At 40.5% G+C, this 144,179-nt stretch overlaps 2 protein-coding genes across 2 annotated transcripts; both read left to right on the top strand.

Moving 5' to 3' along the window:
* The first annotated feature begins 4,081 nt into the window (after nt 1-4,081).
* Nucleotides 4,082-37,218, top strand: LOC134614864 (protein-glutamine gamma-glutamyltransferase E-like). Its single transcript, XM_063459106.1, has 13 exons — nt 4,082-4,121; nt 9,432-9,572; nt 11,845-12,087; nt 15,283-15,401; nt 17,761-17,889; nt 18,069-18,246; nt 23,326-23,461; nt 25,404-25,507; nt 25,809-26,051; nt 28,771-29,667; nt 31,854-32,011; nt 34,099-34,232; nt 36,232-37,218. The coding sequence occupies exons 1-13, from the start codon at nt 4,115-4,117 to the stop codon at nt 36,377-36,379; spliced, it is 2,637 nt and encodes an 878-aa protein (XP_063315176.1). The 5' UTR covers nt 4,082-4,114; the 3' UTR covers nt 36,380-37,218.
* A 16,218-nt stretch (nt 37,219-53,436) lies between these two features.
* On the top strand, nt 53,437-118,892 carry LOC134614865 (protein-glutamine gamma-glutamyltransferase E-like). Its single transcript, XM_063459107.1, has 13 exons — nt 53,437-53,576; nt 66,322-66,495; nt 69,389-69,631; nt 75,553-75,671; nt 87,792-87,920; nt 95,527-95,704; nt 96,906-97,035; nt 100,981-101,084; nt 107,735-107,977; nt 110,129-110,494; nt 112,779-112,936; nt 116,471-116,604; nt 118,703-118,892. The coding sequence occupies exons 1-13, from the start codon at nt 53,570-53,572 to the stop codon at nt 118,884-118,886; spliced, it is 2,169 nt and encodes a 722-aa protein (XP_063315177.1). The 5' UTR covers nt 53,437-53,569; the 3' UTR covers nt 118,887-118,892.
* The last annotated feature ends 25,287 nt before the right edge of the window (nt 118,893-144,179 follow it).

Raw genomic sequence — 144,179 nt, forward strand, 5'->3', positions numbered from 1 at the left:
GGGTTTTTTTGGTCGTTATTTAGATATCAGATAACAAACATTTACAAAATGTTCAGTCATGGAAGTCGAGCAAGATTACTATGAAAATGTAATGCCATATTAGCATTATTTAATTAGTTTCTACAGTGATTTGTTTTCTTTTAGAACTTCAAGCCTGGCAGGTCTGATATTGGAGATGTGGGAACAGACATACAGGTGGATGTGCCTATGATGCAATCAGCATCACAGACAATGTACCCATCAACAAAGGCTGACTAGCTGTACATCTGAGGCAGCCAATCAGTACTGCCCTTATATCAATTGCAACTTCCGTGTTTGTGTCTGGGCTTAAAATGTAGTGGATTTAAAGGGATACTCCACTGCATGAATACAATTATATAAAAAGCACTGTTTAGTATTAAATTATGCATTTTTTCATTGGGGGTATGTCTAAAAACAGCTTGTAAAAGCTGCACATCTCTTGCGTGAAGCCTTTATCAACCCTCCCCTCTAGCCCCTCCCAGACTTTCTGTGTCTGTCCAATCACAGACTTCCCAATGCAGCTCAATGAGAAGTTGTTGCAAGGCATATGCTCTGGGCAATTGCTGCCTCTTGGGTTTAGTTCCACTGAGCTAACCAAAGCAGGAAGTAACAGGACTAGTTGTCAGACTGACATCCAGGGGGGTGTAACCAGGTCAATTTAAAAATGTGCCAATTTCTATTGAAATCTGCACTTTTTGTAAAATGAAAAAAAGAGGACACACTCTTCACACATAAAGCATAAAGTGCTTTAAGGGTCTGGAGTGTCCCTTTAACTCTAAGTACACAGGGAGCACGATTAAAAAGGTGCTCGCACTTTACTCTCCCTCAGTCCTCCCCACACTGTGTGTCGGACTGGGGCTCTCAAGTGTTTAGGAGGGCTGAGGTAAAAATCGAATGTCCCACAACAGCTTGTGCCTTGACAGAACTGGAACTTTGCACTATGGATGCACAAATCCTCCAAACAAAAGTGTCAGAGTTGTGCTTGCTGCATTTGAGATTAACCCCTTAAATATTCTGTCATGATTCCCTTTTATTTCTGAAGTTGTGTCCTTAAGGGGTTAATGTTTTGTGAACATTGTGTAATAAATGTGCTCCACCTCGGTACTATATAGGCTTGCATTTTGCAACTCATGATATGACAACAAATCATGAAGAACAATGTAATTTTGAAACAAGTAAGGGTAAAGCGATAGATAGTAGCAACAATGAGGCTTTATTTTGGTGATTATCCCTCTAATCACAATAGTCAATCATTAAGATCAATAAGATGAAAAATAACACCCAGGCACTGCCCAGATCAGGTTACCACCCCAAACTGAAATGAAATATATAGAAACCAAAAAAAATGAAATAAAAAAAACTGCTTTGTTTATGATAAGTCATTGTTTTGCATGCCAACAGTAGACTGATCCTTATAGAAATAGCTTGTATAGAATACTCCACTTCAAACTAAATTTTAAAATACTTGATTTATGGAAAAATAATCTGCATTTAGTTAGAGTATCTGAGGATATATACGACGATAAACAGACAAACAGATATAGATAGATAGATGTATTAATTTACATTAAAAGACTACTATAGCCACACAGACCACTTCAGCTCAATGAAGTGGTCTGGGTGCCAGGTCCCCCAGATGTTAACCCTGCAGCTATAAACATAGCAGTTTCAGAAACTGAGTTACATTGCAGGGTTAATCTAGCCTTTAGTGGCTGTCTCCCTGACAGCCGCTAGAGGCACTTCCGCGTCGGAGGGGGAGGAGAGGAGCCCGGTGGTGGATTAAGGTGAGTGACTGAAGGGGTTTTAAACCCTTCAGCCCAGCGGTAGGGGGGCCCTGGGGGTGGGGGGACCTAAGGACTATATAGTGCCAGGAAAACGAGTTTGTTTTCCTGGCACTATAGTGGTCCTTTAATGTAGAATTTGAATTCAGGTTTTGTCCTAAACCCGAATTTGAATTCAGGTTTTGGCCTAAACCCAGTAAATTTCAACATTAGAAAAATGTTTGCGAGGAACTAATCACATGATTTGAGTAATTTCGACAAAACAGTTGGGTGAAACAAATGGAGCTAAATTAACAAATTCATGAAGAAAACCTGTAAAATTATAGGAATTATTTTAACCATTATTTTAATTTTTCTGTTATTGGAAAAGTACTTTCGATTTACTACATTTATTTTATACATTCCTCTAAGAAATGTATTTATCTTAAATGATGAAAAGAGTCAAATGTCCAGTTGTAGAGAACCATACATGATTATTTACTTAAGTGTGAATTTCACATTTAAGGTCTAAAAAGCTAAAATGGAAAAACATCTCTAAATCTGAGGGGCTTTCAGTTCGACTGCTCTGTCCCTAAATTTAAAATTTACTGGTGTGACAGAATGTTTTTACCTTCTGGTTTGTGTGCAGAGCATCAGGTGTCATGACCATTCTGATTCATCCGTCTGATATTCATTGCACATCCTGGCATTCTTGGCACGTCATTGGCCATTAACGAGTTACAGTAATTCCAAGTTGGATTCTAAAGTAATTTATGAAGTTCATAAGAACTTTTAAAATGATTTTAGAAATTTATAATTATTTTATTACATTCTGTGAAACATTACAGCCTATTCGTTAAAAAAACAAAAAAAGAGTGTAATAAAAACTACATTTCGAAATTCATTATTAAAATTTCAAGGCTTTTTCGGGGCCAGTACAAACCATTATCTGGAAATCTATTCATAAACAGGGCTATACATAGGACACAAGGTCACACATTTAGACTGGAAGAAAGGAGATTTCATCTAAGGCAAAGAAAATGTTTTTTTTACAGTAAGAGCAATAAGGATATGGAATTCTCTGCCTGAAAAAGGTGGTTTTATCAGAGTCCATACAGATGTTTAAACTGCAATTGGATAAATACTTGCAAAAACATGACAAACAGTGATATAATTTCTAATTAGTGGGGTAATAGCTGCTTGATCCAAGGAGACATCTGACTGCTATTTTGAGGTCAAGAAGGAATTTTTCCCTAGTTTGTTGCAAAATTGGAAGCGCTTCAGACTGGGTTTTTTTGCCTTCTTTTGGATCAACAGCAAAAACATATGTGAGGAAGGCTGAACTTTATGGACGCAAGTCTCTTTTCAGCTATGTAACTATGTAACTATGTAAGGCTGTGAGTGTAGATGAGATTGAGATTTTTTTGTCCAAATCAGCTACTTTAATGTAAAAATATTGCAATCTGTTTCTTGAATTTTCTACAATTTGTGAATTAGTGAATAAATCATCAAGTGGAAATCTTCATTGCCAAGAACTAATTATTACATGTATAATATTTTTTACACACCGTCATATGTTTTCTGTCTAACATATTAAATCATTAATAAGGCGTGGTGATTTTAAAACCTGATTGAAACATGTTGGCAACAATAATTGATTTTGAAAATCATTCACATCAGCATTTTTTTTTCCAATATTGCTTCTTTTAACCTAAATGTTGCAGTGTAGATATTTCTATAGAAGAACAATGTCTTCGACTTCTATGTACAGTTTAGCAAACAGGTATGAAAAGTGTACCTCTGCACACTCTGAAGGGGAACTCCCATAATCACCATATAAAACTCATAACTTGGACAAGATGTCACAAGTTGTAAAAAATTAGTAGGGACACGAAGAAAACTAGGACAGATGGTTTGGGATTATAAAGAAAGCATTCCAAGAGCTTGTAAAATAAGATTTATTTTAAGCTATCGTTAAGATATAAACACAGGGTTAAGTCATACATTAAGTATTTAGATGGCAATGTGACAATCTCTTTTGCTCGTAGACATTGGAATTTATACCAAACACATGAAACGTTCGGTGTTGGAATGGAATCTGTCTCTGGGCACTTCCGGTCTTCTGAGTCTTCAAGTGAATTAACCAGGAAGTAAATCTCCAATATTAGCATAAAGACATGTGCTATTAACAGTCTAATAAAATAGTCAGTCACAGGAATTTTAATAGCAAGGACAGTGCAGCACATACAAATATTGTTTCATTCCCATCTAGCAAACAGTTCATCACAGGTGTTCACACACAACACATCTGGCAAAAGGAATATCAAACTACCATGGAAGGTAAGTCAAGATACAATAGTGAATTGTACAAATATAAACCAACTAAATACATTTGAGATTTAATTTTCTTTTGATAATAGTGTTTTAGGTATGAAACTTCTATACCAGGGGTAGGCAACCTTCGGCTCTACAGATGTTGTGGACTACATCTCCCTTGATGCTTTGCCAGCAATATGGCTGTAAAAGCATTATGGGAGATGTAGTCCAAAACATCTGTAGAGCCGAAGGTTGCCTACCCCTGTTCTATACAGACAATTCTAATATATGGCTTCTGCTTAAAGGTGTATATGGAACAGAAAATCATTTTGGTTATAGTATTTACTTATTGAAAAAAATGTCTTGGGTGCATTTTCATGTTGGGAAAATGACCTGATAGCTTTGATATTTAATTTCATGACATTTGCTGTAGAATAATTGCGTATGTTAACAAATAACAACCACCTAAGATTTTATGGTTTTTTTTGTTTTTTTACTCAATTTTATTCACCTTCTATTTAAATATAACTATAAGCAAGAGTTGGTTTAAATTGTTTTAACCATTTTATTCTGGAAGAAGAAAACATAATGATAATGTACTTTAATTTGTTTTGTAAATCAGATTACATGATAAAGCTTTAGAAAAATGCCTCTGACATGTTTATGTAATAGTTTAAGCAATACTGATTTAACCCCTTAAGGACACATGACGTGTCTGACACGTCATGATTCCCTTTTATTCCAGAAGTTTGGTCCTTAAGGGGTTAAACACAGTTTATACAGTAACATTGATTTATAGTGAATTTTAAAATCGACTTGTGCAATGCAGGCTAATATAGTAATGCTTTAATTATAGCCAAGCTGAAGATTTTATTTCCATATCAGGATTGCTTTGCTTAAATGTTTGCACCTGAGTAAAATGTTATTTTGAATTATTTTATAATACATATACAAATTGTTTGGGGGAAGGGGTTAATGAATGAATTACATAATTAGTTATTTATATTAACAATATATATAATACGCACACAAAACTGACTGATCAAACACTTTTATGTCGATTAGATGCGAGTATGTGACTTGCATCCTAAGCCTAAAAGGCTTATTTTCTACCCTCTAAATTACTTCAACATATGACATCTTTTGAATTTTAAAAAAGGTGCAGATTTCAATAGATCTTGTTTCTTCTTAAATAAATCTTGTTACACCCCCATGAGCTGTCAATAACATAATTGGCCCAGTTACTTCCTGGTTGCTTAGCTCAGTGGAGCTAACTCAATAGGCAGGCAATATCTCAGAGTACCTGCCTTGCAAAGACTTGGACATCCACAGAAAGTCTGGACTAGTGAAGAAGGGAAGAGCTGGCAAAGGCTGTTTTTTTTTTTTATATTTATCGTATTTATTCAGGAAAAAACTTTCAAGACATACATAGAATTACATTTGTTTATACCATATAGACTTCATCACTCTACGCATATCATAATTATACCGTTAGGTAATTACATCCCATGTTAATATATATGTACCATATAAGTGATAATATCTATAAAAAATATTTAGATTATGTATGAACATTAAAAACAAACACACAAACAAACAGAAAAAGAAAAAAGAAAAAGGAGAAAAAAGAAAGAGAGAAAGGGATTTTTTAACTTATATAACTATCACAAATATAAATATAAAATAGATATCAAATTGAGAGATCGAAATTAAAATTAAGGTTTTTCCCTCTCCTCCCCTCCCCTCCCCCTCCTGGGCCGATGAGAGAGAAAAGGACAGTACAGAGATACATTTAAATCAGATTTGAATATTTGGAAGTCCAGAGGGACCAAACTTTCTCGTTTTTCCTAGGTTGTGGGTTAAAAACATAACTCATCTCCATTTTATGTTGGAATTCAATGTGGGTCATAATTTCCATCCAGTCGGGAGGTACAGAAGATTTCCAGCATCTAGCGATGCTAATTTTGACTGCAGAGAAAACATGAGTCAAGAATCTACTTAAATTGTTATCCTGTGTAGGAAGGCCTATATTAAATAGGAACATTTGTGGGCTAATCTCTTTAATATTCTGGTGTAAAGAACTTACTAGTCCGAGCATTTGAGTTTTTAGATTATTTCGTTTAGAACATTCCCATTCCCAAACATGGTATATTGTAAAAAGGCTGTTTTTTTTAGGCTGTTGTTTAGATATTGCCCCAATGAAAAAATGCATAATTATATGCATGCATGTTTTCACTAGGGATATATCTACTATTTGGGCAGTGGAGTGTCTGTTTAAGGACCAATGGCATTCTATGCACCATTATATATACTGGTGAGTTGAAGTTTTCATAGTGTGGCAGCTCCATGGAGTTCTCCGAGGATCACATTGTAATGACATATTGCACCACTGTTGATCCTAAATGGGTCGTAGGCATTGCATCATTTATTTATTGCACTAAGATGAGAAGAAATACTCGTCTGCCCTGCAGCTTGTCACATTATCATATCTCATAAAAAGAAAAACCTGGATATTCCGAACTTAATTTGTTAATATACTGATTACATAGACAATGTACCTATAGTAAAATCCTAAGGAAGAGTTCCCACTGGAATTAGTCCCCCAGCTCATGAGTATATGAAAAGAATCCCCATATATTCTTTGAAATACAAATGTCCAAAAACACCAGCAGAATGTAGAATGTTTGACTGTTTGATGGCATAATACTCATATACAGCAAAAAGGGTTGTTGTTTTTTGTAAAAACTATAAATGGCCTTCAAGCATTCTCTGATCCCTCTCTATACCCTCCATACTTTGTCCTACTACTGCTTCTATTCAGCAGCTCTATATATTAAGCTTTACAGGCTCCTGTAAAGTGTCAAAGGTGGTATTATCTCACCATTTTTTAAATAAAGACAGATGGACTAATATGGCAGGGCAATTGTTACTTTATAACACAACAATACATATGGATAGTTTATTTATGAATATAAAGTACATTTGATTTATTTTCAAGAAAAACATGTCAGTTTTAAAAAAAAATTATATATCTAATTTACTTTTAATAGACATTCTATTGGTTTTTAGCTTTTCAGCCCATCCCTTTCTAACACTATATTGTCCCTGTCTCTGCTGGTATTCAGGTCACCTTCCCAAGTGAAAAAAAAAAAATGAAAGCTTTATACTTAGATTTTCAAAAGGTGCTGAGACTCTCCCAGCACTGCTGACATCTCCTCCTCCGTTGACATCACGGAGGAGGCATAGTCTCCTCAGGGGGGAACATTTGGGACTTAATGTGCATGCTTGGCGAGTGCCCCTCACACATTTACACTTCGCCATGGGAAAGCCGACTCAGTGCTTTTATATGCGGGACTTCCATGTCACGTAACAAAGTTTTACGGTCAGTATGACAGCCACTAGAAAATAACAAATCCCTGGAATAACTTTAATAGCCTTTTACACCCAGACCACTTAATTGAGATAAACTCGTCCGAGTGACTATAATGTCCTTATAACTACTCATGACAATGTACACCTAAATATGCCAAGGATTATATAAGTCTGTCTCTGGCCCTTATAAAAAATACGAGTTGTCATGACTAGTGAGAACTATAATGCATTGCTCATGTTTAAATACATTATTTAGAAAACAAATCTAATCAACTGATATTAAAATATGTAACAATTCTGGACAGATTTGATCATGACAATTGGATTTTTAAGTGAATTCAAAAGCCTCTTAGACCAAAATAATTAAACGCACAAATAAATAAATACATAAATATTCTACATGTGCTTGCTTTGCCAATACTTTCTCTTGTATTGCATACTCTTGCACTTGTCACTGTTGCCATGTGCTCTGAGTGACTCCTCTCTCTGTGGAATGGAATGCAGGTGATGATGAGTCGGAAAAGTAATGATAATTTGCTATGTGAAAACATTCTCTGGGTATGCACATGAAATGAGGAATCAGTGAGACACATTCAAATCTAAATAATAAGACATAGAATTATTGCCAAGAACTGTTCATTCTAATAACTGCATTATGTGTATTAAAGATTATTAAACACATATATAATTCAATTGTATACTTCATCACTTAAGCGTTCAAAGGGACTTGTCATCTACCCAAAAGATCAAAAGATTACATAGACACAAAAAATGGCTTTGAGGGTTAGGCTAGTGAGTTTGTGATTACACGTATTATTATTGTCATTAAAGGGATAAGAACTTGTTGTTATATGTATTTTGATTAAAACTGGGAGGTACCTCACCTGCTATAAAAAAAAAAAAAATAATCTCAGATTGTTAGTCACTCATGCATATCAGTTAAAGGGAATATTCTATAATAATATTATAGTCTGGATTTTATCATCAGTCTTCAGCACGTTTGCTGCTGGGACAATAACATTTTTAAAACGATGATGCACTAATGACTGCCTTCAGTTTACATGTAAAAGTGTTGTGTGTATATAAATGCATTGACACACTATACACACACAATACATTTTTATTAAGAGCATGCCTGTTTGGGTGTGAGGATATGTGCAAGGAGAATATGCTAGGACAGCAAAAAGATAGAAAAGCAAAAATATGTGCAATATAGGTGCTGCTATAATAAAGAACAAAATAGTACAAAAGCTAAAACTAAATTCATGTGTAAAAATACCGTAAAGACCAAAACCAGGAAAAAGTTACATTACTTATTGCACCAAAATCATAAAAAAAGAAAAAAAGGACGGCCATAGTGTGGTATCCTTTAAAAAGTGACATAGATAGATAGATGATAGATATTGATTTAAATTCATGTTAGATTTGAATTTATGTTTTGTCCTAAACCCAGTTAATTTCAACATTAAAAACATGTTTGTGATGAAATAATCACATTATTTGAATAACGTTGATAAAAACAGTTGGGTGAAACAAATTGAGCAAAATTAACAACTGCATGAAGAAAATTTGTAAAACTAAATAGAGTTATAGGAATTATTTTAATATTAAAAAAAAAAAAAAAATTGGTGGGGAGTGTGTGGAGGGACACCTGTTAATTCTGTGCTTTTTACAGCCTGTTAGAATAGAATGTTAGAAGTTGCAAACGTCAGTTTTACATAACAATGGCCACAAACAGAGAGTATACTATTATATCATTAACGTTTTATTGCTAATAGCTATTGTTCAGAGGCTTGTTTGTAGAAAAGATCTCTATAAAACTCATCTGGCAATAAAGTATAATCCTGCTAAATCAAATTATTATTTATTGTTACTTTAAAACGTGTCAATAAAGGCAAATTCATCACTATTTTTATTGTGTTTTTTTTTTGGAACCTCATCTCTTCTATTACATTTCTCTAGAATCCAACAAAAAGGCTCACCGTACAGATATGTACAACACGTCTGATCTGGTGCTGAGAAGAGGACAATCATTCATGCTAACACTGGAATTTACCATGCCTATCAAAGATTGGCAGAGTATTGTGTTTAATGTAGAGACAGGTATGATTAATTTCTCTTTGTTTTACTCTCTAATCCATTAGATACTAATTCCCCAACTTATACAATATACACACATTTTAATTTTTTTTTAAATTTAATGACACATGTCCCATGAAATCAGAAAGGATATGTATCTTTCCCTAGCTCATACAAGATCTTGTATGGCTTATACATGTTGTAGAACCTCTATGTAATATTTATGCATTTGAGATATAGGCAGTGGCGTACACACAATCCATGGGGCCCCGGTGCGAAACTGATCCTTGGGCCCCCCTCCCTATTTCCCCCAATCTTCCTCCCTATTCCCCCCCCCCGACAGACAGACACACACACACACAAATACATACATAGACACACACACACAAATGGACACATATACACAGACACATACACACACATACATACAAACAGACAGGCACACATATATACATACAGACAGACACACACACACACACAGACACATGCATAAAGACCGACACAGACACAGACAGGCACACACACACACACATACAGACTGACACACATACAGACACACACATACAGACTGACACACACATACAGGCACACATACAGACACATACATACAGGCACACAGACACACATACAGACAGACACACACATACAGACAGAGACACATACATACATAAAACAGACAGGCAAACATGCACACAGGCAGACACAGACAGACAGACACACACACACACATACAGACAGACACACACATACAGACATGCATACATACATACATAAACACACACACACACACACACAAGACGCACATACATACATACATACATAGAGACAAACAGACAAGCACACACACAGACATACAGGCAGACACACACAGACATACATACAGACAGACAGACACACACACATACATACACAGACAGGCACACATACAGAAAGACAAACACACATACATACAAAGACATACATACAAACAGACACACACACAGACACACACACATACATACATACAAACACACACACACACACACACAATATTTAAGTCACCCTCCTGTTTCTTACCTCTTAGGTGCAGGAGGGTGACTGGGGTCCAGTGGTGGCTCAGGTGGATGGGAGTCAGAGTTCCTACTCTGACTCCCTGGTCTTCCTCCCGCGCGGCTCTCAGTGTTAGCTGGGAGGAGTGACGTGCGGTCACTTCCTCCCAGCTTGTGATGTCATCACAGGGGGCCCGGTCATGCTGACCGGGCCCCCTTACAATCCATATCCATCGGGTGGCCCTGACAGCATGGGCCACCCGATGGACCCCTTGGATGGCGGCGGCTGGGGCCAGAAAAGATAATGGTGGGTATCCGGTCGCAGGCGTCTGAGGGTGGCCGGGCCCCCTGGAGTGACAGCCCGGTATGTACGTCAGTGGATATAGGCCCATCCATGTCTATGCTCTTTCTATGCATTTTAACACATCCATACTCAACACTGACAGATTTAAACAAACATTCCAATTGCCATAACCACTACAACATGCTGTAGTGATTATGGTGCCAGGATTGCCCTGATGCCAGAGATGAATTTATGTGTCAGGTGCCTCTAGGCACAGAATCCCCCATATGTGTTTAGGGCATGTGGCATTCAAAGGGTTATATGAAAGTACTCCTACCCCTAAGATTGATAGTAGAACTGCAGAATCTGTTATACAATGTAAATCACTCAGTGCTGTTTCTGCTCCTCCTGCAAGGCATTTCCTGTGTGAGAGGCTGTCAGTGGGCAGATTGGAAGTGATCTCTTCCACTTCCTGTCCAGCCTCACACACCGACATTGGAGGATTTGGAAAAAAAGATGTGTTTAAATGCAATGCAATTTGAATAGTATTAATACATTACATTATTAAAATATTTAAAACAAAGGGATAAGGGTGTCAGATCCAACATCCATTTCACCTTAAACTTAAAGCACTAAGTAAATTATTCCAGAATACTTTTTGGAGTAATGTAGATAATATATTAAGACAATTATGACTTTTAAATGTGTTTTACTTCATCAATTGAAATTACATTTTTCTTTAGCAATTTCAGTCTATTTAGAAAAGGTTTTACCATGTTGACTACATTACAAGAGTTTTACTTTCTAAAAGTATTATTAGAATGTATTAAATATTGGTAAAATGTAAGCAGTATTATTAAAAATTATGATCACAATGCTCCAAATAACATTTTGTATTTGTGACACTGGTGTATAAGAAAAAAAAAACTAAAGAAAAAGTAAGTTCTTTTAAAAATATTATTATTATTGTATTTGTCTTCTGAAGGTCCACAAAATGCCCAAGGTTCTACCATCAGTGTGGAATTTGCCCTGTCAAACTCGTGGACCAGTGGAATGTGGTGTGCTGTGCTGGAGTCGAGACCTGGGAATAATCTGCAAATCATCATGAGCAGTCCAGCAAATGCAATCATAGGAAGATACAACATCTCTGTTAGTATTTCTATCATGGGAGAGACAACCACCTACTCACTTGGAAATTTCATACTCCTCTTCAATCCATGGTGTCTAGGTAATATTTAATTTTATAAGATCTATGTATAGATGAACAGAACATACCTCGGCTGGTTCTTTTTGAAATTGTGGGCAAAAATTACAATAAAGACATGCTTGTTTACCATTCCAAGGGCTCAAAGATGGGTTGGTAAGCATTTATGGAATATCAATAAAACCCAGAGATGGATTATGGTTGCCCAGGGCTCGAAACCAGATGTCAAATTTGGGCTCCTTCCTAGAGGTCTGGGATTTGTTTTCTGAGTGTGAGGTGGCGGAATGTTCTATGTGTGTAGGGGAGATTGAGTGTTGTATGGGGAGAGTGTGTACAGTGGCTGAGCCTTGTGTGTGGAGGGGGCTGAGTGTGATGTGATGAGGGGGGGAGGGGGTTGAGGCTGAGTGTGCCTGTGTGTGCTGGAAGAGTGGAGAGTGATCTGGAGAGTAGGATCTCTGGTGGGGACCTATATGCTTGGTTGTATATGGAGAGGTATTAGCAGTAGAATGAGGGAAGTGCTCATGCCATTGTACAGAACACTGGTGAGACCTCAATTGGAGTATTGTATGCAGCACTGGAGACCGTATCTTCAGAAGGATATTGATACTTTGGAAAGAGTTCAGAGAAGGGCTACTAAACTGGTTCATGGATTGCAGGATAAAACTTACCAGGAATGTGTAAAGATCTCAACATGTATAGCTTGGAGCAAAGATGAGACAGGAGGTATATGATAGAAACATTAAAATACATAAAGGGATTCAACACAGTAAAGGAGGAGACTATATTTAAAAGAAGAAAAACTATGACAACAAGAGGACATCAATTAGATGGGCAAAGGTTTAAAAATAATATCAGGAAGTATTACTTTACTGAGAGGGTAGTGGACACATGGAATTGCCTTCCAACTGAAAGGTTAACAGAGTGAAGGAGTTTAAGCATGTGTGGGATAGGCATAAAGCTATCCTAGCTATAAGATAGGGTAAGGAACTAATAAAAGTATTTAGAAAATTGGGCAGACTAGATGGGCCAACGGTTCTTATCTGCTGTCACATTCTATGTATCTATGTTTCTATATATCGGGTGCAAATCACGTTAAGAGGTCCCTCACAGTCCCAGTATTCAGTTAACAACTCAGAGCTCTAGCTGTGGTACTGTGAGTCATTTAGAAGTGCAGGGGGACAAAGTAGGAGCTGTTAAAGTGATCTGAGACACAACAGAGGAGAAGATCACATTCCTTGAGTATTTTATGGGCTATTGGGCTGAGCAGGGATATCTTTTGATCTCCGTGCCAACTCAGGGATGACCCCCTCACAGCCATTGCCAAAGGAGTAGGCCAAGACAGTGGATTTTTGGTTCTTCATGCTCCCCTGCTATATTACCAGATTCTCCACAGCTAGAGTCAGCTTGAGTACAGGCATATGTCGCTAATATGGCGTGCTAGTTTCCAGACTGCCACTTTAAAGTGAATATCACTGCCACCACTACCACCATATGTATTGCCAACCCTAAAATTGTGGAGATACTGGAGCTTAATCTGAATATAATTCAAAAGAGCTGTATTAGTGAAGTGCCAAAAAAGAAAGTGACATATCTGTACATTACTGTATGGGGCCCTTATCCATATCACTGATGGCTGCAATAGATTACATTTTAAATTAAATTAGAAATAAACATATCTTTACTAATGCACTGTTGCAATAAAAAGTGGTGTTTTATGCTTTAAAAATAAACAGCGTAAAACCTTTTCAGAGGAAGAATTAAATGAGGACCAATACACTGAAATGGTTTCCTATGTGAATTTGACCAATGCTGGACGTCCTCATGCAGAACATGAGGACGTCCAGCATCAGTTAAACGAACAAAAGTCGCCTAACAAGCAGGAATGGCCCCTAGTGGCTCTCTGATTGACAGTCACTAGAGGCTGTCTTAACCCTGCAATGTAATTATTGCAGTTTAGTAGAAACTGCAATAATTAAGATTGCATGGTTAAGGGGACAGGGTCACTGCACCGAGACCACTTCAATGAGCTAAAGTGGTCTAGGTGTCTATAGGGTCCCTTTCATTTATTCTCTACTAACCTCTCTCCAATGAGTTTTAACTAGTTGTATACCAAAGAATTTTAGATCACTACTATCACCATTATGGAATTCTGCAAAATGTTGGGATACATTTTTTGGAACATGAATCTCTTTTTAAATGTTACCAATATGTTCCCTTATTCTGATTTTTAATGCCCGTGATGTCTTTTCTACATACTGATAAACACATGGACAACTAAGTGAATAAATTATGTTTTTCATATTACAAGTAATAAGGGATTTAACTTTATATTGTTTGTTGATTTTAAAGGAATTCATTTCTCCAATAACCTTTTTCCTTTGTAGCTAAAATTACATCATACACATTGTTTGTAATAATACAATTCTATTTCATCACTAATAAAAATTAACACAGTGTTTTGTGCTGTGTGGAGTGACCTGACACTTGGTGGTTGTAGCATCACATTTTTTGCATTTTTTTCTAAATTTATTGTAAAAAAAATTAAATTACACACCTTTTTATCTTGCAACTGGGTGCCTCCACCTTAGCTCCTTGTCGGCCATTTTTATAAGCTCTGTCCTTTGAACATGGCAGTCAGCATAGAGAAAGCATATAAAGAAGAGGATAAATTAAATTATGTTTCAATAAAAAAGTAAAAAAGAGGTTCATGTAACTGTAGTACCTAGCAAATTAAATAATGTATACAAAAAATTAGAACTGTGCGGCAACACCTCCCCACTGTAGTTCAAGCAGTGTATAAATGAAGCAAATTATAGAAAAATAGGTTTGTGCACAACAAGGTGCTACCAGGATATTATTTAAAGGACAAATAAATAAAGCTTTATTTATTTGTCCTTCAAATAAAATAGTGGCAGCACCTTGGTGTGTGCCTACTTTATCTGGATGGCCAGACCTAATTTTTCTCTATAATTTGTTTGAACATTGCTTGACTTGTTATGTTCTCATTCTGCTCTTCATTTACAGAAATAGATGATGGTGTCATTTACTAAACTGTTAATATAAATGTAAAAGATAACAGAGCTCATGAAAAAGAAAGATTTAACACAAGTAATAGGTGATTTTCAATGTTTGTTTCATTTTTCAAATTCCAGAGAAGTGACAGCACCTTTTTTAATAGCCACTCAATAGTTATGGATAAATTGTATTATTTGTCCCTAGATGATGATGTATACATGGCCAATGAAGATGAGAGGAAAGAATATGTGCTAAATGACCATGGTATCATTTTCATGGGGAATGAGAAACATGTATCTTCATTGGGATGGAATTATGGACAGGTAATGTATATTTATTGATGTGACATTTCACAACGCCTTTATGGATAATATGGCTGTTAAATAGCAATATTAATTATGTTTTTTTTTCTGGGTGGGGTTGGCTAAAAATACATTTTATATTTTAATCAACATTCTAATTTAACTTGATTCAGGTGGATCTGTCAGCCTTTACGCATTGTGCCTGTTATTTTATTTGCATTCTTTGAACAAGTGGGCAAGCTAAAAGCAGATTTGTGAGCTTTGTACCTTGCCTATGAATTCAGATAAACTTTACATTTAAAGGACCACTTCACACCCAAGCTGAAGTGCCGTATGTGTAAGGAGTGTCCCACTTTCTATTTGAAATCTCCACTTTTATAAATAATTAATGAAACCCCCGGCTGTCAATCAAACAGCAAAGGAGAGATTCTTCCTGCTTCCCCTTATCTTCCTGAGCGCATTTGCCGCCCGCCTGCATATTTTAGATCAGAATAAAGACCAGCCACCAAAGACCTCAGATCAGTTTGCGGCTCTTGCGCGTGCATGCGCGCGCACACGAGCTGACGTGCACGCATACAGAAGACACTTTTGGCTGCACAGATTGGGACCTCTGATAGGCTTGTTCCGATTGAAGACACTGAAATTCTCTTGCAGGAAGAAAGGAAAGGCTTGCAAAGTGAACTTTTACTTTTGCAAACTGTTTTTAGATATACTCCCATACTCCCAATAAATACATGCATGAAAATGCATGTATCTAGTCATTGTGCGGTGTATCTACTAAACAGTGATACCTAATGTTTTGCCTATTTTGGAAGTAGAGTGCACACAAAGTTAATCTTTCTCCTCCCAAAATGCGATTTGTGCCTTCGCTGTGCCAAGCTTTAACTGGGTAGTGATGACAATTACAACATCTTTAGTATACATTTTAAATAAAAACAGAGTGTCATATGAAAACAGATTACCACATGTTATAGGTACATTTTCCATGTTTTACTCAATGGTGTAGTTTCAGAGAAGTGAAGTTTCCCTTTTAAATACTTTCATTATCCATAGCTTGAAAAAATTATTTGGTTTTGCTCTGCCTCTTTGAACATCATAATATCATAAATAATTCATACTGACCCATCCCTACAAACTGTAGATAATCCTCCGGCTTTGCTTTGTAATCCTGACAGTGATTTTGACAGGAATCTGTCTGATCTAGCAGAAAGCAAGCCCTAGCTAGGTGTCATTCACTCATATAGCTACAGTTACAATCCTTTCAGGAGCATGCTTTTTCTAAGGCAAAACAGACTATTAAAGGGACTCTCCAGTGCCAGGAAAAAAATAAATTTTCCTGGCACTGCAGGTTACCTCTCCCTCCCACCTCCCAATCCCCGGTTGCTGAATGGGTGAAAACCCCTTCAGTCACTTACCTGAGACCCCCGCCGGTGGTTGTTTCCCTCGGCGGTGGTTCCGGGTTGCCGCCGCTCCTCCTCTCCATTACGTCGGCCGGTGGGCGAGATTGATCCTGCCGGCCAGCTGCGGAGACCTAATGCGCGCATGCGCATTAGAGCTCTCCATAGAAAAGCATTGAAAATGCTTTTCAGTGCTTTCCTATGGGGAATTGAGCGACACTGGAGGTCCTCACACAGCGTGAAGACGTCCAGCGACGCTCTAGCACTGTTTTTCTGTGCTATGGACCAGGAAGTGCCCTCTAGTGGCTGTCTAGCAGACAGCCACTAGAGGTGGAGTTAACCCTGCAAGGTAATTATTGCAGTTTATAAAAAAACTGCAATAATTACACTTGCAGGGTTAAGGGTAGTGGGAGTTGGCACCCAGACCACTCCAATGGGCAGAAGTGGTCTGGGTGCCTGGAGTGTCCCTTTAACCATTTAAAGACCTGTTATATTTAACATACCTCTTGTGTCCCTTTTTAGGAGGCCCATATCCCTCTGTCCCTCTCTTCTCTCCTAATATCCTACTTTTCTACGAGACCCATACTGCTGGTGTGTCTGAGTGTATAACAGAACTCCACAGCAATAATACTCCCAATAATGTGTCTTTAAACTACAAATAAACGTGTTTAGAAATTAATCTGTGTAAATAAGAGACATTGTTCTTGTTCTAAATTACATTTTAGTTGCACAAATTGTTATTAGTAAGTCACGTAAAATTTCTCCAAACAGGCCCGCCCTTGGCCATAACCCCACTCACACCCCTAAAATCAAAGTGTCCCTCTTTGTCCATTTCAAATGTTAGGTGTTTTGTATTTAATGCCATAATAACAATCTGGTGCTTAAAGACCCTAAACTGGTCATAATACAATTTAGGGCATATTTATCTAGGATTTTACAAATGTATTTTTAATTTAAATTTTTGTTATGTATTTTCCCCCCAGTTTGAAAACAATATTCTGAATATATGTATGGACATATTGGATAGAAATTTGAATTACTACAATGATCCAGTTTCCGATTGCTCCAGGAGAAACAGCCCGATATATGTGGGGCGAGTTGTTAGTGCGATGGTAAGGAACGTGTTTCTGAATTTTGTTTAAACCGAAGAACATTACTTTTTATTACATTTTTAATTAAATTAGTACTATATGTATTTCTTTAGTACATTTTTATTGCTAATATTTCTTGTCTATCTTTTTACGATTTCTAATTTTTCCGATGATATTTTGTTTTACTTTATACCTTCTAGATCAACAGCAATGAAGACTTTGGAGTGTTGGAAGGAAAATGGGATAAAGAATTTGCTGATGGTGTTGACCCTAACAGTTGGAATGGGAGTGTTGAAATCCTCTGGAGCTGGCAAAAAGATGATTATAAACCGGTGAAGTACGGCCAATGCTGGGTTTTTGCTGCAGTCATGTGCACAGGTGAGTTACCTTTTCAATGTATGCACAATAAATCTCTTCATATCTGGGAAATGCCCGAATTATCTAAAACCATCATATGATTGCATTTCTTTATTTTTTAACTAAATGGCATAAAACCAGCTGCCTTCGTTCTTGAGTATCTTCAAATTAACACAGAGAGGATTATGTACTAAAGTGAACATTCAGAGTGAATTTAAAGTGTATTTCAAATTTCAGGTCAAAATAGCCAAAATGAAAAAAATCTCTTAGTCCGTTATGCTTCTATTTTGGCTACTTTGGCCTTAAATGTGAAATTCACTTTGAATTCACTTGGGACTCACACTTCAACGAATAACCCTGATAGTATAAAAAATATAGCGTTGACATTATTCACTAAATGAATTAAATTCTAAACAACCTTTGATTTAGTTGCAAAATAACTCCAAACTGTAAATTGGAAAAGCATCAGTCATCTAGATGTCCTAGGACCAGGGTCAAGTGACAACAGTGTAACAGGTCAGAAAATATGCCTTGTTTATTCACTATACACTCTTTATTAAATTAGTTTTATTAAATTAATGATGGGAGGTACAAGTGGGGTTTCATTTGATACGTGATATGGGGAATCGTAAAATACCTTTTTTTTTTTAATGTATTTATTAATTTTTTTGATCCACTGCTTGTTGGCTGATTTTACGGCTATCAAACCGTTTTTTCTTTTTCCCTCAAGAGCAGACAAACTAAAATTTGCAAACTTTTTTTAACTGTCCAATGTAAGGTCAGTTCGGTGTTTGGCATCTGCTAAAATCTCTTAGTTACACATCAATTTGTAAACTCTATCATGTACAAAAATCTTGGCGCCTAGGCTAGTAGCCAGAGCTATAGTGTCAGAGGTTAAAATGAATTGGCCTTTATTGATACATTTTTTTTTTTTTTTTTATTATTTAAGAAAAATTAATTTCATACAAATATTACAAAAAAAAATTGTCATTGATAACTTTAACATTTAATGCTTTACAAAATCAATTAATTGACTCTAAAACAGAGCTTCCAGTTACAATGTTTGCTTTGAAGTTTAATTGCGTATTTAGATGAACACTCTAAGCATCATAACCACTACAGCAGGCTTCCCCAAACTCCGGCCCTCCAGGTGTTGCTGAACTACAACTCCCATGATTCTCAGCCTGTCTATTTTATTCATAGAATCCTGGGAGTTGTAGTTCAGCAACATCTGGGAAGCCTGCACTACAGTTTGCTAAGCAGGGATTTCTACTAGCTCTCTAGCTTTAAGTGCATGGCTAGCGCTGATCGCTCTTAGCCATTGAACTAATCCCTACGCTGCACGGCTTAGCTCAAATAGAGACTGATAGAGGTCATCATAGGATATAGTGGAGGTGTCTGTTGGATCAGTGGGGGGGGGAGCCAGGGAACTCCTGGCACCGTAACCACTACATCAAGTTTTAGTGGTTATGGTTTTTACAGTGTTCCTTTAATAGCTGACATGAGACAAACAGTAGAACTTTGTATTCTGAATATTCTGCCTCTATATTAACAAGACTTTAACTGGGCCACACCAATAAGCTGGCAAAATACTTTATATCTGGACTGCATCGTTAAGGTATGTAGGTGAGTACATCCGTTTAATAGTGATGATTTACCACACCATTCATCTTGAGTCACTACATAACATTTTGGTGCCAGTCACTTTTTTATTTCCATCATGAATTCAACATCGGATGATTTGCATGCCTAAATAATTACAGCTATCACTATTGGGTTAATTTATGTCCGCAGTGTCAGACGGGTGTGGTATACATTTGTTTAAATGGCATTTTTCCAATGATGTATAAAAACAAGGGTTAATCCAGCCTCTAGTGGCTGTCTCATTGACAGCCACTAGAGGCCACTTCCGCGATTCTCACTGTGAAAATCACAGTGAGAAGATGCTGACGTCCATAGGAAAGCATTAAGTAATGCTTTCCTATGGGCGGTTTTAATGCGCGTGCGGCTCTGGCCGCGCATGCGCATTCGGTTCCACTCGGGAGGCAACGTCAAAGGGGTAGGAGAGGTCACCAGTGCTGAGGTAGCCCGGCGCTGGATAAAGGTAAGTGGCTGAAGGGGTTTTAAATCATGAGGGAAGGGGGGACCTAAGGAGTACATAGTGCCAGGAAAACGAGTTTGTTTTCCTGGCTTTATAGTGGTCCTTTAAGAAAAACATTTGTTTTTAGATTTAGTGTCAGAATCTCCAGGCTATAAGCTTGTTTGAGCAGGGCCCTCAACACCCTCTGTTCCTGTCAATCCAACCTGTCTTGTTGCAAAAGCTTGTCTGTTAGTCCCTCTATTGAACAGAGCTGTGGAATTTGTTGGCGCTTTATAAATAATAATACGTTCTAACTTTCTACACTGTTAAATTTCAGCAGTCATTTTATAAGATGAAAGCTTACAGTGGTTTGTCTAAGGGCAGCAGAACATCTCTAACTGAAACGCGAAATAATTCTGTACCGAATGACCTTGCTGATTGGTTGAACAGAGATATTGTAGATTGAGCGAAAAGATGGCAATCAGTATTAGGGACAAGAGGGAATCTTTATGCTGAGTGATCATTATGTCATTACAATTGTAACTCCCAGTAAATTCATTAAATGCTGGTTTCATTTTCAGAAATATATACTTTAACGCACGGCTTGTAAATCATTTATTATGCATTGTAAATGTCACCATAATAATTGACAAGCAGAAATTGAACATTCTAAAGTGAGAACTCCACCACACACTTATATATACAGACACAATTGTGGTTCCTTTTGTGAATTTTAATATAAGATCTATTCACTACGGTGATAATTTAAAGTGAATTCCTAATTGAAGGCCAAAGTAGTCAATCTGCAAGCATTGTTGACTAGGAGAATTGTTCAAGTTCGCCTGTTTTGACCTGAAATTTGAAAGTCACTTTAAAGGATCACTATGGGGTCAGGAACACTAACATGTATTCCTGACCCTATAGTGAAAACACACCATTTAGGTGGCTTGCCCCCCTCCCTTAGCCCCCTCAGAATGGGTTAAAACCCTTATTTTCAGCTCTCCACAGGCCCTGCCCCCTTGGTGACATCATCAAAATTCCCATGGGGAAATCATTGGATTGGCTAAAATCAGCAAGGGGGCAGAGCCAAACACTGTTTTGGCCAATCAGCACCTCCTCATAGAGATGCCTTGAATTAATGTATCTCTGAGGAAAATTCAGTGTCTCCATGCAGAGCATGAGGACGCTGAATGTCAGGGCTGCTTAATTTGCAGCACTGAGCCATGAAGCACCTCCACTGGCCATCTGAGGAGTGGCCACTTGGAGGTGTCCCTAGGGGCAATGTAAACACTGCCTTTTCTCATTAAGCTGTAGTTGTTCTGGTGACTATAGTGTCCCTTTAAATTCACTTTGTATTGTACTCACTTTTGTGAATAACCCAGTATGTGTTTCTATGAGCGTTTAAAGTGCAAACTAGCAATTTATTTTTATTTGTTATCATGTCATAAAATATATTCATTTAATGAAAAATAGTGTGCTAACGTTTTTGCCATGGATTAAAATGTGGTTAAATTCTGTTTAATAGATAGATAATTTAATAGATACATTTACTAAACATTGTTATTTTTGGAAATCTTATTTTAAAATATAAAAAAGCATGGCTAACTCATATCTCATCACATGATATGTGATTTAACTTTACATTTTGGCATTTATAAAATGTGAAATTGCTATGAAAGAAGAAGCATGCAAACAATAGCTATTTTATCTAATGTGTACATTACAGTGTAATATTTGATGTAATAAATGATGTAAAGCTGAAATCTGGTCTTCAGCATATTGTGAACATAAAGATATATATCCAGTAAACAAACAAAACAAAAAAACATTCAGTAGGGGTCTAGTCACTAAATGCCGAATGACAACCTAACAGCAGTTGAAATGAGCTTGGTTATCATAATTTGTCTGTCTTAAGTAACTTGACTATTCTCAAAAGACAAATTCGGTTATTTCTAATAGCCATTCGGTTATCCTTTGAATGTAGCCAAAGCTCTGTATAACCCCCTAGGGACACAACTTCAGAAATAAAAGGGAATCGTGATGGAATATTTCTGTCTTGTGTAGTTAAGGGGATAACGTGGGTGTATTGGCGGTTTATAAATAACCAAATTGGTTTAGTTTTGTTCAATTACTCTGATATAGACCCTCATATAGATTTGCAAATAACAGGGTTATTCACTTCAAATTTAAGGTCAAAATAACTGAAATTGAAAAATTATCTAACTCAGATATTCTTCCAGTTAAGCTACTTTAGTCTTACATTCTAAGTTTAAAACTGTTAAACTCTAAAGGGGTTATTCACTAAAATTAGAATTATCTTTGAATTTCCAGCAATTCTCACTTTAGGACGTTACTCTGCCAGCTTCCTAATATTAATCCACCCTAATGGTACTCCATGCCCCCCTTAACTTGCATTTACAATATTGGCATATTTTATTTTGTTCTTGTTGCGAAGAAGCTCATTTTCAATTTGACTGCAATTTATTAGCAATTTTAGTTCAGATGACTCCATCTCCAACGATGGAATGCATTTAAAAATAGCAGGGATCCGTTTAGTGAATATTATATGAATATTTTAACAATGGGATGCAGTAGAATTGAGTTAAATGCAAATGGACAAAATTGCAAAAGCAAATTGTGTTGTAAGTGAATTGACCCCAATAGTTCTAAATAGATTATAAAAGCTAAATTCAGCTAATTATACGCCAGATCAGATGGATCCATGAGTTAAAATTATAATGCGCTACTAGTCAATGTAGTAGGAAAATATGATAATGTCATTGCTTTACTGGTCTCTGGCAGATAAAATGGTAATGGACAACTTGTTATAATCCGTAATAATAATAATAATTAAAAATAAATTAATGTGGAGACGTGATGAATCATTATCTTTTATTGCCAAGTGCTGTAAAGAAAGCTAACACGTACCCAGTCGTTGAAATTGTTTCCATGCGAGGTTCCACCCCTCTTGAAAAACAATCACATAATAATTATCTGTTTTCTTTTGAATAATTTATTAGTACTGAGATGTCTGGGCATTCCAACCCGGTTAATCACAAATTTCAACTCCGCCCACAACACAGACGGTAACATGAATGTGGATATGCACTATGACACAGAAGGAAAGTTCCTGGAAATTCATGATGACAGCATATGGTAAGACTAGGAGGGCTAATTACTAAAATGAAAATTTAAAGTGAAATTCACATTTAAAGGGATACTGTAGTGCCAGGAATACAAAGCTGTGTTCCTGGTACTACCGATCCCTCTGCTTCCCCCCTCCCTTGCACACCCTCCTACCCGTTAAATAATGAGTTCAAAACCCTTTATTTATTTACCTGATTACAGCGCCGATGTCCCTCAGCGATGGGTAAAAGCTCCGCCCCCTCCTCCGTCCCATGACGAGCGGGGTCTAATGTTCATGCGCAGCTAGTGCCACACGTGGGGAAAAATCTGAGCTGGAGGTCCTCATGATAGACAGCCACTGAGGAGAGACTTAGAGCTGCAATGCCAACATTGCAGTTCTCTGGAACACAGCACTCAGACCACATCAATGAGCTGAAGTGGTCTGGGTGCCTACAGTGTCACTTTAAGGAAAAAAAAGACGAACAGAAAAATTCTAGAAGTTTGTTGTGCTTCTTTATATTGGAATTAGCTCTACTGTATGGATTGAGTGACAAGTCCATGTTAACACTTTACAAGCAACTAATTATTATTGTTTTATTCCCATATAAACCTAATGGGAGTGAAATGAGTGTCTCATTGAACAGCCAATGTTAGCCTGGTGCCTGTCATAAACAGGGAACTTAATATCAACAAAATTCCATCTCACCCCAGTACAACTAAAGCTAAACTGAACTCATTTGGTGTAGCAAGGTCATGACCTAGTTCTTTATCTGTGCCACCTCACCCCCAACCATAGCAAATAATAGAGGTAAGACATATCATTTCAAGGTTAGTCTGATTCAGCTCTTTATTTTTTTATGTTCCCTGGTTCATACCTCATCACCATTTAGTCTCTTTTTGTCAGCCCTTTTCCCTCGAGTGTCTTTTTTGCCAGTCTATCCCATCAATCTTTCTACCAGTCTCTCTTTTTTTTTCATTCTATCTGTCTCTTTCCTCCCGCTTAGTTAGTCTATTGCCATTATGCTATTTTTATCTTAATTCACATTTTCTACCCGTCTCTCCACCAGTCTGTCTTGAAGTCTTTGTCTGTAGAAGCTTTGAGGCTGCTTCTGTTGTGTGTGTTGACTGCTTGTAGTGCTGTATGTGTTGTTTGTGTGAAGGGCTGTATGGTGTTCATAAGGAGACTGCGTTTGTTATCTATGGTAAGGTTGTGTGCATTTTGTTTGTGGAGAGGCTTTTTGTATTGTTCTGGGGCACTGTGTATGTTGTTTGCACAGAAGTGTGTCTTAGAAGTTTAGATCTTCTGAATGATTCATGAACTGAGAGCCGGAACAGTGGCAGAGCATCGGTTTCCAATTTGCACCTGCCTGAGGTGCAAAGCAGATATTTTCTGGAACAGTAATGGGGTCTGAGGTTGTCAACGAGATGCTTTAATCTTCCTATTGACTATCGGTCTGCTGCACCCACTTTGGAGTATAAGTTCCAGGTGCACTCAGGGCACAGGGACAACTGCCACCAATGTATGCACCCTCGCTATGCCCTTGACTCCTTCTGAAAGTGATCTGCAGTATCTTCAGATCCTACAAGGCTTAGGGAATATACCACTGAATCCTTGTACTCTAAAGACATGCAGCTACATTGCAGTGTACATTGTTGTAGTGACGTACAATTAGAAATGATGTTATAATAACATTGTTGTCTTAAGAAAATATAATCATTATAGTATTTCTATGATGCCACTTAATATTCTAGTTCTTCTAACTTAAGCAAGTTTAAAGTGAATCTGTTACGGCATACTTGCCAAAATTGCAACCGCACTATATTAAAAAGTTGTTTAGCAACTAGATTTATTTATTTTGGCGATACAGCTGAGCTACAATGCAAAATGTAATAAAGAGCAGTAAACATTTTCTAGAATGAGAAATAAAAACACTATTTATTTGACCCTAATCGGATATTATTTTTCACACAGGAATTTCCATGTCTGGAATGAGTGTTGGTTTTTGCGCAGGGATATAGGTTATTTCTATAGTGGATGGCAGGTGCTAGATTCTACTCCCCAGGAGGAAAGTCAAGGTAAAAAAAAAAAAATACTTTTTTACGCCGTGGAATGTTGTTAATTGTAAATGTAATTGTGAAATTTAGACAAAAAGTGTGGAGTTAGAATAATTCTCCTACTTCTCTAAAAGGCCGCTCTAGGCACCAACACAACTTAAAAGACAACTATCACTTTAAAACTATTCTTTAATATCATTATACTTTCACCAAGTTTTGAAAGGAAATATATATATATATATATATTTTTTTTTTTAACAGTGTATGTAAAAAAAATAAAATCATGATGCTACTGAGTTTTCAAAATAACGTTTCTCTTCAGGAGTGCATCGTTGTGGACCCACCTCTGTGATTGCTGTGAAAGAGGGCGATGTGAATCTGGGTTACGATACTCCATTTGTATTTGCTGAGGTGAACGCAGATCGTGTCACTTGGATCGTTCACAAGGATGGCTCCAAGGAAAAAGCCTTTTCTGACAGCAAATATGTTGGGCAATCCATTAGCACAAAAGCTATTGGCAGTGACGCTCGTGTTGACGTCACACACAATTACAAGTTTCCTGAAGGTAAGCTATAACATAATTCAAATATATCATTTGGCTTTTGGGTAAATTTAAACAGGTTTGGATTTATTTTATAGACCAATAAAAAAAAAAAAAAGCAGTGTAATAGTGTGCCCTCGTAAATGTGCACAATTTCTTAAATATTTTCTAGATTTAGATTCTAAAGTCTCACTTTCAGATTTTATTAGTGTTTTTTTAACTTATAATTACCATTAATTAATGCAATAAAAAAGATTTTACAATATAAAACTGCATGAGTTAAAAAAAAGGCAAAAAGTAGCACAAAAGTATAATATAATAGAGATGATAAATCTTGTAGTGAATACATTAAATAGATGACTAAACATTTTTAAAAGGAATACACTATAATTGGAAATGAGAGGAAATTAGAACAATAAAATAGAGTGAGTAATTCTAATTTAGATAATAATTTAGATAATAATGTGAAAAAAGGAGGCGAATTATTGGACTTGAACTCGTTGGCTGCATTTTGATATGAATTGAGATGATGAGTTAACTAATCATTAAATAATCATCTTATAGACAGAGATGTTTTCAGTCTTTAGGTTACCTATAAAACCAAGGCCTCAATTTAAAGGGACAGTATAGTTACCAAAATAACTTAATAAGTTTAATAAGTACTGAAGCAGCTTCTAAATCATGCCTTAAAATATCACTGCTTAATTTTCTGCAATTTAGTTAAATAACTTCTGATTCTGATCATGCATCCCTAGCTATACCTCAACTGGCTGTGACTCACACAGCCTGCATGAAAAAAAAATGGTTTCATTTTCAATCAGCTAGTAATTTACTTTAGAATTTATTATATCCTGCTAAATTTAACTTGAATCACACACAGCAGGCTCATGCAAGGTCTAGCAAGTTATTAACAGAGCAGGACCTAATAAATTCTTAATTAAACATACTGTGGAATAAAGTACATTTAGACATTAGATCTCACTTTACAGGAAGCGTTTGTCAGGGTACCTGTAGTTCTGGTCTCCGCAGAGCATCCATGTGGGATTATGAAGGGAGACGGGTACTCTTCCAAATACCTCCGGATGTTCCTCAATTGATTTGGGCACAGTAACTCCGCTTCTTTTATGGATGCATGTGCATAAATGATACAACGTAAATTAAGTAACAGTGCTCTGGTTTCAACGGACCCTCACGATTTGGGGGCATGATTCCAAGCCTAATAAGCCACATTCTAAATAGTTTGCTGGGACAAGGTCCTTTGCCCTTTTGTGATTCACTGTTGGTCCCAATAGCTCATTTATATTATATATTTCTGTATGTTCTCATTTTGACTCTATTATTATTGACTGCTTTCTGGGATTCTTGACCTGGCTTTTGTCACTTTTTTTTTTCCTGATTTCTGGCTCTCTCACATATAGCTTGACCATTCTCTGTCTACTTAGGTTTAACCCAGCCACTCTAAGAACTGGTAATATGTAAAATGTTATCATTTTGGGGTTAACACACTGCATGTTGGGCTGTACTATACCATGGCAGTGTTTAGGAAGGCTGTTTGTGTTAAATTTAGGAAGGTGTGATTAGGGCTGCATAATCAAAGTGGTTTAACTCCTAAATGGCAGAGAATTGAGCAGTAAGACTGCAGGGACATGGCCTATACACTTAAACTGATTCATTAAGCTAAAGTTGTTTTGGTGACTATAGTGTCCCTTTAATACAGTTGGATGAGATTTCCAAGCATTTTAAATTTTTTGGGCTAAACCTCACCCCAACATTAATTGTAAAGATTCTCTGTCTCCTTGTTTCAATATGTGGATTGCTTTAAAGTCCCTTACAATTTGTTCAAGGTCACGTATAGGTGTAGCATTATTCTCTATTAACTAACATAACTGGGGAAAAAAGAAGGAATATCTCAGGAAGGTGCACCACCTTAATTAGTTTTTTTGGTTGAAAAAACTTACCATAACATTTTTTTAAAACAGGAGATGCATAGCTATCACATAAACACAACGTAAAACAAGGGTATTAATGTATAAATTCAGTGTGACTTAAAAATTAAAAAAAATATTATTAGAAGAAATGTTCACATACAGTAGACATGACAAAATACCTTAATTATCGGTATTCGTGAGGAACCTGATGGCAAGTTTTAGAAATCCACCTTCTTACAAATGCTACCAGAATTTTAAAAAATAGTGTCTGTTTCTGCATATCCTCATGGGAACTGAGGGAAAAAATGTCTAACAATACGTCATCCATTTTCGATGAAAAAGAAGAGGAAGTTCCCAGCATCCCAACCTATCACATGACATATCACTGGAGAGTCCAGGATGTCCTCTTTACAACAAAGCAGGGATTGATCGAGTAGTTCAAAACAATAAAAGGAGATGCATGTGAACGGAATGTCCAGTACAGAGGACACAAGTTAATGGCCTGCGTCTCAGGAGGATATAACTTTCAAATACTGTAGGTATAGTTACAGTATGTAATAGTTATAGTTCCCATATACAGTTCTACTGCAGAGAGACAAAGATAAAAAAAGACACAATATAAAAATCTGTGGCTGTACGGGGTGAAGACCACCACTTAAGCAAAAAGGGGCTTTTTGTCATTAACAATGTTTTGCACTGGTTTGCAACACAAAACAAAAGTTAATCTCATATATGTATTGTTGGTATTGTTAGGATGAGATACAAGTGGTTTTTATTTTATTTTTTTATTTCACTGATGTTGTATCTATTCACAGGTTCACCACAGGAAAGAGAGGTGTTTGCGAAAGCCAGTCAATACATGTCGTTTTACAGACCGCCTCCTGAGATCACAAATTTCAGTCACAGTACCGTAGAAAACAGAACGAGGGATGAGCAGCCAGCTCAGCCAACACCTGCATTAACTGCAAGGTCATTATTAAATCCACTGCTTACATCGAATACTGGGAATACATTACCTTCAATACCTGAACGAAATACGTTACCTCCAATGGATGAAAGAAATACAATGCCCCCGATGTCTGCAAGAAATGGATTACCACCAAGGCCAGGAAGAAATGGATTACCACCAAGGTCCGAAAGAAATGGATTACCACCAAGGTCAGAAAGAAATGGATTACCATCTACACCTGGAAGAAATGCATTTTCACCTGAAAGAAGGGCATTTTCACCTGGAAGAAATGCATTTTCACCTGAAAGAAATGCATTTTCCCCTGAACGAAGGGCATTTTCCCCTGAACGAAGGGCATTTTCACCTGAACGATCTGCATTTTCACCTGAAAGAAGGGCATTTTCACCTGGACGATCTGCATTTTCACCTGAAAGAAATGCATTCACACCTGAAAGGAATGCGTTTTCACCTGCAAGAAGAGCATTTTCACCCGAAAGAAATGCGTTTTCACCTGAAAGCAGTGCTGGTCATGCAGCACCTACTGTACCAGACCCTGAGATTCCAGACATTTCTGGAAAGTTTAAGATTATTGGCCCTCTAGTGGTCGGAGATGATATTAATCTGATTTTATTATTAAAGAACCTTACTCCCTTCCACAAGCCGATAAAAGTAAACCTAAGCGCTTCTTGCATCCTATACACAGGACGACGGGTGGCTGACATATTTACTGATCAAAAGTCTTTGGTTATAAGTCCAAGTCAAGGTAACTCTTTCAATACATTTTGGTCTTCATGTGTTTTTGTTTCCAGTACCTATTAATCATAATAATATATCAAATAAAGTATGTATTAAGATAATTTGGTATAATGTCACCTTTAAAATGCTATAATGTTGCCAAACTGAAAATATTACAGCAACAGTATAGCATTGTTTTTCATAAATTGTGTCCTTACAATGATAGGTACATTGTTGTACCCAGGCCTCCCAGCTGTCCTAAATCTGGTGGGACAGTACAGATTTTTGCATCCTGTTCCAAGGTATGTTTGGGAAGATCATGGGACTGTCTCCATTAAGCCAGAAAGCAGAAGAGGGTAGTGTAACAGCGCATTGCGTACGGTCCACCCTTAATGGGATTGGTCAGTGCAAGTGGCCCTCAGCCCGGTGTGCATTCATGCCAGTCTGGCATGCCTATTGTTCAGGTCAGAGATGCCCAAAAGGTAGATCCCGAGATGTAGAACTACAACTCCCATGATGCTTTAAATGCCTTCAGAATGGCAAAGCACCATGGAAGCTTTAGTTTTAAAATATCTGGGGATCTACCTTTTTGGCACCCCTGCTTCAGGTGAACTGCTCCATTTTCAGGGGAGCCTGCCTTTTTTGCAATGCCATTGATGCAGATTTAATCTCTGGACTGCCTCCGTTTGGCCTTCTTACATATGTCTGGCTCTAATGTACAAAACACATTGGATGGTATAGTTGTACCTGGTGCTATAATGATGCAGGGTTTGCAGGTTCAGGGAGGTGATGCAATGGTGTTTATGGAGAACTTTGCCTGGCTGATAATCATGAGAGTTACCATCCACTGCAGTCTGAAGGCACTTTAACTGTAAACACTCCCTATGTTATAAATGTGTAAGAGGTCATTTACATACTGCTCAGCGTGTAATAAGAGAGACCTAATGTATATATCATAACAATATGGAGGAGCAGCTTTAAATGGTATCTTGTTTACAGTGCACAATACACATTCTGCATTTAATACAAACAACTGAATCACTGATGGGCTCTTTTGAATTCAGAACCAGTATAACATGATTCAAAACACGTGCAATATTAATAAACGCATACCTGTGAGACATTGTCTGAACAGACACATGACAGGCACCAGGTGGTGCTGTTTTCTTCTTCATCACTTGTACATGACATCATGAAGCCATATATACATAAAGACTGGAAAAAAAAAACAGTTGAGAAACAATTTTGTTATTAATAAAGAAAAAAAAAACTGTAGTGGTTAGAAGAAAAAAAAAACTAGTTATTTACAATGGGTGTAATTTACTAAATGCTGACAGGCTCTTTTTTTTTTTTTTTTGCAGTGCCATTAAATAAAGGGTTCCATCTGGAGAATGAGTGATACAAAAAAAACATAGGCTATTTGGTGTTCACAAAATGGAGGGATTGGTAGTGCCAAGAATACAGCTTTGTATTCCTGGCACTACTGTATCTCTTTAAAGGATCTTAGCATGTATAGCATGGAGGAAAGACGAGACAGGGGGGATATGATAGAAACATTTAAATACATAAAGGGAATCAACACAGTAAAAGAGGAGACTATGTTTAAAAGAAGAAAAACTCCCACGACAAGAGGACAGTCTTAAATTAGAGTGGCAAAGGTTTAAAAATAATATTAGGAAGTACTACTTTACAGAGAGGGTAGTGGACGCATGGAATTGCCTTCGAGCTGAAGTGGTAGAGGTTAACACAGTGAAGGAGTTTAAGCATGCGTGGGATAGGCATAAGGCTATCATAGCTATAACATAAGGCCAGGGACTAATAAAAGTATCTTGAAAATTGGGCAGACTAGATGGGCCGAATGGTTCTTTTCTGCCGTCACATTCTATGTTTCTATGTTATGTCTTTTTTTTTTTTAACTGTTTGTATCAATTATAATGGAAAACAGTTTTAAAGTCTTACACCAGGGACATACATGCGATGGCTGAGCTCAGTTATGCTCAGATGTCAGCCTGCAACTCGTAAGAGTAAACACCATTAAATTGACTTCTGAGTAAAAATTGCAGCTGCAGCTATTAATTCACTAGTGAATCGGCATGAGAATAATTTCGTTGCACTTTTAACGAATCATGATTTGCTGTCATTACATATAATTGAGAACAATGATTAGACTGCCCTTGGATATGTGAACTAACATCAGCTGTTTTCCTTTTGCAGATGCACATGTCTCAGTACAGATTCCTTACTCCCAATACCAGGAATGTTTAAATAATGGCAATAGGATCCAGGTGGTGGCACTTTGTGAATTACCCGTAGGTAATAAAGTGCTCATCACAAAAGAAATTGTCTTGGAGAATCCACCTATTTATATCAAGGTAATGTGATGATAAAAGCATAGTGCATGTACACACTAGAGCAGGGGTGCCCAAACGGTAGATCCCCAGATGTTTTAAAACTACAGCTTCTCTGATTCCATGATTCCATTCTAAAGGCATTCCAAATACATGCAAAGGATCATGGGAGCTGTAGTTCTACAACATCTGAGGATCTATCTTTTGGGCACCCCTATACTAGAGGCATCATGTAGGTAAAATACATTCAAACACCTTTAATTGCTAAAAAAAAAAAAAAAAAAAAAAAAAAAAAAAAAAAAAAAGCTATTCACTTGAAGTCATGCCAGAAATTTTGGGGGCATTTGGCAATGATTTCCATAAATCCAGAAATGGAATAAAATATGTGCACTGACTATATAGATTTATATAGATGTATGAGAACCAGTGGCTGCACTTTTATTTTGAGAAAGGTGCTGCAAATGCAAATGTTTTACCCAAGATGGTATAGATTTTTATTTACTTGGTTAAAAAACCCACAATGGTTTCTGCAATCTATATACTAGATCAGGGGTAGGTTTTATTCAGGACTCCAGATGCTATAGACCAGGGGTCCTCAAACTCCGGGCCCCCAGATGTTGCTGAACTACAACTCCCATGATTATCTGGCTATCTGTGTAATTCAAAGAATCATGGGTGTTGTAGTTCAGCAACATCTGGGGGGCCGGAGTTTGAGGACCCATGCTATAGACTAAATCTTGCTGATGGAGGTGTAATGTCACCTTTGACGGTGTAATTAGCCAGCCAGGAATGAAAGTTCCAGGCTAGCTAATGTCTATTGTGTGCATATTCTGTGCATATTGGTAGTCCACCCAGTGGTGGTGCTACTTACCTGCTTATTAAGTACTCCACTTAGCCTATCTTCCGGGATGTCTGTTTTCCTTCAGCAAGAGGGAGTGACACTACTGAAAGAGAATTAGGCTGCACAGAGAACTCACTGTGGGTTTACAGTTAAAGGGACACTGTAGACACCAAAACATCTTTAGTGTAATGAAGCAGTGTTGGCGTATAGATCATGCAGTCTCACTGCCTAATTCTCTACCATATAAGGAGGAGCACTTTGTTTATACAGCCCTAGTCACACCTTCCTGCATGTGACCTATGCAGCCTTCCTAAACACTTCCGGTAAAGTGAGATCTAATGTTTAAACTTTCTTTATTGCACAGTCTGTTTAATTAAGAATGTCTTATCTCCTACTTTGTTAATAGCCTTCTAGGCCTTACAGGAGCCTCCTGTGTGTTACTAAAGTTCAATCTACAGAGCAAAATATACAAAACTTTTAATGCAAGTTAACTTCTGGTTGAAAATCAAACCAATTTTTCATGTAGGCTGTATGAGTCACAGCAAGGAGAGGTGTGGCTATGGCTGCATAAACCGAAACAAGATAGATTTAACTCCTAAATGGCAGATGATTGAGCAGTGAAACTTCATGATCTATACACTAAAACTGCTTCATTAAGCTAAAGCTGTTTTGGTACCTTTAACATCCCTTTAGGTTTGTTTGTTCTTTCTTTCTTGCAAGTGCTACAGTAAGAATACATGTTTTAATAAGACACTGTTTTTGGTTGCAATAAAGCTTTAAAATATTCTTATTACAAAGTGAAAAAGAAAAGTAACAAACAAAAAAAAACGTAGTGCAAATGTAGCACAACATATCAGAACAATGAATGTGACATTGAAATTTGTATCTCTTGTAGTATAGCTCATTCATGCCATCGGTGAACAAAGGTCCCCAGTATTGTTAAAAGACAGCAATTTATCAGGGAGCATAATGATCCCACTAAGACTCAGGGGATACAGTATATCAAACTAGTTGTAAATGTGAGGTTCTGGGTCTGGTTATAAAGGATCCTGTGAGATCTCAAACTTAATCTTATGCCCATTAAGCAGTATAATTACTGTACTTTCATCTCAACAATATACTAAAATGGAAGTTGACCTGGGTATGATAGCCCAACTCAGCAGTCTCATAAAAGAGTGCAGCCATGTCTGGGCACAACTCACCTTAATATATGTCTAGACACACGTCGACAGGTTGACTTGCAGATTAATTTCTGTTTTCTTTTGCCAAGGCTTACAGTAATCCAATGCTTCATAAGCTTACAACGTTGGAGATCCGATTCAGAAATCCTCTTTCTGTGCCAGTTAAAGACTGTTCTCTGTTGGTTGAAGGAAGTGGTCTGGTGGACAGACAGCTTACTGCAGTGTAAGTACAATTAGAGCTTGGTTCTAGGATCTATAAACAGCTGTAAGACCGGAGTAGTTTTGGTAGTAAGATTGGTCTCTGAGGAAATACGTCCTCATAATTTATAGTGAATTGCTCTTTACAATACGTGCTACATATATCATCTTAAAGGGACACCCTGTTGTTTAAATAAAAAAGTCACTATTTAGTAGATATAATAAATATAATAAACATGTGAATGCTTTTAATTATGCATTTTTAATTGGGGATATAACTATAAAATAACTTGCAAAAGTTGCAGATCGCTTGTTTGAAACCTTTGCAAGCCCTTTACTTCTAAACCAGCCCAGAATTTCTGCAGCTTCCAGTCACAGATTTCCCAGTGCAATTCAAACATAGAATGTGATGGCAGATAAGTACCATTCAGCCCATATAGTCTACCCAATTTTCTAAAACTTCAGGCACTTCCACGAAATGGTGAAGTAAAACTCCACTATTTAATTCAGATGGTTTCATAGAGACCATCTGATTGTCGCAGTGCAGTGTTCTGCCACACATGAGCGATAACCCCCAATGCTGAAATTAGATTTGCTGAAATTATCATTCTTGATGATCTCAGCCAAAGAGACGGAGCTGTACACAAGGGAGGGCGAAAAGGTAAGTAAACTCAGCTTTTTAGCCATGGCAGCAGGGGCCAAGAAAATTAAATGGTGACAAAGGCACTATAGTGATAGAAATGCAATTTAATTTCCCTAAATATCTACAGTTGTAACTGCATGGCATATACTGTGCTATCACTTGACTTTAAAAGCACACTGTAGTGGTTATGGTACCTTGGCACCCTGGTAATGTAACTACTAGTAGTCAAACCAGGTTCAGGTCATTGGTTTAAAGAGAAAATCCACTGCTAAAATACAAAAAAAATTTAATTGTCTAGTAGATATAACCCAAATAAAAACTTGCGTGCATTTAATTGTGCATTATATAATTGGAGTATAATTAAAAACAGTGTCTAAAAGGTGCAGTTCTCTTGTCTGCAACTTTTATAAACCCTTCCGTTCTAACCCTGCCCAGACTTTCTGTGGCTGTCCAATCACAGACTACCCAATGCAGCTCAATGAAAAGTCTTTTCAAGGCTCTGGCCAATTGCCACTTCTTGAGTTTAGCTCCACTGAGCTAACCAAACCAGGAAGTAACGGAACTGATTGTCTGCTTGAAAGCCAAGGAGGTATAACCAGGTTAATTTATGTGTAAATTTCTATTAAAAACTGCACTGTTTTGCATAATTAAAAAAAAGAGGACAAAGACTTGTTAGCAAGCTCAAATGCTTTAGGGGTCTGGAATGTCCCTTTAACTCATTGTCTGATAGCAATCAGCTGACTTAGCTCAGAACAGCAAAAAGATGCTTCAAACAGGAGCTTCCCCTTCGCAAAGGAGGATGTGACCTGCACCAGGTAAATTGTTTAAACAATAGCAAATAGTTTGACCACTTACATAGGGGCTGAACTATAGCTCTTCCGGCACCATAACCACTACTTCGCACTGTAGTGGTTATGGTGCCTGGAGTGTTCCTTCAAAAGCAGAACATGTACACTATAACAATCTTGTTAGTTCTAAAGTTCATACAGATATTAATAATAATGCAACCATGTCTGTGTCCTACCATACCCATTGACCGGTGTGGATTTATCTAAGCGAAAAAACTGATTGCCGTTTATGGGATTGTAAGACTCAAATTTCAGGTGGAATGTTTCGAGACTGCATTTCAAGTGTTACGTGTTCTTAGTAGAATGGTGTTAAACTAGGAGTGGGTAACTCCTGACTGCGACACTATAGCTGCTGCAGAGTAGACCTCCCTCATGATTGCCCCTTGACTTGGTGAGAATCAGTCGAGTTGAATTCCACTATAACTGGATTAATTGCGGCAATATGTTGCCGAGGAGACATATCATTAGATATGTAAATCATTTCTGCTACTGTTTCTTCACTGACAGTGTTATATTTTTGTCCTTTTACACAGGGTTCCTTTCCTTAAACCAAAAGAGAAAATAAGATTCAAGGTGGAACTTACACCTTACAGGAGTGGCACCAAGCAACTTATAGTGAATTTCAGGTGTAAATATTTTTCAATTAAAGGATACAAGCAGCTGGATGTGGCATCCTCGTAACCAAACTATAGGAAGGAACACTGGTTCTATCAGACCAATCTTGGTGTTTTAAATATTTATTCAGCTTGTCATGTTTTAGGGCTCTTTTATTCTAAAAGTGTTGTCTTGCCTAATCTATTAACAGTAATATTTTGTTCGTTAAAATACAATTAAAAACATAATTCTTAGAACGTTAAATAACCAAACTCTGTAAAGTATTAAAAAAAAATTTGTGAAAATGTAAGGTTTTTAAAGGAACACTTCAAGCAGTATTTACACAACATGCTGAAGTGGTTATGGTGCCAGGAGTGTCCTGATGCCCCAATGTTAGTAGCCCAATCACTACTTCTATCAAGATCCAGAAGCTTCTGCTAGGGGCTTCCGTTAGCTTTCCTGAGCTAAGTTTGTTGTGCATCAGCTGATCACTGTAAGACAGTGAGCTATGAAATTCCATTAAGGAGGTGATTGGCGCCTATTGGACCGCAGGTAAGTTGTCAAAATATTAGAAAAAATTTTAACTACTTAAATTGAGGGCAGGGCAATCCTGGCACAATAACCACTACATCGTACTGTATTAGTTGATCCGTAAAGTGTTCCTTTAATTTCTTTAGATTTAGATCTGTCTTATGCCAGCCTACGTTCATGTGACACAATGTTAGTACGATGTTGCCAGGATATACTAAGCCCTGTTGTTTTGAAAAGTTTTATTGCCATTGCAGAAAAAAAGACTTATTTAAAACCCTTGACGCAAAGTTAGAATTTGCTGAGCTGCTTGGTATTTTTTTGCGTATCATTCTTAATAATTTATCACTCAATTAATGTTTTCTTTATGTGAAATAGCACTCTTAAGGTGTGACACAGTTGAGCAATTATAACTTATTAAATTTAGATATTATAATGATTCAGAGTGTTATTGTCCTAAGGCAATTTATTATGTTGTTTGTTTGCTTCATACCTCGGTTTGTTGTTTTCTTAGTAGTAACAATAATATTGCGCAGTCCATGAGTCATAACGTAAGACTGCTTTTTATTTGAGACTTACAATTTAATTCTTGTAGAAAAACATATTTGGTTTTCAAGTACTAATTTCAGGAAGTGGAAACTTAACCTACACAAGGTCATTTACTAAGAATTGAGAATTCATGAAATCAAAGTGGATTCTAAATTTAATACCAATGTGCACATTTTCTGCTTGAAACAATGCATACAGAGATAACTACACTTTTGTTATTTGTACCCCAGACATGTGATTTAAGCGTCCTAGTGTGAATTCTGTCCAAAAATAACATGTCGGTTAGCGTGCACTGCATGAGATGGACATTGTAAGCATATAGCATTGAAGCTTGAATGTACCCTCTGTTCTTCCCTTCTTTATTTTAGCCCACCCAGCTTCCCTGCAATATTTAAAGGGACACTATAGTCACCTGAACAACTACAGCTTAATGTATTTGTTCAGGTGAGATCTATAGCTCCCTGCATGCAATCTAATGTAAACACTGTATTTTCAGAGAAAATATAGTGTTTACATTGATTGATAGGAATACCTCCAGTGGCCGTCACTCACTGGAAAGTCCCTGTACACGTCAGACGTTTGAAAATACGTCTGACGTGTGCAGGAGAGAGAAGGCACTGTGTGCGCGCCTTCTCTCTCCAGCCTGTCAACAGAGGAGGGGGGCGGGCAAAGACGGTAGTGCGCTGAGGACTTCAGAGGGCGGCATGAATGCCGCCCTCTGAAGTCTGTGCGCATGTGTGGCGAAGCCGCGCATGCGCACAAGGGAGCAATGACCCTTCCAAATGGAAGCGTCTGATTGCTCCCTGCTCGCGTCCGCCTATTTCGTCATTTTGACGAAATAGGGGGCGCGGCTTCACGAGGCTCCCGGCGCTGGAACCAGGTGAGTAACCTGGAGAGTCCCTTTAATCCTTTAGATTTTTATGTTGTGTAATATTACCTTCCTCCCGGCTTCTCTTGGAAAGGAGGTGGGGTCATACTAGGGGTGTGTTAGTGTGTCAATTTGGCATTCTTAAGCACTCTGGGCACGGCCTTAATGCCCAAAGGGCAAAAGCTTGACTTTTAACGCACCCGTGCTATGCCAACTGGAAACAAACCAAACCCAGATGGCAGAACAGGAGACTGAAATCAGGTCTCTCTCATCTTAAATGTCACACTCAAAACTCATGGTATGCAGTTACTTAAAATACTGAACTAAGCACTGTATCAAGTTGGTGTTTTTTTATTTTAGTTTTTTAATGGATATGTCATTCTTTCATTTTTAATTATACAATAATATGCTCTATTACACAGAAAAGTAATGATGGTCTAGGCATTCAAGTTAAATCCAGTGAGCAGATTTATTGGAGTAGATGCAAAGAAACATTACGGCCAGCATCAGGACCTTTGTCAAGCTTGATCTGCTCACTGGATTTAACTTGAATGCCTGGACCATCATTACTTTTCTGCAATTTACATTGTGAGGATTGGCCAACCTCAGGCCCAGTTGCACCCTGGGATTCAGGAGAGTGCGGTATCCATATTGGTGATTATAGGGAGATTACAGACATAAGCTTCCGTTTTCTTTTGTAGACTGAGATAACAAAGGCAAGTGAATGAGTGCTAGCATTCAACTCATGTCTTTTCTATCTCCACACAAATAACTTAAGTTCAAAAATAGATTGGATTTTGAGCATGTGGCTAAGGTCATGAAGAAATGAGTTTATGGACTTGTGCCTTCTACCACCACACTTTTGTTCTGTATCAAGTGGCTGAACTAATGTTGAGAGGGCCCTGATGCGAGCATTTTTTGCACCCACCTTTAGTGAAAGGGTGGCCAAAAGGGACATCCTGATCATTCATACAACTCCCACAATGCTCTGCCAGCTGGGGATCTACCACTTGCCCATCCTTGCAAGGGTTATATTTCTGGGCTTCTGCATGTGAATGTAAGCCTGTTTTTGTGTGGAGTATGTGAGTGCATGTCGTGTTTGTATGTACCACTACCATTGTAATGCAGTGGTGTACTTCAATGTAATGTTTGCATTTGATTGCATCGGTGTGTTTGCATGTTTTGTTGGCTTTAAAAATGAGGGTGTACTTTTGTGTGTTCTGTTGGTGTTAGAAAGAAGTGGTGTCTGTATATAATTTTGCCATTTTAAAACCCCTTAAGGACACATGACGGAAATATTCCGTCATGATTCCTTTTTATTCCAGTTGTGTCTTTAAGCGGTTAATACAGTGGTGTGTTTATATGTAATGTTTGCCACTGATTGCAGGAGTGTTTTCTATGTAGTGTTGATGTTCGATTGTTGGGGTGTATGTACAGAAACTTCCACATACATACTTATACATATACACATATAAACACACACTCACACTCAGATTCACACTGACACACGCTCTCAGAAACATACATATTCACACACTGACAGTGATAGATACATACACACACTCTGACACATACACACATTAACAAACACATACGCACACACACTGATACACACATACATGTCATAGTTTTTAGCCACTGTTTTGTATACCTTTTTGTATGCAGGAGGTGGCTTCTCTTGGGTCCAGCTGCTGGCAGAGGCCGCCTACCTCCTTCCTCTGCCTTCCACAACTGTCTGTACTGGTCAGAGTGCCCACAATAATCCATGTCCACTGCTGAAAGCATTTTCAATGGGGACATGATTATCAGAACTGGACCATGGAGCAATTGATGGCTCCAGGTGAATGGCTTGGTGCTTGTGCATCATTTACCTGGTGAAAAGATCGTAGCAGGATGCATAATGGGAAAAAGGCAGTCCAGCAGAGGCAGTGTTTGCTCTGGGCAATGTTCTGCTGGGAAACCTTGGACCCTGGCATTCATGTGGATGTTACTTTGACACTTTCCACCTACCTAGAGATTATTGTAAACCACATGGAAATGGTGTACCTTTTTGGCAGTGACCTCTTTCAGCAGAATAATGCAACCTGTCACACTGCAAAAATTGTTTAAGATGGAGCATCTGTGGGATGTGCTGGAACAAGAAATCCGATCCATGGAGGCCCCACCTCAACGTGCAGGACTTAAGGATCTGCTGCTAATGTATTGGTGCCAGATACCACAGGGCCTGTTCAAAGTTCTTGTGGCGTTCATGCCTCGATGCATCAGAGCTGTTTTAGCAGCATGAGGGGGATCTACACAGTATTAGGCAGGTGGTTTTAAGGCTGCAGCTGGTGAGTGTAGACTTCACATTCTTGAACACTGAGCCATAGAATAACAGAGTAATTATTTGAAAAAAAAAAAAAATATTGTAATCATTTTCTGTGGAGCAGAGATTTACCTTTTGACAGCCTCAAAGCCAGTTTGCTCAATGTACCCCCTCCCCTCAAGTAGTGTATGAATGTATCTTAGAGCTTGTCTGCGTGTGATGTGTTTGGGGTTTATATGTTAGTGTGTGTGGGAGGTGGGGGGGGGGGGGTGACCAAGTGTGATGTCAGTGAGGTCTGACTGAGTGTGATATGTGAGTTAGGGTTTGGCTGAGTGTGATATGTGTTGAGGCGGAGTGTGATTGTATGTGGTGGTGGTGTATTATGTGTGTATGTGTACATGGAAGGCTGAGTGTTTGTGTGTATAGAGATAGTCGACTTCAGCGTCCCTACACATACTATTAATTAATGTAATTTTTAAAAAAAATCACATAACTCAGTTGTTCCCAAACTTTTTAGGTTCAATAATAATAATTCAATATTTTTCCAAGGCGCCACAAGTTAAAATATTTTTTTAGGTTGTATATATGTACAGGGACCCTGTTCGGCAGAAATGCTTGCCGTTTAAGCACAGATCCAGAACCTAATCTAGAGAGGGGCACTGGTAGATTATTTAAATAAACAATCCAGGCACAATAATCAATACATCACTTTGTAGTGGTTATGGTGCTAGTCGTACCGTAGTGCCCTCCCAGAGTAAGTAGTCAAACTGTTTAAGAACAGTTTGCCAACTTACCTAGGATCTGCCGGTATAGGGGCTGTAGTAGGGGATACGGGCAGTAGTGTGTCTACGGGGTGCAATATGTGTGTGTCTGAGGGGTGGAGTGAGTGTGTGTGTGTGTGCATGTGTGGGGTGCAGTGAGTGTACAGGGGGTGCATTGTGTTTGTGAAGCATGTAGTGTGTGAGAAGGATGCAGTATGCATCTGTGAGGGGTGCAGTGTAGGTGTGTATGTGGGGCAGTGTGTGCCTCTGGGGTACAGTGTGTGTGTGGGGGCACGTTGTATGAGGGGTGCAGTGTGTGTGTGTGTGTGTGACGGATACAGTGTGTGGGGGCAGGTTGTGTGAGGGGTACAGTGAGTGTGTGGGGGCGACAGTGTGTGTGAGGGGTACTGTTTGTGTGTATGGAGGGGCAGTGTGTGTGTTTGGAGGGACAGTTTGTGTGTATGGGTGGGTAATGTGTGTGTATTGAGGGGAAGTGAGTGTGTATGGGGGGGCAGTGTGTGTGTTTGGAGGACAGTGTGTGTAATGTGTGTGTATGGAGGGGCAATGTGTGTGTGTATGGAAGGGCAGTGTGTGTATGGGGGATAGTGTGTGTATGGGGGGTAATTATGTGTGTATAGGGGAGTTATTGAGGGTATGTGGGGGTAGGAGGACAGATAAATAAATATTTTTTTTTTAATTATTAAAAAGTTTTTTAATTTTAATTAAAAAATAAATATATATATTATTTTAATATCCCCCCTCCCTGCTTATCTTTGCCTGGGAGGGGGGACATTTCCTGCAATCCCTGGTGGTCCGGTGTGGAAGCCCTGGTGATCCCAATGATGAGAGTGAACTCTAGCAGCCTCAGGAGCTGCTAGAGTTCACTCTCGCGAGATGGTTACCACAGCATCACTCCGAGCTCGCGAGAGGAGAACCCGGCTGCAGGTTAGAGGTCCTCTCTCCCTCCCATGCCAGCTGCCAGCATTACACTGCTAACAGCCCAGAGCGGGAGATCTCTGATCTTCACTCCGGTTTAGCAGAGCCAGCAGGGGAGAGCACAGTTCCCGGTGCTATGATTATAGCACCAGGAAAATATCTTGCGACGCGCGGCACACAGTTTGGGAACCGCTGACATAACTGTTCACCCTCCTTCTACTTAATTTTCTGCAAAGAGGTGGTTATAATACTTGATGGCAGAGTGGTTACTATGACAGTATCCCTGGTATTCCAGGGGATATTTTTTTCTAAAATAACACTTATTTCAATAAAGTGTATTGTCTCCTATATCATATGTACCTCTATTCAGTACTCCATTAACGGCTTGAATTAAGGAGAAGAATTTAAGAATTTTAACACTGGAAGCAATGCACTCACAGGGTTATGTATCTTTTTATGGACGGATTCATTTTAAAGATTGTTAGTTTATTAGTGCTTAAATATTTTAACTAATGTTTAATTCGGCAGTAAGTATAAATAACAAAGTAAAAAAGAAAATCTTTATTTTTTTTAAACAATTATTTTTTTAAGACAATAAAGAAATCCTGACAAGAAATATATGTATACTTGGGTCTTTTATTATTGTAATATCCACACGCTATGTCACAATCAATTTATATATATATATATATATATATATATATAAGAATATATATCACAGAAAACTCCCTTTTCATGTTCTCAAAGGTAATGTAATTTGCTTACATATGCAGGTATCACGGTCAAAACCAGGTAAGATAACACAGTCTGAGCAGGATATAACTTCTCTACGGAGTGATTTGAATAAATTGTGGACTGTACAGGCAAGTGGTAGAGATTCAAGAGAGGTAAATGAAAATCCATGCATTTCGGAATAAGGAACCCACAGGCACCGTATACCCTCAAAGGGGGTTAAATAATAGCATTAAATTGAAAAGGACTTTGGAACAATTATAAATAGCAAACTGAGCAACAGCGCACAATGCCGGTCTGTTATTGCAAAAGGTTGTAAGGTGCTGTCATGTACTAAAAGGGATATTGATTCACATGGTCAAAAAATAATTTTCCTCTTTATAAATCAGTGGTACTACCCCCACCTTGAAAATGCAGTGCAATTTTTAAGTTTTAAAGAAAGATATTGCAGAAGTAAAAAAAAATTAAATGGCAAGATTCAAAATGAAAGGAACATTATATTCCCGATAATAATATGCTTTTTTTTGGAGGGAGGGCGGGAGGAGGGGGCAGGGGCTAAAAGTTTCCTGCTATTACAGTGACCTCTGTCCATTTCATTTTATGTTGAAAATGCAAGCTTAATATAGATTTTTCACCTCATTCCCAGAACTTGGCCATAAGCATGGTGATGGCAGATCCACAACAGTTCACCACATTATGTGCCCTTAGTGAGTGTCTTTTAAACATTGAATTACATGTTTGTAAATTAAGAAAACAGCCTAGTAGTTAAATTAAACACCAAAAACAAGTAGATAATAGGCGCTAGTAAAAAAAAATGTCTAAATACAAATATCAAGAAATATTATAAAAACAGAAAAAGCTGCACCTTAACAAGTGTAAAGCTCCAACACAACACTCTTACAATACAAAACAACCAAATAACTCCAAATAAAGGTGCGCTGTGTCTTTAAGACCAAATTCCTAAAGTGCCAAATGTGCAATTTGTGATAAAGTGCAAAAATATACAAAGTGCACTCAAAGTGTTAAACACAATTATACATACATATATGCGTCCTCTCCAATAGCAATGAACATATAAAAGGGAGAGACAAAAAAGCAATAATAGTGTAAATCTATTTTAAAAGACTTATTAGTATGGTGATATAAAATTTACACTCACAAGGATAGAGCAGTAAAAGCCTTAAGGAAAAAGACTGCACGGACAAAAGATTCTTTTCACATATTTAATGCCCTGCTTAGCACAGGTACTTCACCTTCCTCTGCATACAGTACGTGATCAAAATAAGACCGGTCGTGTATACTTTGGGGTGTCGACAAGTCCCTTAGTATTCAGCCGATACTGTCGCCACTGCCTCTGATTCAGACTTCCGGGAGGAGGAGTTTCCAGTTGTGCGTAATACGTGGTGCGTAGTTAAATTAATGGGACACTTGCCATGTATCAGTTTGTAGTAAGTGTCCCAAAGGTTGAGTGATTATATCTAGGGCAATGCAATACCATTAGTCTCAGCAGAGTCCTTGTTCTCATGGTAACAAAAGCGTGAGGAGTTTTCAAGTGCAAGAAAGTTAAAATGGTGTTATACTCTTGGGGAAAAAATTATGGGAATTGGTGCACCTACTGGTACTCCATTGTAGAAGCCTGAAAACCTTCAAGTAATAGTATCCAATACATTGTGCAGTTTATTGAAAGCAGGGCCGTCTTTAACACAGGGCAAACGGGGCAGCTGCCCCGGGCCCAGTTACTCCTGGGGGGCCCAAAGCAGCTGCCCTGTGGGCCCACAACAATTTGGAGGGGCCTATCAGGTGGCCCATGCATTTAGGGCCACCCGGTGGGTATCTCTGAACAGGGACCCGGTGGGATCTCTGAACAGGGACCCGGTGGGGTGCAATGGCCCTTTAAGAGCCGACCGGGCCCCTGTAGTATTGGCTGGCTGGGAGGAAGTGACAGCCAATCACGTCCTCCCAGCTTCAGAAGAGAGCACCGCGGGAGGAAGGAGGTAGCAGCATGGGGAGGAGAGGCAGGAATGAGCTGCTGCTCATTCCCACTCCCATCAGCCTCAGCCAGCTCTAAGCTGAGTTGAAGGTAAGTGTTTCCAGTCCCTGATCCTCTCCTTCTGGCTGAATGGCTGCAGCTAGAATAGTTTTTAGAAAAACCACCCCACTCAATGTCCCTGCCCTGCTTTCCCCCACTTACTGTGCCCCCACTTACTGCTTATCTTCCCTGTGCCCCCACTCAATGCCCCTGCCCTGCCTTCCCCACTCACTACTTCTCTTCTCTGTGCCCCCACTCTCTGGCCCTGACCTGCCTTCCCCACTCACTTTTTCTCTTCTCTCTGCCCGTGCCCTGCCTTCCCCTACTCACTTCTTCCCTTCTCTATGCCCCCACTCTCTGCCCCTGCCCTGCTTTCCCCCACTTACTGCTTCTCGGTGCCCCCACTCACTGCTCCTGCCTTCCCCCCTCACTGCTTTTTTACCCTGTGCCCCCCACTCACTGCCTTTCTACTATGTGCCCCCACTCACTGCTTTTTTCCTGTTTAGATGAGTTTAATTATTGCTGCAGTTGCATTTAAGAACAGTGTTTATTTAATGTTTTAATTCTTTTTTTTTTGTTGTGCATCAAGCTTGCCTTGCCACAGCAGCATCAGCATTTACAAGCTTTGTGCCTCCTCCAACTCTCTGCTTCTGCCCTGCTGCAAACATAAAAATTATCACATGTATGTCAGAGTGTGTGTATCTGTGTGTATGTGTGTGCCAGTGTGTAACTGTGCCAGTGTGTAACTGTGTTGGTGTGTATCTGAGTGTTTATCTATTTTTATTTTTTTTCAGGTAACATAAGATCTTTATTAATTTTTATGGCAGAGGAATTTTTATTTTTTTTTAATTCTTTATTTTTGGTGTGCACAAGAGTAACAATACGCCTTGGTGCGCCACAACAGCGACATCAGGGTACATTATTGAACATTTGCATTACAGGTTGTGATAATCAATTGTCAGGCACTTTTTTAGTTAGAAATAACAGAATTGCAATAGTTTAGGTGCTCGAGTAGCATAAACATTTGAGTATTCAATGGTGTTGCTGTGGTATCGGCTTGAGTAAGTGGTTTAGCAGGGTTACCGGACATAGAGTGAGTGGAGCTTCCGTGGGCCCCCCGTGCTGACGCTACCCTCCAGCCCGCTCGCCATGTAGTCGGAAGGCAGGATTGTTTGGGTAGGGATGATGCTCAGCACGGTGGTTCCGCCTGCAAACCGGCGAGGTTGCGTCAGCCATTGCGGATCATAGCGCCGCCATTTTAGTGCCCTGGCTCATAGCGCATAGCTTTGTAGGACAGTGTTTCCCTCTGATGGGGACTGGGATAACCCCCCCGGTCCATGGGGGGAAGCAAAGCATATCCCAAGGCTGTCGCAGGGTGGCCAGGTTCACAAGCAGGACGGCGGCCGTCCGTCCCGCTCTCCATGCTCGTGGGCCATAGGCCCCAAAGTCCCATTTTGCTCCCTGGGGCTCTGGAACTCCCGATCTCAGGGACTGCGGTGGCTCCTGCTCCTGCCTGGGTGCCCGAGACGGTCTCTGTTCACCCAGATTGTGTTATTGTTGAAGTTTTGAGCCATTGGGGACCAAAGTCGCCAGGAGCCTCTCTGGCCTGCGACCGGTCAGCATGGCGGTCAGGCCCCGCCCCCCGTATCTGAGTGTTTATGTGCCAGTGTGCATATCAGAATTTGTGTGCATGTGCCAGTGTGTGTATCTGTGTGTCAAGGTATGTGCATGTGTCAGTATGTTTATATGTGTGTTGATGTGTATGTAATTGTGTATGTGTATACATTCCAGCAATCAAAAACAACATGCAAACACATCCCTGATAACACAAACATTACAGACAAACACACCCCTGATTTCAAACTCCAAAATTATATATAAAACACACCCTTTACTCAAACACCAATACTATACACAAAGGTTTAGAAGACAACACTACATCCTATAACAACCCTGATGGCAAATATTACATACAAACAAAACCCAGTATTAAAATGCCAAAATGATATGCATACACCAACTCACAGTTGCACACCTGCATTTAAAAGTCAACCATACATACAAACACACACCACTGCATTCAAACGCAAACACTACACACAAGTACACCTCTGCATTCCAATTGTAATAGTACATACAAATACACCTCTACATGCACACATATACTGTATACAAAAACAGGCTTACATTCAAATGCACAAACACTGCACACAAATACAACCCTACAAGGATGGGAAAAGTATAGATCCCCAGCTGGCATAGCATTGTGGGAGTTGTGTGACAGATGGGGATGTATCTTTTCGCCACTCTTGTGCTAGAGGAGGAGACCCAAACAACTTTCTTGTACCAGGGCTTCTCTGCATTAGTTCCGCCACTGGGTTGGAGTGTAAGGCATGATTGGATGCCAGGGAGTGGGAGGGCAGCAGGGTCCAGGGGGCCCAAGCAAATGCTTGCCCAGGGTCCAATCACTATTAAAGACGGCCCTGATTGAAAGAAGGAACACAAAAAAACTATACAACATGTCGGTCCAATGGCCGTAATCATTGGTCTTAACCATTGGTCTGAAATGTTCTACAGCTTTTTTGGTCAATAAATTGCACAATGCATCCTACCTGTTAAACCTGTGGATTTTGTATTGGATTTTTCAAGTGAATGTCCAAGGTGATAACTCTAGCCAGAAAGGTGTCCCATATTGGACCGTAGTCAGTAGAACTGTATTTCTATTTTGTCTTTAGATATCACAAATGGCCATTTTGTGAACATTCCAACTTTTAACAATTAATAAAACAACATATGCTTAGTTCCCTAATAGATTCTGCCTTTCAGGTTAATTATTTTGTAGACTCAAAAACCTGTTTCTAGTTTGCAAGACTAGGCGTGTCTAGTGGAACACATTTAATTGAGAGACATAGATTTACTAATCTTGGGTAAACTAGAAAACATGCACTCATGACTAATGTAAAACATACTGTAAAACATAAATAATTATTGTAAACACAAAAAAAAAAAACAATCATTCTTAGCATGAGTGGTGTAGTAATTGCTGTGTATGTAAAAAAAAAATGGATGTGCCTGAGCTTAAACATTATGACATATTTACATTATTTCCATAAGTTATTTTAACATTTTATTTATTTTTGTACAAAGTGATTAACATTGTTTATGAGCTTCATAAAAATAGTTGTTGACAGATATCTGTATAGGTGGCTTGTGTTTCCTCTGCAATAAAACACACTCATGTAAATTATATAAAATAATTTTTCAGAATGACAAAGATTAACTCACATATGCTGTATACAAACAAAGTTGTACATGTCGATCGGTAGTCAGTAAACCATTTCGCTCTCTTTTCTTAGATATATCCTTTACAGAACACATATTCAATTATGCCAACCAAGTACTTGATTTAATATTTTTTAATAAACTTTTAAAATTGATTTTTCAAGATACTAAAATATCAAAAAATATATCATATATAAATATATACTGACACATTTCATATCTCTACTAGTTATGGTCTCAACTGTGTTGTTTGCATTTCAACATATGTTTACAGATGGACACTTTGTTTGAAGTGTTTTGAAACACAGGGGGAGGAGGGAGAATTAGCCTTTCCATTGAAATGTCCAAGGTGTTTGTGTTCTGGGTTAAGAATAAAAGACCCATGAGTATAATTAGCTCAAACTAATTCGCATCCCTCAGCCAGGAGGTCTCCCATCCCATGTAGGAATTGACAAGTACAGCATAATGTATGGCTCTCTGTGTGTTTGTATTTTTATTGGTGTAAATATTCACAAAGAAAAAAACCAAGAAAGTTATGTTGGGAAAAAATCGTGATTGAAAACCCGTTTCACCTGAAGTCAGTGGATTGTCAATACATTGTCAAACACAGATCTGACAATACACAAGATCCAGCGCACTCTCCTATCTACTAAACAGCAACTTCAATGTTGACAGATTTTATTAGTTTTTAAAAGTTTTTTTTTTAAAAACACCTAATCTAGGCAAAAAATAATAATGGGGATTTAGTTACATTATATGATCATACATTGCATAAGCCTGCCACAACGTCAATGTACCCCATCTTTGGCAGGTCCTACTCTCACAGTCTAATGTCTGCTCTTATGAGATTAACCACTTACTTGGGAAAAAATTCCATCTGAGGCTCTCTGCATTACAAGGCTAAATAGGGACCTGAGATGAGGCACCTGTAACAGGGAGGGGTGCAAAACCAAGGAGTTGGCTAGACTCCCAAATATATATAGGAAACATGGGGGATGATTGCACTCACCTAAACATGCTTAAATGGGGTGCTGCTGGGGGCCATATTATACAATAAACAATACACAAGATCCAGCGCACTCTCCTATCTACTAAACAGCAACTTCAATGTTGACAGATTTTATTAGTTTTTAAAAGTTTTTTTAAAAACACCTAATCTAGGCAAAAAAATAATAATGGGGATTTAGTTACATTATATGATCATACATTGCATAAGCCTGCCACAATGTCAATGTACCCCATCTTTGGCAGGTCCTACTCTCACAGTCTAATGTCTGCTCTTATGAGATTAACCCACTTACTTGGGAAAAAAATCCATCTGAGGCTCTCTGCAGTACAAGGCTAAATAGGGACCTGAGATGAGGCACACAGATCTGCACACCAGTCAAGCCATATGACTTGCTTTTCCCACAGAAATCTCACATTTGATGTTACTACTGCAAAGGATTCTGGGTGGGCATATGCAAATTAGTTCAACAAAGATTCACATTTTTAGTAGATCCTGCATTAGCGGTACAGGTTATGTAAAAGAAAACCCACAGAAGATATTAGGCCTTTGTAACAGAGACGCCAGGGCCATATTGTCATATATACCAATATATCAGAATATTAAAATATTTTTTAAATAAATCAATTTAAAAATGTATCCAAAAATATTAAATCATTTGAAAACACTTATCCATATATTAAATCAAGGAAAATGGAAAGAGAAAAAATCAGCGCTAGATTGCCACACAAGAAAATAATAGTAAGGCTGCAATCCTTAAAGGGGAGTCCCCTATAATCCCCTAATGGTAAGAAATGATGCAAAATAGAACAAAAAAAGGTTGCGCCTAAAATATACAGTAAAACATATAAGAGTGTATATAATAAATAATGTAAAATAATACAATTTAATATTAAATATTAAATGAAATATAAATGGATAATTGGCAATAGTCCAAAACACTTATCATAAGTCCATAATGGTAGATGCCATGTATAAGAACAGGGATCCTGAGGCGTAAAATGGGGTGTGTCTTCACAAAGGTGTCCTTGAAATCCAGTGAAGTAATATGTGGAGAAAAAGACAAGAGGAACTCCAATTGCACAGTATATAGATGAATAAAATGGTAAATAAAATAAAAGTAGTCTTACTCACACTTTTCAGAGCTAGAACCTAGCTCTGATATAACGCACGTGAAGTGGAATAATCCCCACTCAAGGAAATGCGGAGTAATATTGATTGGCGAGTATCTGGCTCAGACTCAACGTCCAAGTTGGTATTATTCGACCCAGGGAGGAAAAATAAAGTATATAGTGCTCTCTGTATAGTAATTAAAAGGTATAAAAAGAGAATAAATATACTACTCACAGTATATAGAGCAGGCTTGTACTGCTCAATGTAGGCGCTTGGGTGGTATCATCCCCACCTAAGGATTCTTTAGGCTTCTCGTCAGGTAGATAGTATATGTATAGTCAGGTGAAAAAGAAATCAAAATGGTTATAAAATGTTTTATGCCAAAGTATTTTCTTTATTGTAAAGTAATAAAATTAATATCTAAACGCGTTTCGCCGCAAGGGCTTCTTCAAGTAGATAATAGTAAAAAAGAGCAGTGGTGGCATGACCCCCCCAACTCCATGCCACCCAAGATCTCCCTATAACCCATCCTCCTCCTACATCCCTCCCCTGGCAGTTAGGAGGAGTGATGTCAGTGAAGGAGGTTTGGACTGAGGGGAACAGAGGTAAGTTTATGTTTCATTTATTTATATTACATTTGCATGGGGGCAAAAATAGGAAGGGTTGTTCGTACCAAAACCAGTGTTTTTTTTTTTGTTTTAAAAACACTGTTTTTTAATTTGAGTAACCGTTCAATTTTAATGATTACTCTGAGACTTACAGCCAAATGTCACCACAGACTTCCGACTTCTCCACCCGTCACCGCTCCTCCAAACTGGGCTTGGAGATAAGCGCTTCGGCGGCCTGGAATGCCTGGCCCGCCGACCGCCAGCTGATGCATCCGCCATCTCCCTGGGACTCAGAGCCGCCTCTGGATCAGGCCCTCGCTCAACACCAGTCAGTACGTCCTCCAGAGAAGTGCTCCGTGTGATTCGAGGTACGTCTGCTGCAAGGCCACCATAGCATTCTAGGAAATGGCTATTGCAGCAGCATCGATGCCCTGAAGTTCGCTTCCTGAATTAAAGTATAGTATTAATTCCCATTTTTTTTTATATACCGTATATACTCGAGTATAAGCCGAGTTTTTTAGCACATTTTTTGTGCTAAAAAACCCCAACTCGGCTTATACTCGAGTCAGAGTCTGTATTATGGCAATTTGCATTGCCATAATACAGACTGGGGGGAGAGGGGGGCTGGCAGAGCTGTACTTACCTTTCCTGCAGCTCCTGTCAGCTCTCTCCTCCTCCGCGCCGTCCGTTCAGCACCTCGGTCAGCTCCCAGTGTAAATCTCGCGAGAGCCGCGGCTCTCGCGAGACTTACACTGGTTGCTGACAGAGGGAGCTGCACGGACGGCGCGGAGGAGGAGAGAGCTGACAGGAGCTGCAGGAAAGGTAAGTACAGCTCTGCCAGCCCCCCCTTCCCCCCCACTGAACTGCCAATGCTGGACCACCAGGGAAGGAGCCCCCCTCCATGCTATGTATCAAGCAGGGAGGGGGGACGAAAAAAATAATAATTAATAATAATAAAAAAAATAATAATAATTAAATAAATAATAATACTAAAATAATAATTAAATTAAATAAAAAATAATAAATAATAATACTAAAATAATAATAATTAAATTAAATAAAAAAAATAATAAATAATAAAAAAAAATTAAAATAATAAAATAAATAAAAAAAGCATTGCCCACCCCCCACCAAGGCTCTGCAACACACACACACACACACACACACACACACACTGCACTCATAAGCACACTGCACTCATACACACACACTGCACTCATACACACACACTGCACTCATACACACACACTGCACTCATACACACACACTGCACTCATACACACACACTGCACTCATACACACAATGCACTCATACACACACACTGCACTCATACACACACACTGCACTCATACACACACACTGCACTCATACACACACACACTGCACTCATACACACACACTGCATTCATACACACACACACTGCATTCATACACACACACACTGCATTCATACACACACACTGCATTCATACACACACACTGCACTCATACACACACTGCATTCATTATACACACACTGCATTCATTATACACACACTGCATTCATTATACACACACTGTAAATAAATATTCAATTAATATATTTTTTTTTAGGATCTAATTTTATTTAGAAATTTACCAGTAGCTGCTGCATTTCTCACCCTAGTCTTATACTCGAGTCAATAAGTTTTCCCAGTTTTTTTGGGTAAAATTAGGGGCCTCGGCTTATATTCGGGTCGGCTTATACTCGAGTGTATACGGTATATATATACTGCCAGCTGTCCAGTAAAGTCAGGATCCCTGCACTTTTCCTAGCTACCTGGTAAGTCCCCACCCAGTAAGCCCTTATATATCTATTCCACACTTCGTAACAATTGCATCTATATTGTCCCAACCCCTTATCTCTGGCAGCAGTTATGCCCCATTTCCTTGACAGTCCAGGGCGGTTCTTTCTAGTAAACTGCAGTCCTTCCCAAAACTTGAAAATGTTGGCTTTCACAATAAGCATTGGAGTTAAAAAAAAAAAAGCAAAACTAAAAATTTCAATATATTAAAGCAATCCCTAGAATTGTTACGGGTCTCAGGACAGGTGCAATTTTCTAGTAAACTGCAGACCTTCCCAAAGCTTGAAAATGTTGTCTTTCACAATAAGCACTGGAGTAAAATAAATAAATAAATAAAAAATTTTCTTGTGGGTTGATATTATTTGCCACAGTAAGAAGATGCTCCCATTTTTGAAAATGACTCATTGAAAACGATTGCTGTCAAACCCCGTGTTAACTTACAATTCTTGCTAAGCAAGTTATTTTAATCCTTCTTCAATCATGAGCAGATACAATTGTTTTGCATTTTCATAATAACTCATTATACAATATATAAATATAACAAGGGAGTGGGGGGGTGGGAGGGTTGGACTGCTCTCTTAAGTCACTCCCGGTCTCGGTATCTAATTGAGTGTCAGAAACTATATTGTTACACTCATTGCTGGTAAATAGGCACACGTCACAAACAATTAAGCAGAAGGAATAACTCAATCTGAATTTTACCACAATCCACCAGTTGGGAGAACACACAGCAGACATGGCAGGTAAGTGCAAATCTCCTTGAGAGCTTTATTCGTATACTCTTCGAACAAAAAAATGATATTTACGATGCTTCAGTGCGTTATTACCTTAGTAAATCTGATTATATGTTTCTTTGTCGATACCACACACCTGCACATCTGACAAGAGGGTGTGAACTGTAATTTTTCCCATAAACGATTGGGTGTTGGTAACTTGGTTATATTATAATGTAATATGATCCATCATATAATAATGATAGATATACGTTGTATCATTATATATATATATATATATATATATATATATATCTTAATATCGACTGCATAGCACAGTGGTAATGTCACCGACTTTGAACTGGGAACCTGCAGAGAATTGTCCACCTGAATCCATACCCCAAGATGGCATAACAACAAGGGAAATGGATGTAGAAAAACTAGCAGTCATTAACCTGCGGACAAGACTACTGGAGAGCAACCACCAGACAGCATACTACCTGTAGTTAAAGAAGCGTTGTCCACAACCCCATCCTGCACCATCACAGAAACAAACAGGCTTATATTTGCCACATCATTAGTGGTCCTGCAGCTACTTGACTACAAGATCAGACTTAAAGAGAAGCAGTGCCCACCATGGAGACTACGACTGAAATCCAAGATAAACACAGCACGGAACTGCTAAGATACTGCACAGAACCCTCAAACTCCCAGGCCTCTGGGACCCGAGAATGAGGAATAAATATACCACCCAGGAGGGGTGAGAAAATCATTTAAAAAAATAAAAATTTTATATATGTTTATAAGATGCCAAAATACCAGAGAATTGCAGTATGCAATGATACCTTTTTTTTTTTGGACTAACATAATATTTCAAAGACTAATATTATGTTGTCCAATAAAAAAATGTATCATTGCATACTGCAATACTCGGATTGCAATACTGGTATTTTGGCATCTTGTCTACTGGACTAATATGGCTAATACAATTGCGTGTGTGTGTGTATATTTATATATATATGTAAGGCCTTGGCCTGTAGTTGTGGGAGGGGCTTGAATTCCCTTTAAAAGGGCGGCCAATCCTCTCCCACCTTACCATGGACAGTCTGGCGAATCACCCCTCCCACCGCTCCCTCTATTCATATCACCCTCTAAGGTGGGCCCACTTTTATTACAGGCCTACTGCACTGTCGGTTCCGGCACACCACAACCGACTGGTGTCATTTGAATATGTCTTTTGGTTATAATATGCCATGTTACACTATTATCACGGCAAGTGCCCCGACTACAAATATATATACAGGGAGTGCAGAATTATTAGGCAAATGAGTATTCTGACCACATCATCCTCTTTATGCATGTTGTCTTACTCCAAGCTGTATAGGCTCGAAAGCCTACTACCAATTAAGCATATTAGGTGATGTGCATCTCTGTAATAAGAAGGGGTGTGGTCTAATGACATCAACACCCTATATCAGGTGTGCATAATTATTAGGCAACTTCCTTTCCTTTGGCAAAATGGGTCAAAAGAAGGACTTGACAGGCTCAGAAAAGTCAAAAATAGTGAGATATCTTGCAGAGGGATGCAGCACTCTTAAAATTGCAAAGCTTCTGAAGCGTGATCATCGAACAATCAAGCGTTTCATTCAAAATAGTCAACAGGGTCGCAAGAAGCGTGTGGAGAAACCAAGGCGCAAAATAACTGCCCATGAACTGAGAAAAGTCAAGCGTGCAGCTGCCAAGATGCCACTTGCCACCAGTTTGGCCATATTTCAGAGCTGCAACATCACTGGAGTGCCCAAAAGCACAAGGTGTGCAATACTCAGAGACATGGCCAAGGTAAGAAAGGCTGAAAGACGACCACCACTGAACAAGACACACAAGCTGAAACGTCAAGACTGGGCCAAGAAATATCTCAAGACTGATTTTTCTAAGGTTTTATGGACTGATGAAATGAGAGTGAGTCTTGATGGGCCAGATGGATGGGCCCGTGGCTGGATTGGTAAAGGGCAGAGAGCTCCAGTCCGACTCAGACGCCAGCAAGGTGGAGGTGGAGTACTGGTTTGGGCTGGTATCATCAAAGATGAGCTTGTGGGGCCTTTTCGGGTTGAGGATGGAGTCAAGCTCAACTCCCAGTCCTACTGCCAGTTTCTGGAAGACACCTTCTTCAAGCAGTGGTACAGGAAGAAGTCTGCATCCTTCAAGAAAAACACGATTTTCATGCAGGACAATGCTCCATCACACGCGTCCAAGTACTCCACAGCGTGGCTGGCAAGAAAGGGTATAAAAGAAGAAAATCTAATGACATGGCCTCCTTGTTCACCTGATCTGAACCCCATTGAGAACCTGTGGTCCATCATCAAATGTGAGATTTACAAGGAGGGGAAACAGTACACCTCTCTGAACAGTGTCTGGGAGGCTGTGGTTGCTGCTGCACGCAATGGTGATGGTGAACAGATCGAAACACTGACAGAATCCATGGATGGCAGGCTTTTGAGTGTCCTTGCAAAGAAAGGTGGCTATATTGGTCACTGATTTGTTTTTGTTATGTTTTGTTATGTTTTTTGAATGTCAGAAATGTATATTTGTGAATGTTGAGATGTTATATTGGTTTCACTGGTAAAAATAAATAATTGAAATGGGTATATATTTGTTTTTTGTTAAGTTGCCTAATAATTATGCACAGTAATAGTCACCTGCACACACAGATATCCCCCTAAAATAGCTATAACTAAATATATATTCTATATATATCATTTTTTATTATTTATTTTTACTTTTTATACTTGTTTTTTTTTATATTTAACTTTTTCATAGTATCAAAATGGTTTTGATGGGTAAACAAATGTAAATGACATTTAACTTGCCATTGCCAACCCATCTTGCTATGTACAATTTTCTCTGCAACTTTAACTTGTACCAAAATAAAACTTGTCCTAAAATAAATGAAATTTGAAAATGTCTAAACATTAAATTAGCCACTCCCCTCTGTCAGATGATTTCTCATTCATTGGGGAATACAGGTACTCTACAATGAACAACTTAAAGTAGTCAAATGTATGTGATCTGATGGATACAAGGCAAATTCGAAGAAATGGGGACCTACTGAAATAGAATTAGAATCTACTCTTGAGCCTTAGCCCAGGAGTTAAGCATAATTGATGCATTATGTTTGCTTTCACAGTTTTGCATATTATGCATTTTATAATTCTTATATACTTTACAATAGGACAACATTTGAACCTTGTATAAAAATGTGGGCCATATTGTGACTTCAATTTTAAAACCAAAATGTTGTTACAGTTTTTTTAAGTTTATTCGTTTTTTTTCTGCACATTTACTTTATACGCTGAGTTTATTGGTGCAAAGATTTGTATTTAATCCACTGTGTTGACTGATGCCAGCATATGATATTTTAGACATGTGATTACATGACCTCCAGTTAAACCATATAAGCAAATATTGTGCTACAGCAAAAAGATTACATTTGTTTGCTCTATATAGTTCAGTCTGATTTTAATGATTAAGTATGGGATGCAATACTTTGTACAATATATGAAATCAGTATTAAATAGCATTTGTAATATATAATGTAATATTGCAAGAATCATTAAAGGACCCCTATAGTGCCAGGAAAACATACTTGTTTTCCTGGCTCTATAGTGTTAATAGTTCCCCCCCCCCTTTCCCCCCCACCCTCAGGGTCCCACTCCCGCTGGGCTGAAGGGGTTAAAACCCCTTCAGCCAGTTACCTTTCTCCAGCGCAGGGCTCCCTCGGCGCTGGGGAACTCTCCTCCCTCTGCCGACATCGGCGCCGAATGCGCATGCACGTCAAGAGCCGCGCGCATTGAAACAGTCCATAGGAAAGCATTTCTCAATACTTTCCTATGGATGTTCTGCACGCTAGATGCGAATTTCGCATCCAGCGTCGCAAAAGCGCCTCTAGCGGCTGTCAGGTAGACAGCCACTAGAGGTTGGATTAACCCTGCAATGTAAACATAGTAGTTTCTCTGAAACTGCTATGTTTACATCTGAAGGGTTAAAACCTGAGGGACCTGGCACCCAGACCACTTCATTGAACTGAAGTGATCTAGGTGACTATAGTGTCCCTTTAATTATCAACGTGTCATAATTACATTCTTATAGCCAGGGGTCAAGTCCTGGGGGAAAAAGTGTGGGAACTCACCCAAGATTCCCGCCCCCTTAACCCCTTAAGGACCACACTTCTGGAATAAAAGGGAATCATGACATGTCACACATGTCATGTGTCCTTAAGGGGTTAAAAGATAAAAAAAAATTAAATTACACTCCTATGCATATAGTGCAGTGCATGTATAATGAATGTAGTGTGTTTGTAGTGAATGCAGAGTATGAATAATGAATGTAGTGTGTTTGTAGTGAGTGCAGTGTGTATAATGAATGTAGTGTATCTGTAGTGAGTGCAGTGTGTATAATAAATGTAGTGTGTTTGTAGTGATGACAGAGTGTGTATAATGAATGTAGTGTGTTTGTTGTGAGTGGAGTGTGTGTATAATGAATGCAGTGTGTTTGTAGTGAGTGCAGATTGTGTATAATAAATGTGGTGTGTTTGTAGTGAGTGCAGAGTGTGTATAATGAATGAAGTGTGTTTGAAGTGAGTACAGTGTGTATAATAAATGTAGTGTGTTTGTAGTGAGTGCAGAATGTGTATAATGAATGTAGTGAGTGCAGTGTGTATAATGAATGTAGTGTGTTTGTAGTGAGTACAAAGTGTGTATAGTGAATGTAGTGTGTCTGTAGTAAGTGTAGAGTGTGTATAGCGAATGTAATGTGTTTGTAGTGAGTGCAGCATGTGTATAATGAATGTCGTGTGTTTGTAGTGAGTGCAGAGTGTGTATAATGAATGTCATGTGTTTGTAGTGAATGCAGTGTGTATAATGAATGTAGTGTGTTTGTAGTGAGTGCAGAGTGTGTATAATGAATACAGGGTGTGTATAGTGAATGTAGCGTGTGTATAATGGATGCAGTGTGTGTAGTGAATGTACTGTGTTTGTAATGAGTGCAGAGTGTGTATAATTAATGTAGTGTGTGTAGTGAGTACAGTGTGTATCGTGAATGTAGTATGTTTGTAGTGAGTGCAATGTGTGTATAATGGATGCAGTGTGTGTAGTGAATGTAGTGTGTTTGTAGTGAGTGCAGTGTGTATAATGAATGCAGAGTGTGTATAATGAATGTAGTGTGTTTGTAGTAAGTGCAGATTGTGTATAATGAATGCAGTGTGTGTGTGTGTGTGTTTGTGTTGGATGGTGTGTGTGTGTGTGTGTGTGTGTTTGATGGTGTGTGTGTGTGTGTTGGATTGTGTGTGTGTGTTTGATGATGTGTCTCAACTCTGCCAACCTCTGCAAAGCAGAATGAAAGCAATGCCAAAACACGCATGGGAATGTGTGGCATTTCTCTGCAGATGCTCAAGCAAGCATAAATGTTAATGGGGCAATCAACACAAAAGTGCTGCAGAGGTGTGTACATACTCTATTCTGTAATTCTGTACACCCCACTGTAAAGTACTACAGTAACATTTAAAAGAACAAGGATATAAAAAGTACTTTCCTTTAATGAACATGTAAGCCACCACTGCAATGGAAAGCAGTATTGCGATGTTATTAACAAACAATCCACAGTAAAAAGTAATCAACCATTTAATAGATATACCCCAACACACTCATTTAATTTTTTTTTCGGGGGGGGAGGTGGGGTGTTAGATTCCATTTTACAGCTACTGTATGCTCTACACTTTTTATCCGACACAGACATTCCCATCTGTGCTGGACATTGTCCATATAGAGGATTCTGATTTAAAAATCCTTCGGAAAACCATGCATTCACACCTGACCAAACATGCATTTCCGAATAAACTGTATTACAAGTGTATGAATGGAAGCATTAAGATCGTCTCAGACCACCAAGTCCGATATAAACTATAGTCTAAAGGGAGTGGGGCAGTAAACCTCGGTCAGCTGTCTGACTGACATCTGGGATGGTGTAAAAAAAATGTGTTTTATAAAAGATTTCTCTTTACCTCAACTCTTAAAAAAAAAAAAAAAAAAAATAGCAGTAATTTTTAAATCCTCCAAATACAAGGGAAGCAAGCGAGTTGTAGTGCTTTAAGAGCTTGGAATGTTGGCTCATTTTAGGAGGTTTCTGTAAATCATCAAATATGTTCTACCTGTTTATATCTAAATTGCATACTTTGTTCTAATAAGCTATATTTTTACCATGCATTATATGATTGTTAATCAAAATATTTATATAAATTACTTAGCCTACACTGCATACACACATACACTAGCAGACATACACACACATACATACATACACACACTAACAGACATACACACACACACACACATACACATACGCTAACATACATACACACTAACAGACATACACATACACTAACAGAAATAAACACATACACACAGACATACATACATATATACAAATTATTAAAATTAACATTTCCCACCCACCCACTCAGCCTCCCTACCTTTTAGGAAAGCTGGCATGGATGGGTCCCTGGGGTCCAGTGGGGCTGCATTGAGGCGGGCTGCTCTCTCCCTGTCATGGGGGGGGGGCACCTGATTGCCCCCCCGGCGGGCTGCTGTCTCCCTGTCACACGCGGCGAGGGAGCTGTGTCCTCTCTGCTCCCTCTCGCCGCGTGGGTTGTCTACTGATGCAGGGAGCCGGAATATGACGTCATATTCCGGCTCCCTGCATCAGAAAACGGCGCGCGGCGAGAGGGAGCAGAGAGGACACAGCTCCCTCGCCGCGTGTGACAGGGAGAGAGCAGCCCGCCGGGGGGGCAATCAGGTGCCCCCCCCCATGACAGGGGGAACACAGGGAATTTGGGAGCGGCATTTTTTGCTGCCCCCTGAGTGCCTGCAGGGGGAACGGCGTTCCTCCTGTGAAAAAAGTGCAGGAACGCCGTTCCCACGCGTTCCTGCAGGACTCGAGCCCTGCTTATAGCTTTAAAAACACAAACAAATAGGTGAGAGAACTTTGTAATGATGATTGCTTATTTTTGCTTTTGCAATGTTGTGTTAAGAAATTATTATTATTATTACTGGCATTTATAAAGTGCCAACATATTGTGCTTAGTGGAAATGATATTCCTTTGTTTCTGTTAGCTGTGTTGGTGGATTGAGGCCCATGGAACAGCAATAGCGATAGACAAAGTTGTGTGAAGGGGGTGGGAACATACTTGAGGGGTGGGTATATACTTGCATATAACTTATATTTTTCCAATCAGCTAAAATAATAATTATATGTACATGAAATTGCTTCGTATGTGTAGGGGAATGACTTCTGAATTCCCAATGAAAGTGGGGCAGGTGAGGGCATATTGAGATTTTAAACCTCCCTTTTAGTAATATTTCCGAATTTTATGAAAACCGGTGCTTTGTGACTATTACAAATTCTATACTTTAGGATTATTATATATATTACTATAGGATTTGAATACAAAGGCACTGATTTTAATATGAGAACCAAATGCATGCTAACAACTGCTGCAGATTCACTCAGGCTGATCGAATTCCAACCGTAATTGGCTTTAGTAAATATGAGAAATGCAATTGCAGTCACTTCCACTGGATTATCTTCAGATGAATCTGTTTTGTAGTGAATAACCCTGGCTGTATATTACTGAGGGAAGAAGGTTACAATATGCAAAGCACAAGCAGTGTCACTGAAGCACACTGCAAATCAAAGAACCTGTATTTCACAAAAAAAAAAGAATAAAAAAGGAGTGAGAAAAAAATGTAATCTGTCAATTATAGTTTGTATAAATGGCACTTGCAGTATGAACCGTTTATTTTTACTTTATAATTTTATTTTATTTTTTTACTAGCCTGAGCCTCTAAACTAGCATTTGGTTGAGTACAACATTGCTAATGGAAAGGGTGGTAGTGCTAATGGTGGTGGTAGTTGTAGCAGAGCTCACTCATACTCACTCATACGCAACCTCTTGTATTTGTCTGTGCATATTGTAAAGTGCCTTTAATTATATTCAGTACAATAATCCCAAGCATATCAAGTCTGACAGCATATTAGAAATACTTATTGTTATTAAATCTTGTAACAGTTTCTGACTAAATTTAAAATTGATTCTAATGAAAACGCAGCATGTTGTAAACTGTATTTTGAGCCAAATTATACAATGTGTGCTACGTACAATAATTTAATGCACACAGTGTTTGCGATGTGTACAGATTGCAAAATCTATGTAAAGGGCAGATTAGATGTTTTCACCAGCCTTTGAGAAGCTTTCCATACAATAACTGATTATGGATTACAACATAGAGCAAAATGGAATATCTAAACTAAACATTGCATTTTCTGTTTTGATAATAAACTATATACAAGGAGAAAATCATCATGTCGGATGAAAGAAGAGCATGAAAGAGAAGAAAAAAACATTAGATTATTCAACAGTCCATTCCCAGCATAGTTAAATGGTAGCAACTAAAGAATAGAACAAATCCAATTATTGGCTAAATTAACTACAAGCTAAACTGTGTTACATCTAAAAGCAAATAGCCATGCGAACATACCACATCAACTAAACAGGGCTCAACAAGGTAAATATACTTCCAGTAAAAAAACAAAACTTCAAATTAGGACTAATCTGGTGCTCATTTCTGTTTTATTATATAATATTACAGTATTATTATATATAGTATATATTAAATATTTGAAATTGCTAAAATAATATTATTCATAAAATATTTTGTAAAATATCATTTAAGGATGTATACACATCCTACTATCAAATGATAATAATGGCCAATAGCTCAAAACCAGTTGTTACAAAAACCATGAGGACAAATGTCTAAGACCAAATAAATGTCTCAGTTAACGCTTGAAGGGATTCTATAGTGTAAGAATACAAATCTTTACTCCCAAAACTATAGTGTCCTTTTTTTCCCCTCTGTCGCACACAAAGGGTTAAAAAAAAAAACCTTTAGTCCAGAGCCAATGTCCGATCGTCATCCGACAGGGGGACCTAATGCGCATGTGCGGCTCAATGCATGTGCGGCTCAATATGCGGCTCAATTTCCAATGGGGTTTTCACTATTGCTGGATGTCCTTGTTTGGACATAGGTAAAGACCTCAATATAATGGTGGAAGAGATAATCCTACACTTAGTCCTACTCTTTTGACCTCAACTATAATTTTCCCATCTGCCTGTATTCTAACTTAAGGTCTAAATAATATTTCAGTCAGTGTTATACATGACAGGTGAGAACTTGTCCAAACCATTTTTCACAAAAACAGAAACTTTTTGAACATCTGAATTTCCAAAGAATGACGGCCTGGCTCAGCAGAATTTCGGTACCAAAAACCAGATTCAAGAACTGTATCAAACAAACTAAAATAGGCCAGTCAGTGTACTGAAAATATATATTTAATATCATATTATGGGTATATTTTGCAGCACACTGGTTGGTGCATTTTCCCACCATTTGGTTCATAGGTCAAGTGAGAAAAAGTAACTAAGAAGAAAAAACAGAAGCAAAAAAAAAAAAACTATTTTCCCCCTCTTTTTCTCGCTTGTCACTTGATCTTTAAATTCACCATTAGAGACTGTATCCTAGACATCAATCATCTTTTTTTTTTTTCACCAATCATTTCTTTTTGGCAGCATGCTCAGTATTCAGAATCATGAACTGAAATGAAGATGCTCGTCCAGTGCGTGTTTTGGTTGGTTTGGTTACATTTCAGGTCAGAGTTCTGGAATGCCACCACTCACCTGATTGACCCAAATTCAGATAAATTTGCAGTTTGTACCGAAACGAATCACCAAGTCTAATCAATGTTAATTTTTGTAATATGGGTTAATAAGGGTGTAAACTGTGGGCTTGTCCATTGAGCTGCTTGGGACAGTATCATCCAGCAATCAATAGGCCAGAAAGGTTTAACGTAATGTTCAACAAGTAAACATTAGTAGTAGGCTAAATTAGTTTCCATTTAGGTTTCTATTTGCTAACACTGTCAGGGGGCCGTGTTGGAGAACATTGTAAACAAGTCTGAAAATGATCACTTCAGCACCCGTGCAGATAGTTATTACAAAAAAGCAACCAAAAACTAGTCTATAAATAATTGAAAATTTTCTAAAAATAAATTATTAAAATACACATTAAAGCAATATCTGCATTATATCAAAGTTGTTTTGTATCTGTCTTTTAATAATTAAGTTAATTGATGGCTGTTTGAAGAAGCTGTTGAGAGCAACTGACATGTCACAAACTTGGGTCATTTGTGATAAACACCCCATCTGAGTATAGCTCTGTGACATGCTCAGTCTGATCCAAATAGAGATTTCTGACATGCACTGGTGCAAATACAAAGTGCTTATGGAGCTTAGACTGACCCTATTAATATATGACAGACGCACAGTCAGATTTACCGGTATATGCGCTAACCTTACCCTGAACCCCATTAAGACAAGGACACAGGTTATACTGTTGGAAATATTAGTCCACAGCTTTATTAATTATTAATTAATTAAACAAATAAATAACAAATAGGGTCATTGCCAACAAATATTATTAAAGCCAACATGCCCCCATATACATAACATACCCCTGGCAATGACCCCACAATAATAATAATCTAATTAACATATTACCACAAAAACTGGCCGTCCAATATGACCACATTTCCACCAGATTAAATTATAGGGGTGTACCAAGACACCACTACGCGCACAAGTTCAATTGTAGGGTGTACCAAGACACCGCTACACCCCCAGGTTCGGAGCCACCACTGGGCTTGAACTTACCAACAAAGTGTAACACTGCCTAATCCACACTAAACCTCCACATGCCCACTTCCTCCTTCATCTACCCCCCAATTTAACCAGGCCATTCCCTGCCGCTGTGAAAAAAATTGAAAATGTTATAACCTAACCAAAGTCAGGGAGGCTGGGAGGGACAACTGACAGGTAAGTTTAGGTTAAGTTAAGATGGCCACCTCACAAAATGGCTGGTATAAATACTTCCATAGTAGCTCTGCCCCACCCAGCTTGCTAGCTGTCACTTAACTTCCCTTGGCTGTTATGTCTACCTCCAGACTCTGTCAATGCCCGCTCCCCTAGCTGTGCTGATCCATGGGCTACATTACAGCTTCAAGCCCTTATCTTGGCTTAAAAAGGTGGCTTTATTTTTACATAATTTGATGAAATGCCTTACCAAAATTAATAGACCTAATTATCAAATATTTGCTCACAAAGCTTGCAAATAAAGCACATACTTTTTTTTTCCTGACCAAAGCATTTCAGTCGTCGTACTAACTTTTTTTTTTTTTTTTTTTATGATAAAACACACAAATGCAGAGGGACATTGTATAATGTTGGCTTTTTATGAATGGCAAATAGAAAACGTATTAAAAAAAAAAAAAAAAACTACAAAATAAGTTCTAGACAACACTGAGTTTTATCAACACATAAAATAAGATCTCCAGCTGACAACGTAATAATCTTATATGTAATCTTACTCCAGTTTCAAAAGGAGAAACTACTTTTGTAGAGGTTGTGACATTACTGTACTTCGTAACACTGTACTTCGTAACATTATATTGCTAAAATTCCACAAAGAAAATTTCATTAAATTGAACTTGTGTTTGCAATTTCAACTAAGCAATGTATATACATTTCCACATCTACTCAAAGCGTACCTTGTCCTCCACACATTTTCTGAAAGTAAAATAAATACCATGTAGTTAAAAGTGAATTGTCACTTCTCTGGATTTTTACCTTATATTTACTTATCGCTATATTAAACATACATGTATTTGTGAAGTTATGCAAATAAATTAAATGTAGAAACCCGTACCTCCTTATCCTGTAACTGGGCACTTCCGCATTGTCCAGCCATTGGTATAATCTCCTCTAATTGATTATCATTTGCATCTGAAAGAGGGAGATTACAGGGATCAGGAGCAATTACAATATATAACAATATTTTACAATATTTCAATATTGCTTGCAAGGTTTCCTGTGATTTTGTCTTGCCTGAACTCGATTATAATATTAAATGCTAAATATTTAATATAAAAATAAATGGATCATCTGGTGAAAAAAAGGTTATCAGTTAAAGTTATTAGTTATTGTCAAATAATCATTCAATCGCAGAATTTTCAGAGTAGAGGCAGTTCCACTTGTATATTGCAATGTTACCTTAATTAACCTTTGCTGCTGACTGTTTCGAATTCTTGGTACAGCATGCATGTTAGGCAAACAGCTTGTTACGCAATGCAAGCATTATTTCCACATGAATTTATTAGTACACAGGCAAGTACTGCTCAGGTCTGCCATCAAGTGAATACTTGAGGTACTACTGCTCATTACTGCCAAAGGTACACTTCAGTCACCAGAACAACTACAGCTTAATGCAGTGGTTATGGTATCTATAGCCTGTCCCTGCAGGCTTTTCAATGTAAACACTGCCTTTTCATTGCTACCTTGTAACACCTGTTGTGGCTGTCACTCACTATGGCATTTTGCCGTGCATGCACAATAGCCTCCCAATGCTTTCCTTGATGATAAAAAAAAGAGGGTCCGGAAGCCTAAGTATTTATTTCAGAACTATAGTGTTAGGAATACATGTTTCTATTCCTACCACTATAGCGTTCCTTTATGGTTTTATGGTTACCCCTTCAATGTAATTTTTTTAATGATAATTTTATTGTAAATAATGATACAATATATAGGTTAATGAGCTTATAATTTCTTTCACAGCCCTCAAATTAAAGACATTTAGTATGGAAGAGACGTTAAACATGGTAGAGCATCGGACTGATTCATACTACACCAGTGACCTAGTGGTGAGAAGAGGACAACCATTCATAGTGAAAATCACCTTTAACAGACCTTTGCAGAAAGGAGACAAGGTGGAATTCATTGCTGCCACAGGTACTGGGATATAAAGACCCAATTTAAAACAACAACAACAAAAAAACAGTTTAAGGGTTGTTAATCTTTTTTTTTTTCTGTTCTACGTGGCTTCTCGTACAGGCGGTGCCTGCAAGCATAGAAGCTCATTATGTCCGTCCATCGTTGTGTGCTAACGATGGACATTTATGCACAGAACTGACATTAGTCAGTCTGGAACAGAGTTTAAGGTGTCTTTCACTCAAACATCTAGGGATTTATTTTTACATAGACAGGTAAAAGAACTCACAAACTAATAACTAACTTTTTAATTCATTTTTTTCTTATCTTACATTACACAGTATAACATTACATTTTAGCTGTTCTTTTCAAGAGAAAACATCTGCTGTAGTGCGCATCGTGCCAGGAGCATTCTGGCGCCCACAAAGAGTCATTTATCAAATTTCAATACAAATGAGAATTATTTTAATATATACATAATGGAAACACATGTATCAGGGGGAAAATAATGCCATCTTGTGTGAGACACCTATAAATCAGACAAAGAACAAAGACTCTCCAAAAATCCTGCACTTGCTCTGTCTCTCCCTTAAAGGGACACTCCAGGCACCGAGACCACTTCTGCCCATTGGAGTGGTCTGGGTGCCAACTCCCACTACTCTTAACCCTGCAAGTGTAATTATTGCAGTTTTTTATAAACTGCAATAATAACCTTGCAGGGTTAACTCCACCTCTAGTGGCTGTCTACTAGACAGCCACTAGAGGGCACTTTCTGGTTCCTAGCACAGGAAACCTGTGCTAGAGCGTTGTTGGACGTCTTCACGCTATATGAGGACCTCCACCGTCGCTCATTTCCCCATAGGAAAGCATTGAAATGCATTTTCAATGCTTTCCTATGGGGAGCGCTAATGCGCATGCGCGGCATTGCCACGCATGCGCATTAGGTCTCCCCGGCCGGTGGGCAGGATCAGTCTCGCCCACCGGCCGACGCAGTAAGAAGGAGGAGCGCCGCTGAGGGAGAAGCAGCGACGTGGGACATCGCTGCCTCAGGTAAGTTACTGAAGGGGTTTTCACCCCTTCAGCAACTGGGGATTGGGAGGGAGAGGGAACCTGCAGTGCCAGGAAAACGGATAGTTTTCCTGGCACAGGAGTTTCCCTTTAAAGGACCACTATAGATACCCAGACCACTTCAGCTCAATGAAGTAGTCTGGGTGCCAGGTCCCCCTAGTTTTAACTCTGTAGCTGAAACATAGCAGTTTCAGACTGCAGGGTTAATCCAACCTCTAGGGGCTGTCTTCCTGACAGCCACTTGAGACAGCTCCCGCGATTTACACTGAGTAAATCGCACTTATTTGACGCTGGACGTCCTCATGGAGTCCAGCGTCAAATCAGATCCCCATAGGAAAGCATTGAGTAATACTTTCCTATGGGCTGGTTTGAATGCGCGTGTGCCTCTGGCTGCGAATGTGCATTCAGCTCCACTTGGAAGCTGACGTCGGCGGGGGAGGAGAAGTTTTTGCAATGCCCGGCGCTGGATTAAGGTAAGTGGCTTAACCCCTTAAGGACACATGACATGTGTGACATGTCATGATTCCCTTTTATTCCAGAAGTTTGGTCCTTAAGGGGTTAAGGGGTTTTAACCCCTTCAGCAACGAGGGAGGGAGCCCCCGAGGTAAAGGGGCACTCCAAGAGCCTATAATGCCAAGAAAACAGGTTTTCTTTTCCTGGCACTATAGGATCCCTTTAAATACACACACACACAAACTCAAACACACCCTACCTGGAAGGAAGTTTATCATAGCTATTAAGAACTGGTAAAACAAGAAGAATGTATATTAAACAGATATCTATATGATAAAATCTATTTGGCACATACATGTCTCAAATTCTGGCAGTAAAAAAGATTTGAAAATGAATGTTCAGTTCATGTGTACATCAATCAGTATACCATAATAATACTCTATTTCTTACACATACACCGTGCTCGTCCCTTAAAATACGCAAATGTGTTCACTTTCGTTTCTGCTCTCTCTATCAAAACCACATTGATTGACCATGTAACCATCTGCACTGAGGTGCTGTTTTATGCATGCAAAATGGTTTTAGGCTGTGAGCTTATTTTTACCTTTTATTTTTTTTTAAATTGTTCTACTGCTTAATACAATTAAAACAGAAGAAGAACGCTCCAGGGTCCATAACTACTTCAGCTGGCTGTAGTGTTTATGGTGCCAGGATGCCCTTTTAAGTAGTCAAACCATGTTAGAGCAAGTTGACTTTTTATCTCCACCCAGCGCCACTGCCCGCCTCCACTACTGATGAAGTAGAGCCGATAGCTCCTTACCCGTGCTAGCTCATTGGCCGAATGCATCAGCTGATCAATCTCAGCCAATGAGCAAAGCCCTACACTGCAGGGATTGTGTCAGACAGAGAGCTTTAGGCAGACCCCAGATAACAATGTCAAACTGTTCTAAAATGTTTGACAACTTGCAATAGGGGATGCATCAAGAAACTCCACTCCTAGCACCATAACCACTACATTGAGCAATGTGTTAGGGTGCTTGGAGTGTTTAGAATCTGCATTATTCAGTTAGCCAGGTAGGTGATATCCTTCCCTGATTGTACTCATACCATCACTCGTTGTACAAAGTGTGTGAGAAGGACATAATGCAATTATCAAAGCGCGTACACATAGGAGCACCAAGGAGTATGTGAATAACATGATAAGGACTACGAAATGATTTTATACATACATGTTTTTCAATCTTTTTCTACATGGTTCTCTGGCCTCATGAATTGGAATAACACACAAAAACCTTGCATAACATACATAGAAATATTTTCATTCCATCAGCCCTTCAACATATTTAAATTATTGCTATACTTGATATCTATGTTCTTTGTGTTTCGTTCATAGGACCAGATCCTCAGGAGTCTGACCACACCATGGTTGTCTTTTCACTCTCTAATTCTAGTAGTGAGAGTTCCTGGACTGCTGTTCCAGATTCCAGTTCTTCACAGGATACAAGCGTGACAATCACAAGCCCGTCCGATGCTGTGATTGGCCGGTACAAGTTAAACATGCATATCTCTTCCAAAAAGAAAAGGATGTACTATAAATTAAATAACGTCGTACTGCTATTTAATCCATGGGCTACAGGTAAACCTGAGGATAATGTAAAAGAAAAACTGCAGTATCTTAAATTTAAATATTTCGATATTGATTAAAAATAAGTATTTTAGGAACATATTTCCCATAAAGTAGCTGTTTGGCAAACTGCCCCCAATATATCAGTAAGACATACAATATAACTGTCTCATTAACTGCATTGACACTGATTCTGCATCATTTTCCCATGCTTATTTTAGCTTTAAAACCTTCGTTTATACTCCTGATAAAAGCCAGCTTCCTGTGACATCAATGTAAATAGAATCTAATAAGGACCAGGGTCAACACATTTCATCCACTTAACTTGCAACTCTTGTTCCTCTTTTTCATATCTTTTTCTCTCTTCTCGTTTTTCTAACCTCACTGTCCTTTCTTTATTTTCCTTCCTCTCTCCCTCTTTTACCTACAACCTCCACTAGGATCTAAGACCCAAGACCCTGCTTAGACATGAGGTCTCATACCATATTTTTTTGGTGGTATTAACTCAATAGGTAATATTATGGTCAACGTTTGACCCTTGATACAGAGAAAGACCATGCTGCTTGGCATGTTTGTACCATCCCTGGTTTTATGTGATATGTCTTTTTTATTGGATAAACATTTAAATAAAGATTATGAAAAACATGATATAATAATTTAAAATAACATTCGACTAGAGAAGAATAAACAGAAGGTACTGAGGATGTCACTCAACTGTGTAACTGGTACATGTTAACAGGGGCGTACCTAGAGCATTTGGCACCCGGGGCGGGTCCTATTTTTGGCACCCCCCTGCCCCCCCCCCCCCCCCAAATTTAAATATAAAAACAACCAATTTTTTTTTTATGTATTTAGCACTACGCAGTGTTTGTGTGTTTGAATGTATGCATGTTTTTGTATGGAGTATATGCGAGTGAATGTAGCGGTGTGTTTGTATGTAGTGTTGGCGTTTGAATGCAAGCATGCATTTGTGTGTTGTGTGGTATTTGAATGCAGTGGTATGGTTATATATAATGGTGGGGTGTGTATGTAGTGTTGACGTTGAAATTCATGAGTGTATTTGTGTGTAGTGTTGGCGAGATTGTTAGATGTCTGCACATATACACATACACGGACATACACACATGCAGATACATATACACAAAACACAGTCACACACAGATACACATTGACACACATGCAGACATCGTGGCGACTCTAGGAACAATATATATGGGGGGGGCACATAAGATACCACAGTCAAAACAGGAGGGGGAGCAGTAAAACTTCTCACTAGGGGATGGGGTAATATGCTGCCATTGGCTGTCTGATGCCAGCATGCTGTGTTCTGCATGCTGGCATCTGACTACACATTTGCATATTATTCACATCAGCCACCCAGATTTCTTGTTGTGGGCTGGCTGACACCTCTTAATTGCAATCTTTGTTTAGCAGATAACTCCTCTATTTGCTATCCTTTGTGGGATTGCCATATTTAAGGACACCAATTAAAGGAACTATCTGCTAAACAGCACCCTCATTTGGTATCTTTAAATATGGAAATCTCACATACGGGCACCAATTCAGGGAATGATCTACTAAACAGATAAAGGATAAAAAAAATGCCCTTTTCTTATTTTCAGTTGTTTAGCAGATAAATCCCTTATTTGTTATCCTTATGTGGGATTGCAATATTTAAGGACAGGAAATAAGGGAGCTATCTACTAAACACATACGCAGAGATACACACAATCACACATAATCACAGATTTACACAAACACAATCACTGACCCACAATCACATACACACACACAAATATTACATACATACACACATTTAATCATTAAGAGGTCCACCCTGCCTCCCTACCTTGCTCTAGAAGGGCTGGAGTGGATCCTCAGTCCCTGGTGGTCAGTGGTTGCTGCTGGGATCTCTGTGCTCTTTCTGCACAGGTCCATCGCACGCCCTGTAATGATGCCGAGGCCGCGATGACATCATATCCTGGCTGCCGGCTCACTGCAGGGCGAAGACCGTCAGACACAGTCACTCACACACAGTTACAGGCACAGTCAAACATGCAGGCAATCACACAGGCAGACAGTCACACATACACACACAGATTCACAGACAGTCACACCCACAATCACAGGCAGACAGTCACACATACACACAACACAGTCACAGGCAGTCACTCACACACACACACAGTCACAGACAGTCACTCACACACACACGCACACACACAGTCACAGACAGTCACTCTCACACACACGCACACACACACACACACAATCACAGGCAGACAGTCACACACAGTCACACAGACAATCACAGTCAGACAGTCACACACACAGTGGCACACACACACACACAGTCACAGACAGTCACACACACAATCAGAGGCAGACAGTCACACATACACACAACATAATCACAGACAGTCACACACACACAATCAAAGACGGTCACAATTAGGGATCGACCGATATTGATTTTTTAGAGCCGATACCGATAAGCTGTGAACTTTCATGCCGATAGCCGATAACTTGCCGATATTCTGTACATTTACCATTTTGAAAAAATAAACTCTTTCTAACGGTAAATGCACAAAATATACATGCCACATGTAGTGGATGAAGTGTATTTAGACAGGGGAGCTGTGTGTGTAGTGGATGCAGTGTGTATTTGTGTAGTGTGTATATATAGTGTATGCAGAGTGTATAGTGAATGCAGTGAGTGTTTGTGTAGTGTGTATATATATATATATAGTGAATGCAGAGTGTGTATAGTGAATGCAGAGTGTGTATAGTGAATGCAGAGTGTGTGTATAGTGAATGCAGAGTGTGTGTTTGTGTAGTGTGTGTATAGTGAATGCAGAGTGTGTGTTTGTGTAGTGTGTGTATAGTGAATGCAGAGTGTGTGTTTGTGTAGTGTGTGTATAGTGAATGCAGAGTGTGTGTTTGTGTAGTGTGTGTATAGTGAATGCAGAGTGTGTGTTTGTGTAGTGTGTATGTATGTAATGCAGTGTGTGTGTATGTATGTAATGCAGTTTGTGTGTGTGTAGTTTGTGTATGTAATGCAGTGTGTGTGTGTAGTTTGTGTATGTAATGCAGTGTGTGTGTGTAGTTTGTGTATGTAATGCAGTGTGTGTGTTTGTGTAGTGTGTATGTATGTAATGCAGTTTGTGTGTGTTTGTGTAGTGTGTATGTATGCAATGCAGTGTGTATGTATGTAATGCAGTGTGTGTGTTTGTGTAGTGTGTATGTATGTAATGCAGTGTGTGTGTGTTTGTGTAGTGTGTATGTATGTTATGCAGTGTGTGTGTGTTTGTGTAGTGTGTATGTATGTAATGCAGTGTGTGTGTGTGTTTGTGTAGTGTGTATGTATGTCATGCAGTGAGTGTGTGTGTGTGTGTGTTTGTGTAGTGATGTAACTTGTGTAAAATGGAGGGGGGGATTTTTTATGTTTATTATAATTTTTTTTATATTTAAATTGTATTGTTTTTGTTTCTTTTAGTCCCCCCCCCACCCCCCCACCTGCTTATTACCAGGGAGGGGGGGGATATAGTATTCCCTGGTGGTCCGGTGGCTTGTTAAGTACTGTGGGGCGGCTGGCAGCAAGCGCTAACTTACCCTCCCAGCAGCTCCTCCAGCTCCCCAGTGTAAATCTCGCGTCCCTTAGTGCCGCGCGGAGCGTTGCCATGGTAACCCGTGGCAACGCTCTGCAGCCGCGGGTCTCGCGAGATTTAGACATGGAGCTGCAGGAGCTGCTGGGAGGGTAAGTCAGCGCTTGCTGCCGGCCCCCCCAGGATCGCCGGGCTTGTAATGAGCCTGGCGGTCCTAGGAGGTATTATCGGCAATATCGGTAGCTATATTGGCCGATACCGATATTTCCGAAAATAACGAATATCGGCCGATTATATCGGTAAAACCGATAATCGGTCGATCCCTAGTCACAATCACAGTTACACACTCACAATCACAATTACACACTCACACACAGTCAAAGACAGTCACAATCACAGTTACACACAGCACACACAGTCAAAGACAGTCACAATCACAGTTACACACAGCACACACAGTCAAAGACAGTCACAATCACAGTTACACAGAGCACACACAGTCAAAGACAGTCACAATCACAGTTACACAGAGCACACACAGTCAAAGACAGTCACAATCACAGTTACACACTCACACACAGTCAAAGACAGTCACAATCACAGTTACACACAGCACACACAGTCAAAGACAGTCACAATCACAGTTACACACAGCACACACAGTCAAAGACAGTCACAATCACAGTTACACACTCACACACAGTCAGACAGTCACAATCACAGTTACACACAGCACACACAGTCAGACAGTCACAATCACAGTTACACACAGCACACACAGTCAAAGACAGTCACAATCACAGTTACACACTCACACACAGTCAGACAGTCACAATCACAGTTACACACAGCACACACAGTCAGACAGTCACAATCACAGTTACACACAGCACACACAGTCAGACAGTCACAATCACAGTTACACACAGCACACACAGTCAGACAGTCACAATCACAGTTACACACAGCACACACAGTCAGACAGTCACAATCACAGTTACACACAGCACACACAGTCAGACAGTCACAATCACAGTTACACACAGCACACACAGTCAGACAGTCACAATCACAGTTACACACAGCACACACAGTCAGACAGTCACAATCACAGTTACACACAGCACACACAGTCAGACAGTCACAATCACAGTTACACACTCACACACAGTCAGACAGTCACAATCACAGTTACACACTCACACACAGTCAAAGACAGTCACAATCACAGTTACACACAGCACACACAGTCAGACAGTCACAATCACAGTTACACACAGCACACACAGTCAGACAGTCACAATCACAGTTACACACAGCACACACAGTCAGACAGTCACAATCACAGTTACACACAGCACACACAGTCAGACAGTCACAATCACAGTTACACACAGCACACACAGTCAGACAGTCACAATCACAGTTACACACAGCACACACAGTCAGACAGTCACAATCACAGTTACACACAGCACACACAGTCAGACAGTCACAATCACAGTTACACACTCACACACAGTCAGACAGTCACAATCACAGTTACACACTCACACACAGTCAGACAGTCACAATCACAGTTACACACAGCACACACAGTCAAAGACAGTCACAATCACAGTTACACACAGCACACACAGTCAGACAGTCACAATCACAGTTACACACTCACACACAGTCAGACAGTCACAATCACAGTTACACACAGCACACACAGTCAGACAGTCACAATCACAGTTACACACTCACACACAGTCAGACAGTCACAATCACAGTTACACACAGCACACACAGTCACAATCACAGTTACACACAGCATACACTCTCTCACTTACAGTAAGATTGGGCTGGAGTAGGAGTGGATTCAGTCCCTCCTGTGCTGTAGTTGGGGAAGCAGGGACCCCTTCCTGCTTCCCCTCTCTCTGTGTGCAGCAGTATGAGGCTGCATTTAGCTCCGCCCCCGCATCCGGCTTGGCTCCGCCCCCACGGCCGTTTTAGCCCCGCCCCCAAATCTCCGTGCAGGTTTCCTGCTTCCAGCCCCTGCTTGTGAGCTGTGTTGGCTGCCCGGCGCCCCTGCTGCTACGGCACCCGGTGCAGCCACACAGCTCACAGAATAGCAAGCCTGGCCAGCCCTGGTGGCACCCCCCTGCCTGATGGCACCCGGGGCGGACCGCCCCCCCCTTAGTACGCCACTGCATGTTAACCCCTTAAAGACCGCGTATCGTTATTCCTAAATGTATTGCCAGTTGAATAAGGGTTTTGGCTATTGTATAAAACTGGAGTGGTAGCCTTTGTACATGGAACATAACTTTTGTTGCCCATTTCTAGATGACGATGTCTTCATGGAGGATGAAAATGAGAGGCAGGAGTATGTGTTAAATGACAGTGGCACCATTTACTTTGGACTTGAAGATCATATTATGGAAGAGCCATGGAACTTTGGACAAGTAAGACAATTCAGTTCAAACTATTAAATAGGCTACTACTTTAAAGTCAGAAGATACATTTGATTTTCAGATAATGGACATTTACTTGGAACTAACCAGACATTCAACATGCTGAGATCAATAGAGACCACCTAAAGGAGCAATGATGTGCAACTCATTTGTTGGTAACCACTAGGTCTTTATTTAAACAATTTAAACATAACTGTTATTCCAGTTAGTCAGGAGTATAATAAGAGGCATCAACCAATAGAATACCAGGTTCAGCAGAAGTTTTTACATTTCATATCTTAAATAACAATAAGAGGGACACTGTAGGCACTATAACCATTTCATTTAATTGAATTGGTTATAGTGCTTGGAGTCCCCCTGGCACTGTTACTCCATTCAGTTTTAAATTCTCTCCAAACAGTGTAACACTAAACAAGGTACCCTGGCTTCTCATAGGTCTGCCTCCTCTGCAGGTTGCCTAGGGAAGAGTTTACCAACTTCCTTATAGCCATTTGTGATTCATTCCTGCACCATACTTATTCATGTATGGAGACCGTGATAGACTGGATGTGGTCAGCTGACACTTTCAGACAATTATAGTCTCTCACTGCTGCTCAATCTAATGCTTCCTCATTAGCCCAAGCAGCACAGAGGGACGTGGGCTGTTGGGGACTGAAAGCAAATCTGTCAATTTCGGAGGTCTTTGCATATTTCTCAGATCTCTGAAACAGACAGATCTAGTGTGGGACCGGGGAAAGGGTAGTGGGTTTTACTTACCTTCGGCTGTCCCTCTAAGCCACCATGTGCGAGAGTACAATATTGAGGTCTAAACTATGGAGAATTATATCTTTATGAAATACTGAAAAGGGATAGATCCGCCATAAGAACAGTTCAGTGCTGTACCAGCAAACTTAGGAACTATAGCAGGAAACTTAAGGCACTATAAGCACTTTTTATTACCTAAAAGGAATGTGGAGACAAGTGGGACTCCAATTGCGATAAAATCTTTATTAGCCCAACAGAAAACCACAAATAATTACACTCACCAAATTAACTCTATCAAGATATACATATAAATAAAAGGTACATCGGGTCCATGGCATCCAGTTTTCGAGTGAAGGATCAGAGGCAGCATGTGCTACAAATCTCCTCTCTTCTGGGTCTGTCTATAACCATGCCTCTCAATCAGTGCATTTTGTGGGACGTCATCCCACGAAACGCGTCATAAGAGTCATTCATTTGTGAAATCATTTGTGTTTTTTGCTGTTTGTGAACATTATATGAATTATGAATTTATAGTTTGCAGCAATAAATACCATTAGCAATGGAATTGTGTTACTTGTTATGCCACGAATTCACTTACCTTCATTTTGGTTGTTTGTTAGAGGTTTGATTCTAACTGCTAAATCCTCCTACCTAGCCAGATAAAAATAAAACAACACCCAGTATTTAAATAAAGAAAGGAAAACACAGAGTCCCTATGTATGGGTCCCGGTAGTGTGTCCAGAGAACCTTTAAACAGGGTGTAGCGAAAGCCACTTCGCCACTGTGTTTTGGAGGGGGCTGCTTGCCCGCCTCTTACCCTGTGACTACGGTCTCTGGGCGATTTGGCCCTTTATGCACGGTATTTGGGCATACTGTGGGTTATTGGGCTGCCCCAGGATTATGGGCCCTCTCATCAGCCCATACGAAACTTAAACCCCATGGCGTTTGTACTGTGTTTGTGGCATCTGAGCGCTGTTTGGATATGTTGAGCGCTCAGATCCAAGCCATCTGGGGATGGGTTGAATGTGGGGGTTCTGTTTAGTATAACAGGAGTTATGTATTTTTATGTCTTTTGGTGGTTGCTGGTAACATGTGCTTAATGGAGGCTGTGTTTGTCCCTGGATATAATTAAATCAGCTTCTCCATTGTCTCCAGGATAGAGGATTCTGGGAACTAGTTGAGCTGGAAAAACCATGCTTCCAGAAGGTCAAATGCACATTTGTACTAACTTTTGAACCCCTGGTCCAATTCGTATGATTTTTTGAGTATGTTGTTCCCCCGAATGGATTGATTGTGAATATGTATTTTTATGCGAATGTGATGTATATTTTGGGAGTTATGAATGCTGTGTAAAAACTGTATTTTCCCTACCTATGATAATTGTATTTTCCTGTGTGTACAGATAATTAGTTTACAGGTAGAGGGGAGGGCTATGTGTGGGATGTAACTATTGTGTGATTGGTTAATGTACGTTACTGTGTGTGTCCCTCCCCTTCATGGGAGCACCTAATAAAAAGGGCTGCAAGCTAGCAACCAGAGAGTTCTATTTTTACCCTCAACTTGAGTCCTGTCTCTTATTGGGGGAATCTGCTACAAGGGATTGCTATGCTAGGCATATTCCCTTGCTATAATCACTGAGCTCTTGTAAGAGCTTGTTCCTGCTTCGTTCTGAAGGGAGATAGCTGCAGCCTGCGGTGCTTTTGGTGTCTGGTGGAGTGCTTGGAGTCCTCTGGAAGCGCTAGGAGCATCTTTCAACGGAGGTACCCAGTCGGGGTGCCAGGCGATCCGTTACATTGGTGGCAAGCGGTGGGATGGCGTCCTAGTGCGAGGAGAAGCAGCTCAGAGACACCGGTAACGTGTGGAGTTGTGCGCTAGGTGCATCTTTCAACGGAGGTACCCAGTCGGGGTGCCAGGCGATCCGTTACACAGGGGTAACCCTAGAACTTGACACAAAACAATAGTAGATCCAAGGAAATGAAATCCGAAGAGCGCAGCAAAGGTTCCCTGGGTATGTGTATATATATATACTTATGTTCTTTATATATATATATATATACTGTGTATATATATATATATACTTATATATATATATATAAGTATATATATATATATATATATATATATATATACTTATGTTCTATAATATAAATGTGTAAAATGTGTATATATATATATATATATATATATATATATATATAAAATTAAAAACACATTTTATTATAGAACATAAGTTCTCGAAAAAAATAAATAAATAAATAAAACCTAAATAAATCCCATCACATCTAGATAGTGGAAGAGTGGATATAGAGTATGTAGCCTTAATGGGGATATGGGTTAACAGGTATTTAGTATATGTTAGGAGGTGAGCTAATATACAGTCTAGTGAACAATTATCTCCAAACCATAAGCACTGTGTCTCCTAAACATAAACCGCAGTATCCTAACTTAGTAGGTGGTAGTCCATATGCAAACAACGTCTACAGATGTGATGGGATTTATTTAGGTTTAATATATTTTTTTTATTTTTTTTTAGGAACTTATGTTCTATAATAAATGTGTTTTTAATCATATATATATATGCATACCCAGGGAACCTTTTGCTGTGCTCCTTGGATTTCATTTTCTTGGATCTACTATTGTTTTGTAACACCCAGTATTTGCCCATTGTGCTTCATTTCATTAACTGAAAATAAAAACTATTACTGAAAATACATTTCCTTTTTGTGAAAATTATGTGACAAAGGATCACTAGTTTACCCATTCTCGTCTATTATATACATAAATCAGAGTATTTTTTACTATTGCAGTAAAAGGCATAGACTATTTAATGAGCTTAGGACATATCTGTTATAGCTTTTGTGGCATGGCTATTTAGTCATTTCCATATATGTCATTGCAAAATTAAGTCAGCTGAAAATGTATTAATTTTCTACTGCTCTTACTGTACCATAGTCAGCATTTTGTTATGATTTCAAGATTTTGTGGATAGATGTGTAGTTACTGTATATGGGAATAATGTCCACGTACACTCGTAATGTTTACATTCTGGTCATATTTTGGGAATCTACATTCCCAAAAATATGAGACATTATATTTCTTGAATGGTATTATATGGAAATAAAGATATATGGAATTCAAGTTGGAGCTTCCCAACTAATTTGTTTTACATCATATCATGGCACATTCCAACTTCACCATAAACAAAGGTTTAATAATGGATCTGCATGCACTTTGTATAAAACAATTAATGCACAGTCTGCCAAACACTTTTACACAACATCTGGATTGCCAACCAATAACCAAACCTTCTATAAAATGTCTAAAGCGGAATTCAGTCAATACACCAAACAGTGTACCCAGGCCAACTCAGTTGAGTGTAGGGATTCAAACCTGGAGGAAAAGACATATGAGGCCTTCAATAAAGTGAGAAAACAAAATGAATTAAAAGAGAATTAAAAAGTTAAAGCTAGGCGGGGGCGTGGCCTGGGCACCGAGAGGAATGGCAGCATAGTCAGTGAGCTCCCCACAGGCCCTGCACTAAAACCTCGCTAAACAACGTGTCGAGCGCAAAAATGGGGAAATCACACAGAGCAACGAATGCCGCCAAGTCTGCCGACACCCCGAGAGGGTCTCCGGCCCCGTCCATAAGGCACTACCTTACTACCCCGGCGGACCTCGCTTCACAGGCCTCCAACGATTCCGAGGCCGCGGACCTCACCCAGACGCCTCCCTGGGGAGGGGAGCCGACCCCACAGGGAGCTCCAACGATGCCCCCGGACTGGCTGCGGATGATTAGCAATCTGCCGACAAAAGCGGACCTGAAAGAGGCAAACCACGCTCTACAACGTTCCATCACGGAGGAGTTGCACGCCATGCGGGAGGACCTACAAGGCCTCAACCAGAGAGTCGCGCAACTGGAGGCCGACTCCGACCACGTGCAGTCGGTTCAAGCGTCGACCTCGGACGCAGTTGCCAAACAGGCACAACAGCTTAGACAGATGGCCCATCACATCGAAGACCTCGATAATAGAGGCAGAAGACAGAACATTCGAGTCCGGGGCGTCCCTGAGAGCACCGCAAACCCGGAACCGATCCGAGAGACCCTGACAAGTATCTTCAACCAAATACTTGGAAGGCCTGAGGCCTCTATGATAGAATTTGTGAGGGCGCACAGGGCTCTCCGCCCCAGGGGGACACCGGAGGACCCCCCCAGAGACATTATATGCTGCCTAGCTCACTATCCATTAAAAGAGGAGATTCTACTACGAGCCAGGGAGATGGACCGAATATCATGGAATGGGACACTGATCCAACTGTTTCCAGACCTCTCCCCAGCGACGCTGGCCTATCGCAGGGCCATGCGCCCACTCACGAAGATCCTGCAATCCAACAGACATCGCTATCGCTGGACTTTCCCGACCGGCCTGCAAGTTTTCTCGCCGACAGGCCCCTTCCTGGTGCGAGAGGCGGGGGATTTGCCTGAGCTGATCAGAGAGCTACAACTCCCACCACTACAGATGACATGGCCAGATCCGCTGGCCTTCTACCTGCCAGCCCCTGCGGCCCAGCTACCTCAACAGAGACAACAGAGACAGCGGAGGGGCAGACAGCAGGCGACGCGCCCTTCCGGGGCCTCTGCATAGCCCACAAGGTATGCCGCCCGGGTCCCATGGGGGCCCGGGTCCCTCCCCTACCCCCGCATAGCAATCCACCTTGCCCAGATGCTGACACCCACTAAGGCCCGGCCGGTGGGCACCGGGCTACCCGAGACGCTCTCCGAGACACTCCCGAAGCTTAGACGTAGCACCCGGTCCGGCCTGGCCTGCCGTGTCCCCACTCTGCCCCACTGAACTGACACTGTTGGCCTACGCCGCACACCGGTACCCGACCAGTAGACCCTAAGCTATCCACAGTATTACTGGGAAACCCCTGATGTGGGGACAGTGGGCCTGGCCCGTCCTTTCCATGCTTCAACCCCCCGGACGGCCACCACTGGCTTATCTCGCCCGACGGTAACCGGCCCCCTGAACTACCTGCACCGACCCGCAGTGCCCACTGATACCCGGCCATTGGACTGTATGTCGCCCGGGGTACCTAGATGACCCCTCCGGGTGGTAGGATGGAGAGTCCGATCTGGCCCGGCCTGCCCTTGCCCTACTTTGACCCCCTTAACTAACGCTGAAAGCGGACTACCGCAGCCCCATTTCACCTTTTGGGGGCCGGCCCTGACCAGACCCGCAGAGGGTCGCAGAGACCAAACACCACGGCCCTGGCCCCTCCGGCCGATCGGGATAGGGGACCACAAAACCACTTGGGGGGGGATGCGGGCTGGGCCTGTGATGCACGATGATGTTTGGGGGTCTGTGCCCCTGGCGGGGCCGGGCCGGGGGGTCCCCCGCCTTGGCGCGTGACGACCCGTGCAGGAGAGCGCGCCCGGGGGGGGGCTGCCCGGGCGCGCTCTCCTGCCCGGTGGGGGGTCCGGGCCCCCGGGGAGAGTAAAAATGTTGGTCATGTAAGACTGTTTTTTGGATAATGATTTTTGATGCAGGGGGGCCTGCCGGGGTGGGGGTGGGGTGGGCCGGATGGAGAGAGGAGAGATGTCCGGGGGCCTGTGCCGCCGGCCGGGTCGGGGGTCTCCCGCCCTGGCGCGTGATGACCCACGTGGGTGAGCGCGCCCGGGGGGGGGCCGCCGGGCCCGGGGGGGGCGCGGGCTCCCGGGGGGGGTGCGGCTGACGGCCTCGAAAGGCTAACACCTGCCGTGGGGGGACATGTCAAGATTGCCAAAAATAGGGGAGGGGAGGGGAGGGTATCTTTAACTCTCTCTGTTAACTTGTTTCACTTATTATGTTAGGCGGGTTTAATGTTAATGTTGATGTTAATGTAAATGCTAAATGATTACTGTGATTGCTCCCGCACAGACTACACTCCCACTCACTGGAGACTCGACACGCGACGAAGACACATGGCCTAGGGCCAGACTTTAGACAGCGAGGTTTCGACAAGCCACTATGATGCATAACGAGCCGACAGGGGACGACATGGGAAATATATCCCAGGACTTAAGGGACTAGACCCACAACAGTCTACACACTCACTGGTGCTGTCACGAGACTCGTGACCTCCCCCGACCCCGACAGGAGGGGGCAACCGACACCGGGAAGGGGGCAGCCTCACACCCCTGGTGGGTGGGCGCCCAGCCCTACCCGGGCAACCCGTATCCTAGACAGCGCTCAGACGGGCGCTGGTTCACTACCGACAGTTTACCTTCCCCTACCTCCCCCCTCCCCTTTCTCCCTAGACTACCTCCCTCCCCCAGACCTTCACCCTGGGGTCCCCCAAAGGCCCTAACGGGGCTGTTCGCCAAGCAAACCTCAACATCACCACTATAAACGCCAGGGGCCTCAATAAACCCGAGAAACGCTCGGGCGCACTCAGGGACTTTCACAAATCCAATATAGATGTGGCCTATATACAGGAAACACATTTCAAGGAAGGGTCGCGGCCCAAACTGACCAACCATAGATACACCGTGGGCTACTATAGCGACTACAAGGACAGCAAATCGAGAGGGGTGGCCATACTGATCCACAAACGGATACCGTTCCGTGAAAAAGCGGTCCTGACTGACCCAGACGGGAGGTATCTGTTCCTGAAGGGCACCATCGCCGAGACCACATATACATTTGCAAACATTTACGCCCCTAACCAAAGACACTACGCATTCCTCCGCCGCACAATACACAAACTGCACTCTTTCACGGAGGGCGTACTGATTCTGGGAGGGGACTTTAACCTGACACTAGACCCTGAGTGGGACTCGTCCTCTGGACTATCCAAGGTCCCGAAACAACACATGACGCACATAAAGGCCATACTAAAGCGCTCACAGCTGATTGATTGCTGGAGGGCACATCACCCGGACGAGAGGAATTACACATTCCTGTCCCAGCCACACAATACATACTCGCGCCTGGACTACTTCTTCATGACACACCATCACCTGGCCCTGGTGGGGGGTACGGAGGTGGGCACGGCGACGTGGTCTGACCATGCGCCGGTGTCCCTCACTCTCTCCTCCCCACTATACAGGCCGAGGGTGACGAAATGGAGACTAAATGACTACCTAATTTCCCTACCCGACATACGGACAGAAACCGACGAGATCCTGCAGGAGTACTTTGCGAATAACACCCCAGACCAAACATCGCCCACATACATATGGGAGGCACACAAATGCGTGATTAGGGACCACTTCATGCGCAAGGGGTCGTTACTTAAGAAACAGAGGGAGGCGCGGATGACAACACTGATACACGACATACAAGCAGCTGACGAACGCAATAAACGGGACAACCTCCCCGCACACCAAACCACTCTACTTCAGCTCAGAAGGGAACTGTCCACACTCCTGACTGCCACCCACCACAGAGAAGCCGCCAGACAAAAAGCATTCTTCGAGACACATAGTAACAAAAGTGGTACACTACTGGCGAGAATGCTGGCCAAGCGCAGACAGCTGACATATATAGATAAAATTAAAGACAAGAAAGGAATAACACACCGCCTCCCCACTGACTTACACAGGATCATACGCTCCTACTACACAGACCTCTACTCCCTACCGAACCCACAAGACACACACTCCCGAGCCAACCTCACGACCCGGATAACTGAATTCCTACGCTCGAACACACACACCAAACTAGACCAGGACATCGCAGACACCCTAGACAAGCCCATCGCTGTAGAAGAAATAGCGAGGGCAGTCAAGGCCTCTAAACTGGGCAAAAGCCCGGGACCCGACGGCCTCCCCTTACGGTACTACAAATGCTTTGCGGGGACCCTATATGCACCAATGCTATCCTCTTTTAACGCAATCCGGGAGGGACACCACCTACCCCCGCAATCCCTACGAGCGCACATCACACTCATCCCGAAGGAAGGGAAGGATGGCGACTACTGCCATAACTATAGACCCATCTCCCTTATAAACTGCGACGCGAAGCTTCTGGCGAAAATCCTGGCGACCCGCCTGCAGCCACATGTGCCCACCCTGGTCCACCCGGACCAGGTGGGGTTCGTGATGGGGCGGGAAGCCAGAGACAACACGGCCCGGGCACTGTCAATAGCCCACGGGGAGACAGGGGGAGCCGGGGGCCTTCTCCTGCTATCTACGGACGCGGAGAAGGCCTTCGACAGGATAGGATGGCCCTATCTGTTCCAGGCGCTTACACACCTCGGAATGGGAACTTATATGCGGAGCTGGATCGAGGCATTGTATAGGCAACCCACAGCCCAAATACTTGTAAATGGGGTCCCCACGGAAGACGTCGCGATACAAAACGGTACCAGGCAAGGTTGCCCCCTATCCCCAATCCTTTTCGTCCTGGCACTAGAACCTTTCCTACAAGCGATTAGGACTAACCGAGACATCACAGGACTGACCAAGGGCACCACACAACACAAGGTCGCGGCATACGCCGACGACCTTCTCTTCTTTGTCACTAAACCTGAACTCACCCTCCCAAACATCATTAAAGCCTTCCGCGACTACGGAGAAATCTCAAATATGAAAATTAATTTTTCTAAATCGTATATCCTTAACATATCCATACCCCAACAACGAGAAGCACATCTCCGCACGAGTTTCTCGTTCCAATGGGCAGACTCTAGAATTAGGTACCTGGGCATCTGGCTTACGAGAAAAGACACGGACCTCTTCACAGCTAATTTCACCCAAATGCTGGCCGTACTTAAGAGAGATGCCGGGGAATGGTCATACCCCCACATCTCCTGGTTCGGCCGGGTCCAGGTTATTAAGATGAATTTTCTGCCAAGACTATTATACTTGATGCAGACAATCCCTGTACGTATCCCCAGAACATTTTTCGCGGCCCTACACAAGACTATGAGAGAATACGTATGGAACGGGAAGAAGTCTAGGTTAAAATTCTCTCAACTCACACAACCCAGGGATAAGGATGGCATGGCACTACCAGATTTCCACCTATATTACACAGCTTGCCACCTTCTCAGGATAGTGGAATGGTCAAAACCAAACGTCCACAAACAGTGGAAGTTGGTGGACGAGGCAGACCTACAGATCCCCATAGCACTGGCCCCCTGGCTGCCCAGAGGGAGGAGAGACGGGACACCCATCTATGTGCGGAACACACTACAAGTCTGGCACAACATAGCCGACAAAACAGGCCTGACCCCCTACCCGTCTCCCCTACTCCCCTTGACACACAACTCAGACTTCCCACCAGGACTTGCACCTCTAACCCTCAGATGCATCCTCCCGGACCGACTGCCTAGGCTACACCACATCCAATCACCGGCGGGACGAAAGACCCTTAGGGATCTCACAGACGGGCAACCTCCGTCCTTCTTACAGACGTTTACGTACGCGCAACTGACAAGCTACCTTCAGACCCTACCCCAGGGTAGGGCACTACGGCGCCCCCCTACGGAATTCGAGCAGCTATGCCTCGATCCGGAACCGCTCCCGCACGGGATATCTAAACTGTACGGCCTACTACAGAGACAGATCCCAACAGAAACTCCTCGGTTTAAAGGGAAATGGGAAACAGCTCTGAACCTCAAACTGAATGATGGGGAATGGGACAAAATATGCACACTGACGCATCACTGTGCGGTCTTCAGTAGATACCAAGAGAGCGCATACAAGTTGCTTACACAATGGTATCGCACCCCGGACACCCTACATGACATGTACCCGGAACACGCCGCACACTGCTGGCGCTGCGGGACAGAGACGGGGACACACCTACACATTTGGTGGTCATGCAAGAAGATACAACCCTTCTGGCAGGGAATATATAAAATAATACAGAAATTTACAGACAACCCTCCGCCCTTTAAACCAGCAGCTATGCTCCTACATCACAACACGGTACCTAGCAACACTTACAAACGATCAATGACCATAAGAATACTAAACATTGCTAAACAACTTATCCCCCTACACTGGAGAGACAAGGAGCCACCTACCCTTAGGCAATGGTTTGCAAAAATGGAGGACCTCAGGGTGACGGAGGACTTATACCTGAAGGCCACGGATAGGACACAGAGATACCTAGACACGTGGACGCATTGGATCCTGACAACCTCAAAGGATGAATTCCTAGACACACTAGGGGGACCCCGACAGAACCAAGGCCCCCAGACATCCTCGACGACAGACTAGGCCGTGCATACTCGCACTAGGAACTCATATTCGACCACCAGCCCCCGACAGCAGATCTGGGACCCCCCTACCCCTATTTCTTTCTTCCCCCCCCCACTGTTCCTTCCCATACCCCATACCGACGGACGACTGACTGACCAACAGGCGGAGCCACACAAGAACCTCCGATCACTGTTACACTACGCATATTGACACTTGACGACAAAGGCTAGTATAAAACACCTCAAGGACTTAAGAAAGACATATGGACAGACATAACAAGACCCACAAGCATAAGGTGGGGCATGACCGGCTGAGCACGAATGACCCGTGGGTCCCCCACAACAGACGAAGGGACGGGATAGGGCTGAAAGGGCCAATCCATCAGCTGGTAGTATAGACCCTACCTGAACCCAGGCCCCGTTTTCCCAACGACTACCGACACCACAGGGGCCTGAACGCCCCAATATAACCTCAGATAACACCCGAGGTTGGGACTCCCGGGTCCACCACACACACCTCCTGAACGGGCCGCAAAGTTATAAGCGCAAACTATGGCACGGAACTCTCGTTCATAGCTGGAAACACTTTGGAGCTGATTCCACCGTACAAGGTTGTGTTTGGTATATGTCATAATACTGCGGCCTGACATGCTCTAGACCTATATCACATGGAGAAGCTTGTAATTATTTACGGATTATAACTGTATACTTACTATGCAATGTTGGCCTCTGCGTAGGCAACCACACGCTTTTCTATCACGATGTAAATGCCTCCTATTGTTGTGCTAACAAAATAAAAATACTTAATTTGAAAAAAAAAAAAAAAGATTAAAGCTAGGCTAGCCAAACTGAAAGAATAGCTGACATAGAGATATTTTTTAAATTCAGCTATTTTGACCTTAAATGTAAAATTCACTTTGAATTCTCAACCTTAATGAATAACCATGCTAGAGGTATTTTTTTTTTAAATGTTATGCTAATTAGGAAATTGGACAATAAGAGATCATTACGTTCAGTACCACAAAGAGGTGTTGGAGTTAGAAGAAAATCCGACCATTTGTGCTAGTAAAAGAACGAGGCATGTTCTTATAAAAGTGTAATTTGGAGGTAGGTTTGATCCAGGAGAATGTTTTTGTTAATTGGAGTGCTAAACAGTGTGATGTTTTATTTTTACAGTTTGAGGAAGGAATTCTGGACATTTGTCTAAAGATCTTAGATAACACTGTACACCACCAGCAAGATCCAGTTATAGACTGCTCCAAGAGGAATGGCCCTATCTACGTGAGCAGGGTGCTTACTGCAATAGTGAGTACAACTTAGAAATACATTAATACATTTTATTCTTCTGTTCGTAAATATTTTAGCATTGTACCTTTTATATTCAGCAAAGTAAATATCAGATAGAATTTAATTTGATGTATGCTATGTGTTAACCTGAAACAAAACATTTTACGGTTCTTCAAGTAGCAAGTGAGCATGGATAAATAGCAATGCTCAGGACTTCTCATTCCCACCGATATATGCCAATAACCTTGCTGTGTTCTCTAGGTCTTTTTGTTAAGGTTTAATTTGATGTATGCTATGTGTTAACCTGAAACAAAACATTTTACGGTTCTTCAAGTAGCAAGTGAGCATGGATAAATAGCAATGCTCGGGATTTCTCATTTCCACCGATATATGCCAATAACATTGCTGTGTTCTCTAAGTCTTTTTGTTAAGGTATTTTAAAAAAAATCTTGGTGATGCATGTTTAAAATGTTGCCATTTAGGGAAATAATCTGGGCTAATAATATACATACATATACAATAAAAAATGCCATCATATATTTTTTACCTTGGCACAGGATTATAAATTGAATGCATAATGTAGATACCACATTCATTTGGATACATTTATAATGGTACACATCATTACGATGTGGGATCTCGTAGTGTATCCTGTCCAGTAACACCACATCTTTAAGAGTTAGGGGGTACTAAGGTGGACCACTTAACCTCATCTCCCTTAACCCCTTAAGGACCAAACTTCTGGAATAAAAGGGAATCATGACATGTCACACATGTGATGTGTCCTTCAGGGGTTAAAGGGCAGCTCTCACTTACCAGGTTAAAAAAAAAAAAAAAGTTTACTTGTATTTATGTTTAGAAAATATGTATTTGTGAGTTGCAAAACAATAAAATGAAATCTAGAAACCATACCTATTATCCTGCACTTTGGTGCATCCACCGTGGCTCCCTGTCAATCATTGTTTTAAGCTCTGTCCTTTGCACCTAGTAGTCTGCATAGACGAAACATACAGAGCAAAGAAGACATGACACAATGTATTTATTTCTCCTTGTCATTTGCAATATTTGCCTTGTCGGAACTGGATTATGATGTAATTTACAAAATCTTTACAATGAATTCAAAAGAACACAGAGCATTTTGTAAAAAAAAAAAAATTGTTAACACATAGGTGATTTAAAATGTTTTATTTAATGGTTTAATTTCTAGAGAAGTAACAGTCTCCCTTTAACTGGAGATATACTGTAACCACAGGTTTCGCCTGTCCAAGAATGATAGGAGTTACCACTGCCATGACATAAAAGCAGATGCTATCATGATCAAAATAATGATACCTCCTTATTTAAATACAGTGCCGTTGTAGCATCTCAAGTAAACCTCTATATTCTGAGTGCAAGCTGCTTTAACAGCAGTGGTTCTAATTTGACTCTTAGATTCATTTATTTCCTAACTGCAATTCAGAACCACACAAATCTCCAAGTCTAGTGTGCTCCCACCTCCTGCATCTTTTCACTATTTCCAAGTCCATCTGTAACCGCGTTGGAATTGTAGCATCCAACCAAGACAGTTTTAACATCAGTTGCATCTGCTACCAATGGCACAAGTAGCTCACCCACTGTCATTGCTCCCAGCACCGCCACCAATAGCACCCCCTTCAACAACACCATTAACACCACCATAAACATTTTCACTAGCAATAATCATCCAGAGCGAGTGTACTGTACAAGCTAGTGTTGTGAAAGCTTCCACTGCCACCCAAATCCATCTGCATATTCAACGCAGATGTGATATGTGATTCTGCGCAGTTGTAACCACCTGCCACCAGCACAACCTCCTCCACTGTTACTACAACCATCAACGTTAAACAGAGATGGGATTTGTGAAGATAGTGCCTGTAGGCTACCAGTGCCACTTACACCCACTTTAATTCACTGGTTTCGATTTGTTTTACATATTTGTGATATATATTTTTTTATATTCCAAGTAAAAGACAGATTATTTACTTTGCAGTGTACTTCTGTTCCACTGCTTGTGCTTTGCAAAATACAGGCTTTCCCCTCAGTAATATACACACAGTCTTTTAGATTGTAAGCTTGTTGAACAGGGCCCATTTCACCTACTGTTCTCGTATGTCAACTATGTTTTGTTAAAATTATTTGTCATTCTTTATCTATTGTTCAGCGCTGTGTAACATGTTGGCACTATATCAAGCATTGTAATTGTGTGGGCCTGCACTTAACTGCACAAATGGACCTTACCTAGATTGAGTATGGCTGTAGTATAGTTACATGCATGGCACCATTGACAATTGTTTGCTAAGCATTTTTTTTTTCCTCTTCAACCATGTTGACGCACTGTGTGTTGCAGTGCACCGTGTGCTGTGTGCAGTGTATTCAAACACAATAACATTACAGTAGTAATAAATCTACCAAGCAGCAACCCATTTTTCAACACAAACATAAGGCAGGGTGAAATCATTACTATGATAGGCATAAAAAAGGGGGAAGCAACAGCAGCAGCAGTGTGCAGCAGTGCCTCCTTCACTTCTATAACACTTAGAGCAGAGGGTATGTTGAGGATTGTACTAATAGGCGACAGATGTTGGACAGTGACCCCGCCCCAGATAGTATATCAAAATATATATATATAAATATATACGTACACAATTCTTTTGGTAATTGTACACACAGTTGACCTAAAAAATAAAAACAAAATGTATACAACAGTGTAGTACAGTATAGTTGGTGAAGAGTAGTGAGATAATCTTATGTGATAGCACCCACATTTATTAGAGCTAACTTAGAGCTCTGTTGTAATGCGTGTGGACGGAATAATCCCTGTCTAAGAATATGTGTAGATGTAGACATCTTTGTCGTCTCAAATAGGATGGTGTGTGTAGGAAAATACAGAAAGATACCCCTATGGTGAAGTAAGTACTGTTGGGTGTAAAAGAAAAATCAAGTAATGTACTTACATTTACTAGAGCAGAACTTGCTCTAGTGTATACAGCATGGGTGGTATAATCCCCACCTAAGGATATGATGGTGCCAGGAAGTAAAAATAAATAAGTAAAATATATAATAACATTTACTATTTATTAAACAAAAAAGTACTAAAAACAGTGGTAGGTAGCTTCAGAGGGTTCCACTAACGCGTTTCGCCTGTCCAAGGCTTCTTCAAGAGTGTAGTGAAGTCCTCACAAGTTCAGTTTTTATAGACAGTCTGATAATAGATTACTTCATGGTGTGTGTATTTGGTGGCTTCCTGTAACCACCCTGGAATGCACATGTCATACCGGAAGTGACGCAGCCTTATTCAGTGTGGTATTCTGTGCGTTCCAACTTGGAGCACATACAGAGCCAAAATGGCGCCGCTGCCTTCCGATCGGGTAATACCATGATAATATCAATAAGTCTTGTGAGAATAAGAGCTGTAAGAGGGTCTATATGATATTCAATGAGGAAATTACCTCTCATTGAGTGTGATAATTTGTTTTCGGTCTGAGCGTGGTGTCCACCAGAAGTGACATCACTTCTCCTTTCATTGTGCTCTTCGCGTACTGTTAGTACGCATTCCACCATGTTGAAAGAGGGCAATATGTGGGAAAGGGAAAGTATAAACTGTGTCAGGGATAGGTAATGGACATATGGGGTTCTAAACCAAATTCGAATTCCAACAAGAATAAATTGATATATATTAAGATCATATTGATAAAAATACATAGAATAAAAAAGACTAAAACTAGTACAAAAAAGTGAAGGATTATTGGAATTAAAATCTGCAAATAAAAGGCAGATTTCCCATTAAAATTGAGGATAAGACGTAATTATTTATATAATACATACTAAGAAAATTACTTATTTTCTTAACACCTGATTGCTCAGATAGAGTTGTCCTACTGGCTAGCATGCCTTTCTTTCCATGATGACAGACTGGTGGCAGCCCATGGTGCCTGTGTATGGTGGTGGAAGAGGAGGAGGCAACTGTACATAATTGTTGCAGGCAGATTGCATTTACACAATAGTATGAGGGCTAGCCAACTATTGAAGCAGGAGCAAAAGAAGACAGGTCTTCTCATACAACTTCTATGATGAGATGTCAGCACATGGTGGAACTCCACTGTAGGCATGCTGGGAAAATAATTTGGAACAGCAAAGTGCGCTCCATTGGAATTGACTCCACACTAGGGGAATAGGCAGGGCTGGCGCTACCATAAGGCGGCACAAGCGGCCGCCTTAGGGCGCACCGGCCCGGGGGGCGCAATCCTCGGGTGACCGGCAGGAGGAGAGCATCCTGCATAGTGCTCCCCTCCTGCCGGTCATTGCGTGTAGAGTGGCCAAGCGGGCGGGCTGCGGTTTACCCGATCTGACAGGAGATGCAACAAACTGCTTCCTGTCAGACCGGGACAGGAAATAGCATCCTCTACCGCGTACCGCCCGCTCAACCACGCTACATGGAGAGAGAAGAAGGGGGCACAATGAAAGGTAGGAGGGGAGTGGAGGACACAAGTTACAGGGTGGGGAGAAGAGTTACAGGAGGGGGGACACAAGAAAAGTTACAGAGTGGGAGAAGAGTTACAGGAGGGGGGACACAAGAAAAGTTACAGGGTGGGGAGAAGAGTTACAGGAGGGGGACACAAGAAAAGTTACAGGGTGGGGAGAAAAGTTACAGGAGGGGGGACACAATAAAAGTAACAGGGGTGGGGAGAAAAGTTGCAGCGGTGGGGAGAAAAGTTGAAGGAGGGGGACACAATAAAAGTATCAGGGGTGGGGAGAAGAGTTACAGGAGGGGGGACACAAAAGTTACAGGGGTGGGGAGAAGAGTTACAGGAGGGGGTACACAATAAAAGTTACAGGGGTGGGGAGAAGAGTTACAGGAGGGGGTACACAATAAAAGTTACAGGGGTGGGGAGATAAGTTACAGGAGGGGGGACACAATAAAAGTTACAGGGGTGGGGAGATAAGTTACAGGAGGGGGACACAATAAAAGTTACAGGGGGAGAGAAGAGTTACAGGAGGGGGGACACAATAAAAGTTACAGGGGTGGGGAGAAGAGTTACAGGAGGGGGGACACAATACAAGTTACGGGGGGAGAGAAGAGTTACAAGAGGGGGGACAATACAAGTTACGGGGGAGAGAAGAGTTACAGGGGGCGACGAAGAGTTACAGGAGGGGGGGACAATAAAAGTTACAGGGGGCGACGAAGAGTTACAGGTGGGGGGGACAAGAAGAGTTACAGGAGGGGAGGGACAAGAAGAGTTACAGTAGGGGAGGGGGACAAGAAGAGTTACAGGAGGGGAGGTGGGCAATAGGAATTACAGGAGGAAATGGAGGGGCAATAAAAGTTACAGGAGGGGAGGGCGGTACAATAAGAGTTACAAGAGGGAGGGGGGCAATAAAAGGTACAGGAGGGGATGGGGATAATAAAAGGTTCAGGGGAGGCAATAAAAGGTGGGGGACATTTAAAGGCACAGGAGGGGATGTGGGACAATGAAAGGTATAGGGGAGGGGGACATTGAAAGACACAGGAATGCTGGGGGGCACAAAGAAAGTCACAGAGGCTGAATGCACACGGGGGGCAAAGAGACACACAGATAGGCTGAGGGAGGACACATAGACAGACAGAAGGGTTGTGGGAAGAAAGATACGTACAAAGGGACTTTGGGGGAGAAAGAGCCACACAAAGGAGCTGGGGAGAAGAAAGAGACAGACAAAGGGGCTGGAGTAAGTAAAAAATACACAAATGGGTTGTAAGAGAAACACGAGGAGATAAAACACAGCAAAGCGGGTGTAAGACACATAAAGGAGAAAAAGGGAGTAAGATATTCGAATGATAGGATATAAAACAGTTAAGGGGATGCATTTTTTTTGGGGGGGGGAGGGGCGGCAAAACGCATCTTCGCCTGTGTAGTCAAAAATCTTTGCACCGGCCCTGGGAATAGGGAGTGAGGACACAACAATAGGGCAAGCTAGTGTTAGTTCTTATTTTGTTTAAGGATGTGACAGAAACTTTGACCTAAAGTATTGCTAGTTTGGGACTTGTCATTCCCTTGTAAACCCACCTCATTAAAAAATATAAATACATTAAATTACTCCTGCTGTGGCTGCTACTACCCCCTTTTCAACTTTTCAAATTATGTATTTCACTGTAGTGGTTTCACTCTGCCTGGCTGAGTCTTGCCACATCTGCTACCTCCACAAATGTAGTGTGTCTTCAAATTTAAATATTTTTTTCTAAATTTCTAAAAGTATATGTAGCGAAGGCCCGGTATTCCACAGGTTAACTCCACTAAAGATCCCAGTGAGGCTCAGGAACAAGTAGTAAAAATACCATAAAGTAATAATTCCCACAAGCAAGGTAATCCACGAATATCCCCATACAGATCCCAATGACTGGACAACACACAGCATCAGGAGCAGAACTGACTTTTAATCCACCCAGCCTCCTTATAAAACCTTCTCCCATGCAAGGGAGGGATTCACATGAATCAGTACAGTATCCAATAGTGTAACAGTTACCTCCCACACATCTCCTCCCCTCAGTGTGACACTTAATCCCATTACACATGCTGTAGTTTTCCCCGAGTTCTGGATGTACCCTAAAACAAGCAGTGATAATAATACTTTGGGTACCCCCTAGTAGCCCTGATCTGGGTGACTAACATATCCAAAATTCACCCAGATCGGACCAGGGGTTCGGGAGTTAGGTGGAGGGTGTAATTTGACCGACCGCACACGAGGTGGTATCCGAAAAGGGTTCCATGGGTTTTGGCCCTGCGGTCGGTCTCCGTTCGGGAGGTAAAACACACATAAAAAACTGCCATCCACGATTAACATTACATTCGTATGAATCCCCTTGTTCGGTACTTTAAACTTACAGAACGGGGGGCTGATTAGCCTTCCCATTCGGGAGTTACAGAGCCCTGGAGGTCTCAGCGGTGTTCCGGTAATTGAGTGTCCGATTTGAGTGTCAGACACTCGCCAACCAAACACCGCTGAGATTTTCGTGCGTAAAATGGCCGTCGCCACGTGTTCGTATGCCGAACGGCGGCCACCCAGATACATGCACAAAATACCAATTAACCTGCGGTTAGAGAAGTGCGAAGTCTAATAAGGTACACACTTCTCTCTGTGGTGGTCTATTGGTTCGGTAGTTTTCATTCGTATGGAATACGGATGGAAACTACCGAACAATCATACGAATCCTACATACAGTTTAACCAAATAGAAGAAAACAACACATGAATTGCAGTTTTACCATAGTCTTTTAGGACAGCCCTAATACCATCCGCTACAGTATACTAAGAGGCGGTGCTTGCTTTGGCCTTGTAGTAATGTTTTTAAATACACTTTAGGTAATCCAGGATTGGCATTGCATGCATGGCTGATTATGCATTAATATTAGTCCATGCAATATTGTTACCATTTATGCATGTTTTCTTTCTCAATTTATTTTGTTGGTAATGAAATTCTGCTGAGGTTAACCGTGGCATAGACTAACGTCTGCCAACCTAATTTTTTTTTTTGGACAAAGGGATTCGGAAGAATCTAATTTTTCCACAATGCACAAGCTTAGTTTTAAGGCCATAAATAACAAGACATTTTCTGCATTTTTATTTTTAAAAAGGTTAATAGTCTGGATGAAGATGGACTGTTAGAAGGAAGCTGGGCTGGAACATATAGGGATGGGACAGATCCCCAAGAGTGGATTGGGAGTGTGGAAATCCTTCAAAAGTGGCAGAAATCAGGTTATAAGACTGTTAAATATGGACAGTGCTGGGTATTTGCTGGAGTCCTGTGTACAGGTGACTATTAATTTAGAAATTTGTTTAGTAACCGGATAATATACATTTCCATTGTGTGATTGGATGTTTGGTGGTTATTTATTTTTTTACCTTTGGGAAAGGCTTGTCAAACAAAAAACGGGTGCTGCTACATTGGGGCTAAATAAGAGTGAAAACAAATGTAATTTCTCTCAGTATTTAACTATTTGCACTCAAAAGAGAACCTGTGTTTTCCTTGATAAATATTCATTTTTTTATTTGAAATGGGGGCTCTCCCTTAAATTCTTAAAATTTAAGAAAATCCTTACATATCACCTAAACAATAAACTTCTACATTTGTTTTTGGACTGAAGCCAATTTGTTTGAATTCTGGGCAATTTGTTTATTTGTCGGAAACATAAAGGAACAAACTATGTAACTGACAAAATAAGTTAGGAATTACTTGCTTGCCGAATGAAATCCGTCCATGGAATTTGTTATTTTTTTTAGATTGATTAGTCAGCTAAAGGAACACTATAAGGTCAGGAACACAAACATGCATTCCTGACCCTATAGTGTTAAAATCACCATCTAGTCCACCTGTTGCCCCTTAAATATAGTAGCATCTTACTTTTATTCCAGTCTGCTGGTGCTGGCTGTGCCCTTGATCTGCCTGCTTGGCTGATATCATCAGAAGTGTTGATCTGAGACATTCACAATGCATTCCCATAAAATTGGCTGTGCTTGTCAAGGAGGCAGATCAGGGACAGTGCTAGCACAAACCAAACACCAAGCCAAACACAGCTATGGCCAATCAGCATTTCCTCAGAGATGTATTGAATCAATGCATCTCTATGAGGAAAGTTCAGTGTCTCCATGCAGAGGGTGGAAACCCTGAATGGCAGTCACACTGTGCAGCACTGCCACAGGAAGCACCTCTAGCAGCCATCTGAGGAGTGGCCAGTGGAGGTATCCCTAGGCTGTAATCTAAGCAATGTTTTTTCTCTGAAAACAGTGTTTACTGCAAAAAGCCTGAAGGGAATGATTATACTCACCAAAGCAAATACAGTAAGCGGTAGTTGTTCGGGTGACTATATTGTCACTTTAAGTGGTACTGGTTCACAATGAAATATATAAACTCACCAATACATGGGAAAATGCAGGAACATTTCTTATATTTTTTTAAATACATTAGTGCAAAAAAATGTGAAAAATGTGCAACATTTTATGTTTTATATTATAGTTTTTCGGGCATTGGGAATTCCAACCAGGGTGATAACAAACTTCTGTTCAGCTCATGATAAGGAGAAAAATATGAGCATTGACACCATTTACAGCAGTACAGGGAGAAATAAAAGTAAAGATACAATGTGGTACGTAAAATATTCTTTTTAATTTCAACCATCATGAAAACAAATGCATATTTTGTAACACTGCATGTATATATTTTATATATATGATCTACAAAGTCATTTTTTTCAAGTCTGTTTCTGTTTAAAAATATGACACACAGGCTAAAATGGCAATTAAAGGTTAATTTCCCACACCTGTGGCTTTCTAAATTGCAATTAGTGTCTGTGTGTAAATAGTCAATGAGTTTGTTAGCTCTCACGTGGATGCACTGAGCAGGCTAGATATTGAGCCATGGGGAGCATAAAAACCTGTCACAAGACCTGTGTAACTAGGTAATGGAACTTTTTAAATATGGAAAAGGATATAAAAAGATATCCAAAGCCTTGAAAATGCCAGTCAGTACTGTTCATTCACTTATTAACCCCTTAAGGACAGAGCTTCAGAAGCTTGTCTTTCACTTAATGACAACGGCATTTTTTGCATTTTTTGCTATTTGCGTTCAACTGCAATTTGCATTTTACTAATTTATTGCACCGACACATATTATATACTGTTTTTTAAAGGACAGAAAGGGCTTTAATTTGATGTAACACATATATATATATATAAATGCTTATTTATTATAAAAAAAATACAGAAATATGCAAAAAAATGAATTTTTGTGTGTTTTTTTTACAGTTTTTGCAATAATAATGTGTACATAATTAGTGCAGGTTAAGGAAAGTAATTAAAAATAAATTCATTTAGTTGTTCTGAATTACAGAATATATAATGTGTCTGGGATTTTAAGTTTTTTTTGGTAGTTACAGGTCACAAAGCACAAGGAGTAAAATAAACTTTTTATGTGGAGCGATTTTAGAATTTGGTATGTTTGTCTTGTAAGCCTAATAGCCATAAAAGAAAACAAAATTGCCAAAAGTATATATTTATATAAAGTAGACACCACAGGCTATTTACCTATTTGTTACCTATTTGCTATTTGTGTTTTTTGGGGGTTTTCGCACACAAACTTATAATAAAGAACTTCTCATGTGTATTTTGTAAAGTTGGTGTGTGCTATTCCTGTACAAAGTTTTATTATGTGTTCAGTTACTTCTGCTGAGTACAACGGTACCCCCATTGTATGTCTTTGGCACTATTTTGTGAAGCTACAGTGCCATATAGGAGACCTGTCCTTTTCAGTATTCACAGTAGAATTTTGAGAGACGGATTTAATGAGCCTATGCTTCCATTTGGGGTATTATAACAGTTTGACTGTTCAAAAAACCCCCACAAAGGCCTACCATTTGTAAAAGTAGACACTTCAGGGTATCTCATAAGGTGCATATTGTGCCTTAACATGCCCCCATTTTTTTACCATTACATGCCAAAGTATGTGGTAAAAAATAATTTTGTGCATTTTTTACATACGGATTGCATTTTTGCTGGGCATTTTGTATATTTCATATGTGCCACTAAGTTCAAACCCCCCAAATTATGCTCAGCTAAGTCTTCTGAGTAAAAGGACACCCCCATTGTATGTCTATGGCACTATTTCGTGAAGCTACAGTGCCATACAGGAGACCTGTCCTTTTCAGTATTCACAGTAGAATTTTGAGAGACGGATTTAAGGAGCCTATGCTTCCATTTGGGGTATTATAACAGTTTGACTGTTCAAAAACACCCCACAAAGGCCTACCATTTGTAAAAGTAGACACTCCAGGGTATCTCATAAGGTGCATATTGTGCCTTAACATGCCCCCATTTTTTTACCCTTACATGCCAAAGTATGTGGTAAAAAATAATTTTGTGCATTTTTTACATACGGATTGCATTTTTGCTGGGCATTTTGTATGTTTCATGTGTGCCACTAAGTTCAAACCCCCGAAATTATGCTCAGCTAAGTCTTCTGAGTAAAAGGACAGAAGGTGGCTCACTGATGTTTTGGGGGGTGGTGAGCTCTAAAGGCATGGGGAATCTTGTGAATATTGATTGCAAGATAAATACAGCATGTTATCAGAAAATACTGGCAGACAATGATTGTACTATCACTTATCATATGTCGAGCAATCAGTTCCTTGTACCAATCTGCTCTGGCTTATCTATCTGGACTGCTACTGTTCACAAAAGTAGATTAAGCCATAAGTACTATTAACCCTACTTTGTCTTCACAAGCAGGGTCTAGATTACTTATGCTATAAATTCTGTTTCTATGATTAAGAATTTCAGACTATTTTGATTTAAAGTGGAATTTTGGACTCATTCTCTGGACTTGTTTAATATATGTTGCAGCATCTCCATTATGTTGGATCATTTTTATGGACTTATTAATATATGTCTGAGCATCCCTAATATCAGGTAGCACCCACTTGTGTGTTATTTATGTTTTTTATCTATTTTACTATTTATGGTCATATCCATTTCCATTTCTGTTTTATACTTATCATAGCAGACAGTGCAGTTTTATATTTCCTATTTTAATATTGTTTATTTCTAGTTTTATTCCTATACCTACTTTCTCTGTTCTAGCTCCTGGAAACTTACACTATATTAGTGCATTTTTTTCTTTATATCTATAGGATTGGGTGAAATCCTTATTTTCCAGTTTCTGAGCTACCACACTCTCTATTATTATTCCCTCTATACCAGGGATAGGCAACCTTCGCACTCAAGATGTTGTGGACTACATCCCCCATAATGCTCTTACACCCATAATGCTGGCAAAGCATCATGGTGGGTGTAGTCCAAAACATCTGGGGTGCCGAAGGTTGCCTATGCCTGCTCTATACCCTCTGTTGTACTCACTTCTGTGAATACCAGAAATTTGTACATGCAGATTTGTTCCACTATGCCATCTGTCTCTGCACCAGGAACCACCGCAGCAATACTTCAGCAAAAGATCTTGACTAAATTCTGCTTACTCCTTTGGGCAAGTGTTGTCCTCTATGCCTAACCCTTCTTCTGGACATGTGTCAGTCCCTCTGTCAAAATGCGACAACATCTTTATAAAACACTTTTGGCTAGTAAGCCAAAGTGAAAGCTTTTTGCCAACAGGTCTAAACACTCTGCCTTGGAGACAATTGCCTCCAGAAAATAGGTAATTAACTCTTTCACCGAAATCCTTAGAACAACCTGGTTTGGACCACTGTTTCAAGAAAACCTTTTTCAAATTATTTATTTTGAACTGAGATGAACATTTCACACTTTTATATTCTTCTCAGAGATACGTAATACATACATAGCAGTATGCGGAAATATGCGGGAATCAACACAACGCAAAAACATAACTCTGCCACCAGAGGGCCAGTCAGAGGAACATAGACAATAAATAACCAGAGCATTCTTTCTACATTCCTTGTCCTGTGGAAATTGTTTAGTTTGAACAAATAGGCAATGGGACATAAGAGCAACAAATTAACCTTTTAACCAACAGATAACCTTGTCCCAAATTACGTTATTATAGCAGTTAGGTTACAATGTTCAGACTGCCCTGGTCTGCTCTGTTTGGCATGTTCTCTTAGTCTATACCAGGGATAGGAAACCTTTGGCTCTCCAGATGTTGTGGACTACATCCCCCATAATGCTCTTACACACATAATGCTGGCAAAGCATCATGGGAGGTGTAGTCCAAAACATCTGCAGAGCCAAAGGTTGCCTATGCCTGGTCTATACAGTTCCCATAGAGTAAGAGACTACCTCCCAAGCCACTTCACAAGCAATGTTAATGATAAAGTAAGTCAAAGGAGATATGCAGCAGGAGAGGTATAGTATATGTCTTTATTTGTGAGTAGATAATTGTTAAATAAACTGTCGCATTCTTTTTAACCCCTTAAGGACCAAACTTCTGGAATAAAAGGGAATCATAACATGTCACACATGTCATGTGTCCTTAAGGGGTTAAAATGGCTCTCTAAATCTCAATTCAAATTTTGTATAGAATTTAACAAACTGCACTTACTCACAACTTTGCATGAACTTGTTCCCAGGAATTACCATTGTTGGAATGAATGCTGGTTTCTCAGACCAGACCTGGGATTGAACTATGGAGGATGGCAAGTACTGGATTCTACTCCTCAAGAGATCAGTGATGGTAAAAACTGCCAAACCTATATTGCCACAAATCAAGATATATGCAAACTAGAAGCATAATGAACTATTGGCAAATGCAATTATTTACCGATTGAAGGCTAATTAGGAGGATAAATGTAATATGATCAATTGAGGCTGAAAAGACACTGAGGGCATGCACCCAGTTAGAACAATCAATGAAATTTATAAGAACGTAAATAGTTCAGCCTTGATATAAATAGAATTATTAAATTGTTAAAATATAACCTTTATTGTGTATTTAAAATAAAATATCAATGATAAAGTCTAGGCTTAAATATCTAACTACAGGATGAGTTTTTGTGTCAGATACACCAATTGCTGTAAAATGACTCTACGATCTCCATACCTGTTTACAATGGAATATGTAGGGTATACACATAACCTCTGTTGTCTATGTGACTGTAATAATTGAAAAACACTTGGTAACTTATGAAGACAGGTATGAGATCATACACAGCAATAGTCTGAGACATACAAGAAAGTAAACAGAGGGAGAGGGGGCCTTATCTATTAACTCATCTTGTGCCTTCGTGGGCACCTAATTTAAGATCCCCCTGCCCCCTAGTGTCTAGCTCTATCCTGATGCTACAAAAATCATTTGAATGAGCAATCAATAAAGCAAAAAATAATAAACAAACAATAATAAATTAAATAAGTGAAATAAAGAAACAAAAGGTAAATAAATAAATAGAAACTCTCGGTGTGATCAGAAATCTATCGTGTCGTTCTCCAACATCTTACTAGACGGATAAACCTCCATTCGCAACATACAGCTTATGTCCAAGGAGATCACACCAGAGAGAGCGAAGTCCCAACGCATGTTTCGCCACTAACAACCGGGCTCTTCAAAGGGAACAGATCAATGCTAGCAGGGAAGTTTAAACAGAGGGGAGAGTGAACCCTGGCTGGGTAATCGATGATCCAATTGAAAGCTTCCACATCATACCCATATGTGGAGCGAACAGTCGTCATTGCTGACATCAGATCAAAGCTCCACCCTGTCCTTAATCCTATTTGTTCACTGATATAGTGGACAAAAGGAAAGACAGCATGTGAACTAAGTAGTAGTAGTTGAGTGTGCAGCTGCATTTTTATATATATTTCTACCAAAGTGTAGTTTATAAGTATTTTATTACACTTGTATGTTCACTTCTTAAGGAGTTATTTTTCCCTCCCCATTTTTTCTCTCCTTTTGAATGCCGTTTTAGCGCTTTTACCAGTTTGTATTTTTTTCATTGGGAAAAACTAATGGAAATAAATCCAGTATACTGACTGACCAACACAATTTTAAACCTTACTTGTAAGCCATCATATTCAGGGCTTCACTGAGTTTAATGTTATTTGTGGGTCTTTTCTTTTCCCCTGAACTCAAAGACAAGAGCATGTTTTCGAGTAAAGCAAGTATTATGGGAAATGAATGCCATCAGGGGTTCTGGAGATATCATATTATGCCTAAAACAATAGTATCAGTGCTTAGCAGACCAACCCCTCATTTACAAGTATGGGGACAGAGAGAAAAAATGCTCTAAAGTCTGATCACAAAATATACTTATGCAATGTCCAGTGCAAGTGTCAGAGTGGAGATATATCCAAATCGATTTTTGCGCTCTCTTATTATTTTATATCACAGATATCATATTATACCATGGGAATAAAGGTCAAAGGGACACTCCACTGTCCAAAAATAAAAACATCACTGTACATATACCCCAATGCAAACATGTATGCATTTAACTATGCATTTGTTAAATTGGAGATATATTTAAAAACAGCTTGCAAAAGCCGCAGATCTCTTGTCTGCAGCCTTTATAAATCCTCCCTTTCTGACACTGTCTAGACTTTATGTGACTGTCTAATCACAAACTTCGCAATGAAGCTCAATGAGAAGTGTCTTAGTAAGGCAGTGTCATGGAGTAACACTTCCGGGTTCGGCACTCAGCGGTGAGGAGCCGGACCCCGCTCCCCTCTGACACAGCTCGGACGGTATTTAGGGAGCCTGGGCCAGAGGGAGGGTGCTTGGTGATTGATTGTGTGAGCTAACGTGTGAGCTGCCTCCGCGAGACCACAGGCTCCACAGGCTCAGCTACTGGGAGCAACTGCCACCAGACTTACCTCTCCACAAGCTCAGACAAGCCGTTCCAGCCTTTGAGCAAATGCAAGGATTGCTGCATGCCATAAAGGATTACTGGAGAACGGATACTTTGCTACTTTACAAGTGGACCATATCTCTGAACTATTGGAGGACTACCCATATTAACCTTAAGTATATCTTTTAGCTATTTGTCTACAATATCATTTATTAATGAACTAATGCTTGCTTACTCAAACCTTCATTGCTACAAGTTACTAATCTCATGAAGGACAACTCCCATCATGCTTATTCACTATGAACTGTTTCTTGCTTTGCAATTACATTCATTGCTTCAAGTTACTAATCTCATGAAGGACAACTCCCATCAAGCTTATTCACTATGAACTGTTCTTGCTTTGCAAATATCCTTGGCTACTTGATTATTGTTCCTATTGAAGATTATTCTCATGAACTAATGTTACTTAATGCATCTCTGAAGAAATACTTAATAATGAACTTTGTGTTGTTGATTGCTTGCACTTCTTCTATTTGGATTATTGCCTAAATGCAATTCATTTAAGTTTAACACTTATTAAAACTTCGGTTGAATCAAGTTACCAGAGATTCTCTCTTTTCTTAAAGCTACAGTATTGATACTTAAGGATTCTCCATTTCTTCACTATTGTAATTAGGGAGATTACAAGCTGCAGTTGAGTTCCAATCCAAATCACCCCTAGTAGCGTAACAGGCAGGTGCCCGGGGAAACTGCCTGCCTCTTGAGTTTAGCTCCAGTGAGCTAAGCAACCAGAAAGTAACAAGATTGGTTGTCTGATTAATGACTGTGTCTGATTGTGAAACAAGGTTGATTTATAAAAGTGCCAATTTTTCATTGAAATCTGCGTTTTTTGTAAATTTAATAGAGAGGACAGACTCTTCACACATAAAGCACTTCAGAAAGATAAAGTGCTTTAGGGGTCCTGGTGTCCCTTTCAAGTATTTCCACTGCTCAATATACATACATAATATCAGGGCCGGACTGGGAAAAAAATGAGGCCCAGGCATTTTTCAATCAGAGCGGCCCCTAAGAAGGGGGCGGGGCCAGAGAGGGTGTGTTTTGTCATCACTAATGACAAGCACACCCCCTCTCAAAGTGAGCATGTTGGTTCAATGCCCTGGATTTGTTCTGCGCAGCGCAAGCAAATTTAATAACATGCTTGCGCTGTGTTTGCTTTTAAATTGTCTCTGGTGTCTCCACAAGTGGGATACCAGAGGACAAAAGGGCCAGGAAAGTGCATGGTGCATATGTTTGGAGCCTGCTTGTGGGACTGTGTGTGTGTAGAGTGTGGTGTGGTATTGTGTAAATAGGTAAATTTTATTTGTGTTTGTGGTGTAACATGTGTGGCTAGGGGCTGTAGAGAGTGTGTGTATAGGGGGCATAGTGTTTTAGGGGATGTAGCGAGTGTGTGCATACGGGCTGTAATGTGTGTGTATAGGTGACGTAGTGTGTGTAGGGGTTGTAGAGAGGGTGTCTTTAGAGAATGTTGTATGTGTTTGCTGACAAGGAATGTAGTGTGTGTGTAGGTGGTGCAGTGTGTGTGTATAGGAGATCGACTGTGTAAAGGACCCAGAGTGTGTATAGGAGATTTTGTGTGTGTGTGTGTAGGATTAAGAGTGCATATAGGGGGGGCGGGGCCGGACCGCCATGCTGAGTGGAAGCACGGAGACAGAGCTCCTGAAGAAAACTCGAGTTTTAGGCTCTATAGCTCGGCAAAACGCTGGTTAACAGCCAGAAACTTGTACCCCAGTTCGTGAGGCAACCCTGGTCCCGAGGAGAGACTTGCCACGCGGTTCTAGTCCCTCGGTGGGGCGATCCCAGCCGACCGTGATGGAGACCGCCCGGGCGGTGAGTGGGGTGGACGGCCGCCGCCCAGCTATCCTGCCCACCAGCGGTATAGCTGAAACGCAAGGCTAGGCGGGTCTGGCCCTGTTCCCCCCCCTATGGACCGGCAGGGGTGATGCCGGTCCCCACCCTGTGACCCAGAGAAGTGCCGCAACACCAGCGAGAGTCCGCTCCCAAAATGGCGGAGACCACGCGGCACCCCCGAAGAGAGGGCCGCCGGACGCACCCTCCTCTCCTGCTCCCATACAGGTGGAACGAAGACCGCACCGGCGAACAAACACTTACCTCGCACAAGCTGAGGAGGAGCAGCGTGGCAGCTCGACACACCAGTGCAATTTGAACCCGAGGGAGGAACACATTACAAGGCCTCGGACCAACCTGGCACACAGCCCAGTTCCCCGTTGGGAGCCTGAAATGGAGAATTGACCCACCCACAGCCACTACACCCGGGACTCACCACAGGCCCAAGACTAGTGCTCAGCTGGAATACAAGTGACCCAGGAATGGAACTGCGACCCCCCTTTCAGGTCACCCAATGGGACTATCAGCACAGAGGCAGCCATTAAGCATTTTACCACACTACAACATACTGCACTGCACACTAAGGGGTCATCCTGTATACTGACATAGACTCTTACCTGACTGTCTTTGGGTAAACATGGGGTGGTTACTATAAGCATATCTTAAGCATATTTTAAGCATATTCTAAGCAATTTTAAGCATATTAAGCGCTGAAGCACAAGCTCTACTGTTGACACTGCTTTTCTGTTATAAGCCTATGTACCTATCAAGCACTAAAAGCTAATGTACTCTAATGCACACCAACAAGTAACCCACATACATTACTATAAGCTTGTGTATACCCACCTAATTCATTCTAATGCCTATCCAAGCATGTATGTATATTCTAACTGCCCAAGTATGTTTCTTTCATGTCATTAACAAAAAAATGTGCCGTTTATACTGCCACATATCTGTAACACTATGAAAATGCCTGCAGTTGCTGTCATGGCTCTGCATGAATACTGTTATCTGATGCACAAATAAAATAAAGAATACAAAAAAAAAAAGAGTGCATATAGGGTAAGGGATCTAACGTGTACCTGGAGCGTAATGTGTGTAGTCGTGCAGTGTGAGGGGTGCTGTAGTGGGTGTGTGTGTGTGTATATATATATATATATATATATATATATATGTGTGTGGACGTATTGTATGTGTGAGGGGCGCAGTGTGTGTGTATGTGTGAGGGGTGCTGTGTGTGAGGGTGTTTTTATCTGCCGTCACATTCTAGGTTTCTAATTTTCTTTGTCTGTTAACTCACTGAGGGTTATTATATATATATATATATATATATATATATATATATATATGTATGTGTGCTGTATATGTGTGGGAGTGTGCTGTGTGTTTGAGCGAGGGTGCTGTCTGTCTGAGGGTGCTGTGTGTATCTGAGGGTGCTGTGTGTGTTTGGGGGGGTGCTGTGTGTCTGGGTGCGCTGTGTGTCTGGGTGCGCTGTGTGTCTGGGTGCGGTGTGTCTCGGGTTGCTGTGTGTGTTTGGGTGCTGTGTGTGTCTGAGGGTGCTGTGTGTGTCTGAGGGTGCTGTGTGTGTCTGAGGGTGCTGTGTGTGTCTGAGGGTGCTGTGTGTGTCTGGGGGTGCTGTGTGTGTCTGGGTGCTGTGTGTGTGTCTGGGTGCTTTGTGTGTTTCAGTGCTGTGTGTGTCTGGGTGCTGTATGTGTCTGAGGGTGCTGTGTGTGTCTGAGGGTTGCTGTGTGTGTCTGAGGGTGCTGTGTGTGTCTGGGTGCGCTGTGTGTCTGGGTGCGGTGTGTCTCGGGTTGCTGTGTGTGTTTGGGTGCTGTGTGTGTCTGAGGGTGCTGTGTGTGTCTGGGGGTGCGGTGTGTGTGTTTTGGGGGGTGCTGTGTGTGTCTGAGGGTGCTGTGTGTGTCTGAGGGTGCTGTGTGTGTCTGAGGGTGCTGTGTGTGTCTGGGTGCTGTGTGTGTCTGAGGGTGCTGTGTGTGTTTGGGTGCTGTGTCTGAGGGTGCTGTGTGTGTCTTACCTTTAGCCTCGGAGCCGTTCTGCCTGGGAGGTGGGGGGAGCCGTGCTGCCTTCCTTCCATGGTGGTCCAGTGGTTAGAGTGAACTCTAGCCTGCAGGCTAGAGTTCACTCTCGCGAGATCTAAACGTTGCCGCGCTCAGAATCCTGCTAGAGGACCGGGCGGAGCTGCTGGCTAGAGCTCCGCCGGTCCTCTCTCCTGCCTCCCTCCCTCACACCCCAGCTGACAGCCGCCTGTAATTGCCTGTGGGCCGGTGAGGGAGATCCTTCATCTCCCTCACCAGCCCATGGAGACGCACAGCAGGGCTGGCGCTCGACCCTGCAGGGGCTGGCAGGGGAGATCCTGTGATCTCCCTGCCGACCTCGGCCCCACAGCCTTCGCGGCCCACCGGCATTTGCCCGGTATGCCCGATGGCCAGTCCAGGCCTGCATAATATGACGTGCATTTGCGTACGTGTAGATGTGTGTGTTTTGTATATGATCACATTTTAATAAAATCACTCAGCTATTAATGGGAATTTGTCAATTGTTTGTCCAACTATACCAGTCTGTACACCTTATAAGTTGTTTCTTTTTAATGGTTTTCACTTTTTATTCCACTTGGCTCTAGCATTGTATTGCTGCGGCCCTGTATCAGTTCATGCAGTGAAAGAAGGAGATTTGGATCTTGACTACGATACCCTCTTTGTATACTCTGAAGTAAATGCTGACCGTTACACTTGGGTGCACTATGACAAGGACGTAAAAGAGAAAGTGTACACAGATACCAAATTTGTGGGAAAAAATATCAGCACTAAGTCTGTAGGTACATTGGAACGTGAAGATATTACAGTAAACTACAAATACCCAGAAGGTAAGAGGCACAAATTCTATTTTTTAACGGCACTTCTCAGATTATCGGGCATTAATTGTCTACACTAACTGCTAATTTTTTACTTCTAGATTGCAATAAGTCTTTTCACCGTGCAACATTCAAATTATGTTATTATGTGGCCACCGCTTGAATATGTTTATTATTATTGAAAATGTTGTCTCCCGGTGGGTTTGTCTGAGATAATATCATGCAGTTCTCTGTTATGTGCTTGTTAAAGGAACACTCGAAGCACCATAATCACTAAAGCTCATATTAGCGGTAAACATAGAAACATAGAAACATAGAATGTGATGGCAGATAAGAACCATTCGGCCCATCTAGTCTGCCCAATTTTCTAAATACTTTCATTAGTCCCTGGCCTTATCTTATAGTTAGGATAGCCTTATGCCTATCCCACGCATGCTTAAACTCCTTTACTGTGTTAACCTCTATCACTTCAGCTGGAAGGCTATTCCATGCATCCACTACCCTCTCAGTAAAGTAATACTTCCGGATATTATTTTTAAACCTTTGTCCCTCTAATTTAAGACTATGTCCTCTTGTTGTGGTAGTTTTTCTTCTTTTAAATATAGTCTCCTCCTTTACTGTGTTGATTCTCTTAAATGTTTCTATCATATCCCCCCTGTCTCGTCTTTCCTCCAAGCTATACATGTTAAGATCCTTTAACCTTTCCTGGTAAGTTTTATCCTGCAATCCATGAACCAGTTAGTAGCCCTTCTCTGAACTCTCTCTAAGGTATCAATATCCTTCTGAAGATACGGTCTCCAGTACTGCGTACAATACTCCAAGTGAGGTCTCACCAGTGTTCTGTACAATGGCATGAGCACTTCCCTCTTTCTACTGCTAATACCTCTCCCTATACAACCAAGCATTCTGCTAGCATTTCCTGCTGCTCTATTACATTGTCTGCCTACCTTTAAGTCATCAGAAATAATCACCCCTAAATCCCTTTCCTCAGATGTTGAGGTTAGGACTCTATCAAATATTCTGTACTCTGCCCTTGGGTTTTTACGTCCAAGATGCATTATCTTGCACTTATCCACATTAAATGTCAGTTGCCACAACTCTGGCCATTTTTCCAGTTTACCTAAATCATTAGCCATTTGGCTTATCCCTCCTGGAACATCAACCCTATTACATATCTTAGTATAATCAGCAAAAATACATACCTTACCATCAAGACCTTCTGCAATATCACTAATAAAAATATTAAAGAGAATGGGTCCAAGTACAGATCCCTGAGGTACCCCACTGGTGACAAGCCCAAGCTTCGAATATAACTGCAACCCTCTGTTGCCTGTCACTCAGCCACTGCTTTACAAATTCAACAATATTGGAATCCACTATATAGGGAACGGCACACTGCAGATAAGAAGTCAATCTGTCTAAACATGGGCACTCTACAATGGTTATGGTGCTTGGAATGCTCTTTTAGGGATAGCAGATTGTACTGGTTTTAAAGATGCCTCCTAAAAAAAAAAAGCCAACTCTCTGTTAGTAAAATACTGAGACAGGCAGAAGATAGGAAAATTACACATAATCAACAATAGGCACAGCATTGCCATACAAACAAGAAGTTAGAAACTTTGACCCCATAAGGAAAGACGTTTAGTACAAGAATGCTTAAGAAAAAAGAACAACTCGGATTAATTAAATGCCCTGTCATCTATAAAACCAGTGAATGATTACATCCAGCCAGATAACTGTATGATCTGGATCCAGAAACGCAAGGTCCAGTAGCAGTAAACAAAAAAGACCCACAGTCTCTTGGAGGGAGACTGGCCTTCAAGCTCCTCTTATCTGCTTAGTGGTGGGAGAAACATGCGAGTGCTGTTCCATTGCTGTTTACAAACCTGTCAGAAGCTTCCATTAAAGTATCCATTTTGGGGGTTAAAGACCCTAACACCAATATGGGCCTCAATTTAATATTTTGAATAAGCTGTTCAAATGGTTTAATATTTTTGGAAAAAAGTTTTTCAATTGTTTAATATTTTGAAAACTATTTCTATTTTCTAATATTTTCGTATGTTTTAGTACATATTTCATATGTTTTAGTATAGATAGATAGATCATTTTACTATATTTAAATATTTTGAAAAACTTTTTTTTTTTTTTTTTTTTTTTTTTAAGGGTCCGAAGAAGAAAGAGCCATTTATCAGAAGGCTACCAAAAAGTTATCTGAAATGGGACACCTGAAAAAGGAACATCTTGGAGAAAGAACAGGGAAAAAGCGCTCCAAAAAGAAGAAAAACGTTAACGCTAGCGCAGACAGCAACAATGAGGAGCCAGTTACATTAGTCATTACAGGCAAATTCAAGCTGAAGGCAGAGCCAAAACTTGGAGAAGATGTCAACCTAACGTTGATACTGAGAAGCTCTAGCAAAAATAGTGAAACTGTGAAAATTAAATTAAGTTCATCTTCTATTGAATACACTGGGAGGCCAAGTTCTGAGATTTTTAAGGATGCAACATCTTGTACTATAGCACCCATGGGAGGTAATGCATAACTGATATTATATTTTATATAGGCTTTTTCCCCGGGTGTACTACGCTCTTTCTTTACTCTATATCTTTTTTCCTTTTTCATTCTATCATTTTCAGTACTTGATAGTGAGGAATTTTCTCAGTCAGGAATTTCCCTTTGCCATGGTCTTTTGTATCAATTTCCAACTCTCTCTATTTCTCCTCGTCCCCAAACCAGCTGGTAAGGAAACCCAATGAACGAGACAAGACAATGCAAGGTTTAAAGTGACTTCTGGACTGTGTAACAGGTTATTTTCAGCAGGAAACAGGGGTGGTCTTACAAGTATTATCCTATCCTAACAAAAATAATCTATCTTATCTTAACATCTTAACCTATAGCTAGCTTGCAGGTGTATCTTCATGTTCAGGCCTTGCACAAAGCTAAGTTTCAATATACTTAGAATTTATACGCACTTAGAATTAAAAGATATTAACTGCGCAGTTCTAATTACACATTACTAAGCAATTATGATCAAAGAGAGAAACACAGGAAACAAGGCCAATGGTACAAACACACAGGTAATAACACTAACACCTGTTACACAATGTTCTATAGCTCTTGTCTAGGGGTATATTCACTAAGCATTGTATGTAGACAAAGTGTATTATTCCCAATAGCTGACCTGCTCCAAGTTAGCCAATTTTAGAACAGACTGGACATCTGGTCATCTGTAGCTTGAGCCTTGGATCACTAATCATTGTATATAGGCAAAGTGTATTATTCCCAACAGTACTCCATATTTAACATTTTACATTGATGGTCAATTTGTCAATATAATGATAATGCCAGCTGTTAGTTGTATGCATTGTACACAAATTTTATTTTACATATCCTATGTTGACATTGTATGAAGATATATCCTATAACTGTTGTAGGTTGTCCTTTTGTAAGCTTGTTTACATCTGCACAAGATGATTGTTGGAGATTTATGTTCATGCAAGAATGTTTCTTCAAGGACCAATAAAGTCACCCAGACCACTTAATATTAAAGAAGTAGTCTGGGTGGAGTAGCCCTGTAGTTGTACGTTGCTAGTGACTGCATGAAAGACAGGTACTAGTGGCCTTTCCACTATAACAAACGAGTGAAACTCAGTCATGTGACCAAATATAGCTCATTGAAAAGGAGCATTGGACTGGAGAAGACGTCAATGATACAATGCCTCTATAATGAAGTTGCAGGGGGTTGTGCAGCCAGCAGCACAGAGGATCCCAAATCTCTATGCACATTTAAAGAAGTGGTATCACTCCAATGGCTATTAAAGTGGAAGCCCTCCTGTCACATCAAGGCAAAACCTCTTAGGTTAATTTAATTTGAGCGCAGGGTTTAATTTTCTATGTTTGCATTGGCTTTACATAGCCATGTTACAATGCTGTCGCCCACCCCATGTGTTCCCTATCAAGGGTTAATAAGTGTGTAATAATAAGTGTGTAGGGGTTTAGAAAAATACCCCTCTCTGTATCATTAGATATTTTACTGTGGAACGGAAAACTGCAAGATGAATTGTTAGCGCATGATTCAACAAAGAGGTTTTTCCTTGACGTGGCAGGTGAGTGTACATGCATATTGACAACCATCGGAGTGCTACTAAAACACCTCCAGTAATTTAAACGTGCACAGGGATTTGGGATAGTGTGCAAGTAGTTTTTTTATTTTTATTTATATAGATAGTAGATAGTGAGGGAGGTAGAAAGATAGTGTTGAAATGACTGCAGCATTAAGAACAGCAGGACACCCCCAACGGAATGTCTAGGTCAGGGATGTGCTGAACTACAACTCCCATGCTTCCCTGGCTATCTGTTTCATTGAAGGAATCATGGGAGTTGTAGTTCAGCAACATCTGGGGGGCCGCAGGTTTGACATCCCTGGTCTAGGTAGTTACTGAGGAATCAGCTATTGGTACAGATATGTGCTTGAGGCTGGATAAAAGACTTTTAGTGAAACAGCACTGAATTTTATAATCATGAACACACTGGAAACTAGATAGATAGACAGACAGACAGATTTGGATGCACTGATCTTTTGAGCACTCTGGCAATCGATATGGTAAAAATGTATACAAGTTTTAGTTATTTTTAGGAAAAATTATGCTATAAAATAAAAAATATTGTTTAATCAAATACTTATGTTATAGAATTACTCATGCTCGTGGTACATAGCAAAGTATGCACAATGTTTAAATGGAATCATTGGTTAGTTTAATAGCATAAACTTATATTTTAAGGATAAATAATAACATTTAGAATTTCTCATTGCAGAAAAAGAGATTCCGGTAAAAATAACTGCATCTATGTATGAGGAGCAACTGACGAAAGACTATCTTATTGAAGCGGTTGCTCTGTGCGAGTTAAAAACTAAAAAAAAACTACTGGTTCGCAAAGTCATAGCTGTGGGAAAACCTCCAATAGAAATTAAGGTAAATGTGCTTCTCTGTGCAAAGCAGAAGAGAATAAACACAAAAGGATCAATTTACTAATATTTTTTTTCTGATGACAAAATTCCATTTATTAGCAAGCAGAGGGAGAGAAAAATAATCAATCTCTGTATCACCATTAAAGGGACACTCCAGCCACCCAGACCACTTCTGCTCATTGGAGTGGTCTGGGTGCCAACTCCCACTACTCTTAACCCTGCAACTGTAATTATTGCAGTTTTTTATAAACTGCAATAATTACCTTGCAGGGTTAACTCCACCTCTAGTGGCTGTCTACTAGACAGCCACTAGAGGTCACTTGCTCCTTCATAGCACAGATTTTCTGTGCTAGAGCGTCGCTGGACGTCCTCCCGCTGTGTGAGGACCTCCAGCGTCGCTCATTTCCCCATAGGAAAGCATTGAAATTCTTTTTCAATGCTTTCCTATGGGGAGCGTTAATGCATTAGGTCTCCTCGGCCAGTGGGCGGGATCAGTCTCGCCCACCGGCCGACGGAGAGAGTAGGAGGAGACAGCGACCAGGGACATAGTCGCTGCCTCAGGTAAGTGACTGAAGGGGTTTTCACCCCTTCAGCAACTGGGGTTTAGGGGGTGGGAAGGAGAGGGTACCTCCAGTGCCAGGAAAACGGATTGTTTTCCTGGCACTGGAGTTTTCCTTTAAATAAATAATTTAGAAAATATGAGGTGCATTATAGCCTACAGAAGACTTGGCATTTCCTTTGCCAATACCCCATGCACATAGGAGTACAGGGGAGACATACCAGGTACCCCCATTCTTTTGGTTGTGGGGTTTCACAGTACTAATTATTGGGGCCAGAGGATGCTACCACTATGCCGAATAATAATAATGGCCCATTTCTTTGGTCCTATCATTGTGCATATGGTGGCCAATCCAGTGGAAGTAAAAATGTTGATAGAGAATGCCCTTTTTATCAATACATCCTATAGCCCCAATTATTACCTTCCACTCCACAGCCTATGTGGTGGAATAAGGTATAGAGGCCACTTGGCAAGCCCCTACCCAATATGTCTCCTATCCATACCCCCATCAACATAGGATAGACAGAAAGGGGAGACCATACGCAATGCCTTACCTAGTAGTAAATCTAATATCTGTTATGTAGTGCTGCTATGTATACAAACAGCGTTCTTAGTGTGTGTGAAACAATGAGCACTTTTAGTTGAGGTGTAAGTGTGGGTGTGGCCATGGGCAGGGCTGTTCTGAGCATTTTAAGGTGACTTACTAATTACAAATTAAATAACTAAAATAACGTTTTGAACAATGCATCTCATTTACACAGATTGATTTCTAAACACATTTATTGCAAAGACACATCACTGTGAGTATTATTACTGTGGAGCTGTTTCACACAGACACACCAACAGTATGGAGCTCTTAGAAAAGAAGGACATTAGGTTAGAAAAGAGAACAAAGAGGATTTGAGCCCAAAATAGGGACACTTGGCAGGTATGGTTATCTCTATGTACATAGAGCTGTGGTCTGATTCTCTCCTCATTTCAACATATTACTGTTACCTTCAGAAAGAAGATTAGAGCATCATGCATCACTGAAAAGGTTTATTTACTGGTACCCTTATCTAGGCATAGATTGTTACATAACAAACTGTTTTTTTTTTTATACTTGTGAAATTACAACGGTTGCTATAGCTTACTAGGTTGCTATAGTTTACTACGGAGACATTTTGTACCAGTTACTAGAGTATTTTGATATAACTTGCTGCAAAGCTAAATTTAGGGGGTATTAAATTTAGCTTGGCAGGGCCACCCAATGGATATGGATTGTCAGGGGGCCCGTTCAGCACTGGGCGCTTTAAAGGAACACTATAGTCACCTAAATTACTTTAGCTAAATAAATCAGTTTTAGTGTATAGATCATTTCCCTGCAATTTCACTGCTCAATTCACTGTCATTTAAGAGTTAAATCACTTTGTTTCTGTTTATGTAGCCCTAGCCACACCTCCCCTGGCTATGATTGACAGAGCCTGCATAAAAACAAAAAAACTGGTTTCACTTTCAAACAGATGTAATTTACCTTAAATAATTGTATCTCAATCTCTAAATTGAACTTTAATCACATACAGGAGGCTCTTGCAGGGTCTAGCAAGCTATTAACATAGCAGGGGTTAAGAAAATCTTAATTAAACAGAACTTGCAATAAAGAAAGCCTAAATAGGGCTCTCTTTACAGGAAGTGTTTATGGAAGGCTGTGCAAGTCACATGCAGGGAGGTGTGACTAGGGTTCGTAAACAAAGGGATTTAACTCCTAAATGGCAGAGGATTGAGCAGTGAGGCTGAAGGGGCATGTTCTATACACCAAAACTGCTTCATTAAGTTGTTCAGGTGACTATAGTGTCCCTTTAACAGCACGGCCGGGCCCCCTGTGATTACATCACACGCTGGGAGGAAGTGACTCCCCAGTCACTCCTACAAGCTATCAGAGCCCGCGAGGGAGGAAGCAGGAAGGAGGAGGGAGTCAGAGTGGGGACTGTGACTCCCATCAGGCTGAGCCCCCACTGGACCCCAGGGAAAGTTACAAAAGGTAGGAAACATTTTGTGTATGTGTGTGTGTGTGTGTGTGTCTCTGTATGTATCTGTGTGTCTCTATGTGTGTGTCTGTGTCTCTGTACGTGTGTGTCTGTGTGTGTGTGTGTGTGTGTGTGTGTGTGTCTGTATGTGTGTGTATGTATGTGTCTGTCGGGGGGGTGTCTGTCTGTGTGTATGTGTTTGTGTCTAAGTATGTGTTGGGGGGGTCCACAGGGGGCCCACGGATCGGGGGAGGGAAGGGGAGATGGACGGTGGTGGGGGAGGGTGGGGTGCCCACAGAGCGGTTTCGCACCGGGGCCCCATGGATTGTGTGTATGCCACTGGGGCCAGCTGGGAGGATGTCTGTGAGTCCGGTGTGGTTGGCACTACCCTTTGGTGGGCAGGTTCACCCATCAAGGCAATATAATATAATAGTAAAGCCCACCCATCCTGTTTTCCCCAGTGCCAAATTTGGAAGGTATGATTGTGTAGTATATAGATGGATATTGCATTATATGAATGCCAATTGTTAAATCAAGGTGTCCACATCATATAGAGGCTACTGAAATCCAAAGGGATTTTTAGAGGTTACTAAGAGAGACAAAACAAAGAAAAAACAGAAGGGAGCTGTACAAGAACAGTGATGACTCCAACTGAAATGGCCAGCAAATGACATGTAGTGTTGAGTTTGGGTGCTGTTGGAATGAATAGAGGAGTGGATATTATTTACATTGATGATGTGAAGTGCTTCCATTATGTGTCATAAATCTACGGACGCGCAGGTCCACTTTATTGCAGTTGCATACTATAAGTGTTGTAATTCTTACCTTGTCTAAATGCTGTAGAACATTCTTACTTGTTTCCACTTGTGACAAAATGTAATGGGAGAAAGTTAGTTTTTTTTTTTTTTTAAATAACTATACAAAATATTAAACTATATACATTTTTTTCTACTTATGTTTCTTTTAATTTAAGGTATTAAGTTATGCTGTGGTGGATGAGCCGTGTGAATTGCAAATTAACTTCACAAATCCTCTTTCTGTCCCACTAAATGATGGGATACTGTTGGTAGGAGGCAGTGGTCTGGTGAAGAAACTGATAAAAAAGAAGTAAGTACATTTGGGGCATACTCGGAAAATGCTGCTGTATCCTGGATAAGTTACCTGTTGTAAGCATATAGGTACATACGTGGATGGATGGACAAATTAATCTGATGAAATATAAATATCTTAAAATAACAATAGATTGTTAAAATTGCATGAGTAAGATGTTTACCCTGATGTTGGTGGATGAGCATGCTGTTTAATAAACATTGCAGTGTTGTTAAAATTCTATATTGGGATTTAGAACTGTACATACCTTGGTATTGCATTAAATGGTGCATTTCATGACAAATACTTATTATTAAATGATAGAGAATCAGATGTAATCTATACATTGTGCTAGCACAATTACAAGTAAAAAAAAATTGTACTGCTTGAATTCAGGCTAAAGGAAAGCAACGACTGCAAGGGGAAGAAGGGAGAAGGGTCAGGCTGTGTTAGAGGGGCACCAGCAGCTTCTGACAGATAATCGGAGAATTGAGATAACAGATATGTTTTATTTACACAAAGTCAACATAATGTTGGGAACTTTTAACCTGGCATGAGAAGCAAGTCTGTGGGTATGCAGAAGAAGTGTGTTTTACAGCAAGTAGAAACCCTACTGAAAACATGACTGATGCATATAGTAGAAGACAGAGATCGTGGGAATAAATTCAAATATGAGCTTTTAACAGTATTAAGGGATGAAACTCTTAATTGTAAAACATGAGTCAAGCCAGATGGTCAGAAAATTGCAAATCTATATCTGTTATGGTAGGTTCACTTTAGAATAGTGTCCTGGATTGCACATATATAAATTGTGCTACAATTTACAAACTAAATACTTTGATAATTTTAACAAATACAAGGGTCATATCTGCAAGATGAATCACCTCCGAGTTACCACTACCACTTGTGTTTTTTCACTCTTCAAAGCCTGTCATTTCTCTGAAGGGTCAGTCGCAGAGTCCCTTATTAGAAGCTATTGTTGTAAGTCACAGTTAACTCTGTAACACTTCACTATGTGGCCGATATCGTGTGATGGACAAGACTCTTTACGAACATTTTGTAATACAAAGCTGTTAGCCAATAAGGGCCAGGAATACTTTTCTGATAAAGAAGAAATAACATAGAGGATTTCCTCGGTGCAAATGGACATGTCTGCTCCTCAGCTAGGATTTTTGTAATAGTGGCTTACCATCTTGGAGATTATAAAAATATTTGTAATGCACAAAGTGATTATGTATATCTTTGCGGTGTAATACCTTTTTGCCTGAGGCATTTGATAAGTATGCAACACTAGTTTAGGACATCCATTTTCTCAGTGTAGCTGCCAGTGATAGGTTTACTTTATTTGTCTTTGCTTAATACAACTGTTTAATCCCCTAAGGTCACAACTTCTGGAATAAAAGGGAATCATGACGGAATAGTTCCGTCATGTGCCCTTAAGGTGTTAAGGCAACAAATATAAGATGCAGTAGTATCAAGATGATTTGAGTTATCTGGTGCCTGCCCCTTCCATTTCTTCCGTTAATAGAACTAAAGATGTTTTTTTATTTTTCACTGTCAGAATTTACAATTGAATTTCTAAGTCTCGGAGTTAGGTAGATCAAGTACTTTTTAAGTGATCTCTCAAAACTGCCTTGTGTGCCAACTACAGCATTCAGGTATTTGCATAAGATTCCTTTTTTCTCAATGTCACCGCAAAAAATGATTTATTTGCCCGCATCCCCTGACTTAGAAAAAGCGTCGCAAAACCATGCAATAAAAATTCTTGTTTGCTTGGCACCAAGATTCCGTGAACGTTGTTCAAAATAATTTGCAACAAATTTTGACTATGTAGACTATGTTGTATTATATGCATTTCTTTGCGTTGTGGAAACGAATATTGCATTATGTTTACCATTTTATGTCTAATTTCTTGCAGTCTGGTTTTACCTTTCTTAAGACAGTGCAACATTTTTTTTTTTTTTTCTATATTTATACTATTTTACTCCTCTAGAGCTTGTAATTAATCTCTTGGAGAAATATCCCTGCCATGTTGCATAGCAATTGTTTTGGACTAAAAATGAAATCATCTAATTTGAATGTTGCAGCAAGATGATGATAATGTTTGCAATTACAGGGTACCAAAGATGGAGCCAAATGGGACAGGCAGCATTCTACTGGAAATCACCCCGTACCGAAGTGGCATGAGGCAGCTAGTAGTGGATTTAATCTCTAAACAGTTTCCACCTATAAAAGGATCTCACAATTTCCATGTTGAAAATCTTGATACAGAAGAAACCATAGATTTAACGGACAACTAAACATTTTTTTTTTTTTTATATATATAAATATTTTTTTTTGAACAATCCACCACTAATGCCTTCATGTTTTGTTTTAATACATGTTTAAGTTGTAAAACTAAAGACATTTAATCTCACTATGTTTAAAACAAGTTTATCCTCTACTCCACAAAATGTCTCACACAATGTAAAAGATATTTCATATTGCACCTAATTCCATAGAAATCTGTGTTCCTGGCACTATAAATCCCTCTATCCCTCCCCGCCCCCCCACCTCACGCCCTCCCCCCTCCTCCCCCAGCAGTATAAAGGCTAATAAACACTTACTGTACTATTCTAGCGTCAATTTCCCTTGGTGTTTGGTCGGCACTCCACCCCCTCTGACTTCACCTGACAGGGGAGGCTAATACGCATGCGCAGCAAGCTCCACGAGCACATCATGCTCTCCACATAGGAGTGAATTGCTGCAATACTTTCCTATGGGGATTTTACTGACACTGGATGTCCTCATGCAGGAAGTGTTTCTAGTGGTTGTCTGATTGACAGCCACTAGAGGCAGTCTTAGTCCTGCAATGTAAATATTATCTTAGAAACTGCAATAATTAACATTGCAGGGTTAAGGGGACAGGGTCATTGCACCCAGACCACTTCAATTAGCTGAAGTGGTCTGTGTGCCTACAGTGCACTTTAAATCTCAATACACACTATATAATTCTAGAATTCGCTTTTTAAGATATCCGAACGAAACAACAATTATAAAAATTATATTATATCCCGAATAATGATATAGATATATTTTTTTTTTCTGTGACTTGCATTAAAGAGAAATTATAGAAAAGGACAGAGTATTAAAAAAAAAAAAAAAGACTAAATTTAAAAAAAGTAAAAAGGGAGAAGGTATACATGCTATGTATAGTAAGAGTACATGTTAAAAGAGTCTGGTGATTAAGATTTTGTAGAACTACAACTCCCACAATTTCTTGTCAGTCTTTAGAATGGCAAAGCAATATGAAAGCTGAAGTTTTAAAACATCCGGATAGACATTTTTATGTTTAATTTTACAGTGCAATTCACTAAAACTGTCAGATTCTCTCTTTTTTTTTAAATCCGTTCTTTTTTTCCACCCTAAAAGTCATTTTTGGACATGCGCCAGCTGTTTGCCCAAAGCAATGGAGTTGGTATTAATTTTTCGGCCACTATAAATCTGGTGGACTTTGGTTTCACTTTCATAAAAAATCCTCCATACGATCTACCTTTTGGACACTCCTGGAGTATCTCATGGGATTTTCTGTGTTGTCATAATGTGATTTTTGTGAATTATGTAAATGCCCAGCTCATTAAAAACGTGTTTATGGTCAGTCTTTGCAGCAGTTGGACCACTAATGCATGTAAAAGATGGCAAACATTTTGACGAACACATACTTTAGTGTCTGTCTATAAGAGTATGCTTTACCCACCCCTACGATGTGTGAGGAGAGTTATATGCACATGTGGCTGCCAGTGTGTGATTTGGGGTTGTGTTTTGTGTGTATGAGGTTGTGTGTGCAAAGTGGGTGAAGTGTTAGTGCTGCATATGTACAATGGGTTTATGTGTGAATGCCAAGAAGGAGTCTTCACACACAGAGGAATTAAGATACCACAGGGCACTGGGCAGGTTACCAGTTTGCTCTTCCTTTTCACTCTAAGTATCAAGATGGTGAACCAAGTACCTACCAGGCCCCCAGTGGAAACCCACACTATCAGTTTTAGAATGTAAATTTCGCATTAAAAATGTGTCAATGTATACTTGCAAACCTTCTTTGTGTGTTCTATCAGTCTGTTGATAGCATATTTGTTGGATATCTTCCCAGGGATAAAGAAAGTTAGATTGATGAGACTTTGAGTAATATGAGTAGGGTATCACCAAATGTGGTACAGAACCTTTATAGTGCCTTGGGTTTAGTAGGACATATAGTAGGACATGGGCTAGAGGGATCAGTGAATGTGAACTATCTATGCGTACTCAGCTCAGGATATTCAATAACCATTAACACTGGTGCACTATCATATACAGAGGCGTAACTAGAAACCACAGGGTTCTGGTGCAAAAATTGCACTGGGCCTCCTCCCCCCATACATATTCCATCCCTCCCTCCGCCCCTCCATTTGTAAAATATAATACATACAGATACATACATAGACACACATGCTAATACACAGACACACAGAATGACACGTTGAAATACACAGAATGAAACTTCTACAGATACACAGACACAAACGTGGATACACAGACACACATACAGAGAGATACACAAATAGACAAATGCAGATACACATACACAGAATGAAACGCATACAGATACATAGGAGCACACACTGACACATATGCAGACAGATACATATACAGACACAGGTGCAGAAAAACAGACACATACCGACATACAGATACACATACAGACACATATGCAGATACACATATAGACACACATACACACAAACACACACACACACACACAAACACACACACACACAAACACACACACACACAAACATGCAGACACACAGATATACAGATACATACATTCACAAACACACACATGCAGACACAGAGATACAGACATTCACTCACACACACACACACACACACACACAAACTGTTAAAAACTTTAGTCACCCTACTGTTTCCTACTTTTAGGTGCAGTAGGGTGACTTCCCTGGGGTCCAGTGGCTGCCTAATGCTGATGGGAGTCAGAGCTCCCACTCTCACTACCTCCTCTTCTTTCCCTGTGTTCTATTCCCACGTGGCTCTGTGTATGCTGGGAGGAAGTGTATCAAGAATAGTATCTATAGATCCACAAAGAGAAAAAATATACAGTGGAAATATGTCAAAATAATACAAACACAAATCTAGCTATATAAAGAGCAACGAACTGTAAAATTAAATATCTGGCATGAAGAGAGTGTGATGGTAAGAGAAATAAAGGTGATAAAACATGGAAAAATAACACAACAAAGCATTGACCAACATATGGGTGAAGAAAAAATTGTGTAAAGTGTAAAGAAAGTGACAGCTAATATAGAAAAAGTGTGTGTAAAATATACATGTATTGTAAGAGTGTCCTAAGTGTATATAGGAATTATCCTGTTTTGTGTGGGAGTGTTATGGGTGTGTTTGACTGTGTCTAAATTGTATAAAAGCAGGCCATCTGGCTAGATTAAAGTATTCCTGCTTGTACTCCAAGAACTATGTGTAGTCTGGTTACTGGGAGAGGAAAGGGCTAATCAGTAATCACTGTTCCAGTGTGGAGAATTCAACGGGGAAAGTCCTTGTAAGGACTAGAGCTCTCAGGACTGAGTGACGTCCAGTGCCTGGGGATGGATTGAGCGAGTTCCCAATTCGGCTCCAGGAGAGAGAGGTTCCAGGACCACAGTCCAGCCATGGTGGCTGTGGGCAGAGGTGCTGCGGTTTGTCCCCTGTTTTAGCTTGGAAATGGTCCTTGGCAGAGATACCCAGCCAGGGATACAGAGAGCAGATACACACTGTGTGTCAAGGTGTGTTTACCTGTGTGTCAAGGTGTGTGTATCTGTTGTGGTTCTTGCTACCCCTAGGGTCGCAGCAAGTAAAACCCCCGAGAGGCCTCTGTATCTGGGAGATAATTGAGTTGCTGCTTGCTAAACTAATGATCTCCTGTATACAGAGAGCACAACACAAAATCACCCCAAAACATAATAAAACATACAGGAACTCCCACACATTATTTAACCCCGGATAGCTCTGATCCAAGCGCCCATGTTGGCCAAATAGTACTCAGATCCATGAAGAGATGACAAGACGCCACCCGGGTAAAGTTTTGGCCGACCACACAAGTGGTCCATGCCCAAAAGAGTTCCATAACGATTAGGGCTGCGGACGGTCAATTGTCGGGAGTTCCTGTGGACGAAACAGGGGGTGCTACCCCTGGCTCCCAGGGAGTGATTGTGTCAAACAGTCCGAGGCACCCTCCCTCCAAAAAGCGTTCCCGTGGCCAGAAGACAAGTGGGGAAAAACCTGAGTAAAAGTTGGCCGGGAGTGGAGGTTAGCCGCGGCCGGACCGGAGTTCCAGGAAAGTTATACATAAGTCACGCTAAAGTCTTTGCGGCTTCTGGACTTTGGCTATAGTCCGAGACAAGGGGCACTCTTAGTCCGTTGGTCAGGAAGGAAAAGTGCTGTGAGCCAGAAGTAGTGACAATAGTCTGGCCATAATAATGTGGAATAAAACAAGTAACAAGGGACAGACAAGATGGCGTGGGTTGCTCCTGGTATGGGCACAAGTGACTAGACATTCTGTCACAGTAATTTTAATTTCTGGGTGGCCAAATGGTCTCAAAGGCAACATAACCAATCTAACAAATTTAAATGTGTAAAAAATGGGCAGGGAAAGCCTTATATTTGAATAAAAACTAAAAGTATTATAACATTTACAATTAAAATGTTACACAGAACTAAAAAATAAAATGTCTAAATTTCTCACACTTTTTCTGTTTTTATTCCAATAAAATTATGTTTCCAATCTAATTATTTGATGTGAAATGAAAGCCCTGTTTTTCCTGAATAAAATGATATATAATACGTGTGGGTGCACTTAATATGAAAGAGGTGAATTACGGTTGCACAGACATATTGCGCAAATTAAAGGTTTTGATTACATTTTGTTTTGATCAGAATGTGTACAATTGCCTCCGTCCTCATTCATTTTACAGGTGTGATTGGGGTTGTGGCCAGGGGGAGGGCTGCTCTGGGAAATTTTAGGTGACTTACTAGTCATTATTTATGCAACTAAAATGTAATTTAGTACAGGAACAATGTATTTACATTTGCATCTACTGCACATGAATAGAAATCAGCACTGTTATAAAATAAAAAAGAGGGCACACTGAATTCCTTTATGTGTTTGGAGTCTTCGTTTAACTAAGGAACTCGTTCTCATAGGCCAGACCAGGGGTAGGCAACCTTCGACACTCCAGATGTTATGAACTACATCCCCCATAATGCTCTGACACCCACAATACTGGCAAAGCATCATGGGAGGTGTAGTCCAAAACATCTGGAGTGCCGACGATTGCCTATACCTGGACGATGCAGTGTAGAAGATTGGGAACATTTCACACAATACCCTCCCCCACTAGTACTTTTTTTTCCAGTGTTTGCCACATAAAAAAATACAGTATTAAAAGTGTTTGTAAAAGTTATAACGCAATTAATTTTATCAATGTGAGTTGCCATCCTTTTTCTCATTACCAGCTCTATGTTACACAGTATTTTATTAACTTTGTCCTATTATACCAAAATGTCCACTAGTGGCAATGAATCATCTTATCTAGAGCAGCTACAGATCCTGGTCATGGAATTCCAAAAGTAATTACCGGATATACTCGAGTATAAGCCGAGTTTTTCAGCACATTTTTTGTGCTGAAAAACCCCAACTCGGCTTATATTTGAGTCACTGTCTGTATTATGGCAATTTACATTGCCATAATACAGACTGGGGGCTGGCAGCGAGCGCTTACCTCTCCTGCAGCTCCTGTCAGCTACCTTCTCCTCCGCGCCGGTCCATTCAGCACCTCGGTCAGCTCCCAGTGTAAATCTCGCGAGAGCCACGGGGTCATAGTGCGGCTGTAGCGAGACTTACAGTGTGAGCTGACAGAGGAGCTGCACGGACCGGCGCGGAGGAGGAGGGAGCTGACAGGAGCTGCAGGAGAGGTAAGTGCTCTCTGACAGCCCCCCTCCCCCCCACTGAACTACCAATGCCACTGAACCACTAGGGAGTGAGAGCCCCCCTCCCTGCCATGTATCAAGCAGGGAGGGGGGACGAAAAAAAAATAATAATAATAAAATAAAATATATAAATAATAATATAAAAAAAAAAATAATAATAATAATAATAATAAAAATTAATATAACAAAAAAATTACAATTATTATAATTAAAAAATAATAATAAAAATGCCCACCACCCACCAAGGCTCTGCATCACACTCTGCATCACACTCTGCATCACACACACACTGCACTCATATAAACACTGCACTCATATACACACTGCACTCATACACACACACACACACTGAATTCATACACACACTGCATTCACACACACACACACTGCATTCACACACACTGCACTCATATACACACTGCACTCATACACACACCGCATTCACACACACTGCACTCATATACACACTGCACTCATACACACACTGCACTCATACACACACTGCATTCATGCACACACTGCATTCACACACACACTGCATTCACAAACACTGCACTCATATACACACTGCACTCATACACACACTGCACTCACACACACACACTGCACTCATACACATATACACTGCATTCACACACACACTGCACTCATATACACACTGCATTCATACATACACATTGCACTCATACATACACACTGCACTCATACACACACACTGCACTCATACACACACTGCACTCATACACACACACTGCACTCATACACACACACTGCATTCATATACACACACACTGCATTCATACACACACACACTGCATTCATTATATACACACACTGTAAATAAAAATTAAATGAACATAATTTTTTTAGGATCTAATTTTATATAGAAATTTACCAGTAGCTGCTGCATTACCCACCCTAGTCTTATACTCGAGTCAATACGTTTTCCCAGTTTTTTGGGGTAAAATTAGGGGCCTCGGCTTATATTCGGGTCGGCTTATACTCGAGTATATACAGTAGTAATAATCTAATAAATTCAGCGAGTGATGAAAAAGGGGTTGTGTTGTAGAGCAGCAAGGCCAATCAGTTGTGAGCATATGTATTTGTAAAAGATCACTGAGAAGCGGACTGCTTGAGTAACTATCCATTTAATATTTAATAAACATAACATGTTTATTAAATTTAAACTCCCTCCCTCCATAGTCCTTGGTAAGGGGGTAGCAATGCAGCCACCTTTTCAAAATACTCTACTGGATTTTTTTCAGTTTCTCTTCAGAAGCGTGGATTGACCGATAGAATATTTTTGAAAAAAATATGTTCTGGCGCCGGTAGATAATAATTTCAGTTCCGAAAAACGTGTTAGTTTCTAGTAGAGATACAAAATCATATGGTTACAAGACCCAGAGAATTCACCGCCATAAATTCTACCACCACACACTATCTCAAAAGGTCTCAGATCACAAAACTCATCGATCACTACTACTCTCAATTGGTGCTCCTGTTGGCATCCTCTATTACCCTACTCACAACAACTCGTGTCCCGTAAAGACTCTTATCTATGGTTTCATAATAATCTCCGTACTCAACCTTTATTATTATTGTATGGATCAACTCTTACCATTTCTAAGTTCAGGTCTTATGTATGCATGCTGCTTATAAGACTTGGTCTTAACCCTGCAAAATACACTGGTTATTCATTTAGGACAGGAGCAGTATCTACTGTCTCCAGTAAAAATTTGCCAGTACACATTATTAAAACATTAGGATATTGGAAATCTTACTCACGATACATACCTCAACCTATACAAGAGTTACATCAAGCTTTTCTCGATATGTCCATGTAAATGATGATGATGATAACGATGATGATGATTATTGTAGCTTGAATACATTTTATGTTTGGTATCCTCTATTTTGCCCTCTTTATTACTGGCCTACCGCTTCGTTGGTTCTGGCACACCACAACCGACTTATCAGTTATGAGGTATCACGTATATACCGCTATACAACTCATTATGGCATTGGACCTAGAACACAAATTTAAGGCAGAACCTATAGTTGTGGGTGGGGTTTTGGTCCCCTTTTAAGCGACTCTCTTTCTGTCTCCCATACCGTTACTGGTCTGGCTATTTGCAGACCCCTTCCACCACATTTTTTCTATACACATCATCATCTTTATGCTACTCCTAGAATGGGCCCTGTTTATTATAGGCCTACCGCTTTGTCGGTTCCGGCCAGGGCCGGACTGGCCCACCGGGATACCGGGAAATTTCCCGGTGGGCCGTCGGCACCTGGGGCCGGGCAGACACCTGGGTCTGCTGGCGGCCGCTGGCGGAGGTCTGCTGGCGGCCGCTGGGGGACTTGTACTGGCGGCCGCTGGGGGAGCTGCGCTGGCTCTGCTCCCCAGCGGGCAGCTGAATGAGACCGGGGCCGGAATATGACGTCATATTCCGGCCCCGGTCTCATTCAGCAGCGCGCGAGGGCGGGAGAGCAGAGCCAGCGCAGCTCCCCCAGCGGCCGCCAGTACAAGTCCCCCAGCGGCCGCCAGCAGACCTCCGCCAGCACAGGTGCCCCTGCCCCAGCAGCCTCCTGCACTACACGACCCCCTGGATGCGTACTGGTAGAAGAGTAAATGCTGGTAAGATGTTATTTAGAAAAAGCTGTAGCATATACAGTATGTTTTTCACAATATCTTTCTATTGATGAGTTTACTACACAGTACGTTAACATGTTTCTATTTGTGTTTGGGGCCAGGACCCAGTATGATATTTGCATATTCCTAAAATGGTTTCAATGTGCCAGAACGTATGTGCGAGTAAGTGTGAAAGAAAACATAGTCTACCTAGAGAAAAAAAAATACAAGTAAAAGGGAGGTAGATTGATGACTAAGAAAATATGTTGAGTCTTAGTCTATGGTGCTACTAAAGGATACCAGCCTTCTTGTGTTTGTACAGAGATCTAGACTGAGAATCCTTCACACATACCCAAGTAGGTTGAAGTGTGATGAAACTTACATATGAGTAGACTTGACTTGTGTGTGTCTGTCTGTCTGTCTGTGTCAAGGTGTGTCTGTCCGTCATGATGTGTCTGTCTGTGTCATGGGGTGTGTGTCTGTCTGTGTCATGGTGTGTGTGTCTGTCTGTGTCATGGTGTCTGTCTTAATGGTGTGTGTGTGTCTGTCTGTGTCATGGTGTGTGTGTGTGTCTGTCTGTGTCATGGTGTGTGTGTGTCTGTCTGTGTCATGGTGTGTCTGTCCGTCATGGTGTGTGTGTCTGTGTCATGGGGTGTGTGTCTGTCTGTGTCATGGTGTCTGTCTGTATGGTGTGTGTGTCTGTCTGTCATGGTGTGTGTGTGTGTCTGTCTGTCTCTGTCATGGTGTGTGTGTGTGTGTCTGTGTCATGGTGTGTGTGTCTGTGTCATGGGGTGTGTGTCTGTCTGTGTCATGGTGTGTGTGTCATGGTATATGTGTGTGTGTCTGTCTGTGTCATGGTGTGTGTGTGGGTCTGTCTGTGTCATGGTCTGTCATGTGTGTTTCTGTGTCTGTCATGGTGTATATGTGTGTTTAAAAATAGTGTTTTTGCTCACCTTTTTTTCCCCCCACGCAGCGAGCTGGTCTCCCCTCGACTGGCCCTGCCTCTATGGCTGAGATCATCAAGCTTGATGATCTCAGCCAATCCAATGCTTTGCCATTGGATTGGCTGCAAAACGTTACACCAATCAGCCTCTCCTCATAGAGATGCATTGAATCAATGTATCTCTATGGGGAACGTTCAGCACCTACAGAGTGTGGAGGCCCTGAATGTAGGTGCACTGGAAGCACCTCTAGTGACCGTCTGAGTGACTGTCACTAGCGGTGTCACTTTGAAGCAATGTAAACACTGCTTTTTCTCTGAAAAGTCAGTGTTTACGTTGAAAAGCCTGTAGGGACATTTACGTTGAAAAGCCTGTATGGATTACTCAATCATCTGTCATGGCAAGACATAGCCTTACATGTTACACGCGACAATATATGGCGCAGTGACTTATGGGGCTGGCATAAATTGTTTTATCCAGGGCTGCTTTGTATCCCCAGTCCGGCCCTGGTTCCGGCACACCACGACCAACTTATCAGATATGGGGTATCACTCATATACCACAATACAACTCATTACAGCATTGGGCCCCAAACACAAATATATATATATATATATATATATATATATATATATATATATCGTATATAGTCCTAAAGTACATAGTTTAGCTAATTTATTTGTTTTTGTGTGTGCAGTCTGCAACTTCTTTCAATCAATTTAATTAACATATTGTGACAAAACTACTGCTGTAAAATGCTGATCTATATAGCAGGTGTCTAGAGGATATGCAAGCCCACACTTGCCATTTGCGATGCTCTGGGTGAGCATTAATTAACACTAACACATATTTATCTAGCCACTTCTAAACATGTAATTAAGCATACAAAGCTGTCTATCCACAGCCACATTTAATTAGCCACATACACATACATATATAACTAGCTACGTGCACACCTAATTATTATGTTCCATATAGTATAACCTAAGTAGCAGCAGTTTTACACATACACACTTAAAGGGACACTATAGTCACCTAAATTAATTTAGCTAAATAAAGCAGTTTTAGTGTATAGATCATTCCCCTGTGATTTCACTGCTCAATTCACTGCCATTTAGGAGTTAAATCATTTTGTTTCTGTTTATGCAGCCCTAGCCACACCTCCCCTGGCTATGATTGACAGAGCCTGCATGAAACAAAAAACTGGTTTCACTTTCAAACAGATGTAATTTACCTTAAATAATTGTATCTCAATCTCTAAATTGAACTTTAATCACATACAGGAGGCTCTTGAAGGGTCTAGCAAGCTATTAAAATAGCAGGGGATAAGAAAATCTTAATTAAACAGAACTTGCAATAAAGAAATCCTAAATAGGGCTCTCTTTACAGGAAGTGTTTATGGAAGGCTGTGCAAGTCACATGCAGAGGGGTGTGACTATGGTTCATAAACAAAGGGATTTAACTCCTAAATGGCAGAGGATTGAGCAGTGAGGCTGCAGGGGCATGTTCTATACACCAAAACTGCTTCATTAAGCTGAAGTTGTTCAGGTGACTATAGTGTCCCTTTAAGTATGCATATATAACACACAATCTAACATGAATCCATAGACACATACTAGCAGAAATATACTAACACAATATATACAAATGCAATATCCGTAGATCCCACTCCCCTTGATTGTCGGATATCACGGGCAGAGGTTTTTGTGTGTAATTTTTTTATAATAGAATATTTCTCTATTCTTTATTAAAGGGTTGTCCAAAAGTCATAGCCACTACAGCCCGTTCCAGTGTTGATGATGGTAAGAGTACCCTGATCCCATTTCCTGATAATAGGGCAAAACATTTTGGAATAGTTTGCCCTCTTACCTGGGTCCTGCTGTGCTCCTGCTCATCTTTGAAAGCAGATCTGCAGAAACTGGATACTGATCCTGCTGCTCATCGATTGGCTGAGAGTCAGCTGACTCACTCCGAGCCAATGAATAAGCATCTGTGCATAAAAATGTGCTCTGATTTGAAATTATCCAGCCAGGAAATCTTGTCCGTGGCTGGTTAATTACACTCCAATGATGCTAACAGAGGTGGAGTTACACCTCCAGCAGCAGAGGGGATAATCAAAGCGACACATGCTCATACACACTCCAGGCATCATGGCCACCTCAAATTACTGACGTGGTTATGGTGCCTGGAGGAATCCTTTAAGAATGTTTGTTTAGTATGTATCCCTTACGTTGCCCTTATGACAAAATGGTGGGAAGTGATTTCATATTATAGGGATTACCTTGGAAGTGGTAACTGGCATCTGTTTCACAACGGTGTCTAGTTAATATTTCTAAATATTTATTTATATATAATTAGAAGAAGGTGTCAAATTGGAATAGATGGGCATGAACCCCGATTCAAATCAGAACCAAATTTAAAAAAGGAAGAGAAAGCCAGCCCAATTGTTATGTAAAACTTAACTTTTATTAGAAATAAGCATACAAACAACAGCTAGTCCAAGTATCTAAACTAGACAAAATGTATCAGTAGATACTATGAGATAGACATAAATCAATATATCTCATGTATTCTATCCCTGCAAACAGAGTGAAGTAATGTATAGAATGCAATCCAGGTGCTATATCCTGCAAGCATATTGGGCTCCACCATACATAAAATCTAAATGTCCAGTCCAATCCAAGTAACAATATAGACGCAAAATATCCACGTTGAGTTTGTTGTTTATATGGATAAAATGTAGACAACAGTAGACCATGAATTACAAAGTCATGAGAAATAGAAACAGTAGCAAGTTAGTAGACAGGGAGAATACCTAAAGGTACTAAACATTCTCTACATAGGATTAGATCTGATAATCTCAAGCTTCGAGAGCACCTCTACTAAATCCCACTTTCCTGTGCTGCTGTACTGGCTGTAACTGGGTGACGATGGAAAACGTAAAAAAAAAGATAAAAGTTCAATAAAGCAAAGGTTACATAAAACATAGTAACTTCTGTGTATGGGTAATCTAAAGAGTCAAATTCACTGTATCTGGATACAGAGCACGAGTCTCTAAAATATCCCATATCCTCAAAGACCACACACACAGAGTCTAACAAAGTCCTGACTCTCATTTCGCAACAACCAGGCTCTTCAAAGGGAATCGATCAATGCCACAAATAGGTTTATATAGTGCCAAGGCCTCGATTTAATATTTTTGGATAAGCTTTTTAAAAAAATGTAATATGTTTGGATAAATATTTGAAATTATTTATCTACAGAAGTTCCCATAGACTAAATGTTGACTTCTGTCGCTAAATAATTTGAAAAGCTTATTTAAAAATATTAAATTGAGGCCCAAATTGGTATTAAACATTCTTAATAAATGCTATTATATAAAAAATCATCCCTTTTTCAGTCTCTTCTTCCTCTTATTACATTGGGTTTTTTTTAGCAGCTGGGCATTTTATAACATCATTAGTACTTTTAACAACTACACTGGTTGCATCAATACCTCCAGTATGTTTGAAAAGTACAATTTGCTTAACAGCTGGTGGGCTTTCAGGGGATATTTTGGAGTTTTGGGGTTTCATCTTCCCCAAAAATAGTTTGATAAAGCAGTTGCTCGGTACACATAGAACACATGAAATACAACTATAATGCAACTCATTAATTATGGTATTAACCATCTCTGTGACAGAATAAGTGGTTCAACTTCATTTTGCACCTGCATATAACAAGATTGGGTCCCAATGGGCAAAATACATCCACAGACAAAAAAATAAATAAAGATACCATGGTCACTTACTTCATGCTGATGTTTCAGATAGGCTGCAAGTGGTGGCGGACTAATCCGAAATAAAGGTTTTGCCACCTTGCTCCAAAAGCTCCACACGCACTGCCATCCATAATATATAAACAAGATTGTTCATCAAGTACCCTCAACTCTCCAATCTAGCAGAAACCTGCACTGCCTTGATCTCCACCATTTCTCCACCAAACTCTCCTTTTACCCATCAAATCTCACTTGTTCTCACTCTGCACCCTCACTCTACCACTTCACTCTCTCCTCTCAACTAGACATCATGGCACCTCCTACATTTACAACCCATTACATTACAAACATTACAATCCTGGCACACCAAGCTGACCCGATGTCTCCAAAAATGTTCCAGAACTGCTGAACAATGTTGAAGAAAGTCTCACTCTCCACTATAAATTTATGCTGTGCTCCTACAGTCCGGCTCTTTCCTCTGCAAAAGTAAATTACTTCAACACCCTCATAAGCACACTGTCCCTCCAACCCAAATCCCTTTTTCACACTTTTAATGCTCCCCCTCCTCCTACCACCCTGTCCGCCTCAAACGTTGCAACTCACATCACTGAGATTTCTTAAATCAGGAAAGAGATCTCTAACCTCTCTCTCTCTCTCTCCTATCCAATATTTCACCCAACCCCACTCTCTCTGCTGTTCTATGCTCATTCGAACCTACAACAAGGAAGAGGTTTCTGCTCTTCTCCTGTCCTCCCACTCCATCACCTGTTCCGTCGATCCTATTCCCTCATATCATATCAGCACTCTGTCTCCCTCTCTTGCTCTTCCTCTCACTAAAATTTTAAATCTCTCCCTTTCCTCTAGCACATTTCCTTCACCCTTAATGCATGCAACCATAACGCTGATTCTGAAAAAGCCTAAACTAGACCCCAACTCCACATCCAAATACCTCCCTATATTACTACTGCCATTTGCCTCCAAGATCCTTGAGGGAGTTGTGTATGCAAGATTGACAGACTTCCTCAAACCAAACTCTCTGCTTTACGCCGCTTCAGTGTTGATTCCGCGCTCGTCACTCTTGAAATAGCTGTGACCAAAGTATCCAACAATTTAATGCTGCTAAATCACGCGGCCATTACTCTATCCTAATTCTCCTTGATCTTTCTGCTGCCTTTGACACTGTTGATCATCAACAGCTTTTTCTCATTCTCCGTAATCTCGGTCTACGGGATATTGCTCTCTCTCTCTCGGTGCTTTTTCAGTGTTTCTCTATCTGGCTCTGCCTCTACTCCCCAACCCCTCTCTGTTGGTGTTCCCCAAGGTTCTGTCCATGGTTTCCTACTGTTCTCTATCTATACTGCCTTCTGGTAAACTTATCAGGTCCTTTTGGCTTATATTTTAATTTATATGCAGATGACACACAAATCTACCTGTCCTTTGACTGCCTCTCCGTGATTTCCAACTGGATGGCTGCTCACTTCCTTAAACCCAACCTGTCCAAAACAGAACTTCTAGTCTTTCCTCCTTCAATTGTTGCTACTCCCGTGTATGTCTCCTCCAAGTCAACGGCGCCACCATTACGTCTACCTTGCAAGCTCGCTGCCTAGGTGTTCTCTTTGACTCCGACCTCTCCTTCACCCCTCATGTCCAGTCAATCGACAAATCCTGCCGCTTCCATCTCAAAAACATAGCTCGCATCCATCCCCTATGTAACACCAGACACGGCGCTAGCCCATGCCATTGGTCTCTCTCGCCTTGACTACTGCAATCCCCTTCTCAGTGGTCTTACGTGCTCCCACCACTGCAATCTATAATGAATGTGGCGGTGAGGCTCATTTTCCTGTCCGCCCGCACCTCCCACACTTCCCCTCTCTGTCAGTCCCTACATTGGTTTACAGTTAGAAATAGGGCTCAATTTAAGATTCTGGTGTTTGCTTACAAGTCCATATATAATACTGCTCCAACCTACCTATCCTCCCTAATACACAAGTATGTCCTGTCAAGGCCCTTGCGCTCAGCCAAATACCTACGCCTATCCTCTGCCCGTACTCCCACATCTCATGCTTGCCTCCAAGACTCCAGGGTTGCACCTTTTCTGTGGAACTCCCTTCCCTTCTCCATTAGTAGTTTACCCAGTCTTCACTCCTTCAAATAAATCATTGGAAATGCAAATTTTTTCAGGAAAGCATATTATATAAACTGTTAGTGGGTTTTCATCCCTTCCCCCCCATGACTCCTCTTCTGCAACTGTCAATAATAAGTTCTCAGTGAATACTTTTCTAGCAACCTATTTCTTTAACCCTACTTATACCCTTTGTGTCATTATAACCCACTCCCTCTAGCATGTAAGCTCATTGAGCAGGGCCTTCAACTCCTCTGTTCCTGTGCATCCATTTGTCTGGTTACAATTGCGTGTCTGTTAGTCCACCCATTGTACAGCGCTACAGCATTTGCTGGCTCTATATAAATAATAAAATAATAATAATCATCTTTATTTGGTAAAAAATTGTAACATGGCATGTAAATTGCAGGCAGACCTCATAAACAACAAGGGGTTAAATAACAATATAATAAGAAATAGTGTCCAAACCCTCAAAAAAACACTGTTGCAAAAAATAAAATAGAAAGTCAGCCCTGTGCCTGCGAAAAAAAATAAAATAAATAAAGTTGAAAAGATAGAGGGCTCTGTACGTGTTTCATGTCTATCGTGACGCTTTGAGTAAGGACTGGACATACAGGGATTGTGAGGACAGGGCACACATGGTCAGTGAGTGAGAATAGGGCACACAGTGACAGTAAGGACAGGACAAACATGGGGCAGTGAGCCACATAATCTCCCCTGCTGGTCTATGCAGGGCCAGCACTATCCGATTGCCGGCCCTGCTGCATTCTATGACGGGCCAGTGGGGAGATCAAAGATCTCTCTCACCGGCCCACATTCTGTATATTGCGGGCGGCTGAGAGAGGGAGGGAGAAAGGAGAGGAACCCGGAGGAGCTCTAACTTACATCTCTGCCGGGTTCCTCTCGCGAGATTCGAAGCGTTGCCATGGCTAGAGTTCATTCACCACTAGCACCACAAGGGATGGATGGCAGCAGCATGATCCCCCCTCACAGGCTAAAGGTTAAAAGGGAAGGGGGATATAATCACTCACAGCACCCTCACTCACACACACACACCCTGCACCCCTGACACTCAAAGCACCCTCACTCACACAAACTGCACCCCTGACATTCACAGCACCCTCACTCACACACAATGCACCCCTGACACTCACAGCACCCTCACTCACACACAATGCACCCCTGACACTCACAGCACCTTCACTCTCTCACACACACACATACGCTGCACCCCTGAAGAAGGGAGGGGGGATATAATCATTCAAAGCACCCTCACACACACACACACACACACACACACAATGCATCCCTGACACTCACAGCACCCTCACTCACACAAACACACACAAACACACTGCACCCTTGACACTCATAGCACCCTTACTCACACACACACTGCACCCCTGACACTCACAGCACTCTCACACACTGCACCCCTGACACTCACTGCAACCTCACACACAGCTTCCTCACACGCACATAGCACCTTCACGCAAACAAAGCGTAATTTAAAAATGCAAGGGCTAAATTTTCTTCCCAGTCCGGCCGTGCTCGGCAGGCTTGGCAGGGCCTACTGCAGGGTGTGTGCAACAGTGAGGGTTTAAGAAGAAGAATATTGGCAGCAAATTTCAATTTTAGTTTAGTTATAGTCTTTTGACTAAAAAGCCATTTATGTTTTAGTTTTTGTTGTTTCCTCCCAGCCCCTCTAGGTTTCTCTTTCCCAAGCCCTGGTCTGTCTCTTTTGCCCCTTCCAAAGCCCTCTGTGCTGTGTTAATTTTGGCAGCAAATTTGTATTTAGTTTTAGTCATTGTCTTTTGACTAAAATGCCATTTTAGTTTTAGTCATATTTTAGTCATTGTTAATTGTTTTAGTTTTAGTCTAGTTTTAGTTGACCAAATCTGAATAATTTTGACTAAAATTGTTAGGCAACAAAATGAACTGATAATGTAGTGTCCATTTATACACATAAAGCTGTCTAGACACACATCAGGGGGATTCAGCGTGTGATCACAGGAAGGACATAATCAGCTTATTTTGTAGCATACAAAAATAATGTGTTTGTTTATAGCTGTAATACCCAATCATACAGTGGAGTTCTGTAATACACAATACACATCACTGCCAAACTCTTTAATGTACATCTATGCTAACATACAGTTATCAACCCATTTTCTACATTGTCGTTGTTTCTGTCCTTCATTTACATCCCCATTTCAAGCATCCACATGACCCCCCACCAATTACATTCACTCCCATATTCACATCTCAGCAGTCCTCTACCTACCAAGTAAAAATCTCCACATTCCTCTGCCAATGAATACTCACCCACTAAAAATATGCACTTCCCTTTCATCTTACAACTAAACTACTACCCCACTTAAAAGCATCCACATTACCCAGACAATTAATACTTCCTCTTTCTAAAAAGGCACCCTCATTCCTCTTAAAAACTAACCCCTCTATCAAAAACCCTCCTCAGTCATCTTACCACCATGTCATCTCATTGAATTGTTATAGTGCCTGGAGTCCCCTGGCACTCTACCTCTATTAAATGTAAATTGAATAAATTTACAATTTTTTTTCATTATTATTATTTTTATTATTATTTATTTTAACACTGAATGAGGATCTCTTGCTTCTCACGGCCCAGCCCCTATTTGAAGTATGGTAAGAAAAGTTGAATATCAAGAAGTCCTGTCATCTGATAGCCCTCAGACAGTGAGCTAAGCCCTGTTTATGGTATTTGGAGGATTATTTTGCAAGGTTAAAGGTAAAATAAAAACAAGTCACATTTTGATTCATCATACAAGCAAATATTACGACTTTAAAGCAATTAGCAACAAAATTCCATCAGAATGAGTTATGGCCAAGACAATGAAATATTGTGAAATGAATAGCATGGGTGGAACTATAGGGTGTTTCCTAAAAATCTCCAGTTATGGGGTACCAGTAATATATATGTTTCTTATAATGATTCTTACTGATAAACGGAACTATGTTCCACTGTTCTTTTTATTTCAGTGTGTTCGTGCTTTTTTAACTTTTTACTTTTGTTATAATATCATATTCTGCTATTTCAGTTAATAACACATTTTTATTTTCTCTGTAATAATTTATTTGAGTTTATATCAGTGACAGGGCTTCCTACCTCTATGCCATACTTGCTCAATTAAAGCAGCACTGTCATGGCTGCATAGGTTTTTTTTTTAACCCCCTTGACTCCATTACATGTTATTGTCCCTCTAGTCACCCACTAGTTACCCTTTTTTCATTGTTTAATGCAGAGTAGAAGGTTTATTTTTTTTAAAAAGAAGACATCTAATGGTAAGTATGATTTTTTTTCATTAACAGGTTTTTAGTTTAATAACTGCCCCCTCACTATTTTTAGGGTAAGGAGGATAGGTAGGGTTTTTTTTATTGGGGGATGACTATGGACTTGAGGGGACAATAGGTCCTCCTCATTGTCATTTAGGGCCTTCACCACCGCTCATGGGTGGGGGCTAGAGGTGTGGGAGACAGTAGTTCTCCCCCACCTTTGTTTCTTAAGGCCCCCAATTGCCATTGTGGGTGGGGGCGGGGAGGAGGAAACAATAGGTCCCCTCCTTTGTCATTTAGGGTCCCCACCCACCATCATGGGTGACTGCCCCCCATTTAGATTAATAGACCCACTCACGGGGAATGGGTGGAGGCTCAAGGGGGACTCAATGCTCCCCCTGTTAATTATTTTAATAGGTGCCCCACTGCTTACTATTTAGTAGACATGTTTACTAGGCATAGCGAGTAGGGGCAGAAGGGAGATTTTAATCTCCCTTATTTACTGATACTAGGTAATTTGTACTTACACTGAACAAAATTATAAACGCAATACTTTTGTTTTTCCCTCATTTTTCATGAGCTGAACTCAAAGATCTAAGACTTTCTATGTGTACACAAAAGGCCTATTTCTCTCAAATATTGTTCACAAATCTGTCTAAATCTGTGTTAGTGAGCACTTCTCCTTTGATCCATCCATCCATCCACCTCACAGGTGTAACATATCAAGATGCTGATTTGACAGGATGATTATTGCACAGGTGTGCCTTAGACAGGACGCAATAAAAGGCCAATACAGTAAAATTACACATTTTAGAGTGGTCTTTCATTGTGGCCAGCCTAAGGCACGCCTGTGCAATAATCATGCTGTCTAATCAGCATGTGTACATAGAAAACGGCTTAGATCTTTGAGTTCAGTTCATGCAAAATTGGGGCAAAAACAAAAGTGTTGCATTTATAATTTTGTTCAGTGTAGTATTAGTAAAGTTGTCTAAAAGACCAATTTTGGTCTTTCAGCCTTTAAGGAAGATAGCGCCCCAATACTGTAAGAATTAGGAAGCTATCTACTAAGCGGCTCCAAGATGTAGCCGCAGCACTGACACGGAATTTAATTCATTCGAATGATATTTTGAACCGAACAAAATGCACGAATTCCATCCTAACACGAATGGACAAACTGTACTCATTCTATTAGGACGAAATTCAAAGTGGGAACACAGAGGACTGGTGAGTAATGTGGGAAAATTTCTTTGACCACAGGAATGGAGCTGTCTTAAGCTTCTCCTTGGGTCAAAAAAGGTCAAGCGTGAGAAAAATACATAAAAAAAGTAGTCCCCACTTTGTCTTAGGTTTTAAAGACAACTAGATCAGATATAAAGAAAAGAAGAACAGATACTGAGAGAGGAAGAGAAGAGGAAGTGATTAGGGAAGGGTACGTTCGGCTTGACAGTGCCGCTTTAACTATTGATGAAACTATGATAAAACGATGTTTTACATTATGCTTGTGCCTACTTGTCACCCTCCTACTTCTCATTGATCACTCTGTCTTTAGTCATTTGCTGGATCTTGCTGTTATCACTGTATTAGTTATACATTTTTGATCCTGACTCATTTATACTGAGTGCATTCATTCAATTATCAGCCTTGCAACTAGAGCCTGATTTGTCAGAGTGGTTTAAATAACCATCAAAATATATGCATTTTACACACTTTTTTCTATAAAATTTTAATTTCACTAGATTTTAATATACCAGCTTATATCACTGTTGCATTTTTGTTTTGTTTTATTTCCTTTATTTTTCAATATGATTTAGTGTACGTATGTTTAACTATATTTCTGTTTTATTCCAGAGAAGATAGAATGCATATTTTTTTCTACATATCTAACTCTACATATCTCACTGTAGTGTGACATGTTTCTACAGGCCTCACAGCTTTAGAGTTTATGTTAATTAAAGAGATTTTTTTTTAATTTTAGTTAGAGGTATTTATACCACTCAGCTACAAGTGTGATTATCATGGATTATCCAAAAACGGTTTTATATTTTAAATTTTAACTTTATTTACCAAAAAAAAAAAGAAACGAAGGGGGCGTGGCTAACCGCCGAGCTTAATGGTCGCTTGAACCCGAGCTCTGGCTACCAAGGCCGACAATCCACGACAATCCGAACGCTTAGGACCTGTTTATTGCTAAAAAAAAGAACATGGCACAAGCTAAAACGAAGAAGAACTCGACAAAGAACGAAAAACTAAATTTCTTCAACAGCAAACAACAACTAGAGACCGCGGAGCAAGTGAGGCCTTCGCAAGATGGCGACGCCAGCCCGAACCCCCGAGATACAAGCCTGCCTATGACAAAGGATCAACTTACCAAAGATGACTTGCAGGTAGCACTTGCAGACCAGTCCCAGAAGCTAATTATGTCTTGGCAACACTCTATGGACTCGCTTAGAAGAGAGGTCCAAGAGATCAGTAAAAAAACCACGCATGTCGAATCCAAAATGGACGACTTTGCCGTGGCGCATAATGACCTCGCGAGCCATGTAGAGCAACTGGAACAAAAACTTACGACAACGGAGATGAAATTAGCGGACCTCGAAGATCGTTCCAGGAGGAACAACCTACGACTGAGAGGAATCCCCGAAACAGTCGGACCGGAGGATCTGCAGGCATTTGTAAGAGGCCTACTCAAGGCATACGCACCTGATATACCAGGGGAAATGCTGCTTCTGGATCGAGTACATCGGATCCCAAAACCAAGGTACCTGACAGAAACCGTGCCGAGAGATGTACTCACACGGGTACATTATTATCACATAAAGGAGCTGATATTACGTACCAGCAGAAATATGTCGGCACCACATCCAGACTACCCAGCAGTAAAACTATTTGCAGATTTGTCCGTCACAACGTTAAAGAAAAGAAAAGACCTTGCTCACATTGCTGACGGTCTACGAGCCAATGGCCTGAGGTTTAGATGGGGGTTCCCGACCAAAATGATTATCTCCCGAGAAGGTAAACTACACACCGTATCCTCACCTGAGGAAGGGGAGTTGCTCCTGCAAACCTGGGGTATAATAAGCAAAAAGACCGAAAAAGTAGTGACATCTTCACGACGCCTGCAGGTGGATTGGAATAAAATACCTGAAAAAAAATAAGATCACACCTATTGCTATATAAAGTTTGTGACCCGGATAAGAAGCCACATCAATACCACACAGGCATACGATATGCCTTGACCCTCTGGAGGATCCCTCTAAAGCACAAGCCGATAACATCTGAAGCACGACGACGATCACAACGATCAGCGCACAGCACTGACAAGAAACATAGGACATGGATATCATACTCACCTTAAGAACATCAATAGACTCGGACAGACACTGTGACATTCCTTGTCATGAGTACAGCTAATGATAACACAGAGAAGCCCTAACAAGAACTGAGATCATTGAGAAGCATAAATGCAAAACAATTACTGCTTAAAGGTTCAGGTATTGTACATAGGCAGACTGTAGGCTGATATACGGTATCTGATGACTGTCAATACACTATCCCACACACATAGATAGAGTGGTAGGATTAAGAAACATATAGTCACTGGGAGGGTAATAATTAAAAAAAAAAAAAAAAAAAAAAAAAAAAAATTAACGACGATGACTGAACCCTAAATACTCACTTATACTACCTAATGCGAGTATGTAAATTGATAAAATGTGTTACAGTTTGGATACGAAATGCATACATTCCAAAAGTCAGACATACAATAGACAGGTATTAATACTATGTAAACTCTCTATGATGCTAACTGAAAGAATGCTTGGTTGTGCACTGATTTCCATGTTTTACGCTATGGTGTTTCTATTAACTGCTAGCAATGAGGTTTCCTCCTTGGGGTCACAATAGGATACAAATGGGTCGTCACTCACAAGATAAGGTCCTAATCTAAAAATCTAATATGTTAAGGCCGTTAGCCACCCACACAGATATTTCGATATCTACCCCCCATGGCTCCGCAGCTAGGTGCCATGACCCCAACTGGGGTAAGTTCTACAGATCCAAGTTATATACCCCCAGGTTATCCGAAACTTTCCTACCCCCCCCACATTCCCGGTAAAGATGACGCTACAACAACGTACTTGCCTTGTACTGTCTATTGCCAAGCATCACACCTGACACATTTATGGAACGCACTAACACAAAGCAGACTAACCAATAGACATATGGTATGGGGTTCGGAACAACCTATATTACCTGACCGCAATATCTTAAAACCCACCAATGAGTGTGACAATACAATCCCATAACGTAAGGGGTCTCAACACCCCGCATAAAAGACGGGTACTTTTAGAAACAATGAATAGAACTCACACGGATATTATGTGTATACAGGAGACGCACTTTAAACATAATAAGGTCCCAGTTTTTGGCATGAAAGATTTTCCCACCCAATATCATGCAACCCACTCTTCCAAGTCCAGGGGGGTGTCTTTCCTTTTTCATAAGTCCCTCACGTTTGAACTGTTGCAACTCAAAAAAGACGCACAAGGTCGTTACCTTATAATTTATTGCACAATCAACGCTGTTAAATACACGTTGGTGGGTGTATATAGTCCAAATGTACATCAGAGGAACTTTTTGCTCAAAGTCCTCAACAAGATTCCACCCACGCAAAAAACATCAATGATGCTGTGCGGTGACATGAATCATGTACTACACCCGATAGAAGACACCTCCTTAGCTCAGGGTGCTCCCAGGTCAAAGATCCTCATACAACAATGTAAAACACTAAATAAAGTAATTATGGAACACAACTTGTATGATATTTGGAGACTACAACACCCAACCGAAAGGGGATACTCATACTTTTCCCACATCCACAAAACTCATTCTAGAATAGACATGATTCTCGTCACTGCTGACCTCTTACCAAGAACAACGAATAGTGAAATAGGGGACATAGTGTGGTCTGACCACGCCCCAGTAACAGTAAAACTCCAAACCAAATATGATCACAAGGGGAAACCTCCGTGGCGCTTAAATGATGCTCTAACTAAGCACAAAGACTTCTGCACCCAACTAAGCCAGGATATTAGGGAATATTTCCATAATAATACATTACCAGAATTAGAGCCTACCACTACCTGGCAGGCTCATAAGGCAGTGGTCAGAGGGATTTTTATCAGCAGAGCGGCTTACCTAAAAAAAATTAAGGAACAAAAATACCTTGACTCATTAAAAAAATTGAGAGATCTACAAAAAGCACACCACTCAACCCCTAAGATAGACCTGTCAAAAGAAATAGCCTTAATCACAACTCAAATAAATGAAATACTCTTAGACGAAACAGCGCACATGCTTCAGAACTTGAAAATACGCACCTACACACAGGGCAATAGAGCAGGTAGGGCTTTGGCATCGCTCTTACGACAGAAGCAAGCCCAATCAAAAATCCCATATCTACATAACCGTACAGGGGGAAAAGTGCATGACCCAAGGGAAATTTTAGTAGAAATTGCAAATTTTTACGAAACATTATACAATATAAGACAAGACTCTCAGACACCTCAACCGTCCACGCAGGATATCCAAAACTTCTTGTCTAACATTTCCTTGTCTGGCCTCACAGACGACCAAAATAAAATGCTTAGCAACCCCATCACCCTGCCTGAAGTTCTACAAGTAATAAAATCGCTTCCTCCGGGCAAATCACCGGGCCCAGATGGTCTCACTAACTCTTACTATAAAACATTTAGCCATATCATAGGACCACACCTGGTAGATACGTTTAATCACATAATATCCACAGGCAATATGCCACATGAAATGCTGATGGCACATATAGTTACGCTGCCAAAGCCTGGTAAGCCACCAAATAAACCTCAAAACCTACGGCCCATATCCCTCCTAAATACGGATACCAAAATATTAGCCAAACTATATGCCACTAGAATAGCAGATATGATACCCACGATTATTAATCAAGACCAAGTGGGGTTTGTGAAGGGCAGACAGGGGGCTGAAGGAACAAGGAAACTATACAATCTACTATATACCAAGCAACACCAAGGGGAACCCAGTGTATTCCTGTCGCTCGACGCTGAAAAAGCGTTTGACAGGTTGCACTGGGGCTTCTTACGAGAAACACTACAGAAGTTCAATTTCCCACAACAATTCCTAAAATTAATCGCGGCACTATATTCCAAGCCCTCGGCTAGAGTGACAAATGGAGGGTTTGCATCGCAACCCTTCTATATTACTAATGGAACAAGGCAGGGTTGCCCACTGTCACCACTACTATACATATTGGCCTTAGAGCCACTGCTACAAGCCATAAGAGATGAATCACAAATCTCTGGCATCGTAAGAGGGGGACGAGAATACAAAATAACAGCATATGCTGATGATGTCATGCTATCATTAACAAACCCGCAAATTTCCATCCCAACCTTCAATACGTTACTAAGAGCATATAGTGCTTGCTCTTATTACAAGTTAAACGTGTCTAAGACACAAGCAATGAGTCTCTTTACAACGTCCGAAGCAACTAAATTATTACAGCAATCCACAGCCTTTGAGTGGAGACAGGACCACCTCACATTTCTAGGGATAAAATTTACGACACATGCACACAAATTGTACAAACCCAATTATGTCACACTCCTTCAATCTATTAAATCTCAACTTAGAAGCTGGGCAAACAAATATATATCATGGACCGGAAGGATAGCCGCTGTTAAAATGATGATCCTTCCCAAGCTCCAATACCTATTCCGTACCTTACCCATTCAACTGAACACGGCATACATTAAA

Source organism: Pelobates fuscus, chromosome 6 (genome assembly GCF_036172605.1).
Source record: "Pelobates fuscus isolate aPelFus1 chromosome 6, aPelFus1.pri, whole genome shotgun sequence".
In the NCBI taxonomy this organism is placed as follows: Eukaryota; Metazoa; Chordata; class Amphibia; order Anura; family Pelobatidae; genus Pelobates; species Pelobates fuscus.

Coding starts and splice junctions, on each gene's coding strand:
- LOC134614864 (XM_063459106.1), top strand. Junction 15,402..17,760: donor TGGGATGGAATTATGGACAG/GTAATGTATATT, acceptor TTTTCCCCCCAG/TTTGAAAACAATATTCTGAA. Junction 17,890..18,068: donor GGCGAGTTGTTAGTGCGATG/GTAAGGAACGTG, acceptor TATACCTTCTAG/ATCAACAGCAATGAAGACTT.
- LOC134614865 (XM_063459107.1), top strand. Junction 95,705..96,905: donor TGCTGGAGTCCTGTGTACAG/GTGACTATTAAT, acceptor TTTATATTATAG/TTTTTCGGGCATTGGGAATT. Junction 110,495..112,778: donor TACTATAGCACCCATGGGAG/GTAATGCATAAC, acceptor TTCTCATTGCAG/AAAAAGAGATTCCGGTAAAA.